Source organism: Scomber scombrus, chromosome 15 (assembly GCF_963691925.1).
Source record: "Scomber scombrus chromosome 15, fScoSco1.1, whole genome shotgun sequence".
Taxonomy (NCBI): Eukaryota; Metazoa; Chordata; class Actinopteri; order Scombriformes; family Scombridae; genus Scomber; species Scomber scombrus.
Genome location: NC_084984.1, coordinates 24926412 through 25070590, shown reverse-complemented (window position 1 = coordinate 25070590; position 144179 = coordinate 24926412). Strand labels below are relative to the sequence as shown.

At 37.8% G+C, this 144179-nt stretch overlaps 2 protein-coding genes and 1 long non-coding RNA gene across 3 annotated transcripts; 2 read left to right on the top strand and 1 right to left on the bottom strand.

Annotated features, from left to right (window-relative positions):
* The first annotated feature begins 24039 nt into the window (after positions 1-24039).
* Positions 24040-40285, top strand: LOC133994835 (uncharacterized). The gene is made up of 3 exons (XR_009927132.1): positions 24040-24155; positions 27016-27146; positions 40258-40285. It is a non-coding gene; the product is annotated as an uncharacterized LOC133994835 (long non-coding RNA).
* A 290-nt stretch (positions 40286-40575) lies between these two features.
* On the top strand, positions 40576-62694 carry LOC133995648 (cingulin-like protein 1). The gene is made up of 20 exons (XM_062435125.1): positions 40576-40605; positions 40782-40909; positions 41111-41195; positions 50134-50637; positions 52183-52473; positions 54004-54102; positions 54590-54760; positions 54858-54959; positions 55191-55249; positions 56006-56153; positions 56238-56342; positions 56710-56862; positions 57079-57246; positions 57470-57643; positions 58868-58957; positions 59063-59146; positions 60710-60828; positions 61255-61363; positions 61827-61990; positions 62356-62694. Exons 1-20 carry the CDS (start codon positions 40576-40578, stop codon positions 62474-62476), a joined length of 2904 nt encoding a protein of 967 aa, XP_062291109.1. The 3' UTR covers positions 62477-62694.
* A 12645-nt stretch (positions 62695-75339) lies between these two features.
* On the bottom strand, positions 75340-134325 carry rab27b (RAB27B, member RAS oncogene family). Its single transcript, XM_062434814.1, has 6 exons — positions 134072-134325; positions 85535-85706; positions 80683-80771; positions 78473-78576; positions 78192-78315; positions 75340-76135 (listed from the first exon to the last, which is right to left on the bottom strand). Exons 2-6 carry the CDS (start codon positions 85685-85687, stop codon positions 75949-75951), a joined length of 657 nt encoding a protein of 218 aa, XP_062290798.1. The 5' UTR covers positions 85688-85706; positions 134072-134325; the 3' UTR covers positions 75340-75948.
* Positions 134326-144179: the final 9854 nt, after the last annotated feature.

The following is a 144179-nucleotide window of genomic DNA, read 5'->3' as shown; positions in this document are numbered from 1 at the left end:
GTATGAAAACCATTAGTTTCACATGTAACAGCCATCAGTCACAAAAGTGATTAATTTAACATCACCTTTGATCTTTTTTGGTGTAGGTTTGACTATGGAGGAGTGGATGGAGTAATGAGTCTGAGTTGGCCCAAACCATTATGTCACTGACCTGGCGCTTAGTCAGTCATGAAGCCTTTTAAAAGAAGCAGACTTAACCTCTTGCAACAGTGTAATCGCTGGAGTTGTGAAAACCCTTTGGTAGAAGACTTTACAAAACGGTGCACCATGCAGCAATTACTGAGGACAACTTCAACACTATTAAAGCAGCCTGGAAACCCAACACCCCAGACTGACTGGTAAAGAAAGTTTTGTTTGATGTCCAGTTATAAAGTTCATAGGCTTAAATGAGTGATATGATATTAACTAGAATTGACCAGGAGGATGCCACCATGCTAACATACTACAGCTGCTACCTGAATGTTATGTGCACTGGTCTTTGATACTAAAAAAGAGAAAGGAGAAGTCAGAGATTTGTTAGCCTCAGAGTTTTACAGTACGATATTTTACCAATGTGTCAGAATTGACAATAAAACAGATTTGTTTGTAATGCAGTACAGACGAAGAGAACATGATCAACAATGTCTAACAATATGGATATATAGGTATTTTCCCCCATGTGAGATTACACAAACTTAACTGAAGCAGAATAAGGTTTTAGATCTGCAGAATGGTGCATGTTTTTCTACGTTTGGAAACAGATGGAGCTGGAGGTGGAGAAGATGACTTGCTCCACTTTATTTGGTCACAAACTGTTTCTTGCTCGAAGGACATTGACATGGTGGCATAGACATCAAATCTAAAACCTTCTCTTTTTTTTCTCCAATATCCAAACCGAAATACTTAAAGTAACCAATATATTTAAAATAAACAACAACTAATAAACAAGGAGTGCTACTCAGCAACTAAAAACTGTTGCGTAAGGTCTTCTGTGGCTCTGAATGAGCTTCAGGGTCAAAAAAATAACCCTGATGATGTCATCTAGGATTAAGGCTTGAGGCTCCTACATTTTGAACAGAAAGCTAATATTAACACATGGGATGTGGCGTTTGACAGATGTGGGTATTAACCAAGCAGGGAGTGCCAAACAAGGGAGTATTATTATGGAAAAGTAGGGTGCAGTGTTTTTGGAGCTTTGACCCAAACAACAGTAGGGACAAAAAGTCAGGATAGCCATTTTTTAAAAACCTGTCTCTTTTGAGTCCGCCGACCTAATGAAAGTACAATGCTACATTCATTCTTATTGCCTTGTATTTTTACGTGTTGGTTCTTGTTCTTTCCTGTGACCTGCTCATCCCAGATTTTTGACCTATCCTGCCTCCTGTACCTCCCATCCATTTAAACTGCCTACTTCATTAGTTTGCATCCTCTCAGAGAACAGACACTGTGTTCAGACTTAATTAAAATGAATTTCAAGAAAGATCCGTTTTGGGAAATGTCCATATAAAGATATAAAGACCCAAACAGTGACATTTTCACATAAATATGACTTTATGATTCTGTCTCAATTGTTACCTGCTTGTTGCAGGCTCATGAGCAGGCATGTGCATTGGTTTGCACATGATAAAACGCCACATGCTACACTTTTATCAGTTCTGAGACAAAGATCTGTGTTAAACCCTTTCTCAAGTGAGTCTGAACTGACTTAAAGCTGATTATGAGACTCAGAAAGCAGTTTTTTACTGGCAGCTTTGTCAAAAGATAACAATCGCCCCATCCCATACTGCTACTGGAAGAGGTTTAGAGTTTCATGTTTTCAATTGAATTTAACAAAAAAGTTGTTATCATTACTTCAACAAAAAATAATTAAAATTGGGATGAAATAAGGATGAAATCAATATAAAAAAAACAGCAGAGCATTATTTTTACATATATAATGATGATTGACTATTTTCCAGCTGTTGCGCCTTTCTGTTCTTTTTTCCCTGTACTATAGATTTGTATCTATTTAACATGTTTCAGTATGTTTTATCATTATGGTCTTAGATATGGTTGTGGCTCCCTGTCCCTGCCTTACCCTGTCTTTTATGTATGTGGAATGTTTTTTATGGCTGCAGTGTGGGCGGATTCAAATGTCTCACAATGCAGGACAATAAAGTCAATAATGGAATCTCTTGTTCTTTCACACAAAAGACAACAGATATTATAGGATATTAGTCAGTGCTGTTTACATAGATGTGTACATTTGTGTGTGTGTGTGTGAGAGAGAGATAGAGAGAGATAGAGAGAGTCCATAGTATAACCAGCTGAATGGGTGTGTTCCCAGCCCCAGCTCAGAGGAATGTGAGGCGTGGTTGTCAGTGTTTCCCAACACAAAGAATCTCTGCGTTCAGTCTGACGCCTATAGCAACCAGCGGATGTTTATAACCAACACTCATCTACAGAAGACCTCAACCGTCAGCCTTCTGTTTACCTGCAGACTGTAGTACATCAAAGAATATATCACACACGTTTGTAGCACGTTTTTCAAAATCCTTTAAATTCATATGTTAATATTCTGAGTGGCCTTCAGTTACAGTAGTACCCTGAGCTCACAGCAATGACGAGCTGATCACCAGTCTAATATAATGAGTAAAAGATGGAAATGAAACATCATTTATTCAGTTTAAAGATAAAGTGTTCTATTCACAACATTATGTATCATAAAGTATCAGGTCTTTATCAAGGAAGTCATAAAGTGTTTAATTGTAGTGTATTATGATGTGCTGATTTACATGGGGTTTTATTATAGAAAGCACAATAGAAATAGAAAAATTCTATACTTTTTTGGAGGGGGTTAAATGATGAGTCTCTTAATTATTCCACCAAAACTTAACATTAGTTTCTATTACTATAACAGACACAATTATATTTGTTATACATATTTATTTATTTATTTAATTTATTTACTAAGTTACTTTGACCCAAGACACTATAGAAATCTGGATATATACACAAAAAAAACCCAACTCTGATTTGGAACAGTCAGTGTAATCTCAAGTATTCAATGAGAAATGAAAAAAAATCCACATTACTATGGGGAGAAAAACTGCCAAATTACGTTTTGACCTCAATTTCTTGCTGAGAATGAACATTTCTCAGATTAAAAATGATAGATAGATAGATAGATAGATAGATAGATAGATAAATAGATAGATAGATAGATAGATAGATAGATAGATAGATAGATAGATAGATAGATAGATAGATAGATAGATAGATAGATAGATAGATAGATAGATAGATAGATAGATTCAGCTTGCTCAGCTCCTGTAGTTGAATGAATACTATGAGTGGCATTAGTGAAAACATTGATAACAAAACGCCTCAAGGGAGGCAGACATTCCTGAAATTGTTATGATAGTTGCATTTTGGTGAGAAACTGATGCATGACATCTCCAAACATGGTGCGTAAAAGACAGACAGAGAGAGAGAGTGAGAGAGAGAGAGAGAGAGAGAGAGAGAGAGAGAGAGAGAGAGAGAGAGAGAGAGAGACTTTCTCAGTGGATTACCGCCAAAGAATGTAACTACTGTGTTTGAATCTGGGTGTTTTCTCTCTCACGTCACTTTTCCCTCCTCTCTTCCCTCCTCAGCCCTGACAGGCCAACCAAACTATTTTGCGTGCGTCAGCGGCGTCGTGAGCGCGGCCTTTACGCACAGCTCCACGGTGTGCTGCAGGTGAAGCCCAGGACACACCCACAAGGCAAACTCCTGTCAGCCACACACAGGAGCCTGTCAGTCGCCAGCAGAGCAGCGCAGAGGGAACATTAACAGGTAAGAGGCTGATGATTTACCTGCACACCTGTTGGATTTTGACCTGATTTGCTGCGCCCTTGGCGTTTCTCAGTTGTTGTCATTGTTTACGGGGCTCGTTGTGTTGCTGCTTTCACTTAGTTCAGTAAGATCACGACAAGTTTACTGAAGCTCAACTCGGTCAGAAAAGTAGATTTAGTCTTTTTGAAATGTAATGGAAGGACAGCAGCTGAGCAGACACCTGCCAGGGAAGTATGTTAAACTACTTTAGATCCAAACTATCACAGGTGGATATGAACACAGCGCGATAAGGTCAGTGTTTAATCACACTTTATTACTCTATATATTTTGTTTTTATAGTTTAAAAAAACCCCATGATTTGTACCAAAGCCTTAAATATCAACAAGGTTTGTTTAACCCTTGTGTATAATTTTATACTAACATACCAACCATAAATAGTGCTAAACAATCACTGGAGATTCAAAGCATTATAAAAGTTAATAAGTTATGCACTTATGCACTCTAACTTCCCATAGAAACATTATAAGTCAGTATAAGCAGTTGTAAACATTGTAAGCCATTTCACAATGCAGTTAAATTCAATAAAGTCAGACCCAATAAACAGGTTCCAACATTTCTTGGTGATGTCTATGGTTTAGATGGTTGAGGAGGGGAAAGTTCCTACAGCACAGAAAGTCACTAAGAAATATTATATGAATATCATTTGAGTGTAGAATAAAATCATGAACATTTAAAGAGATACAAGTTATTGACTGACTTTGATAAGTGTATTAATGTCAGGTTAACCATGCAATTGAAAACCAAAGAAATGTGATTAATCAATATTTGATCATTGGATGAAGGATGAGAAACTTGATAAGCTTGATAACATATAATATATAATGAATCCTGTAGGATATAAAGTCAGCGTCATCTCACTAGTATGTACTATATCGAACCAAAGATAGCCTATGGAAGAAAATGCTACAATATACAGTGAGTCTTCAGACAATGATGTATCACATGTTGACACAACAGTTTGGGGAAGGCCCTTTCCTGTTTTAACATGTCAAAGCCCGCTCCGTAAAGAAATTATTTTCCCAATTTTTAATGTGTATGAACTTGACTGGCTGCACAGAGCGGCAATGTGAGCCAGGATTTATCACCCAATATCATTGTTGGACCTCACTAACGCTCTTGTGGCTGAATGGGTGCAAATCCCTGCAGCCAGGTTCCAACACCTGGTGGAAAGCCTGAAAGCAGAAAAGAGGATGTAGATTAAAACCCATGTTTTTTGGGAATTACATCCTCAGCTAATATATGGATGGAATGGGCCGGTGTCAACATACTTTTGGCCCTGGTGTGTAGTTCCCAAACTTATTTTCTGTCATTATAGGAATGTTATATTGATGCTACAGAAGAAATACCATCAAAACAATAAGAACCTTTAAAATAATCTTGTCAATGTTACCCTGCTGTTCCATTGATGCAGCTGTTTCCACACACTGTTACTTTAGCTGTAATCTGACTGGGAAAAAGAAAATATGCATAGGACCAAACTTGCGGCAATTTAACAATGAAACACATGTCATAGTGTTGTTGTATGTGTCATCCTATGCTCTGTCAAAGGGCGAGTCTGACCGTACTCTGCACTGTACTCCGATAAGAGAGCCGTAGAGACATTATCTTTATGTCAAATAGGTGGAAGGTAATATCACTCACACCAGCTCCACATAGAGCTACAGTGTCAGTTATAAGTTAGTTAATGATGACTATAATAACAATATGAATACCTTACCATGTTTATATACCCTGAACCCTATACTTTACCTCAGCAGGAAAGTTTTCAGCAATCAAATGATGATAAACCCATTCCTTCACACGACCTGAACAGCACCAAATGACAAGCGAAGTTAGCAATTAGCTAATGGAGAAAGTTCAATATTTAAGGACCATATGTTTTCTCAGGAGGTTTGAAATTTAAACCATAGCTTAAAAGACTGAATATTGGACTTGTATTCATCAGGTGGTTACAAACATGTTTCCAGTGAGACGCTCATGTTGCTCCTTTGTTAGCTTGATGTGGAAATATGGCAGCTATTGGCTAACACGTTATCCATAACAACTTAATGAGGTGATAAGTTGTTGCCAAACTCTGATAAACCCACTTCTTTACATGACCTGCCCAGCACCAAATGACAAACAAAGTTAGCAATTAGCCGATAAAGCTATGCTAATGTTGCACTTTGTTAGCTTGATGTGGAAGTATGGCAGCTGTTTGCTAACACGTTAGCCAAAACAACTTGAGGTGATAATATGTTTGTGTCTGTCAACTTTTTGTGGAATTGTCCTACTCCCAAGTCGCAAGAAAATAAAACATCAGATATTAAAACAGCTTTAATTAGTTTTTAGTCGGCAGGTCAGCAAGCTTTATGCTAGCTAATTTTGAGGGCTATGGATACTTTACAGAGTGACCGTAGGGAGATAAATTATAAAACTAATTTGTTTCTGACTTAAACACACAACACTTAAAGTTTTTTCTTTAATGCTCTTCATAGTGGATACAAATGGGAATAGCTAAGCCCATATTGTAGTGTTAGTATGTCTGAGTTAAATTCTGTCGCAGGTTTGTATCAAGTCTACAAACAGACTGTTGTCATCCATGCTGTTTTCTCACTGACTTCTAAAGCTTACACAGTTAGTCATGCGTGTGAAAGTGTTTTCTCAGGTTGACGAATGCTGTAATCCTGATGAAATATCAGTTGTTTGCATCACTGTCAACCCTCACTGTGGCTCTTTACTCTCTTCTCTGTCTATCCCCATTCTTTCTATCTTTTTCTGCTCTAGTTATCTCCCTCTTTCTCACTTTGACCCCCCTCTGTTTTTTGTCTGACATGTCTCTCAAACCTCACTTTCCTTTTCCCAATTCTCTTGCATAATTCACTTTCTTTTCCCTCTCCTCATATTTCTTTCCTGTAAGTATTTTGTAGAGCATTTTATACATCTTATTAATTTTGTTAGTGCCATCTGGATGTTTTTGTTGCAGCTATTGTGTGTGCAGCAATTGCTTTTATGATTGACTTTCATTTTCATTCACGGTTGTATAATTTATATGTTATTCATTTGTTTCCCTTTTTTATTATTCATTTTGTTTTCATTTTTTATTATTTACACACTTACTGAGGAAGGCATTAGTTGAAATATCAGCTTTTTATTATACACAGCAAACCAGTTTACTAGTTGGACATTTCTCTTTATTTCTCCTCTCTTTTACTTTCCTCATCCCTATCTTCCATTTTTTTTGTCCCCGTGTCACAACCAAACATTCTTTCCTGTATTTCCTCATGTGTCACTTTCCCTTTCTGTTTATCCACATTTCATTCTCTCCCTAACCCAAACCCATTCTTCACACCACTTTCTCTTCCTTTAGTTATTTCATTGCCTCCATCTCCCTCTTTCAATACAGATAACTGCAGGGCCAGTTTCTAAGTGTGTTGACTGACAACAACAAAAACAATCATGGTATCATAGAGGATCCTGCACAACAGCTTATATCTCTTCGTCTTCATCTCTCTCTTACACGGACACACACCCATTCCCTCTCTCTCTTTCTTTGTCTTAGTCTCTTTAATGTGTTTTAATAGGACAACATTCTTTCCCTTGACTCCAGTGCAGACAGTTAACCAACCAGACCGACGGGAACACACAACTGAAACTCACTCTCTCTCTCTCTCTCTCTCTCTCTCTCTCTCTCTCTCTCTCTCTCTCTCTCTCTCTCTCGTCGCCACACTGTCTGTCACAGACATTGGCCAAGGAGTCCAGAAATAGAGACATGTTCATTGGGCATTAAGGTTCTTTTAATACACCTGCTGGCATATACCTGAGTACCAATATCAAATCAATGTTTTCTGATACCTTACTTTAAGAAATGTTAAATTTAAGAATCTTTATTTTGAATGTTAAAGATGTTTATGTTTAGTATGATTTTTGATATTCTGCTCCACTACAATGGGCACTTACTACAAGATGTTAAAGTAAGGTGTGTGCAAGTTTAACCATTAGATATATGACTTTCACCTGTCAGTCAGCTGTGGATATGGCCTTAAGCATTATCATATCATTATCCAGGTTTCTAATATGTGTGCAGGTGTGTCGAGATTCCTCAACATCTCAGCCACTAGTTTCTGTACTGTTAGATACCTGATAAGGTGTTTACATGCATAGTGACTATATTGACTATTGCTGACCTCTACTCTACCACAGCTGCGTTTACATGCCACAGTATCTCAGTTTCTGCTGGAGTACTCCAGCTGGCATAACCAGGTTTCTTTAAACTGGGATAATGTTATCCTGTATTCTGAATGCAGAATTTGTCACTTAGAGCAACACCTTTCAAAATTTGCATAGTCATGTGATCAATTATTAAGGCCCAAATGCGGTGCATCTGCTGTTTTTTCTGAAGCAGAGAGAGAGAGAGAGAGAGAGAGAGAGAGAGAGAGAGAGAGAGAGAGAGAGGAGAGAGAGAGAGAGAGAGAGAGAGAGAGAGAGAGAGAGAGAGAGAGAGAGAGAGAGAGAGAGAGAGAGAGAGAGAGAGAGAGAGAGAGAGAGAGAGAGAGAGAGAGAGAGAGAGAGAGAGAGAGAGAGAGAGAGAGAGAGAGAGAGAGAGAGAGAGAGGCAGTGGTTGAGCGAGGAGAGGGAGCGGTAGCAAGAACAAAGCAGGGGAATGAAAGAACTGAAATGTTATTTTCTGATTGTTTCATTGTGGCAACGTTTTAAAGTGCAAATAAATAACCGTCAAACACTCAATAGATGATTTACTGTGAAAACAGATGCTCTGTATTTCATTCATTCATTATGTCTAATGCAGCATTTATACAAACAACAACAGGACAAACCTGTGTTGCTTCTGTGGTGTTGGCATTTCAAATCTGATGCCTGCAGTATGTCATCAGAGCAACAATGGACAATAGACTCATCAAATGAAGTACATCAGTTATCACTTTCAGTGCATTTGGGCCTTTATTATAGACATATTGATCAGACCAGCTTGAAGCATCACTATTGTTGCTCAGGTTACAGGCACTTTCTATGGCTATGATAAAACTGACAAACACTGGTTTACACACTCTTTTACACATGTGTATGGAGGTCCAATTTGAGTTTTGGACCTTGAGAGTGAGGGCATTTTATCTGAAGGTGCTTGCTTGAAGGAGGTTTTAGGATTAAGGGTAGAATTAGGTTTAGATTATGGGTAGGTCCATGAGCTAGGGAATGTATTATGCCAATGATGGTCCTTACAAGTTCAGTAGGCCTACAATTGTGTGTGTGTGTGTGTGAGAGAGGGAGAGAGAGAGAGAGAGACTTTATTAAGCAATGACATAATGTCATTGTTTTGTGAAAACTTGCTTCCAGTCCTGCAGATACCTGTCTGTGTTTTGTGTAATCCCATTCCCCGAAACCCAATTAGCTTAGAAATTAGCTATGGCATAAAAGAGAATGATGATCCCAGGCTTGGCTTCAACAGAAACACATACACACAATTATTGTGAAAAGTTTGGTGAAATGTTGTGACTTGCCCTATTATTTCATCGGTAAGATGATATGTACACAACCAAAAATTCCAAATCTGTGATCAGCGTTTTTAATATGTATTCAGTGTCTCCTAGTTGTTTCTTGATCATTTGTGTGAACATTTTTCAGTTATATTCAATATCAATTAGTTGTCTGATATTGATAAGAAACATTTTTCAGAGAGGAGCAGTTATTCAGGCCATCAAATTTGAGCACAGGTCAGTGAAATGTTCTCACAGTGACAAGCAGACAGCATGACGATACACACTTGTATATCGTCATGCTGTAGTGAACTTCCATTGATATGTGATGAGTATATATTTAGTACAGGGTGTTGTCTGTCTGTCAGCTGTCATGATATATTAAAAGGAAGAATGTCAGTCTGTGTTAGTCTTTGTTGTCTCTTGAGCTTTCCTTCTGTGTCTTTCATGTTTACAAGCATGGTAAACACATGTCCCTCAACCCGACCGAATCATACTGTAAATACCTGCGCCATAAAAACCACAATGGAGCTCAGCAATGAAACTCAGCCTGACAAAGAACATTTTTGTGCAAAATTATAATACCATATTCAAAAATCCTTGTCATGTGTAATCTGAAAAACGTTGCCCAGTAAACCCAGTAGGGTTTCAGTTGTTGTTGGAGGTGTGGCTCCTTGGGTAGGTGGGGGTTTTCCTCCACCCATATTTCTGGGATTTTAGGCAGGACTCAGCAGCACCCCAAGTCTTACTGAACAAACCGCCTATTGTCGTCTGGTATGAGGAACACCCTGAGGTGGCATTTGGTGCCAATCAATCATTAACGCAATGGAATTCATGTTTAACAGAAGATCATTGACATTAAAAAAAGCTTCTCTGTGCTGTTCATGGGCCACTGCGCTCTGTGTTTGAGATCTGTCATGAGTGTATTTCATCATTCTTAACAGTCAATTGTCAAAGTCGGTTTGAGATTTTCTTCATGAGCTGATCTTTTGCTTTCCTGAAAATTAACTGACTGGCAGTAATAACGTTTGAAATTGGGGACGCTGGTGCTAAACTGTTAACGAAAGAACTGTATGAACTGTATTAACAGTAGTTATTAACATAGTGCATGGACTAATTGAAAAAATAAAAAAATGATTGAAAATGCTGACCATAAGCAGCAACTCTGAGCTTTTTAAACCGGCTCCAATGAGTCATGTCACAAACCTGCTACGTCCATCTTTATATCAAGTCTATGGTTGGAGGACAACTTTGGCTTGGATTAGCATGCATTTATCTAGGCTGAATCCACAATACAAAAGATTAACAAGTGCATTAGAAAATATTTGGTTCTTTGATTAAAAAAGGGAAAGGGAACAAGTCTGTTTCGAGGCGGAAGTGAACTACGGTGCATTTCAGTAAGAAACATCCAGAAAATAGTGAGTACTAAGGTGTTAGCATGAAGCACTTGAGTCAAGTATATGGTGTTAGTTTCCTTCACTTGAGTAAGGTTAAGTCATTACAGTGTGCTGTCATTTCACAGAGGGGATGTAAATAGTTAGCAGAGTGTGTATCACTCAACAACCTGAATGATATGGTGTTTGCTTTAGGCTCCAGTCACTAATCACAGTTGACTGAAGTGTTACTGTGCAGCCTACTATGACAATGTTAAAGGTAAAGTCGGTCACATAATGTGTGGATTAGTTTCTCCTCTCACGGTAAAGGTAAATGTTCCTTCCGAAAATTGTGATCTGTTGCAGCAAACATTGCACAGGATGTTATTATTGGCCTTTTGTTCTGACTTTATGAGACATGGTGTGACAAACTGCAACTCGACATTAATTCATGGGAAAGGAGGAAGGCAGATAAAGATGGCAGGTATGTTAGGATTGAGGGTGTGAGAGAAATGGTTATACACACAGAAATGTATGGAATGGTAATATGGCATACCTCTGAATATTTCCATTTAGTTTGTGTGTGTGTGTGCGCGTGTGTGCATGTTAACATGGACTCACCCCATGAATGAGTTTGTTGTGCCCATATCAGTGTGATGTTATGTAATTCAAACATCAGGGTTTCTAATGCAGGCAAGGATGTTGTTATCTAATCTGATAAACTATACTACCGGGCGAAACTCACCTGTCTTTTATTTTCTTGCATGATTTTGCTTTGCTGCTATGTCATGTCTATTGACATTTCCTAGAAAAATCCTCCTGTTTATCACTCATGGACATGTTCAACCTGTAACCAGGCTTACATGTAGACATTACTTTGTTTCCAGGCCCTTAAACAATGTGCAATAGCAGCAGTTTTACAAGTCCACAGCATTTCACACTGCAAATTAAAATTCGAAGAAAAAAAAGCAAGCAAACACCCTCATCTGCTCCATTCTTGTGTTTGGAAAATACTCCAAAAAAAGGTCATTTTCTTATTTAAATTAAACATAATTCAAAACTTGCTTGCTTTTGTCAGTTATCAGGGTAAAATGACTGTGTACAACAGTCTTTCAGGAGTCATAAGTCAAATAAATCTTGAAACCCCTCTGCTGCACATAAAGTGCATTTACATTTTGTCATTTGCCAGAGGCTTTTATCCAAGGCGACTTAATGCATTTTACATTTGCCGTTTCTTTGGAAACAACAATAACTGTGCAGTTATGAAGACCAGTAATGGCCACCATAGCTGAACAGACAAAGGAGAGAGCACCACATGCAGTAGATCAAACCACAATAACAGAAATATCACTGAGGCAGCAGTGCAACAATACTTGGTAACGATAATAGAAAATTAAAACAGAAGCAGATTTATTACCTGTTGGATTATCACTTTAACACTCATTAGAGGGCCACTCAGTTCCTATTATCCAACTCCTGATGATGTTGATATACAACATAGTACATTTCCAAATCAGAAGCAGTAGGTACAGTAACACCTGGAATGCATTGAACCTTACAGATTTGCGATACATATAATCCCGGCAGATGATCTGAGGGGTAATTTTTCCTTTAAAGGATTGGTTTACACTTCCCAGAATACCCATGATTGAGCTCAGTGCTCTGTTTCTGTTTGTATCCTAAACATAGGTTTTGATGGTGATATCGGAAACAGAATGAAGCCTAAGAAAGCCAAAAAATTCAAAAAACTCTTGAATTTCTTTAATTCTTATACTTCTTGTCTATCACAGTACAACAAATTGCTAATTATTAACAACAGCCTGTTCATGTAGCTTTGCTTAAGTTAGCAATAATATATTACTGGGTGAAAATATGCACAAAAAAATTGACAGCTGTAACTTTTTCTCCATCAAGTCTATTATTTTCTATGTCAGGCCACCAGAGTTCATTAAGGTGCTTCTACCACTTACTTACTAACCCTTACTGTACTGTTGTATGCTAAATATGACGTTAAAGCCAGTAGGCAATTAGCTTAGCTTAGCATTAAGATTGGAAGCAAAAGGAAACAATTAGCCTGGCGCATTGAAATTATCCTCCTACTAGCACCTCTAAATTTGACAAATAAACACATTATATCTTGTTTGTTTAATTGTGGATCCAAACTGTATGCTAGGCTAAGCTAATTGAAAATATCTGTCTACTATTACCTCTAAATTTGACAAATAAACACATTATATCTTGTTTGTTTAATTGTGGATCCAAACTGTATGCTAGGCTAAGCTAATTGAAAATATCTGTCTACTATTACCTCTAAATTTGACAAATAAACACATTATATCTTGTTTGTGTAATAGTAAATCTAAACTGTATGCTAGGCTAAACTAATTCCCTACTGGCTTCAGCTTCATACTCAGTATACAGACATGCATTTTTTTTCATAACTGAGCAAGAAAGTACATTTGCATACTTCCCAAAATGTCAAAATATTTGTTTAAGGTCAAGGGATACAAATTATGATTGTGGTATTTATTGTAAATTATGATCTGGGCAACAATCAGTTGACCCACGTCCGTTCCAGTCTGGTTCAGTTAGTGTTGACAGTCGGTAGATAAAATCTTGTGTGTAACTATTTGAATCATTTCCTTCTGACCCGGTCACTGCCCATTGTTGTTATTACAAATATTTTACTGTTTGAGTTTTATGACGGGGTTGGAACCAATACGGAAAGAAAAACTGGCAAAAAAGAGCAATTAAAAATGAAGTAATGGTACAGTGGGCCATACTTTAATATTCCATTTCTTTTAATGGATATTTGGCTGCAGGAACGTACTAATTTACACACCTACATCTTTGTTTTATCGTTTTCCGTTTTGTCATCACAGAATCCACAACACTTAAATTCTCCTCTCCAAAACACTTACTGACTTAAGCAAACTGCCGACTGACATATAACTGAACTCATCTAAACGCATCACAATATGTTCCTGCATCTGAAAACCTCATTTTGTTTGCCTTTTCATTCCACTTCATCAGCCTTTTCTAAAGCTTACGTTTTCCACCTTAGCATAATGTTCGGGCCAAACAATTTAGGGTCATGAGTGTGTTTTGGAGCCCATTTTCTACATCTTGTAATTTCTCCCGCTAATGGACGCCTGAGAGTCCTAATTATTCATCTCCGTCATTTAGAAAATGCCACCGAGCTTCTCCTGAAATGCATCTTAGTGCATTTTTGCATTTTATAGCTCCTTGTTTTTTTCCCTCCAAGTTTTAATGAGTGTTGTTTTGCATTATGCAGTACCTCCAGGCTTCAATTTGGCATCTGGGAAAGTTGGCTTGACTCCAACACTGTGGTCACCCAGTGCTTATTACTCATTAAGCCTCGTCAGAGGGCCGAGTGGGTGCAGGCTGGGTGGGTGCTGGGTGGGAGATGCAGTGCTTGGAAAGGGGATGTTGTTGTTTTTGCCGATGTTCTAGTTTTCAAACTGATCTAAAATATGGGAAGGTGAAAGAGTTTAAAAAAGCAATTCTTCATCATCTGCACATCTTTCTACCTTCCTGTCTGCTCCTGTTTGCACTTAAGCTTTCTCTTTCTGTGTTATTGTTCCAAAATTAATCACAGTTCTTGCTCACACATGAAATTAAAGTTGATCAAGTGTAATGCTGGGATTTTGTTTTCGGAGCTTTGATTTTATTTCAGAGCCAATTTTTATCTAATGATTTAATTTGAAGTGTTATTTGGAGGGTTATGAACTAAAAGTGGGGTTAAATGTTAAGTTTGTTTTAATTTAGACTGTTCAAGAGCAATAAAACATTTGGTGGAAGAATAGTGGTGATAATAGGGATCTGATAATTGACAAAATTGATTTTCATTTTAGCAACCCACTAGCTTGTGATGATATTTGTGACCATTGATTGGGAACTTTTTCAGTTAAGTATACTAGAATTTCTGCATGTAGCAAATATAGTGCTACGTGATTAAGTCACGTTAAGTCAAAAACCACACACACTCATTAACTATTGGTAGGAATGAGGATGTGATGTTGGCCTTTGTCATTTAAGCCAAACACATTACACACTCTGCCCCCTGGTCACAATTACTTGATTTTGATGTGAATGGCATATACAAGCCAGAAACTGGTAATTAGATAAATAAATACAGTATATATAGATTATATATATAGATAAATAAATCTAATGACAAAGCATTACATGTAGCTGCACTGTGGGTATTTCATACATGGTAAATGAACATTGCCAATGGCTGTAAAACACACCTGTGTGTGTGTGTGTGTCTGTGTGTGTGTGTGTGTGTGTGTGTGTGTTTGTCTGTGTGTGTTTGTCTGTCTGTGTGTGTGTGTGTGTGTGTGTGTGTGTGTGTGTGTGTGTGTGTGTGTGTGTGTGTGTGTGTGTGTGTGTGTGTGTGTGTGTGTGTGTGTGTGTGTGTGTGTGTGTGTGTGTGTGTGTGTGTGTGTGTGTGTGTGTGTGTGTGTTTTTTGCCAAACCTAAAATAACCAGCGGTAACACCTTTTATGCAGTGAAACATGCCATTAATCAGCATAGTGTACACAATGTGTGATGGATAAAGTGATACTGCCAGAATAAGTCTAATTACTTTTTTAATAACTGACTGCTCTTTGAAATTTTGCCACATTTTACCTTCCATACACAGTAATTGAGACGGCATGAACGTGTAAATCCTGAATGACAGTTTGGCCGTAAGCTTCTTTTAGTTACATCTTGTCTGGATGCACAAATGATCCCTTCTGTCTGTAATGGAAAAGGCAGTTTAGGAAGTAATGCGTTAAAATAGTCAGATATAACTATTATAATAGTCAGGAGTCAGATTATAACAGTCAGGCTTCACAGATAAACATGACCAAATACATTTAAAACCTTTTCTGAGTGCTTTTCAAGAAACACAGTGGCTGCACAAAATGGTTTAGTTCTGTTTTACATAGATAATGATAGTGGGAGAGAATGAGAGAGATGTGATCATGTATTCCTTTTAATACGGAAGAACTGGTTTGACTGCGCTTCAATTAACTGGGCAGGATAAAAGAGTGAAAGAGCAAATACAAGAGAGATGATATGAATTACAGCAGAGGTGATCATTAATTATAAACTGGTTCTACTCTTTTTTTTAGTGTGTTTATAGAGAGAAAGGTGCATGCCACTACACAGCACAGTGTCCTGTTATATAATGTATGGCGAGGGACACTAAATGTTGGGTTCATTTGAATACTTTATTTCAAATTCTAGTGGAAATCCCAAAGTTTAAGTAAGTGTACTTTTGATTTTCCCTGGTTTAGGCTAGGCTCTTTAGTTCCAATGAAGGGAAATCTTAATACCATATAATTATAACCATGGTATTTAAATGATTCCAACTTGGTGGCAACAGTTTGGGGAAGACCCTTTCCTGTTTTAACATGTCAAGACCCCCCCCCCATCAGCAAAGCCGGGTCCATAAAGAAATGATGTTCCCAGTTTGATGTGGAAGAACTTGACTAGCTTGTACAAAGCCCTGACCCCAACCCCACCCAACATCTTTAACATTAACAGCTTTTTATACCAGCATGGTAGTAACACCCATGGTAACATTTTCCCACAGGACATATGTTAGCAGAAATGGTACAAACATTATTTGAGTTGTATATATTTTGTTGGATAAAAATCAGGTCAAAAGTATTGGTTATAATAGTTGACATTCAGCCTGTAAAGAATTCTATTACTAAATACCGGAACAGGCTGTGCATTCAAATCTCTTAAGTCATTTTGGAAGTCATTAAACAAAGATTAATGACTTCATTAACAAATAAGGAGGGTGAGCAGTGAAAATATTTCAATGCATGTTTCTCAGATAAAAAGAAAGGGAAAGTAAATGTATAAGTGCTCATTCAATGCATATAACTGCCAAAAAAATAGTACTATCAGTAAAATAGTGACAACAAAGTATCATCCAATCACGTTGTTAAATCTAAATTACTTGGCGTCTTGATAAAACCATGAACGCCCAACACTTTTCTTTACAATGATGTTGAATTACTCAAAAGAAGTATTTAAAAGTTGTTTCCATCGTAATTCATGGTCAGTAAATGAGCGTGCAGGGCGTCTCCTGCCATCCACTCCCAGTTTAAAGGGCCTGGTGGTTCAAAGTGCACCAGTACACAACGTGACATACCATAGCTGTGAGTCATTGGTAAGGCATGCTGGGTAGAGGAGTTTCTTGATGTACCCATGGATCAGCACGCACAGATCTCGTTAGCTGAGTAATGTTGAGTGTCATTATTATGACAGTGCAGGTTCAGAGATTTATGACCGCTGAGCTTCATCTACGTAGAAGTTACAGATGATAAGAATGTAAAACATTAAGTCGTAGAATCTTAATCAGAGATGTACATGTAGTAACAGAATTGAACACCTTTTGGATTACTCTTCAACCTCTGGGAATGCTCGTATCAATTTTTAAAAAAAGATCTGAAACACCTTCCATCAAGCTTGTGAGTGAACAATAAACAAACAGATAGTATGGATGTACAACACAAAGATAACTGGATCATTCCTAACTTCCTGCGGGTGGAGAAAGCCATCTCTCCTCACTGTATAATGTTATTTGTTCAAACAGGGAGAGTCTGCCAATGTCTCATCTGAAAAGAATGAGAGGCTCCTCTGAACTGCTGCCAAGGTGTTCAGGGAGGGAAAGTTATTTGTCATATCAGTATTATTTTCTAATCAAGTACCAGTTACTTTAAAGATCTTTCTTTACTTTATCAGTTTGGTAGAACATTTTAAGATAAATAAAGCACTGCAGAGTAATTGTGTTTGTACTGAAATACAGTCGTAGTTACTTTTTTCTCTGCAATCATGTGGAACCAACTTTAACTCTAACTGAATACTGAATGGTGCAACTGTAGTACTTTTACTCACTGGAGTATTTCAAACATGTCTGTGGGTACTAACAGCACTTCCTCTTGAATACTGAAGAACCCTGTACAGAATGTTCAGTCTATCTCCATATCTTCCCATTAAATTAACTGTGAATAATTACGTTCCCCAGAGAAGGGAATCCTTATCATTTTGGTGACCCTGACCTTTCTTCTTGCACCATCCTCAGGGCAAACTTTTCACTTTTAGCCCAGTTTCTGATGAGGCAAGAATGGCTTTATCACAAGTATGTACACTTGTAATATTTTTGAGTGTAATGACTGTTGGAGGGTTTAAAACTTCCTGCCTTGTTACATAAAATCGTGTGTGTGTGTGTGTGTGTGTGTGTGTGTGTGTGTGTGTGTGTGTGTGTGTGTGTGTGTGTGTGTGTGTGTGTGTGTGTGTGTGTGTGTGTGTGTGTGTGTGTGTGTGTGTGTGTGTGTGTGTGTGTGTGTGTGTGTGTGTGTGTGTGTGTGTGTGTGTGTGTGTGTGTGTGTGTGTGTGTATAAAGAACAAAGTCAACAAAAAGGTAGAAAGAGTTGCAATCGTGCAGGGAGGCCCCACCCTCCTCATACCTGCCCTGTTTAACAAGGTGTGTCTGAACTGGCGTCCAGCCACAGTTATCTGGCCCCACCCTGAGACACGCTCTGGGATGAGGATCAGGACTCTTTTAACTTGGGTTGGGAACTGTAACCTTGTGATACAGACCAACCTCAAACCTTTTAACAACTAAAAGTATGAACAAGGGTCCTGGTTAGTTTTGTTTTAACATTACAATTATGTGAGTGCACTAAAGAACTTTATATGACATATTCACATCCTATTCTCATCACCTAGGTGGGCTGCATCTCCTTACACTTGACATTGATTGGTTTGTAGACTGGTGTGTGTCTGATGTAGGCATCTTGTCAATTTAGTAGGTAGTATGTAGAAAAATCAATGAACAGATTCATTTCATTGCCACTACATTATTATTATTATTATTATTATTATTATACCATATACACTGCAGTTTATTTTGGTTCATATATGTACGTGACATTGCTCTTTCCAGTTGACCTTTTATTACGTCATCAGACCATATTTCAATTAAAAACTTCCTGTAATTGATCCGCAAGTCCGAATCATTCAAAAAATGTTTTCATACTCAAAAGGAACCAAAGCATGGTTCAGTTCGATCCAGACTGAGATCACCTCTTTTCATTGGACCAAAGTTTAGCTGTTTGGTCCAGACTGTGTTTTAGGAATGTTTCACACCTGTAATTTTGGTTCAGATCAAGCTGAAAAGTCCAAACTGGAGTTAGGTGTGAGGGGGCCCTTAGTTAGGATTTATTGAGTCTTTTGACTGGATTTGAAGACTGTGAGTTATAATACTGTCGAATTCTGTCCTTTTACCTATTAAGGTATATTTTTGTACAGTCATACTTTTGTTGGATAGATTTCAGACTTTTTTTGTTGTTGTTTTTCATAATTTTCCTGAACGTCAGGACTGCACCACCTCAGTTTAGTCACAAAGTTAGTTGCAGTGCAATGCTTTAGATTGTTGACTAAAAGTACAGAGCCCAGGGAGTGTCCCTGAGGAAAAAAAAGTGTACTCTGTTAAATATTTGTGCTCTCGATTTAATAATTAGCATACATTAACAAACAGCTTTGATGGAGCTCTGAACTTATCTTTAGGATAGCTGCTTTATCATCTGATTGGACAAGATAAACCTGGAATATCTGTGTTACAGTTTATCTGTCTGATGTTGAGAAAAGTAAAGAATGTCTGTAGATTACGACTGATCCTGTTGCAATGATGGGATTATTAATAATTACAAATAATAAATGAAGACACTCCTACTGTGCTTTGTGTGTAAATGTGCACAGCCTCAGTCTTAAGTTGGAGGTGTTCATATCATTCCAACACCAGTACTGACTTTTCTCCAAAACCCAGGATGGTTCAGTCATGTGTGAACATAATTGGTGAAGCAGACTGTGAAACTGTAGAGCAAAAGTGAAAGGCTCAACTCAGCTTTTTTTTGGTTTGGTTGGTTCAGTTTAACTTTTTAGAAGAAAACACGAATGAAGAAATTCTCTCTCTCTCTCTCTCTCTGTCTCTCTCTCTCTCTCTCTCTCTCTCTCTCTCTCTCTCTCTCTCTCTCTCTCTCTCTCTCTCTCTCTCTCTCTCTCTCTCTCTCTCTCTCTCTCTCTCTCTCTCTCTCTCTCTCTCTCTCTCTCTCTCTCTCACACACGCTCTCTCACACGCACATACAATGAGAGGTTGAGTAACCTGATCAATCAGGCACACAAACCCTGACAATCTCTGGCCGGATATTAACTAACAAACTCACATTCTCTCTCACCCAGTCCCCCTCTCTGTCTCACTCTGCTTTCCCATTCTGGTCAGTGCAGAGGTTGTAGTTAGGGTCATCTCCATGTACACAGTAGTGCAACCCACCCACTAACACACACACAAACAGAAACCCCCTGTGGTCTGAGCTTGGTCAGGAAATTAGTTTTGAGTCCGTCTGTCATGATGAATACTCCTCTCTCTCCATGTCCTGCTGTGAGTATTTTAGAACCATTTTACAGATGAGAAACTAATGAATATCAGGTCAGTGAGATAACGTTTGTCCTTTTTAAAGCCTTACTGGTGGAACAATGAGCTAATTTACAAGTATTAGTATTTAGACAGTCAGCTAAATGTGAGTTTTACTTTAAAACTACAGCCTACAGTTACAATCAGTTACAATTAGTTTATATCTTTTTTATTTTTTTGCCTGTTTTGTATTGAAGAGTTTATCTGACTTTATCATTTGTAACAACTTGGTTACTAATAGGACATTAAAGCTGGTTAAACTTGAATGGGTGACTTAAACTAAACTTGTTGCCTTAGTTCAAGTTTTGTTATTTGAATTGCAATTGAAGTAGTTGACTAGAGGATGGAGGGTTGACATACATTGATGGTAGTAGGACAGTGTCTTCTGTGGAGCTACGTCAGATATTTTAAAGGCCTTAGTATTGGGACATTTGGCCGAATTGATTATTTGAAAGCCTGAGAATTAGCTGCAGTTGTTACTTTTAAGATAGCTTGAAGATAAGCTAGCTAAAAAACTGAAGCTTTAAAATTACCTTACCTTAACTAACATTAGCTAACTTGTATTTTTAAAGGACTTAGTATTGGGATATTTGGCTAAATTTGGTCGTTTGATAGCCTGAGAATTAGCTGCAGTTGTTACTTTAAAGATAGCCTGAAGATAAGCTAGCTAAAAATCTGACCCTAGCTAACTTTTAAAGGTCTTTAGTATTGGGACATTTTGGAAACTTTTGGTGGTGTTAATGCCTCAGTATGGACACTTTGCTATATTTGGCCTTTCTAAAACCTGAATAGTTTTTAGAATTGGGTAGAGTTGGTCTTTTTTAGGCGTAGGTATTGGAAGACGTAGCTACTGGTAGCCTTTTTGATAGCAAAGTAATGAGACATTTAGCCTGCTTCGGTCATTTAAGACTCAGGACTGGGAGATATGGTTAAGTCTTTTTAGGACATTACTATCGAAATGGCACAGATGGGTACCTAAATGTTTTATTTTTCATTTCATTTAACATCCATGTTAATCACAAATTCTGGTTATATATTCTTAATTTATTTTTGCCAATTATGTTTCCCAGCAAAGCATAATTACAAAAAACAAATTAGTATCATACAATCATAATATCTAAGAGACAGGGTTGTAACAGTCAAGCAGGGACAGTAAGGTTGTATCCCGCATTCATCAGACACTATTTTCAATTTATAATGAGATTTTTTGGAAAAGAAAGTGTCCACTGAATGTCATATGCTACTTCAATAATGTAAAATGTAAACTTCTTTTTGATTGACTTCCATCACCCTTTGAACAACTACAAAACCCCCTTCTGCTTCCTCAGGCTCCTGTTGGTATATGTAATCTTTCTCAAAGGGATTAAAACACAATGGACTTGTTTTGATTGCATTTAATCAGGCAACACAAGACTCACTGTGTCATGAGCACCCTGCCCACTCATGTTATGACTGAATCCAGTCATATGACGATTAATTGCCTTCTGTCCATCTGTAGTTGAGATATATGTATGAGGTTTGATTTCCTTCTTTAAGATTAAATCATACATATGAGCCACTCAGGCATATTTGTCTTGTTGTTGTCAACACCCCCAATTTATAATCCTCATCATGTTCAACAAAAATGAACATTTCTGATGCTATAAAGTACAGACCTTTGATATTTAACTGACTTTTAACCAATTTAGGAGTGTTGAAAAAGTTCTCTTCTGCTTTAACAGGAGGTAAAATTCCGATTTTGTTATTTTAGTTTTCCTCTTGTGCTTTTTTTGTGTATTAAAGGACCGGTATGCAGGTTTTAGTGGCACCAGCATTGAGGCTTCAGATTGTAAATTAATACTATTCTGGTGGTATGAGAGTTTGTGTTTCCCATTTGCTGCCACTCATTCTGCCTCACATTTGAACCACGGCTTCCACACAGAGAGGTAATCCATCACAGTAAACGCTAGCAGAGCAGAGGGTAACGTTTTTACACGATCCCTCTGTCCTCCTGACATGTTTCCTGTCACTCACCTGACACGCTTAAAGGTAGATAAGAAGTCTCCTCCAGGATACAATCTCTCTATAGAACATGTCACCTGACAAACTGCCAGCCACATGCATGCATATTTATTTTAATGTGTCTGCTGGTCAGGACAGCAGTTCATTTACAGGAAGGTGTAACTGTAGGTTGATTTTGTGGTATCTCACCACATTGGCCACCATATTTTGTTGAATGTTTTCCTTCATCATTCACTGGTAGCCTAAATAACAAAAGGGCCACGAAAGATAGATATTATATGTAGTAATGTCTTTATTCATACATTACATTGTAGACTACTTCACATGTTTAGACTTGTTGAATTGTTTTCTTTTGTTGTTGCTAAGTTATTAATCGGTTGATTATTTTCATACTGTTTTCATAGCCAAGTAATCCCTTCTATGGGTTAACTAGGTACTCCACTGATTTAATGTCAGTAGAAAAATGAGGCAATAACCTTGATGATATCATTACGATTATGTTGAATTTGTTTTGTCATGTTCCTTTATAACCTGGGATATAACCTGGGGGAATGTAGAGACATGATTATGAGGCAGGGCAGTCTGATGAAAGACGCTATTGAATTGCATTATGGGAAATGTACTTTAGGATCGGTTGTTTTTGGAGCCTGACTCATACACAGTGACTAAAAAGAACGGATGTCTCAGCCTCCTCTGCTTCGATTTAGGCCATTCTTTTGTAATCCGGAAAGTACAATTCTAAATCTCTTGAGCAGCTCCTTTTTATATAATTGTAAATTGAATACCTTTGGGTTTTAGACTGTGATGGGTACACTCAATGATGGATTAGCTGAAAAAAATAATCTCTGGACTGATCAAGAATGAAAAGTAGCAGTCCTAATTACCATTTTTTAAATTCTTGTTCGTTTTGGTCCATAAGTAATAAGGTAAAAACACAGATGCATTAACAGGAAATAATACAACATACAAAACATAATAAACAAATATTAGAATATTCATACCATTCTAATGCATCTGGACCATGCACGTAATGTATGTTTAACATCTTTAACTGTACATCTTGGTGATCAGTAGCGTGCTGTGTCGAGTCAATTTGAGCCCAACATTGTACACTGTGTTTTTATGTTAGTGCTCTAACCTTTCCAAACTGTCATTAGTCCAATCTGATTTCTATGTCAGTCTGATTCTGGCTGATCCACAGTCAAACTTGAGTCCACTGATGCGTTTTTCTATCTCAGATGGGAAACAGTTGTGTGTTGGTATTTAGGACACGCTGTCTTTGCTTTGGCCGGCTGAAGTCTTTGAAGTCTCACAGGTAACAGCTTTGAATATGGAGGGCAGGACACACCACATTCAGTTCTTTTTCTCTCTCCCTATCATTCTTGTCTCTCTCCATTCCTCGCTGACGAAAAACAGTCAGCTCACGAATCAAAGACGGATGTTTTGCTAATTTGGTTCATGATGGCATCCAGACAGTCAAGAAAAGCAGAATGTACATTTTAAAATTACAGGATGTCTTTCAGATGATGGTTTCAAATATTTCCTGTACATTGCAAAAACACTTAAAGACCAATGGGTCCTAGCTTCCTTTTCGACTCTTCAATGTGCAGGTGTGATCACAGCCTACTTGACCACCCAGTCAATCCACAACTAAAGTGCACATTTGGTAGATTTCTTTACAAGATATTTCCATTTCACCAGCAGCCGATTAGATCAGACTCCCAGTGGTATTTGGTTGCTGCCAAAGTTTCTGGTTGTGAAATATCATACGAGGGTTACTGTGGTGAAAGTTGATAAAACAAAATAATGAAGTAATCTGTCTGTCTGTCTTTTTTTCCAAAGTCTCCAGTGTTCCAGATAAACAAAGAAGATTTCCCCGCTTCGCTGGGCAAACTACGGCAGCTGATAGAAGACAAAGTTCAGATCCTACGATCCACCATCACTGAGGACCAACAGGTAAATAACTGCACTGTGTTAATACTGATGTCAAGGTACTCATGCAGTAGTCAGCAGCCACATAAAAGAGGAAAATTGAAGTTACATAATGCCATTGTATTTAAATTGTACTTTTTTTATCATTAAGTACATACCTGTTAATTATACAGTAATTGTATACAGCACAGAGACATATAATGATTGGATGATTAGTGGAAATAAATTATATGAACTAATACTGTATTATGTAGGACTAATGTCCTATAGGCCAAGTTTCCAGTTGGAAACATTTTAACAAAATACTTTATGATGAGTTAAATATCTACAAATTAAACTAAAGCTGCATAGAAGGTGTTTGACAGCAGCTTCACTGGAATCTGAAACATGATGCCTCAAGTAGAAAACTGTTAGATGATTATCAGCAGTTAAGCAAAGACATCAAGTCTCATTTTGTCTTTGTTAAGGCTGTTTTTTTTTCTTTTCTTTTTTTACCCTGATGGGTTTTTTTTAAATGTGAATCTTTGCTAGAGGGTACAGGTCTAATTGCTCAACACTGCCTTTACTGCATTCCTCCTTACAGTCTATACAAGGGGGTTGTTTTCATCTGCACTGTGTTTATGTGCATTGCTTGATTCTTGATTCCCTCCGTTTCTTTGTGGGAATCCGTGCCCCTTTCTGTCTTTCTCGTTTCTCTCTCACTCTTTTGTTTTTCTCTTTGTTGGGCTCTCCTGAGGCCGTGTTCAGACAGGCTGCTCAAATCCAATTTACTGTATTGAATAAGTGTCAGGCATTCTTTCTGAAGCCTTTAATGAAAAAACTAAGGTAGCAACCTTTTTAAAAAGTGATCGCTTTTATTTCACTTTTTTTGTCTTTTGTCTTTTTGTCTTCTAAAATGTTTGAAATGAGCGTGATGTCTGAAAATGTGAGTAGAACCCAGCCTTGCCAGGAATTCACAATCCTCAGCTTACAAAGATTTATGCAAATTACAGCAATGTTTGAAAAATCTTTCATTTTTTCACATACTTGCAATTTCTGCAAATCCCCCCCCCCCCCCACACAAAAAAAAACTGTTCGTTTATTTTAATATGCTACTCATTTTGGACCATAATATTCACAAAAAAAAGTACAGTTTTATTTAGCCACTCGTAAATCTCAATGTCGACAATGAGGACAAAAGATCACATTTGAAAAACAAAGTGGCAGGTTGTCCCCTCACACTGAGTCACATGGACACAGACAGACGTTAGGGGGACGATGAGGGTGATCATCATGTTCTGCCAACATGACTCAGTCAGTCTGTTGTCTTTCAGCCCACAGCCGCTCACTGAAGGACTCCGACAACTCGACGAGTTCAGGCACACACCGCGTTACATGTCCTTTCCATCAACTTCATCTTTTTTCTCGTCGTGCCCTCACGCGTCTCCTCTGGTTATCCTTCTCTGTCTTCTGTCTGCTGTTTTTTTTTCTTTTTTCTACCTGTCAGCCTTCCCGCTCCCTCTCTCCCCCCTCAGCTGGTGATTCATCGCTCTCTTTTACTCAACATGTTGCTATGTCTGACAAACTGAGACTGAGACTAGTGAGAATTGAAATGTTATATGGGGACATTCTTATTCAAATGTTCACCAGACTAAATAATCTATGATGATTTATGGAACATTTGACTGCTTTGTCTTTCAAGTGTGAGCTCACAGTTTTTCCTTTGAGAATCAGTGTGTAAGGGTTGACTCTTTCGCACAATAAAATGTCTTCATTTGGATGTGTCATCCGGGGAAAGAACTATGAACTAATGATAAATCCAGCCTAACAATATCAATCAAAGTTGTGCAATCAAATTTATCATATTTGCTCCCCGACTATTTGCTCCAAAAACATCTTCTGTATCTTGACTTCTTCTGTCTGTGCATCATGTCCGGTGGGAGCTACTGGTGCCATATGATGGACATGTTTCCCCCTTTAGATTTGTACAGGTGCAGATAAAAACCAGTAACCCAGCGTTTGTTGTTATCCAAAAACATCTCTAATTTAAGAATAATCTCAGTAAACCCGAGCAATCTAGCCAACATGCTAATCTACCACATAAGCTAACATGACATATATTCCACAATGATTCAAGCAACATTTAAAGTTCTTCTCATATCCTTTTGTAACACACATTCATGGCAGCTACAGAATTGTACACGCTAATGTCCCTTTATGCAACCATTTTAATGTATTGCTTCACTCTTACACTTGCTGTGTCTCAAACCACATACTTCTGTTAGTACACTATGTACTTACTTGTGCAGTGTGCAAATTTCGACAGGTTAGTGTTTGTTTCAAATCAAATATGGCTGTTGCGCACTTACCGGAAATGGCGATTAGCTAGTTAGCAAGTTAGCATTCGCAGTACCAAATCATTACAGACTGCTAAATTAACCCAATAAACCTACTGATGGCTTATATGACAACAGCATAGTGGTGCTTTGTGCAAAAACACATGTATAAAGCCTTTTTTTCAATGTGGTGATGTTCACTATAGTTACAAAATTCTCAGCTGCCAAGAGGGCGAGAAGTGTCCATAGTTCCACACTCAACTTTTTGACCGTCTTTAGTGCACCATCTGGTTACTTACAGAGCACTGCATTTTCCCATACTTCTCAGTGTGAACGCTCTCAAAATATTAAGTGTAAGTACAGTACAAGATTTGAGACACAGCAACTGACACTCGTGTTAACATGCTAATATGCTAACTTACTATATGTAAGCATGAACCAGCAGACTGACATCATGTAAACACCAAATCAGCTCAATGGATCAGTGATGACATGCTCGGTTTCCAGTTAAGTGTAGTTTTGTTGACTTCCAACTTGAAAGCCTAATTTTTAAGACTTCTCTGTCGTAGGGTTCAGCGAGTGAGTCGGACACTGGAAAAGGAGAACTGTGGAGGTTTGCTGTCCTAAGTGAAGAGTTGACCTCTCACCTCCAGCAGCTGCAGAGACAGACAGAGCAGGAGCTCAGCAGCATAGACACACAGTGAGTCATTCAAATATTATGTGCTCGGAACAATGAGGCTACTGTATCTATGAGAGTGCACATACATTGTTGATACCATTACTCTGTCAGACAAAATGATTAACATCCATATTTCTATTCATAAAGATTATCACTCAAATGTCAAAGTGTTTTTTTCTGTTAGCAGGACATACAGTTAGGGTATTGACTGTAATACTAATGGATACAAATACATACAATAGGAGAAATGCTATAATACTAAAAACTACGATTCTTTCATGTTTTACTGAAAAAGGTGTCAAATTGCCTCCCTTGGTAAACGTTTTCATTGAGAAATATTCACCATCCTAAAAATATAAATTTAGCACTTTGGGAAAATCCTTGATTGTTCATCTTTCGGGAACTGGACTCTCCTCTTTTATAGAAATCCGGATGTGCTGCGTCTTGTGTGAACATGTGAGTGGGAGGCAGCTCTGTGCGGGTTTGTGGGGTTTTGTCACAGAGCTGGAACACGACTGTGGGAGTTTTACTGTATCTCATAACAGCAGCAGGTTCTGCTCTGCTGGAGAAAACAACAGGATCCTGCCCGCCTGTGAGTGTGTTTGCATATGTGTGTGTGTGTAAATGTGTGTGGCTGAGAAAGAGTGAGAGACGGGAAAAGAGGGAAAACGAAAGTGAATGGTTCTTTCAGGCATTTGCGGTTTTTGTTTGTTCCAGTAAATCTATCTTTATAAGGACCAATTTTCAACTTGGTAATTGAGGACATTTTGTCTTGTCCTCACGTCTTGTGTGTAAAAGATATGAACATATAAAACAAATATTTATTGCAGTACATTTATGTATTTATGAAGATATTTTGTTACATACACTGTTCCCAACGGTCAAAAATGAATGTCCATGCTCATTTTCTTTTATTTTTAACACTCCTGTTCCCATCAACAGTGGAACTTTTGTCCTTTGTCCTTGTCTGGTTTACCTTTTTAATAAAGCATAAGGTATAAAATATCACCAAATTCTCTGTTAGACCTTTTTAAACAACTTTATTCCGACTTACTACCGCAGGTTTTACACATATTTTTGGAAATTATGTTCAATAGGCCTCATTTAAATGAATGTATACCTCACCTGGTATAATGACCCAAGAGGACAAGAGGAAGGCTAATCTTGATCATATTTTAAATTTGCTTGTCTGGATGCATAAAGTAGTTCTTTCTGTTGTTACTGAGAACAGATCTGAAACCAGCAAACATTTTTCCTGCAATCTATAACCCTCTCTTCCTCTGTGTGGAAAATATTAACATCAATCTTCGTGAGTAAAATAATGACAGGCTGTGACTACACATCAGCTCATGCACCTACAGGCTTTTTAGGCATGTGAAAATGTTAACTAGTTTCTTCCGAAGGTTTCTTGAATTGCATCATTACATTTCATCGGCCTCGTGATGACAGATGCACCATGCGTCATGTTTAACTTACTTAATACATATAACACACTACTACTGTGGTACAATCACTGTTTATAGGGGTTTGTACTGACACAGACTTGACAAACAGGACTGACTATGATTAAAAAAATGATCAGAGCTGATGTTGCACTCACTTTGTTGTGTGTCTCTACACAGCAGGTAAGGGGAAAAGGCTTTACTCAGCGTAATTATACACTCCTACATCTCTTCACCAACGCGCCATAAGGTATACAGTAACATTAAGTTTGCGGTTTAAGGTGTAAGTTTCACATTAAGTGCTTGTCAGATCGTCAAACTTCATTTGAAAACCATTACAGTCACACCTTTTTAATGTCAGTAAATAAGGGCGTCGCATCTGACAGTTTTTGTAACTTTCCCAAAACTGGCGATCTGACAACCACGCCCACTTGACAAAATGATTGTCCAGGTTTGTTGAGCAGAGAAAGTAAGCGGGGTATGAACTGTTACCTTTTGTGATTCTTATCCTGTGCAACACCATAAATGCCCTCGAGGCGAAAATGTCCTCAAGTGTGTTTTCATTAGCATTATTTGAGCAATAATTGCATCTCGCCCTCAAAGGAGCATTGAGAAAAGCTATAAAACACATCTGCCTTTAGATGTGGTTGAACAGCACTTTGTACAAATGAGTTCATTTGAGGTCTTAAAGGCGCACCTCTGCCCTCACTGCAAACTTTGCAACTTTATTTGTCACTTCTAATGGATATGGGATATGCTTAGTGGGGTCATTACTGGTGCTGATTAGGCCTATCTCTATAATTACGTTATCAACTTATCGCACAATAATGTCGTGTAATCGACATCATGTCTGTATATGGACTTATTGTATGCATGGACATGACCTTGATCATTTTTTTTACCTCAATATTGCCACTCTTCACATTAGCAGCTAAGAGGCTATTCATGTCACATTGGCTAAGTGAGTAGTGTCCTCCATTCCTCACTGTGCACGTCCTGATTGGAGACTGTAGAAGTGAGCGACGCCACTTATATGGAATTAAAGGTAAATAACTCTGTCCCGGCCCATAATGGCAGTCTGTGAATGGAAATGAAGTGCCCACTTTCCAATCCCACCCTCCACCCCCCTTTCATTATTATACTATTATATTATCATTATATCAGTGGTATCGATAGGACTTCAAATGACAATAATATCGTTTATCGCGATTATTTCTGAGACAATATATCGTCCAACAAAAGTAGTTATTGTGACAGGCTGTATACCTATCAACCACCATCATCAAAATGCTACGTCCATCTATCTTTCTCCAAACATCAAGCTTGTAGGTAAAACAGTAAAAGTGAAGTTGAAAGTTAGAAAATGCTCGAAACCCGGTTTCAGTTTTAAGCTGTGAAAGAAAGTGAAGGTTCCTGGTGATTATCAGATTGCGTCGCCTCTTGTGCTGTGTTGACAGTAAATGTTCAGATGGTGGTAGGTGGCTGCAGCCTCACCCTGTTCTCTCCTGCTCTCTCTGTACTCCTGCCACGATGAGTAGTTTGGCAGAACAACGCTTTAACTGGTCTTACTTCTGTCAGACAAGACAAGCTAAAACACATTTCAGGATTCAAGGTGTGCCAGCAGACACACACCCACCCACAAACACACACACACACACACACACACACACACACACACACACACACACACACACACACACACACACACACACACATGCTATTCTGATGTTTTTCCAGGAAATCTCCAAATTTCATCAAATTGCGCGCTCATCGCCAATACCGACAGCCTCTAGTCACAGCATGGATCAAAGGCTTAATCAGACAAGATTCGTATTTTTTTTATTAAACTGTTACACGTCTCCTGTTGCTCGGCCCCACATGATATCCACTCCTCTCATCCACTTGGCTTACGGGAAGGAAAACGTCACTCTGCTTTCATTTTACTGGGGTTTTCCTCAGCTTTAAGGGAAGCTTATATGGCAATGACAGCGCCAACAACACTGGTTCGGGTTGTGCAGGAAAGAGGATTGAACTAAGACTCTGCAACATTTAGGAAGGGAGATAAGGCCTTTCTTAAAAGCAGTAGGAATCAAGCAGCTTTTGCTCCATTCACCTCTGGAACAGTTTTTTCTAAACTTTCTGTTCAATTCAGTTTCCTTGTAAAGGTGATAATGATGCCGTTTCAACCCTTCCAACAAACAGAACTGTGCTTCTGTTTGTCTGAAGTGAGAACATAATCCCAACCAAGCAGTAACCTCCACAGATCAGTCTTGAAGCTGATGTGGTCTTATTGGGCTTTCACACCAAAATGTCCTCAAACTAAGCAAGGCAAAGCAGGATGAAGAGCATAAGGTACAGAGCGCTCGGATACCAAAGAACTCATTACACTGTAAATGTTCACAATACTAAGTTTCTGCTCTAGTCCCTGTAAGATTGGACAATATATAGTGTAGTTACGTAACTTCTGTAATTCTAAGATGCAGAATATGAACAAAATAGGCACCATTGTAACATCCACCTCCTGACAATGCAGTAGTAGTGGTGGTCAGTATATTTGGAGATTTAAAGTTCAATTTCATTCATTTTGGCGGCATAACTTAACTTTGGGCATCCCATAGTCTTCATTGAAAACTCTGACCTTGTTGCCTGGTTAATCACTGTTAACATGTGTAGCTGAAAGGCCTTCCAGACTGCCTTCAATGCAACAACTTTCATTGACGTCTATTTAATATTACAAAACTGCTTGACCTCCACTCCTTCGCTTTGACTTTGGTTCAACGTTGCTGTTTGCAGCTGTCTGGACAACATAACTGTCCCCTATTTAGACTTTCTGAGCTGCAATGCTGTCATCAGGCGAGCTGATCGCAGCTCAAGATACAAAACAGCTTCTTGTTTTTAATACTCAAGTGAATTTCTATAGAAGTTGAATGCTTGGACTTGTTTCCTGCCTGAATAGGGGAAAAAATGTCTTGCTGTAAACACAAAAAAACATTTTGTACTAATATTGAAAATGATTCCATTTATTTTTATAGACTATTTTGTTTATAGGACGTGATCCTTAAAAGGAGATGAAAGCTGTTGAGTAGAACAAAATAAAGCCAGGATTCTCATACTCAGGACCAAAAACAGAAAAGATGCAAATTTGTCACGTTCAGATCAAATTACCAAAACTGGAATCAGGCGTGTTTCCTTTTTCATTCTTAATTTGTTTCTTTAAGCTCTGCGTTATTTCTAATTGAGCTGCAGGAATCTAAACTAGTAATACACACACAAATCACTAAACATTTCAACTTTGACGTTTCTTTCTCAGGAATCCACTTTATAAATACACATTGTGTTTTTATTACTGGAAGCATCCAGAGCTGCATGGTGGGCACAGGTCAGTATAAAGACCGCAATTTCAAAATTTTGTCTATGAACTAAAGTGTCCACCCTCCTCTTAACCTTTGGCCTGAGGAGTGGGAAACACCCAAGATAAGGATTTTCTTGCTTAAAGAACAGGAATTTTAAAAGGCCACTTCACCCAAATTACACACTAAGGAGTGTGTAATTTGGGTGACCTGTGTGTGACCTGTAGGTAGGCTACATATTTAAGCCTACTACCACTTAAAAACAAATATTACTAGGGTTGTTAATACGAATTGTATTCATTATTGGTTAATCTACTCATTACTTTTTGCATCAATCATTTTATCATTTTGTCTATAAAATTTCAGTTTTGTTGTGGAAAATATGCATCAAAATTCCTGAGATCCCAAGTTCAAGACATCTTCAAATTACTTGTTTTGTCTGAACTACCTTCCAAAATCTTAAGATGTCCAATTTAAGACATAAGCAGAAAACAAGGCAGAAATCCCAGAGACTGATTATGTCAAAACCTTTACAAATCAAACAAAAACTGGAAACTCCACAACTCCTGAGTAGGGCCCGACCGATAAGGGATTATTGGGGCCGATACAGGTATTGGGGAATAAAAAAATTATGATATAGATATATCGGCCGATAATTTTAATCATAAATACACAGAATAAACACACTTTTTCCCCCCTAAATGTTGTGACAAAGATATGTAACGAAAACTGTGATACTTTACAGTTTAAGAATAAACTCAGTGCTCTGAAATATGCATATATTAATCTTGAATTAGGAAAAACAATTAAATATACATAAAATGCTGCCTATATAGCTTTAAAAAAAATCAGCATATATGGGGCGGTTTTAACACTGATACCGATATGTCTGTGATAGGTCAATATTGTCTGATAATATTGGTTGACTGATATATCAGTCAGGCTCTTGAGTGCAGTGACCCTTTTAATAAGTAGCAACCAGATAATAGTAATTTGAGCATGAAAGTTAATATTTGACTTTAGAAACAGTAGTTAGTGAGAAAACATCATAAGGAACAGGTGGTCGTATATTGGCGGAGTATATATGTAACTGAGCCATCTCCATGACAACTCTATCCACTGATGTGGACTTTGAGATGCAGCTGATAGCTCAGTAAATATTCACAACTGTAAAGACATTTCAACACTTTTTCCTTATGAGTTGCATAAAAACATGGATAATTCAAATCAAAACGATCAAGAAAAGCAAACCAGTATTATTATCTGCAGAAGAGCGTGATGGACTGAAAGCTCTCAGCAGTTCAGCACACGGTGGAGGAATAAATGAAGTTTGATTTTGATGGATTTCATGTGCTGTTTTTCACTGGTATTTTCCCATAGATAGACAGAAACAGTCTTTTTAGCCCGGGTTACGCAAGGAGACTTCAGCTTGTTGCCAAGAATAACAGGCAGACTGGCAGTTTAGAAAAATTCTCCTGAACTCTATCAACCTCCCTCCTAATCTTCATGCTCTTCTTCCTCCTCCTCCTCCTCCTCCTCCTCTTCTCTGAACGATCATCCTTTCGCTCTCCTTTATATCTTCAACATCTTACGACATCGAGCATGAAATCGATCAACAAGGTGGAAAAGCTCTAAATCCGGAATGATTTATCCCACTGAATTTGAGTGTTTGAGTCCGGAAGAAGCTTAATTTCCTTTTAAAGAACAGTAGAACCTCAAAGGTCAAAGGTCACAGTGATGTGACAAGAGATGGTGATCATTTATAGTCTGAGATTATTTGTCAGAGAAGCATGAGGCTGCTTTCTTTTATCGGTTTCTTTCTGTTTTGTTTGTTTATTCTTTTTTTCTTTTTTTCTCCACTATTATTGTTTCTCTTTAACTTTCTGTTTACAAGATTGTTTCATTTAAGCGTATTTTTCTTTCTTTATTCTTTTATTCTTTCTTCTTTGAGTCTCTCTTTTTATTGAGGATTTCTGTTTCTGTCTTTCCTTCTGATTTATAGACACGGCACTCCCTCCTTCACAGCATCTGCCTTTCTTCTGCCATCCTCCTCCTCCTTCTCCTCCTCCTCCTCACCCTGTCAAAACAGTTTTTCTTCTTTCTTGCATTCCTCTCATCCTGTTTTCCTCCTTTCCCTATTTTTTCTTGTTTCAAGTTGTTGATCTTCTTTAACCTCCTTTGCTCTCAGCTGTTTATTATTTTCCTTAAAAAAAAAACTTTCAACTTTCATACACATTTTATTCTCTTTACTCCTCTTTTTCTTTTTTAACTCACTCTCCTCTACCTTTGTCTTTCATTTCCAAACCTCTCTTTTTTTCTAAGAGCACAAGAACCATTTGAGTTTTGTCCATTTTGAAGTTATAAAAAGCTGTAGAGGGCTGCATTGTTTTATAGAAACATCAATACATTTTCATTAATAGTTGATTAGTTTTTTTTAGCAAATGAAAGAATCATTTAGTCTGTAAAACACAGTGAACAGATAATCAATCATATTTAAATCAGAAATCCTCACATCGGAAAAGCTGCAGCTCAACATTTATCAGTGTTTTTGCTTAAAGAATGACTTTAATATAACCTTTATTTATACTTTCAAGCATTAGTTTCACTTTTGATTGTAAATTTGATGTACACACAAACATTTTTAACACAATCAGTGTGAAGTAGAAGAGGTGTCAGGCATGAATATTTATATTCATTTACATACAGGTGGACCACCTCTGTCCATGACTGAAACACTTTCTGGAGAGGATTTTATTCATCAAAATGAATCCTGGCTGCACTGTGAATACACACACTATACACTAGCGTGTATACATCCTGTGTAACCTCGACACTGTGAAAAATTCTATATGTGACAGGCTGCAAGTGGTGAGATACGTTAATGTAAAAAAAATAAAGACTAAAATAACACCCACACATTTTCCACCTGCAATTATGGAGTGAAATGTGTTTGTCACATACATTCATGTAATTATGGAGCCCTATTCACGCTTTTCTGTACGTAAGCACCTAATCAGAACATACTGACAGCTGGCATAGAGTGTGTGTGTGTGTGTGGTTGTGTGTGGTGAGCGAGAGAGAGGGAGAGAGAGAGAGAGAGAGAGGGAGATAGAGAAGGATTTGACACATTGTTACCATGCGGCATATGCCTGTTTGTATGCATGTTCATCTAAGTGTGTGTGTGTGTGTGTGTGTGTGTGTGTGTGTGATTCTAAAATTGTCAAAACCACACACACACAATTACAGCCTTTTCAGTGCGGTGAATGATGTTCATTGTCATTCGTCTCACATTCAGACACACGCACACACACACACGTGATTGGTTAAGATGAGTCGTGATTGACAGGTGACAAAGTTGCTCATTTGCATGACACTTCAAAGTCTTGAAATCTACTCGAGATTTCTCTCAAGATGTTTATTTCTTACTAACGTTATACTGAAGGATGCTATCAGAAGCAGCTTTGCAAGACTTCTGAGTTAAAGTTAACTTACCGAGAGATTTCTCACAATCCAGCAGGAGTAGCCCTACAGTAGGATACAGTTGCCATGGTAATGCATTCCTGTTTAAGTAAATCACATATTGATTGGTGGTGGTGGTGGTGGCGTTTTTGTAGTAAGATTATTCAGAAATTCAAGTTTGCATTAAGTTGTTTACCTAAAAAAGGAGAATATACCTGAGCTGATGAATAAATGAATTTGGAAAAAAATAGAAAGATCCTGAAAAATTTAATTAGTAATGATTGTCGACAGAAATGACTGACAGGAACAAAGTCTCCTCAAGTTGTTATTATTATTCATAATTTTTTTTAAATATTCAGACACACATTTTTATTTAGTTCATCAATGAAAAAAGATTCACTCGAGAGATTTTACATTAAGTGATATATTCATTTTTAGTGCAGTAATTTTTCAATCTGTATATGTATGGAAAATGGATATAACTGCCCCAAAATGCACTAAAGTAGAAATATAAGGATTTTTCTTCAGGGGCAGATGTTACATTTGTGCAAATCTTACTTTTATTAAAATTACTATGAAAAATATTTCCCAAGATGCTTCAGGCAACTGGACACAGGACTTTTTTTGATGTTTATTGCACAACTAAGTTTTCATGACCACAATAAAACTTTGTTTTCATTAAGAGGCAGGGGGGGCTTCATAGTGCTGTCAGGATCAAATATTATTATATTTGTGACTGAATACTTACACATGTGGAAAAGAACAATATGTTGAACATGAATATCCATGCTTTCAGAACATTTTAAACATGTTTTACAAACAAAGCCGTTAGTAATCTGACCGGCTGATAATTCAATTTCAATAGCAGATTTCAGCAAAATCCTCTCATGGTCAATTCTTATGAATCTATAAATGTCTAATGTCCAAATTAATGATTATAGATAAGCTGTCATTATTAAAAACAGTTTAAAGTTGCTCTTAAACATGTATATGTATGCTTATGTTTAGTTCAAATTTATATAAAAACACATTAGTTTGATTATAATATCCATGTTAATATTGTGATAAAAAGGTTCCTCATTTATAGTAAAATATCCTGAGTTGTTTTTAATAAAAAGTGAAGAAGAAGAAGTCCAGAAATTAGAAGGGGGAAAAAAATCTAATTATGGGTCAATGACGTATAAGGATTTATTTAAAAATAATAAATATGGGAATATCTATTGCAGTAATTCAAACATTAAGAAAGGTTGAGTACACATAAATACATATTAAAATAGTAAATTAGGTGTTTTATGTGTTTTTCCATCTCGATGAATTAGAACTGACCTTAAAAAAGTCATGTGGTGCGACCGTGATCTATCTTAAAATAAATGAATTTAAGTGTTTCGAAACAAATTATTTGCATGTCCTTTAAGTTTTTGTAAATAATAATCTCATATTTATGTTCTATTATGTCACAGTTGCCTTAAATGTATGTAAGACTTATTTTTCCTGTAAATTGTTTAAAAATTATTGAAAAAATTTAAAAATACAATTCAGTTAAGCATACTGTATCAGTGATTAATATTAAAAGTGATATTTTACTCTGAATTTAATACAGTTATTGGTTTTATTGGTCACACCACATGATGTTTTGTCACTTTAAATAACAGAAAAATTACTAATAACTTGTGGTTTTTGAAAAGTTAAAGTGATTTCATATAAAGGAAAGGTACTACATATATATGGTATTTTTTAAAATCAATTTAAACCTCTTTCTAACTGAAACAAATGCAGTTAGACTGAACATGTCATAGGCACGTCATTGACCCTTATACATGTCTTCCTCACTGACTGACTGGCTCCATGCTCTGATACTCACGGAGAAACTGGAGTTTGTTCCCTGTAATGGATGATGTGTTAACCCTCGTCCAAATATTAATATTATATTGAAAAGTATTTTAGTTTGAATTAGAAAAAAAGTGAAATTAATTTGCACATACTTTGTTATCATCAGAAATTAGCTTTATCAGTGTAAACATTTTATTTAGTTAAAGCGGGACCGAGGATCGAAGGTTATTGTCCTGTTTTAGATTAACTTCAGATTTCTGTCCGTCTCCTCCTTACAGTCCTCACACACACACACACACACACACACACACACACAAACACACGCAGCAGAGAGAGTCAGTACGCCTCCTTGAAAACCTCATTAACAGAATGTTAATATATTTCCCAGAGGGCCTTTGTGTTTCTGTGCTGTTGTTTGCGTCGTTTCTACTAATTTGCCTTTCTCTACATGTTGGTGTCACGTCTTCCGTTTGTTCATCAAAGGCTTCTCTCAGATGAGCCTCCTCTTCTTCCTCACAAACAAAACACTTCTCTGAGCTCTTATCACCTGCTGTTCTCTCACTTTGGTACAGAGGTTTAGCGCCTCCCAGTGCACAGCTGGTCAACTACACCGTGACATCTGAATGAAACTTCACTGAACAAGGACCTTCAGTTTGTGACTGTAGAGTTCATGTGACTGTTGCCTGCCACACTAGCTACTTGTGATATAAGTACCATTATTATTGATGCTGCACTTGCTATTACTACTACACAGGTGTCAGTAATGGTATTTCAACTCTTAGTACTAGTAGTCCTGTACTAGGACTACTACACTGCTGCTAGTCATAGAATCAGAACTGAACAAGTAATACGACAGCTAAAATTACTTCTTCTACTACAGCTAATACAACTGCTAGCCTAAATACTACTCCTTTACTGATAAGTCTACTAGCCTGTTCTGCCTACTAATGTTATTAGTAATAATGCTAGTACTGTTGCTGCTAGTACTACTGTGTCTACTACCAGTAGTACAAGTACTAGCACTAGTACTACAAATACTGTCACCTCTCTGCTACTAGGAAAACTACTAGCTTATACAACTAATAATACAGTTATTGCTAACGCTGCAACTGCTATAGTGGTACTGTTGGTAGTGTACTATAACTTCTACAATATTCAGTAGGCCTACCACTGCTAGTGCTACCACTGCTAGTGCTACCACTGCTACCACTTCAACTCATTCAACTAGCAGTGTCACCAGTAGCCTACAAACACTATCACTACTACTAGCTAAGCTAATACACTTCTGCTGCTGCTTGTGCTGCTACTGTACTATACTTACTACCTTAGGCTATTGTTACTACAACTGCAACTGTTTTTAGTGGTACTACACTGCTACATGTATTAATAATCATACTAGCCAGTGCTAGCAAGGCAACAAGAATATTTGCTAGTACTGGTAATGCTATTGCTAATAGGCCCACAGTAGCAGCAAAGCAATGTAGAACCACCAGCACTACCACTAGCTCTGTTTGTGTGATGATATTTTAATATTGCCTTTAATAATGTATTTTTCATAATGAAAAGCACTATGATTTTGTATCTGTAAAATGTGCTGTACAAATAATACTTAGATTAGGGTAATGTGGGACACTTTTTGCAATTCTGACTTGTTTACCTTATTTACATATGAATCCAATACATTCACTTTATATCATTATGAAATCCCTCAGATGTTTCCTTGTTAAATTAGAAGACAATGTTTGGATTTTGTACTCAAAAGGAACATGGCACTTACATTTATATTCCTTATGCCAAATTGTTTCAGAATTTGTAGATTTTGTAATCTGGGACACTAGTTAGTTTTATACAAAGCAACCTTATACCTGCCACAACTTTCTGAAATGTGCATACCCATAGTTTTTAGGTTCAAAAACTAGTAGCCTGTGTGATTTTCACATGTGTAATTTTAAACAATATGACTTACACAGTTACATATACTAGTTAGCGTTAAAATAATTGAATAGAAAAATAGATAAATGCACTGGATCTTAGTTGTCCAACATTAGTCAGTGTCCCATATTACCCTAATCCACCCTACTTACTTAATATCACTACTACTTTTGCTGATACAAGTGTTAGCACTACTACACTGCTCTAAGTGCTTAAGTATTGTTGCTGCTAGAGTAAAGAGCATCTACTGCAACATGGAGTTGTGACTCATGCTGTGTTCACAGTCTCAGCACTCACATGACTTGCTGTAGCTGGGTTGGATTGTGTATATTTGACTTTAAGCAACAAGGATTAATTACCACTACATCAGCCGTTCATGTCTGTGTGTATCTATGAAAACATCACCGTGTTTGTTCAAGGACAGGAACAGTCTCGTGTCAAAGATGGTGACAGGAGCCAAGAGGAAATGTAAGTCAAGAATGCTTAATGTGGGAAAGATGCTGGCCTAAGTTTCCAAACCTGCAGAGACCGAGTGTGAGGGAGAGTGAAGGCAGTGAGGTAGCAGGAAATGAGACCAGATGGTTGATGGTTCAAATCCCAAGGCCACACATATCCATGAGTAATCTTTCATCCATGAATGACTGAAAAATGAAAACAACAATAGAGTATGAAAGCTTTTTGGATCATTTCAAAATGATAACCATTTTCTCAAGTACATTTCTCAGCTTAGACAAACGGACAACAAAGAAGTCTGTCTATACCTGTTTTACTGAGCTCAGGAGCTGCTCCGGTTGGTTGTTCAAGAAAAAGACATGAAACAGCACCACCTGAATCCACTGTGTGCATACATAATACTAATTTACACATTTGCATTATTTTCCACCAATTGTTTCTCTTGACACTGTCTTTGTTTTTAAGCATGTGCTTGATGTTGGCTTGATTATATAGTACATGCAACAATATTTACATGTGTAACACACATGCATTAAAGTATGACAGGAAGTAACCAAATATATTGTATGTATTAACATTATGAATTTCTCATTTCTAATTATCACAATAAATGATCTGAATTACATTCATGCATTTTGTAAATGGAATGCTTCTGTGTGTTGTCAGACTCTTTCGGATTAAAAGCCGCCTGCAGCCGCTGACCGCTGAGCTGTTTAATCTGCAGCAGAAGAAGAGACATACAGAACAAGAGCTGAAGAGGAGCTCCAGTCTTCAGACATCCACTGTAAGAGACTGCAGCACGAAATACTAACTGGTCACAGTGGGTTAAAAAAACAAACAAATGTCAGGTTAAAAAGTAATCAGATACTGACAGCATCTCATACTCTATTATTCATTAATTAAGACCACAGGACGTTGGTTGAATGCTGAGTAAAAAAAATACTAAGTAAACTTTGAGGTTTGATTATATTGTCACACACACTGATGCTAAGGCCAGAAATACTCAATGCTCAAGTACGCAAAAGCTGTTCAAACAAGAGGAAAGTGGAGGAATGAGAATGAGTGTTTAAGTAAATATGACAACCTCAGGGAAGTGTTTCTTTAATACTCAAAATCATGAAATAAATGTCCCATGAAGAAGAAAAGCCAATTACTCACAATAAACTCCATTATTTTTCCTCTTTCACCAGTTTCAGTTGTGTGCTTTTCGGGAGCTTCAGGCTTCTATCACCGATCGTTTGGTGGAATCAGAGAGGCTGGTGTTCCAGGAGGAGGCACTGAGCACACTCCGTAACCTGCTAACCCAAGACCTGCAGAGGTACCAGGAAGAGACACAGAGACTGATTTGTTTCACACAGAAAATAGTCAAACAATCCCACAGGTAGCTAACACAACATTCCGACAGGTTTAACTTTGGTTTATTCCATTTACTTCACTCATAAAACATGGCATAGTTGTTTTATTCCCATCTAAAGCTTCATCATGTATTGAGAGATTTCACTTTTTATTTGTCTTTCAGGGCAGACAAAGAGGAAATCTTCACTAACAGAGCGAGCGACCGCAGCATGCAGGGAAAGAACGAGACAGAACAAGAAAACAACATGGTACAGTTCAACTAAACATCTAAATCACCTCTCAGCATCCACAACTCCCTTCTGTTTTGTGTCTAACGTCACTCTTGAGAGTTTTCTTCCACCATCTCCTCCTTGGCACTGTAAAAAGTATGAAAAACAGGGCCTAACAGTATTTATTGTTTGTTTGTAGAAGCGATTTTGGGCCTTACAGCGGTCTGTAACCCAAACCAACAACACATGGTTTGGTTTTTGTGTCGAAACCACACAAAGGGATAAACTCAAACACTGTTGACGCTAAAATACCGCCGCTGTAACTAAAACGCTATGTTTACCTTTCATTTTTATAGAATTAGGGTTCGGCTAAAACTCGAAACACAAGAGCTCTTTTAATCCTTTTAAAAATTCGGTTCAGTTTAGAGTACGACGGTAGCTTTTTTCGCAAGAGGAGACATACTCGAATTTCAGCAGCTCCCACAAGAATTCCCTTCTCTTGACAAAATGACAGTCCGAGTTTGACAAATCAATTTGAGCAAAAATGAATTCAACCCGCATTCAGTGGGAACTTCACAAACTACAAACCAAACGGATAATTACCAAGGAGCTATGTTCCAGTTGAAAAATCAAACATGTTTCATGACCAATCAGAGGCTGAGGGAGAAGTTTGAAATCTCAGTCTCATGCTGTGGTTTACACTGAGGTTTACACTAGATCAGTGAGTTCATTTACAGTAGGCTGCTGTACAATGACTCCCTCCTTCACTGAGATATTCATCTGAGGTCATCCTTCATCAGATTGGACAGAAACATGACTCACTTTGCTTTCGTTGGAAATGAATCTAACAAAATTAGTATCTGCAATCATTTTAAGAAGCAGACAGGTTGATTCATGCTTTATTTTAAAACAGAAGTGTTCGAACATGACAAATACTGTAAATGCATCATCTAAACCGGTCATTCCCAACCTGTCTGGGTTATAACCTTTTAATACAAAGCAATCTCTGCTCAAATTGTCTCATGGTAATTATCTTTAAAATGCCTAAGAGGTAAAATCCATCCAACATTTGACAAGTTAGTAGGTGAACTTTAAAGGCAGGTTTGGGCAGAAATAAGAGCTTTCAACATTGACTGAATGTGACAAAGCAATATATTTCTGTTGAAGTGAAGTTCAGTATGCAGTAGACGTAAAATAACCAATAATGTTAAAATAAAACTTGAAAAGAAACCTCTCAGTGCAGTTGTGTCGAGGTGGAATATTGTCCCGTGTGTGTGTGTGTGTGTGTGTGTTTGTTTGTGTGTGTGTGTGCATTTGTGTTTGTGTGTGTCTGGCATCAGTCCAGCTGTTGTCAGTCTTTCTCAGACAGTCGGAGTAGAGACAGAGGAAACATCTGCCTGCTCATCTGGCTATGCCTGTCACACACACACACACACACACACACACACACACACACACACACACACACACACACACACACACACACACATGCACACATACACATTTAGCATCTTTCCCTTAAAAAAACACCCATAATAGACTGACACAGTTGTGACAGGAAACGATGAGGGAAGAAACCTGGTTTGGAGTCTTATTATAACGGGAAACCTGTCAAAGTGTCATCACAGTTTAACTCCAGACGCTTAAACATAAAAACAGCAGACAGGTCGGCTGCCAACACACTGCACAAAAATACAACATGAAATACAACAACATAGATGAGCCTCACGGTTTTCAGTTTGTACAGATTTTTTCTGAAAAATACACATTATGTAGTAGATTTAAAAGTGAAAGTGAACCATATTTATCTTGGAGCTTCTTCACCTTTGACAGCTGCTGTGGTTGAATTCATAGGAGTAGCGATGTGCACAGTGGATAAAAAAATATCAAAACATCTGTAGAAACGTATCAAATCACATTAACTCCTCTTCTGTCCATCTGTATGTATAGAACATCTTCTCCAAAATCTGACTAAACACAAGTCTTTTCAAAAATCTGATATTTTAAGGAGTGGGATCATTTTTACAGGCTAGTTGGAATTGTGCTGAGTATACAAAGATTATATAAGTAAAGCAAAGTAAACAAAGTTCATCTAGTCTTTAGCAGAATGCTTGCACACTCTAAAAGCTTTAATAAGATTAATTGTGTTAACACAGAAGGAGCCAGAAATCCTTCACACAGTCATTTGTATTTACTGTATTTAATAACACTGCTTCAGTAATGAGATCTACACCAGGTACGATGATGCCTGGTTATGGAAGGTTATTTTGTCATCATACCTAAAGGACAAAATAATTGTGTGTCTGTGCTTTCAAAATATTAATCACATGCACATTTTTGACGAGTTAATGTTAGGCTACTTGAACAATAATGACGAGAGACAGGACATAAGCAGACACTTTTTACATGTGTCTCTAAAGGGAAACACACACACACACACACACACACACACACACAACATATGATACATGTTTCAACCACTGTAGTAAAGATCTGGTCAGGTTGAGGCAGGATTAGTGAAAGATGATGGTTTGCGTTAACATAATGACTTGCTTAACATCAGGGGACTTTTGTCATTGTGGTTACTATAGTAACCACTTGGTTATGTTGAGGGAAGGATTGTGTTCATGGTTTAAGCAAACTAATGTTGACTGTCTATATTAATCTGGCGTTTGTTGCCCGATACATCATACAACTTCCTCCTTTGCTCCCAGCTGAGAGGAGTCATAACTCTTCCAGATGATCGAGGTCTTTGTCCCTTGAACGTAAACACATGTTGTATTTTTTACATGACTGATGCTGTCATTCTTCTTGGGAGGACTCAGCTACTATACCTTCACTGTTTCTGTATATATAAAGTATGCTGTGTGTCAGTTGGTGTAATGCTCCACTGTTGCAAGACACTTTTTACAGTCAAATAAGAACTTCACACAACCTCCTGCATTGCTTCTGAGCCGAAATGTACCTTGTTTTACAAGTTCTTCTCCTCAAGGGTACAGTATAGAAGCACTCCTCCCTTTATTTTACCATACTGTCAGCTTTTTGGGATTTGGCCTGTTTCTAGCACTTATTATGTGGATTTAAATGGAAATAGGTCAGCTAAGGGAAAAAGTGGAATTTACAGCTGACGGAATTTAGCTTGTGGTGCTTTTTAACCCTGATTAACCCCAAATCATTTGTTCATAAAGCAAGAGGCAAATTCCTCTTCCCGTTTTGCTCAGGAGAGCTCAGTGGAAGGGGAGCGTGAGGGGATTCCAACCCTCGACATCTTCAGCCTGCGATCTCACACTTCCTCCCGCTAATCTAGACCAGCCACTTTGCCCTAAAAGAGGCTCAGTGACCTTTTTATCAGATTATTTGGGGCTAATCTGACATAAAATGAGCCAGGATTTGTATAATCACGATAATTTTGATTAGACAGAAGTCTAATTGATTTAGATTTAATTAAGAGGTTTTGTAGATTCAGTGATCCATCCTGGATTTATGATTTGATGTTGGATCATATATTTAGTGAACACAGCCACAGAGGAAATCTCTAAAATGTGGCACAATCTGGTGAACATGATGTCAGTCTGTCCTGTGATTTATCTCATATATGTGACACCATCAAAATATGTATGTAAACATTTATTAATGTATTAATTAAGCTGAAACATCCATAATGATTTAAAAAGCCAGAGAAAGGTTAAGTCCTGAGCCACAGATTACAGAATTGCATTGTGAGTGAGAATTTAATGAGCAAATAAATTAAACCAGAGCTTCAAAATGAAATAAAATAAAATGAATATAATTCTTTACAAAGAAGCAAAAAAAAAAACTTTCTTCAACAAAAAAGAAAAGTTTTTAAAAATGTTTTGTGGCATTTTGAATTCTGTTCCACTCCAATTCCAAACTCCAAATACTGTATCTGTCGGCTGGAGCTGTATCACACATAAAGCTAAGCTGTAGACAGCCAGGGACCCAGGAAGTTTATACGGACATAATTTGACATAATCTCTTTGTTATGACTTGAGGTTTGGACTCTGTCTCTAAATTACAGTGTCGGTCTTGTGAAAGTTTGAGTGGAGAAGCTGATGGGGCTCAAGTAACTATCAATGTTCATTAAAACTGAGTCCAGAGACTGTAAAACAATCTGAGTATTTATCAAAAAAACATACAACTCTTTAAAACCATAAAAAACAAATGAATACTTAGTTTGATAGAATATAATCCTTTTTTATCCTTCAAACATTGGACACAGGTGTAGTTAGTCATCAGTCGAGAACATCTGGATTGTAAAACAAAGACAAAACCTCTGCAGCGATTCATGCTCATGGGGAAATGTTTTTGGAAAAATATGTTTTGTAAAGAGCAGCCAGGGATGGGAGGACAGATGATTTTTAGTTTGATAATATTCTGATTTAGTTGGACTGTAGAGTTTTAAAAGTGATTCATAAGTTTTAGTGTCAGACGCAGGACAGAGTTCTTAAGTGCATTTGCATTTCTCACTAGTTTAATATACAAGTTAATATCATATTATTTATCACATATATATTTACCAGAGCATAAGTAATACATATGTTGTTTGTTGTTTTTACACGTCCGTGATCTGTTATCTCAGGGTGATTCTTAACATTTTCTCTTGTGATTTAATTGACCATTTTTGACAAAAAACCTGATATATAATCACATAGTTTCATCAGGTTACAAGATCCATCTATTTCTGCTTAAACACAGTATTTCACAGCGTTTCACACTGCAGACCAAATAGAAGCATTTAACACTTTGTCTCTGTGCTTTGAGAGTAACTGCTACCTCTACAACAACATATGCAGGAACCCTCATTAAGCTGTTTTTTTTTAATTATCCATATTTAATATATCACTAATAGATTTTTCATATTTGATAGGCTTACTCAAATGAAATAAATCCAGGGATTGAATATTATCTGAGCTCTTTTTTTTAATTTTTTTATTCCCACATGAAATAAAGAGACATCCAGGATTTGTTTGACAGATTTCAGCCTGATTTGTAACAAATATTCCTGTTGAAGGGATGATTGTCGGCTAGGCAAAGTGTAAAAGCGGGCAGGCCTAAAGGCGAGGACAGAGCGCCGGTTGGTTGATGAATCTGTTATTTACAGCATTGTGGAGGGGGAGGGGTGGGGGGGGGCAACGACAACGACAACAACACAGGAACATATTGCCAAGCAGATTGCTTCGGGCCAAACGTACCTCGACGTTTTGCTCTCTGCGAGAGACGTACGTGTCTAACACAAGACTGCTGCCACTAATTGGTTATTTATTTTATTTTTCATAATGCTGTTGTTCACTCTCTCCCGCTCTTCTACGGTGACAGCTTTGCATTGGTGTGGCGTTTAGGTGCATCTGCTTGTTTACATCTGTGTGTCACTCCAGCAACCTGGACAACGCGGTTAATATTTCAGTGTTTGATGCGACGGCGATACATGTGTCTCACACTAATAACTCTGTGAGTGTGTGTTCAGATTGTGATGAGAGGTGTCTGAGCTGGAGGGAAGTGAGGAAAAGTGAAATGCCAAGTGAGGAGAAGTTGTGAGTGTGAAGTAGCGGCGAGGGTAAAAGTCATGTTTGTGAGAATGGTTTGAAATGTAGTTTGAATTGAAGACAGTGAGAAGTAGTCACACACACACACACACACACACACACACACACACACACACACACACACAAACTCAGACTACGTGTTATTAACATTTAATCATCTGCTCCCTGATGCATTCTGTAAAGTATCCTATGAAAAAAGTTTCGAAGAGAATCTAGAAAACAGTTACAAGTGAACCAGGGAAAACTAGAAAAATAAATTAGCAACCCGAAGACACCAGGGCAAAAAATAACCTGACGAAGAAACAACCACAAAAACCAACCAAAAAACAAACAACCTAGAAAGATACAAGAGAGGAGCTAAAAAAACAGCCAGAAGACATTGGAAACAATCACAAAAGCATGACAACAACCTGAAGAAGTTGAAAAAAAGCTTGAAGAAACTAGAAAACAATCTGAAGAAGCTACATAACTCTGCTAAAGTGCCTTAAGTAGAACTATAAATAGAAAAAGCTAAAACACAGGCTGAGGAAAATAGAAAACTACCCAAAGAAGCAAGAAACAACCCAGAGAAACTAAAGAACAGGAAAAAAAAACAGAAGACTTTGGCAGCAACCACAAAAGAAATAAAAGAAGCTTAAAAAATATTACCAGAGGAAGCTAGAAAATACACAGAAGGAGCGAAAAAAGCAGCCATGCTTAGTAGCTTTCTTCTGTCATTAGAAAGTACTGTATATAAAAATGTTGTTTCTGATGAGCATTTCAAAGCTGAAAATAATCCCTTTTCAAACGTGTATTTTTGGTGAGACTGTGAAATGTTTATTTTGCTAAAATTAAGACAAAGAAGATCATCATCCTCAAAGCTTTTCAGGTGGCCACAAACGACAAAATAATGAAATGTTTGAAGTTTTGTTGATCAAATTTATTGTTTCCGACTGGAAAAAAGTCATTATATTTCCTATTGTTTGGTGTGCAGATGGCCGTGAGCTAAATCTTTGTGTGATCTCTGAGTAAACCAGCCTGTCTATCAAAGAAATCTACGTAATCAAATACAAATACATCACCAAATATTTCCACTTTCTATACCAAATTAGATTTTTCTCACTATAATATCTAGAAGATGAAGTCAGAATGGTGCACAGTTAAAGGGGCGCCACTAGTTTTGCATATCAGCCCGTAAAAGCAGTTGTATAATGTCTTCTGTGACTGGAAGAGGCTTTACGAAAGTGACCCTGATGATGTCATAGTGATGTCATCAAGGTTGTGTCAGCTTGGAGACTGCAGAATTTAACAGAGAGGTTTTGTTATAAGCTGGAGGTGTGGGGTTTGGAAGAGTCTAACAAAAATATGCTATTGAATTGCACTATGGGAAATGTAGTATGTAGGGTTTGGAGCTTTAGTTAGCTTTAGTTCATTTTAAGTCACTCAACCTGATGAAAAGATATAAAAATGTAAGGATTAATTCCAAAAGACTTTTTTTCCCTCTCATTTAGTATTGCTGAAAATAATAATAATAAAAAATACTTGTCTTACATAAAAACATATTTATATCAGTCATAATTGGTTTTGAAATGATAATATTTCATACTCAGATTATGACTGCTGTTTGATAATAAATCAGAGCAGCTTTTCATCAGGTAAAAATAGAAAAACACATTCAAACAGCCCCGCTGCTGACCGCGTCTACTGAACTTTTATCCCTGAGAAAAACCCTGCAGCGCTTCTGTACCAAACATCAGCGAGGCATTCACTGTATTTCCCGGGATGCTTTGCTGTCTTCTATCTGGGTCAGATGGTGTACAGCTCTCCACCATATGTCTGTACTGTAGTGAGGCCACGGGGAATGGAGGACCAATGTGTGTACGTGTATGTGTGTGTGTGTGTTGAGGACTTTGGGGAATGTGGACGTGGTTTTCCTGAATGAAGCTCTTTCTGTGTGACTGTTTTTGGTTAATGTTTGTTTCCTCGTCTCCCAACTTGAACTCAATTTAAGTTCAGGTTCAAGTTGATGCCTATTTCTTATCTTGGTTTCTAAAAGAACTAGCCTCAAAAAATAAATTGTTTATTCATCAGAAAATAAGAACCAATATCTAAACTATATTTGAATATAAACTGATGTGAAAGAAATGTGATCTTCAGTGTATAAAAATAATTGTTGCTGTCTTACATAGGAAAAACAGTTTTCACATAGTCTGAACATTTCTGTCTCTATGGGTAAAATCTAATATCTTTACCCAAATTCTCAGATTCTAAAATCTCAATAACAATAATAAAAATTGATTAGAAATTATAATTATTTCAGAAAAATCTCATGTGACTTTATCTGCTTATTAAGTGATCTCCTCTCTTCCTTATCAAGTGAAACTCAAATGTACTGACAGAAACGCCACAACACGACACATTTCATCACCGACCACTGTGTCCCCGTCTCCTCCTTCTTTGGGAGACCAGAAGAGTTCGCTCAGCTTACAGGGCAAAAAATAATAACATTAAAAAATCATCAGCTCACAGCTAATCCCACCACAGCCTGTAAACATTTTAATACCGCTGTGATTAGCAGTGATCCTAAACCCCAGACGCTCCCCCACCTCCTCCCCCCCCCCCTCAGTTCTCCCAGGGCCCGGCTCCCCTCTCACCCCGGCCTCGGCTCGCCATCCCCGGGGGAGGCGGCCAGGCGAGTCCCTGGATTAAGGACAGTCGGTGCTTTGGACTCTTGAGCCCTGAAAGTTAAACCCCCTGGACGTACGCCACTTCATTTCTCTAAGTGGCATCGGCCTTCTTGTTGTGATTGTTAATTAAAGTTGGATTTATTCGAGTGGCCTTTTGGCAAAAAAAATGTATGAAAAATGTTAACATTTTTTTGTTTCTTCTTTTCTCTTCTTTTTGGTTTGTGAGTTCCGGTGGACTTTTGGATTTTTGGAGTCGGTCTCTCTACATTTTGATCTAATTATTTCTGTGTGAGAAAGTGGGGTGTTGTGTTGGGGAGGGAAGGGAAGGGGGGGGTGGGGTTGATTTTTCAGATGAGCGAGCAGATGTTGCAGTTTCTCAAGAGGGATTTATGTCAGGATATAACGCATACGCACACACAAACACACTGGGCTTCACGTCATTATGTATGCATTTTAAACAGTCAACATCCATAGAGACAGGGAGAAGAACACAAAGGTCCCAGAGCTAGAGACTTGGTTTTAAAGTGCTGCTTTCAGGGTCAGAAAATCATTTCTAACAAGTTTAACTTTAAATAAAAAGAATGATGTGTTTGGATCTAACAGCTCATTGGAGGTTTATGTATTGTTTGTGTAAACTAACTGTCATCAAATTATTCAGCATTGTCATAAAAGCAGCTTTGCTAATTGATTTGCAACATTGGTCTAACACACTGCTTAACAGTTTTTTTGGGAATCCGCCTCTTTCAGCAGGCATCTGAGTCCTCTTCCTACCATTCGCCACTTAATTCTCACCAAACCACCAACAAAGAGGAAGCAGAGCAGGGCAGGAGAGCCAGTGAGAAGAAACCACCCTCAGGCCTCTCCCGAAGTTCATATCTGCACCGAGCCAACAGCATCAAAAACTTGATTACCAGATTTTCGGGTCCGGATCACAACTCTTCTTTTGGCTTGTTACAAAGCACTTCTTCCGGAACAGGACAAGTCCCAAAGTTTGCTTCCAATTTGGTTCATCAGTCTTCAATGTCCAAATCTAGTCCGTCCATACCGGCACTCAGCAGACAAGACGAGAGTCTGGTTCCTAGCATTACAGTGACTCCTGCGTTCAGGGCAACCAACAACACTAGTCAGATAACAGCGAGAATCGACTGTCCAGCAGGAGGCAGCACTGAGAAGAATGATTCAGAAGCAAGAAGCAAAACACAAACCACAGACTCTTGTAGAGACTCTGTGGCCGACTCTGGCATGGGATCGGTAAGCAAAACAAAAACCGATTGACCGACCGTCCTTGCATGAGACCAAAAGCTCTCTGCATGAAGATGGCACAACTGCATGGCACTGCAGGTTTTTAAATGCATCTCTTTGCATGATTCAAGTGCCGTACCCAATCGATACAATGACTCGAAAGCATTAAACCACGACGAGATTCTAAAGCATGTTCTCAACAATCGTACTAATCAAAACGCCTTCAGACTCCCAGATCTAATTCTCACTCCTTCTCTTTGATTCTTTCCCTGAAAAGGATCTTCACATGTTGCCAAATTTGTCTTTGGTCCAAAATAATAATGACAAATCTTCACGCTATGATTGTGTTGATTCATACTGCTTGAAATGGGATTGGGACAGATAAAATTGTTTGCATTATTTCATTTTGTTTGCTTGAGTTTCTATTTGGAATCCAGCAGCTTATTGTGGCTTTGTTGTATGTTATCTGAAGTATGAGCAAAGTAACTTTCAAATGAAAACATCACATGCAAAGTAAAATGTAAATTTATGGAGGTACAGTTGATTCTTAAAAGTACCACAAAAGAAAGGTTGTTGTTTTGAAACTGACAAGTAAGTCTCAAATTGTGGCTCTGACGTCCAGAGTCAAGTCCAACAAGTACCAACAAACCTTTTTTGTCTTTTTGTCTGTCTGCACTACCAAACACACCTTTTCTTCCTGCTCATGCAATGTGATTGCCTGTTGTTGGATTGATTCAACTGCTGTCAGGAAAATAAAGAGTTAGACAGTGATAGTGATCATTACAAGTCAGAAGGCTACAGTCCAAGTGAAGTCATGAATCATCTGTGTTAAAGTTGTGACTTCTTGTATTTTACCATATGATTCATGATTCTGGTCTGAGTCATCATAAGTCACATGATTGGAGTCCAAAACTTTTATTCCCAAATGTGTTTTGATACTTTCCCTTTATAAGAGGTAGCAAAGAGTAGTAGAATAGTTCAGCAACTCTGCAGCTCTACAGAGTGTTTCAACGTCTTTTAGCTCATAGTTTTGGTTATGTAGCACTGTTTGTTTTACTGTTTGGTTCAGTCTCTGCTCTGTCATCAACTGAAACTGAGCTAAAAGGAGAGTGAATATTAAACAAACAAGAGTCCAATGAGATGATCACTTTTCTCTGCGTCTGCTGGATATGGAAATAACACAATACCCAAAATAACTGTACAAGCTGATAGTATTTCATTGATTTGTGTCTGTCAGCTTGTGGTGGAGCCATTCTTCCTGAGTGGCCATAAAAAGTGCTTTCTCAAGGTGGCCTTATTTAGCACCTTGATAAAGGCACTATAGCTTAAAATATGTATGCTAAGTAGAGTTGTGCAACCTGATTTTCATTAATTTTCTGTATTTCTTTTCCTGACAAAGGTCAATTCCTGTGTCAACTTCTTGCATCTCAAATAACTTTTCTCTTACTTTCCCCTATAATACACTTGTACCACATTCATCTTTTTGCTGTAAATAACTGAGAATGTCCAGGCTAATTCATCTCCATTTCCCAAACTTCATCCCCTCTCCTCCAGGAGTCTGAACTCGATTTAAACAAGCAGCTGGACAGCCCGTCAGAGGATGAGCCCATCACACCCCGATCCACAACAACCATGCAGAACCCAAAATATCAGCTGTTCCTCAACAACGAGCTGAAGACCAACGGGTTGAGTAGCAGGGATGCAGATGGTCCAGGAGGCGGAGGGTCAGTGGGAGAGAACGGCCCCAGGCTGGCCCGATGGGAGACCTCCCGGCCAAGGGACAACCACTACCGAGGGTCTCTAGAGTCCCTGGCCTCACGGGACTGGGACACTATGTCTGATCGGGTGGGTGAGGTAGATCATGGACTTTGTGTGAAAGTGTGTGTGTGTGTGATTCAGATCAGCCAGATTAGAGATAGTTTTTAATGATAATCACATGCTGTTTTACTGCTGGGCAACAACGACTCCAGAAACACTAAACCAGTTATTAAACAGTGCCATCTCCTGGAAAAAAAGTCTGTTATGAATCTGCAATGAAAAAATCTCCATCTATCCAATAAGTCTTATCATCTTCTGCCCGTGTAATTAAATTGAAGTTCCATTTTCCTTCATTCCAGAGTAGTGATCTGTTGTTCCAAATTGCTGATACTCCCTTCAAGAATTACACTTTTGGGACTTAAAAGTAAAAGTGGAGATCTTTTCCAGGGTACAAACATCCCTCACATCCTGATTATCTGACTGTTATCACAAGGTTTATCTCCATTTTCTCATCCTTTTCTAGCCTTTTATCTTATTCTTTCCACGACAACAGTTAGTGATGCGATGTTGATCTAAGAACCCCTTTATCCCTCATCTATTTGTGCTAATTCCCTTAATATGGCACCTTGCAACATGACTTTTTTAGCAATAAATGACAAAAATAGAAATGTATCCTTTATTCCTTATTTATACTGCAAGTAACTCGACTGACACACAATTCATCAATAATTTAACATAACATATTCATTGTTCCTTTTAAAGTGATCAATGTTTAATTTATCAACAAAAATGTGTCTTTTCCAGTTACTGAACAGCACCATCTCCTGGAGAGAACACAGATTTAAGGTTTCTTACTAGCCGTCGTGATGACCTATATTTTTGGATTCCTTTAACTGTTTTTAGATCCTAATCAGTCAAGTTAAATTATGATTGAGAAACTCAGAATGATGCACTGTCAAATGTCTTTTGTCTTGCATCTAACTATCTGTAATCTACTATTTTAAAGGCACCTTTCATGCATGCTTGCAATATGACATGATTCAGTAAATGACACAAATGCAATCATTTATTATCAACCATAAGTCACCACATGTAATTATTTGTAATTTAAAGCTAATAATGTAATCGTCCTGTTAAAGAAATAACATGTCTTATAAATATGTCTTTTAGTATAATTACATATCTACCATTAGTATAATACCATTTTTCCAGCTTTTGTAATAATCATGTTAAAGAAAGAGCATCTCTAACAAGGTTGTGGTGTATTCAGAGGTTTTGGATTAAATTATTGAATCTGAATTGTATCTGAATATCAATTTAGAAAAGTTAAAAAGTAAAAAAATATTTCAGTGTTAAAATATATTTCGTTAACAGGGTTCTGGTCAGCACTGTTGGGCAGCAGTTTACAACTCTGCCTTTGTTGCGGTCTCACTTCTCGTTATTTCTTTTTATACATCAGAATGAAAACCAAATAAATTCAGCACACCAACCATCTTGGCTACACTTGCACTTTTGAATTTGCCCTCAGTGTGCACCTTTCTTCCTGTTTTCCTTCTCTCTGTCTCCTTTCTTTATTGGTCGGATGTCTGACATCCGTGTTGTGTTGTTTGTTTACAGATGGGTTTTGTTGACAGCCCTCCTAGAGTGTTCAACAGTCCCTACTCCTCAGCCCTCTCCGTGGATTACAACCCCACGTACCGAATGCCTGACTTCAAGGTTTGTGATGTTTCGGGAAAAGAAAAATGTCTTTTTTCCTTTTGTTGCTAAGGTTTTTCCATGTATTGTTTGCATCGTCCATTCTCATATCTCCATTCAGCGTTGGCTTGATGTGCGGGTGTATTTGAGAAGTTGACATTTTAAGTCAAGGATGAGAAAAAGTTGTGAAATCCTACAGCTGTAGTTTGTTCCATGGTTTGTTGACTTAGCATCATGGGTGGCCTGAATTTCAAAGCTAACCAATCAGAACAGAGAGGGCTTATTGGGAGGCGGTCCTTAAGAAGACAGGAGCTAAAACAACCTGTTTCAGACAGAGGCTGAACTGAGGGGCTGCAGAAGAGCCTGTTAGAAGAGTCTTTTTTAACTGTAACATAAACATGATGAACTGATACTAAAAATGTAGTAAGGAACAGGACTGATGTTTTAATTAGAATGTAGAGTCATGATTATTGAGCCTTCCCTGTGCCCCCCACCTCCTCCTCTCCAGCCACAGGGCGGTCTGTCTCCTGCCACCTCAGAGATGAACCTGTACACCTTCAACAGTCGCAGCACCAGTCCTGTGCCCCCTGCCACCCTAATCTCCTCCCGCCCCAGATTCTCCACCTACGACACCCTAAGGAGGAGGGCTGAGATCAACACTGTCAACACTGTCAACACTGTACGTTTACTGCCACCAACACAGTTAATACACACACTCTTATAACCTCTTCCACACATTCTAATGTTATTTTTCATGTTTGTATATTTATATATAGGTGATACCTGCCACCACCCACTACAGCATGCGCTCTTCCACTCTGCCCAATAAGAAAGACTACATAGAGGAGTTGACCAAACAGCTGCATGCCTGCCAGAAGGTAGGGCTCATCATGTCATACGGATGCCTGACTGAACATAGTGAAGGTTTGAGAGAAGTGATGCTGGGATTGGTGCTGATAGATAAAGATTTAAAGACTTAATATTATCAAGACTATTTCAGCAGACTGAGCATAAGTCTTGAGTCGGTATACTGGCTCCAGACTTTGAACCTTGGTTACCCTAGAAGAGAATAACAATATATTTGATGGTGTACTGCATGTCCTCTCCAGCGTAACCAGTTCCTGGAAGCAGAGAGTGTGGAGATGGAGAAGGAGAGGAACCAGATCAGGTCAGACATGATACTTTTTTATGGTTTGCTCTTTCTTTCTTTCTTTCTTTCTTTCATTCTTTCTTTTTTCTCTTTCTTTTTTCATTCATTCAATCTTTTGCTTTCTTTCTTTCTCTTTCTCTTTCATTTTTCTTTCTCTTTTTTTTTCTTTCTTTTTTTCTTTTTACTTTTTCATCCTTTCTGTCTGTCTTTCTTTCTTTTTCCTTTTTTTCTTTCTTTTTTTTTCTTTTTCTTTTTTCATTCATTATTTATTTCGCTTTCTTTCTTTCTCTCTTTCATTTTTCTTTCTATCTGTCTCTTTTTCTTTCTTTCGTTCTCTTTTTCTTTCTTTTTTCTTTGTCTTTTTTTCTTTCTTTCTTTTTTCCTTCATTTTTTCTTTCTTTCCCTGTTGTCTTTGCTGTTCAATCCAATTTTTCTCTTTCTCATATATATTATATTATTATATATTATGTTCTTACTGTGGTTACAGAGTAAAGTGGAGTTTCCCTTTAAGTCTCATTACAGAGTAACTATTGTTTGAACTACCCTCTCTGACTGAAAGTTTGAAGCCTTTTTTTACACGTAACCACTCCCACAAGTGATGTCACAGTATACTGATCATACAGTCCAGTGCTACTTTTCTGGAGTGCACCAAAAATGGGATTTTCAGCTGGCATTACATTATTCTCCTCTTGTTCTTTGTCTTCACTCCTCTCTGTCGTCTCTGTTTAATCTTTAAGTTTGACACGTAACAGTCCGATAAATGTCTCTCTAAAGGTATGAGATGCGCGGCCTGCTGGTGAACAACGAGGACCTGCTGAGGACCAACGCTCAGCTGAACATCGAGATGAAGAAGATGACAGAGCAGATGGTAGAGATGGAGAAAGGGAACCAAGCCATGGGAGAGAAACTCAGAGAGATGGAGGTATGAAGAGATAGATGGATGGATAGATGGATGATACTGTAGTTGCGAGTGTGTTCGGATGATGACTCGTCTTGTTGCGTGCAGATTGAGGTGAAGGAGGCCCGGGACGTGATGGTGGAGGCCAACACTCAGGAGTACGCCTTCAACTTCCTCCAGCAGTCCCTCAAAAACAAGATCCAGGATGCTGAGGTACACAGTTACACAAATGCAACAATGATGAACAACTAGAAAGAATAAAAGCTGAAGACCTGTGTGTGAAAAGACGTGGTAAATACCGTCTCCACCTACGAAATACACACCTTTTTAAATCTGTGTGATAACGTGGCACAATTGTGAAACCCTGGACTGAAGGTCAGAATTCACAGCTGCAGCATCAAATGATTACAAAAATACCTCACTTCCTGTTCAGAGGTACAATTTTATACCAGCACACAGACATGAATATTCTGAAGGATGTAAAGTTAACCTAAATGCTTTTTTACAACCTGTTGGAGTCAAATACAGCAGTGGTTAAAAATGAAAATACATCTTGTAATATGTTATTGTGTGTGTTCAGGACAACCTGGAGAAGCAGACGCAGCACGCTAAGACTCTGGCTGAGAAGTTGTGGATTGCAGAGAGACAGCTGGAGGAGCTTGAGGTCGACAAAGACACCAGAAGCAAGAGGACGTCCGATCTCAACATCACCATCGACAGACTGGAGATCGAGGTACAGACACAGCTTCATCTGACCAAATAAAAACCAGAAAGTGTCAAAGTATAGTTCCAGTAATCAGTGAACAAAAACACCTTTTCCCCAGCAGTACATTAGATACCATCATGCTCCTGTAAAGGAAGCTTTCCCCCAAGCGACACATATTTAGAGCTGTGCTGGTAATCACAGGTGAATGTGTACAATTACTAATGTGTTTCTGTGTGTTTCCAGCTGAGCGAGGCTCTGCAGGTGTCCACACAGTCTGCAGCACAGATGAGCCTGCAGCAGAAGCTGCGTGAGGATGCCCAGCTGAGGGTGGAGGAGCTGGAGGAGTCTCTGCTGGAGAAGGACCAGGAGCTGAACAGACTACAGGATCTCGTGGACAGACTGCAGGGAGAGGTATTTCCACTTGATTATTTCCACTTGAGATGACATGACACTCAGAATTCCAATCAGCTTTAAGCACGTCACGCTAAAGTAGCCTGTTAACATGCATGTCACACGTTCTAGCATCTTGGATATTTGGTGTCACTTTGATGTAACGTCATTGGATAATAGTTGAGAACATCTTTAGTATGAACGCAACTTCAGGATCTGTGTGTTTTCCCATCTTTTCGTGCAGGTGTCTGGTAAGCTGATTGATAAGGAGCGGACACTGGAGGAGGAGATCCAGCTGAGAGAGAGGATACAGCTGCAGTGTAAACAGGCGGAGAGGACAGTGGACGACCTCCACATGGAGCTGCACAGCGCTAACCAGGCTAAAGAAGACCTGTCCAAACAACTCAAACAGGCTCAGGTATTGATCAGTAACCTCAAACATGGCTGCGTTCTAATTTCAGTTATTAGTTAATGAATTAACATAACTCGTTTCAAAGTGCTTTATGGGCCAAAATATATGGTAAAATATTAAAAACAGAGGAATGAAGCTTTTTTGGTGGTAAAGGTTTAACATTTTTACCACAAACTCCCACATTCAATCAATCAATCAATCTTTATTTATATAGCGCCAAATCACAACAAAAGTCATCTGTCTATAGTCCACTGTCTGATGAAGGAAAAAATGTCCTAAAAAATAGAAACAGTTCAGACAAATGATTAAAATTTGGTTTAGAGGCTTTCAAGTAAAAAATTGAATACTGAATCACATAAAATGCATTTCTAGAAAATTTTCAAATAAAATAAATGTATGTCTAAATGCTGCTCTGAATGCTTTTGTGCTAGATTTCTGAGGGAAATGTTACTCAACAGGAGAAAGTATTTATTGGGGACTATTTCCCACAGCGGATTAATACACATTTGGAGCTCTAGTGACTATTTGGTGGCATGATGTGTGTTCGTGGTAATGAAGGAACATGTCACCCAGTGCAACAGTGTGGCTGACTGATGTGTTTTCAATCACGTTGGAGCTCTTCAGCAGAGAGGAATAAGATATGTCAGGCTTTGGATAAACACATAATACTTTTTTGTTCATTTTGTGGGATTTGTTGACTGTATATAAATTTCAGCTATAAGCAGCATCAACATAAAAATGATTAACCTGTGCAGGATTGCAGACTGCTAACCAAAAAAGGATATCTGTAATTAAAGAATAATTTGATTCACTTTTTTTGGATGAATTAAAAAAAAAAAAAATAGCAACTAGTTTTTCAACTTTCTATTTCCAGCCTCAGAGTAGAGAGGATTCACATTGTGTTTTACATACATGACCTAATGATTCAAACAGGGAGATGTCCACTTGAATTAATCAGTCATGCAAACCATCAGAGTTTGGGGTTAATGGGGTATTAATTATGCAAATCCTGTTTAGCAATCAGCGTGCTAATTCCATAATCCCAAATATTCATCATGTAGCTATTTCTAAAGATACTTAATCTGTCCCATTTCTAAATAGGCTGAGCACGTTCTGCTGATGAGACGACAAACAGTTGTCACCGTGAGAGAGTGACCTCAGATCAGAAGCTGTGTCAAATAAAAGTTGTTTGAATGGTGACTTATTATTTTGTAACTGTGTCTCTCTCAGGAGAAGTTGATCGACCTGGAGACTGATCTGGAGGAGCTGCAGGACAGCGAGCAGAGATGGGCCGCCAAGCACAAGAGAGCTATCGAACAGGTAAACACACCAGGAACACGCCATGAGCTCACTGAAAATATTCCTAATTCAGTTTGACTGATGTGATTATGTTGGTTATTTACACATTTTCATGTTTATTGTCAGACGGAGCAACTGCAGCTGAAACTGATTCAGCAGAAAGATCTGAACGAGCAGCTGGAATGTGACAAGGGTTCACTGGAGAGACAGGTACTGTGTGTGTGTGTGTGTGTGTGTGTGTGTGTGTGTGTGTGTGTGTGTGTGTGTGTGTGTGTGTGTGTGTGTGTGTGTGTGTGTGTGTGTGTGTGTGTGTGTGTGTGTGTGTGTGTGTGTGTGTGTGTGTGTGTGTGTGTGTGTGTGTGTGTGTGTGTGTGTGTACTAGGTATTCCTAATGTTGTGGGGACTTAAATCTGTTCACACAGTTATGTTATGGGGACTCGCCTGTCTTATGGGGACAAAAAGCAAGTCCCCTTAAGGTAAATGATTTATTTTAGGGTGAAGACTTGATTTAAAGTTAATATAAGTTTAGGGTTATGTTAAGTTTAGGATAAGGGTTAAGATTAGGCATGTAGTGGTTATGGTTACGGTTAGGATAGGTGTCCAGTAAATGAATGTAAGTCAATGTAATGTCCCCTGAAGTGATGGAAACATGGTGTGTGTGTGTGACCTCTTCTTTTCATCTACATTAATCCCAATTAGATTTTTTGATTTCAATGACATCCCTTTCCCCCCCCTCTCAACACCTCTCTCCATCTCTCTTATCAAATTCCTCAGACTTATACTGAATATTTAAAAGTTAAAAAATAAGATAAGCATCTCAATAATTATCAATCAATCAAACTTTATTTATATAGCACCTTTCATACAGGCTAGTGTGGTTCAAAATACTTTACAATGAGTTGATTGACAAGCTGATAATAAGACAGAACAAGTGACAACATAAAGAAAAGGATTTAAAAAAAGAACAAAATGAAAAGACAAATTGAGATTAATGCACGCAAGACAAAATAAGAATAAAAATGCTCAGAAGATTGGAATAAAATAAGTAAAGAAATATAATAATTAAATAAGTACAATAAGTGAGTAAAAACAAGGTTTGAATAGATTAAAAAGAAAAAGTAAAAAAGCTGGCCTCAAACTAGGTTAAAAAAAGAGATTAAGAAACAAAAGAAACCAACAAATAAAATAAGATAAGAGGATAAAACTATAGAGAGATAAGGATAAAATAATGTAAAAGAGTAGAACAAATTAAATGATACAATAAATACATTTAAAAATACAATGAAATAGAACAAAAAGATAATTAACAACCACAGAACAAAAGAAAAGAGGATACGGTGCTTTTAATAGTGTTGTGGAATTTTCTGTAAAACAAATGAAGTAACAACTAGATAACTGTCTATCTGGTTTATTCACCAAGGTAGTCACATCTATCAATAACACGGAAGCTTTCTGACAGAATGTGCACTGCATGCTAGGTGGAGACGGTTTATATACACCTCACAGTACACAATGATGTTAACACCTGTAGTTCATACATCACTATGTGTGCGTGACAGGTTGACCTCACTTGAAACCTAGCTAAGTTAAGAGTAAACAAAAACGCTCATGGGGGTGCATGAAGGGCTGGGTAAACATCATAAACCATTTGCCTGTGTCCCCAACACAACTTTATAACCCTAAACCGGTAGTGTAAAGAATGCGTGTATTTTTCCTAAAACAAATAGCTTGTCTCTAATAAAAATATCTGTGTGTGTGTGTGTGTGTGTGCAGCTCCGTGAGCAGCGTATGGAGGTGGAGGAGCTTCAGAGCTCCAAAGTTCAAGAGGATGCCATCTCCAAGGCAGAGGGCAAAGTCAAAGAACTGGAGAACACTCTGAGGACTGAGGAGAGGTCAGTCACGTGACTTTTTTATTTTTATTTTTTATTTTTAACAAACCTCTGTTCTACCTGCCAGTCAAGTATAAGTTACATTTTAATTGTCCATTTTCATAGGCTGATCAGTAGATGATAGATTCAATAAGCAGACTATTGAAACATGCTTGAGTTGTGTAGTCCACCACATCTGCCAACCTATCCATCAACCAATCACACACCACATACAATTTAACTTTGACCATAATTAACAAACTTGATGTTAAGCATGATGGATTACAGAACTCAATAATGTTCCAAAAGCCTGCTGACTGATTAGAATTCATGAAGAACAGCTGCTTGGAAAGGTAGAACAACTCCAGCAGCATGATTGGCAGAATAGTTCAGATTTGACTACATTCCTGTAAAGTGAGCTGTTGGTTAATATGTGTGTGTTGTGTGCAGGAACAAAGCAGTTCTGACAAACACCATCAGTAAACTGGAGAGGAAGATCAAGGAGATGAGCGATCAGATGGAGGAGGAGCACAGGATAGCTACTGAACAGAAAGACCTGGTAATACAAACACACACATACACACTCTCACCACATGGGGGCAGTACAGCATCACAAAACAGCCAAATGGTGTGTCTTCAGTCAGAATAGCCTCACTGAAATCAAAGATGTCTTTTTCCAAAGCGTGCTGGATTTGAGATGAGGCTCTAAGGAGTTCATGTATCAATAATTTAATAATTGTACATATTTATAGACTATTCTAATCAACTCTTCTGGACACAGATAACTTAATGCTATTTCTAGAGAGACATATTTGTATGATGCAGTGAAATGTTGCACACAGAGATATTTATTTACTGTATGTATAATGACATAATGACTCATGCACACAACAGGGAATATAGAGTGTTAATTAGTCAGCTTCAGCACATCAAATTAAATGAAGAGAGCTGTTTTTATGCCTCTGTTGTTACGCTCAATGTGTCTGTCCAAACTAACCGGAGCTCTGTGATTGGTCCTCCAGATGACCCAGAGGATGCGCTCCCTGAAGCGTCAGCTGAACGAGGCGGAGGAGGAGGTGAGCAGGAAGGAGGCGCAGTACCGCCACACCCAGAGAGAGCTGGCCGAGGAGAGAGAGAACAGCGGGCGTCTGCAGAGGCAGCTGCTCGACCAACACCTGCAGTCAAAGTACATATACATATTTGGGTTTATTTGTGTATTCTTTTTTAACAGGGGCAATGCACAGTAATTAACATCAGTGTAAAGGTGCCAGTGTAGCATAGAAGGTAATTATCAACTGTTGTCCACTGGCTAAATGTCTGGTTCCACACATGTACAGGTGTTGAACAGGTGGTGTACAGCTCCATCTTTATAGTTCAATACACAACATACCAGACAGGCAGAACCGTGTCAATTCTCAGATGGTCTTTAATATACTGAGTACTGTTTCTATACGGCAAAATAAGGTCATAGATGTATCATATTTATACTCATCTCCCTCTCTCATATTCACATACCTTCAGATAACATCTGTCTGTGTCTCTCTTCACCAGGCGTAAGGAGACTCTGTCAATCCGTCAGACTCTGGATAACCTGAGGTTTGACCTCAGCGTCGACGACGAAGATGAAGATCAGCCGCCGAGGGAGCAAACAAGCCCCTCGTCCACAGCGTAAACCGTCACACTCCACCGTCCCTCACTATAAAACAAGTGTGTGTGCCAGCGTGTACAGTTTTTAAAAAGCATAAAACAGGCTACATCTTTACACTGACAGTGCAGAGAGGATGTGCTCACATGTAACTTTTTTTTTTAACACATCACCACTATTTTATATCATGTTAATACACAAGAAAGGTCTGCAAGTTGCATAAGAGAGACATTTTTCTTTCAGTAAAAGTTTACTTGCACACTGGCGTTATTCGTGATTTCAGAGCTTCAAAGATTGATCTTTAAAAACCCTGAGTCAGAGATATTCTGCTCTCTGACTCATGCTGAACTATATTCACTCATCGGCATTAAACACAGAATTAATGGCAGATGCTCATTTCAGCTACAGTGTTGTTAGCTTTTTGGCCTCTTTCTGAGAAGAAAAAAAGAAGCAACATGTGATGTCCACCAGGATCTTTTCATTCAACACTACTGGCTCACTTTATTTATGGATCCAGTCATTTCCTAATAATTCTCCAGAAGGTTTCCTGGAAAGAACTCTGGTACTGATGATAGAAGAAACAAAGACAGCATTTTTAATTTACTCGTAATAACTGCTCCTTTTATATTTATTCTCCATGCATGTTAAATTGTATCCTTGCCCGTAGAAAAACATGATATTTTATGCATGTTCATGTGACCTACTGATCTTTCATGCTCATGCTAGCAATTCATTGGAACTAATTCACTGATTCACTGAAATTGAGCTGTGTGTCTACAGTATTTTTCATATAATTTGTACCAAATTGTATTCTTCTTTCCTGGAAACGTTGTGGGAAATTAAGACCTTATTTATGTATCGCCCTCTTCTGGTAGGATCAAGAAGTACAACAGTAGCCAGTTTCCATTTACATATAAATGGAGAGAAGCTCTTGGTGGACTCAGCTTCACTGTCAATGTGAAAGACTTGTCAAGCAATAAAGTTAGACATTATTCTATCACTGAATATGCACTAGAATCATGATCTACTTGTTTACCAAAGAGCATGAAATGAATGTACAGGAGCCTGGTGCAAAGAGATGCTGACACACATAAAGGGAAAACCTACTGGGGACAATAAGGTGATGATAAGTATTTGATTAAGGTACTGTGTAGTTAGTCATCTGTCTTTGTAGAGACAGCTAGAGTTTGTTAGAATTTAGTTGGAGCTTTAAAGAGCCAGAAGTAGATTTTGTAGGGTGAGTTTTATAGGTCATCCAATTGCACAAAAGCTTTACGGCCTTGGGTCTGAACAGTCACCAGCAGACTTCAGTTTGGAGCGTGACACATTTAAATCAAGGTATCACTGGTTGATTGTAAATTCCATTGTCATCGCAGATTTAGCAGCATTTTTATTATTATTTTTTTAATGGCGCTTTGCTGACAGGTCTTTGATAAGGAGGGAATAGCTGTTTGGTATAACATGTATATGTGAGCTGGCCACATCCATCTGCAGTATTTGAACATTTTCCATACCAGTACACATATGACACTCAACAAGGTGAAACTGTGGAGAAGGGATCTCACCATTGGATGTGATTGTTGCTTTTTTAAAATTCCCAACTAAGCAACATTTAGGATATTATTTATATTGAATACTTCTTTGTGTTTGTCTTTTTTGTTTTTTCATTTGAAGATTTTTGAATTTTCTGTATTTGCAATTGCGTGCAGGGCAAAAATAATTTCAGAGAATGGAATATATGATTTTAGAGCTGTTTTTTAGGGTTTTTTGCTGCTGTATTGACTCACTACGCCTCTGATGGTTTTGTTCATTTGATAACATTTTGGGATTTGATTTTTTAGTAACAAAGAAAACAACCCCCCTCCCGAAAAAAAAAAATTAAAAAAAGGAAATCTCATTTTACACTTTGTTTGAAATGCATCTTGTGTGTCTTTGACTGTGGTTGCCTTAAACAACTCAGGATGGAAAGCAATATGTTTACTAAAAATACAGTTTGCAAATGTTTAAAGTGCAACAAATGAGACATTTTCTGTCTCATGAGTAATCTGTAAATACTGTCTGGATACAAGATGTATGTCAGTAAATTAGTAAAGTGTGGAAGAAGAAGGTTCTCTGTACCATCTGCTCAATGTTTTCTAGTTTAGAGGAAATATTTGACACACAGGGTCGGGTAATGAAATTCAAATCAGCAGAAGCCTAATTGCTGGTTTCATTAAGGCTCTTTGATGGTTTAATCTTAAGAAAACTGACTTCCTCCTTCTGACTGTGTTGAAAGTAAACTGAAACAATATTCTGCATGTTCTCTGCTTGGGGGACATTTGTTGTAAACACATGAAGCTAATATTTAGATGCAGTTTGGATTCTCTGTCATGTTTACATTTGATGGTGTATTTTGCTTTTTGAAAACAGTTTTCTCTCTGAAAGTTTCAGATCATTCTTAGCTGTTGGGTATAAAATAGCTACACTATCATTTGTGTATTTTGGTTTATCTTTTGTCATAACAAAAGAAAGTGACACTGTCTGCAAATACTTATGTAAAAAGAATGAAAATACACAACTTATTTTTTATACTCACACTTCACATTCTGCTGGTTCTAATGTTCTGTTCGGGTATTTATTTTTGTTTGTCTCTCATTTGGCGAGAAGTTTCTTAAATAAATCCTTCTTCCACTGTGAACTCTTGAGTATTGTTTGTGTGTTTCTTGTCTTTTCCGAATGTAGATGTAAAACCATCACATGGTTACTTTAAGAGCTAATATTTTTCTACCATAAGTAAAATGCATATACATGTAACCCCAGCCCCAGGTAGCTAATGAGTATTATTTGACAATTGTTGGGGTGTTGTAGTACACTGGAACGGGGCCTGAGTTCGTCTGGTTTTGGCGCAGTATGCTTGTAAAGAACTAAATATGAATATGAAATAATTTGGCGGTGCCTCCAATAATATGTAAGAAGTAACACAAATTTAGGTACTTCCCTTTAAAGTAAACAACTAACCTGTATTTTAAATGACCACAAAGTATAAACCTTATAATTAAAACAGATGTAGTTTCAACAATAACAATTATTTATTACACAATTAACTAATTCACTGTTGATCTTTAGATGTGTATTGGTACAAATGTTCAAAAACAATATGCTGATCTCACAGTTGTGACCCTCAATCAATCAGTTATAACCCACAAGAAGGTGAAAATGACCATAAGCTAAAGTGTCCACAGCCCACACTCACACACACATTCACACCGGGTTTATAGAATAAATGCAAATTAAGTTAACACGTTGCAGGCCCGGTGTGTCAGATTAACTGGTGGCTGAATTAACTGGTGATAGGTGACTGTGTCGATGCCTGGTCAAAATACTGTTAACATCACTAGCATTAAATCAGTTAAAAATGTTCCTGTTGTCAATCTCATATTCCGTCATGAATCTAATATGAAGTCGACCTAAGAATTGCTTCTACTGTCCCTCAGCCTATAAATGAAACGTACACTGAGGTATGTATGTGTTCAGCACGAACGTGGTGTGGAGTTAGCTGTTAGCCGTGTTAAATTGTGATAGCGTAACGCCCAGATTAACTTGTGACACAACATCTGTAATGTTATTTACCATCAAACGTGTTATATGAAAGGCTATAGACATTTATCTCTCATCACAGTGATATTTTCAAGCAATTCAGCACACCTGTTAATCAAAAGACGTGACTGTTAATTTGATGTTTACAAACAGCCACAGAAATTGAATAAATTGTACGTGCAGGTCTGGAAAGCTAAAATCACTACAGGGGTACAACAGCCCATATACATTTGGTTAACAGGACACAACTCTGAGTGTTTGTTGTAAGTTTATCTGTGGATGTAACTGTGACCAATTTTGTGCAGCCACGCTGTGCGATTTCGTACTGATAATGCCTGCTGATACAGTATGTTGAAAGGCCTAACAATTACTATTAATCTTCAACATGGATTCTGGTGCGCTAACTCATCTGTCATAATGCTGAAACCATGTTTTGTCTGGTGTTAACTGCTCGGTGTCTATAGTGCCAGTCCAACAGATCCAGTAATACAAAAGTGGGAGTAGATTCATCGATTTAACATCAATAAATCTCTCATAAAATGTTCTTGTTTTCGGTCTCATATTTTGTATTAAGTATCATTATTAAACTGATGTCAAGTCAAAACTGTTGATACTTTCTAACAGTGTATAACAAACAGTCTCGAGTATGTGCACACCCAACACGAAAGCAGCGTGGAGTCAGCTGTGGCAAAGCGTGATTTACCCAGATTAACTTGTTCCATGTGTATACCATTGATTATATTTTATATTAAAGCTGCACACATTTATATCTCCAATTACAACAATATTCTTAACACTATTCAGCACATCATGCAGCGGAGTATCACCAGTTAATTCAGACTCCATTTATGTGTTTTCTACACCACAGCTGGCGTGTTGCCCATTTTTAAAGATTTGCTTTTGGATGCAGTAAATAATGAAATGTGAAAAAGCCAGCCAGTAGCCTATTTAAAAAAATATTGGACCGCTTTATATCAAATGGTTGCAAAAAACAATATCACGATGCACTCATGTTTTAGATCTGGATTTGTTACGGTTCACACACTAATGTGACTATCTCCTCTCCGTCTTTGATTTCTGCGTGGCGTAACAGTGTTGACACCGGTTCACACGTAGATAGTTATAGTGGTCGGTGGTTCGATTCCCACACGTGTTGTTTTTAAACGACCAGAGAGCGAATGAAATGTTCGTAGTGAGAGGTCTAGTATTTACATGTATTTTAGTTGACACATACATCAATGTTCCAGAATACTGTGTCTGTAACATTAGTAAAGTCTCAAAAGACACCGACTAATCACCAGTTAATTCAGCCACCAGTTAATCTGACACACCGGTCGATGCTCGTGAGCGGTGAGGCTAAAAACGAAAGGCCGCTTCACTGGGTTTAACCATCATAACTAAAAGGCACGTGCACAAGTACTTACAGATCCAACAGTCAGAGTGGAGGATGGGGGAAAAGGGCAGAGGGCACGAGGTTTCAGCGGCCAGGGTGAAGCAAGCGGCAACACGATGCAGAAACCACACGCTCAAGTACAGCAGCTACAGTCTCTCTCACGGTCCAGGGCTTTCCCGGTCCTCACTCTCTCCCTTATGGCAAATGTCCAGTCCTGAATCAGATAACTCCCTTTAATATCAAAACTACAGGCTAACTCATGGCGAAACCCCACAGTATACAAACTACACAAATTAGCAATTGCTAGTCGCAATGCAAAAGTAGCAGTGTAAGGCTATGAGCATGTTGAGCTAACGGCTAGCAGCGATTAGCATTTTAGCTCGTATTTACACATTTCACATAAAAGTGAGTACATAAAACACATGTATTTACCTCTGACAGCTTCTCAGAGTACACACACTTCCACCACGCGACGACTCTTCGTCAGTCTTGGGAGCTTAGAGTGTTTTACTTTATTTTTTAATATACAGCTTACAGCTTAGCTCTTATGCTTGACGCCGATAAAATGGCTCTGCCGTAACTATCTTTGATGCGCCGTAGTTGACGCAAAACACCTCCTACCTGATCAAGGTGAGGACAGGATTGGCTAAGGACTGAGGGTACAAAGATGAGAGAAGAAGAAGATGCTCCACTGCCCCAAAAATAAACACTTTCCTGCTCACTGTGCCAACAACCAACTATGAATTGCTTTTAAACTAACAACACACTTGTATCTCTGACTTTTTAACTGTACATAGAATGACGTTTTACATGTTATAATCCAACATTTTTTAAAAACATATTTATGCCTTATGAACTGTTATTTATTATCAACTTAAAACATTTTAATCTCTGTAAATAAATGAAATAAGAGCCACAGGGCTACATACATTTTTCTACCCATTTGTCAGAGAACTGTCTAAAGTCGTTTGAGCAACTGCACAAAATCACTTAACTGTAATCACAGACTAGGCAGTGACAGAAAGGTTGACTCGCAGAAGTAATTTGATAATATTTAGAGCAAGAATGTGCAATACAGTACTATTTGTTAAACATGTATTAGCCACTTTACTACAGATAACTAAGCATTACAGCTCACTTTCCAAACATGCTACTTTGTTTCAGAATTGTGTAGCTAAATAATTACAAGGATTTTACATCCAAGTGTTGCTACATAGTTGCTGTGAGGTATTCATCAAGGTATGTAAAGTAGCATCATTTCAGGGTTAATCAGTTCTTTATATAGGCTACTGTACAGAAAGTTGAACATCATCTGCATAGTAATGATACAAATTAAAAAATGTAAAAGCCCCAGGATTGAGCATTGAGGAACTCCACAATTCAAAGAACAATTGGACACCTTGTCAGAAGAAAGAACTTGCCAAATTTAGTTGCTGCAAGAGGAATTGTCGGGAGAACATCTTGAACATGATCATGATGAATATCTTGTAAAGGAGCCAGGTAATTCCAAGGATTTCACCCCTACATCCAAGTAAGGCTAAGGCCTTACTAAGTAGGCTAATCAGTTGTTTTGATTTTATGAGTCAACCACACATTGATCTCATCAAGGTCTGTAAAGTAGTATAATTTAGAGCTAATCAGTTCTTTATAAAGGGTACTGTACAGAAGGTTGAATATCATCTGCATAGTAATGATACAAGGTGAAAAAATAGGCCCAAGGATTGAACCTTGAGGAGAAATTTGAGTTGCTGGTAATATATCAGGAAAAGCATTTGGGAAAAGCCCTAGTGTCATGCAGCTTGATTCTTTAAGGAAGCCAATTTATTGTGATTTAATTTGTCAATCACAATAAAACTTGAATAAATGCCTAATTGTTATAATCAATGACCTTGCTCTGACTAACCAGCTGTGTCCCTACATACACACGCAGTGAAGTGATGAAGCATGATGTTCTGGTTGCAGACAAAAACAACAAACTCGACATATTCCAAACTTATTATAGTACTAAGTCATCTTTAATTAGCTGTCAGATCTTACAATGCGTGGATGAAGTTACTGCAAAGTCAGTTAATCATCATCAAATGCTTCAGCTGAATAAAATGCAAACAAGTGACTTTACAAAGATACTCATCAAAACATACCTAAACATGTTCAGTTGCTGTTTATAACACTTTGATAACCAAAAAGCCATCTTTTTTCATTTTATAATGATTTTATATGTATTAATATTTTTACTAAAACGGGACATACTGTTCAGCCTCTATGTCGAAAACAACAGAAATATGTATTAAATTCACACTTCATGAAATGTGACAGAAGAAGCTGAATCAATGTTGGGGAACTCTCACCAAAGCTGCTGTCTGATAAACATGTCATACATTTTGATAATGATCTGATAGTCATTGTCATGGCGGGGCGTTCCTGTGACTTTATTGGTCCTTTTTTAATGGTAAAAACAAGGTGTCCCATTTTAAGGGCTCCTCTTGTATGTTAGCAAGCTAATGTGTTTATATGTGTTTCATTCAACTATTTCATAAAACTTTAAATTCTAAAATGCTAGCAAATGTGTGTATGTTAATGTAAAATATTAACATGCAAACAAATGTTAGCCTCCTGACACTTTAGCTAAAGCTACTGAAGAAACACTGCAGCTCATGAATGAAATTAAAGGACCAGAGTATGATTTAGTGCCCTCTAGTTGTGAGGTTGGAGATTGCAAAAAACATACAATGAATATCCCCTCTCTCTTCCGTGTCAAAGTTATTGCAATTGATCCTCTGGGGACAGTGAATGTCTCTAACATAGCCCATGACAATCCACACAAGAGTCATTGAGATATTTCAATGAAAACATTAGAATTTATCCTCTAGGAACCACAAATAATCATTTATATCCCATTGCAATTCATCCAATAGTTGTCAAGATATTTGCTCAGAACCACAGTTGTGAGCCTGATGGTAGCTCTAGAAGAAAAGTCCATTGACCAAAGTCAGTGAAATTCATCCTTTGGGGACTATGAGTGTCTGTACACAATTTTATGGCAATTCAATAGTAAAATAGCCTTAGATATTTAAGTCTCGATCAAACTGCTGAGATAAACAGACCAACCAACACTGCCATCCCTCGATCCTGTAGCTAAAAATGAATATTTCAGGGCTTGAATGATGAAAACTAACATAAAAATATAGTATTTTGTTTTTGTGTAGAGTTGCAGAATGCCTTTGTTAACACCCGATCGACACAGAAACGCCACGCCGCTGCTGCTATCAGACTCTTCTAGATCAACCAATCAAAGAAAAGCTTTCTTTTTTCTCTTTTCTGATGAAAACAGCGCACATCATCCATGTCAAAGGGGGAGGAAAAAAAACTCGAAGGATAAAACAAACACAGAGATTTATTTGCAGCTCTGACATCAGAAACACCGAACGCATCACAGGTCATTTCATTCTCATGGTGTCAAACATGCTGACAGTGCAACAAACCCAACAAACACACACAGGCATCGATACACACAGTGAAAACTGAAACGTTCACAAACCGCAGGCATCAGAGAGAATTCACACAGAGGATTTCCAAAAATAAAAGCTCTTAGAGGTACTTGGATCGGTTAGTTGTCTCGATATATCGGGCACAAAAGAACAACATCATGACTTCCATTCTCTTTTGCATCTGCTTTGTAATCTATAATCAACAATGCATTAAAATATTCAGTAGCTCACAAACTTTACAGAGGATCAGACAGAAGAGTTAATAACAGGCACAACATGACTCTTCAAACAGTGTAAACTTTTAAAGTGAATTCATAAACTACATTTAAGACTGAGAAGGTTTACGGAGGAGATGCGTCAAGAGAAACATGAAACATATGTCAGATACAAGTGTGGCACAACTGAATACTGAATTGAAACAAAAAGGCATCAAAGAACACATTTGAATGAAATTTGACGAAAATATGATGCGCAACGTAAAAAGGAAAGCTCAGATAAAAGCTGACAAATTGGAAGATTGTCACATTAAAAAGGCATTAGTTCAAGGTTTTTAGGCAAATGGTTGTTTATTTGGAAATACTAAGAAAAGCAGTGCCAATCATAACTACCTTTGTTCTGTTAATGCTTGTTATGTTATGTTAATGAATTGTATCAATGTAGATCATTTTGTCTCTTTTCTCTATTTGAGCTGATATGTCACCTTTTTTTTCATTGTAAAATGAACAAAAATTACATTAGCTGGGTCTTTTTGATCAGTAAGGCCTTGCATGACATTTTCAGGTAACCAATATGTCTTTTTTTATGTGTCTAATAATTTAACCTTTGCACCCAACTTTTACCAAAAATATGGATACTTTTCAAAATAACATGCAACAAGTGAGAAACCTGATTAGTGGTTTTAATGAAACACTTGTTAAGCTTTTTAAGAATTTTAAAAGACAGTTGTAAGACATTTTAAAGCTGCATTAATCAATGATTTTATAGAAAAACTGGATGATACAACTATGTGTAATGTGAAAGTTGGCGCTCATAGTGGACCAACAAAGAATTAGCACGACCTCTGCAGCACTATACTGAGCATTTTGGCCTCTTTTAGCTCATAGTTTTGGTCTTAATGCAGCTGTATTGAGCAAACAGGCTCTGATAAAACCACTGCACTGACCTGCCAGCAACAAACGGTGGACAGACAAGGGTAGGGAGAAATATATTATTCTCAGTAGATGGTGGAGACCAAACCTGAGCTGTAAGGAGAATGAATATTACCTTTACATTCATCAGGTGGACACAAACACAACTTTAATTGGATGATAATGTTGTTCTGTGTCTGTTCAACATAACTTTACAAGCTGATAATATGTTAATGCTGTTCCACTGCCTATAAGTGGACAAAAATTCAGTTAATGCAGCTTTAAATCAAACTATCATCCAGGTGAATCTTTGGAGACATTTTTACTGAAATTTCTTGCTCCACTGTAACAGAACTTTATGTATATGAAACAAAACATAAAACCTACAATGTGTATCAAAAGGATTTCATGAGCTATTCCATGCAGCTCAGTAAGTAGGAGATGATGTTATAATGTGAGCCAGGCTCCTAGGTCTTTTTACATCAATCTGTTAAGGTTTTTATATGTTATAATTGAAAGGTTGTGAGTGTTTAATATAATAATAATAATAATATGGCACTGTGATCAGATGTTGGCAGACGACATGACTTTCAAACAACAAAACAGACACACACACGCACACATACAAAACATTTTTTTAAATGTGAAGGCAGTTTTTCTCTGAGTGAACAGCAGAATGAGGTTTGGGTTTGTAGAAAACCATTTCCTTTTTTGTGGTGTTTCCTTGTTTTTTTTGTTGTTTTTTTGGCACACTGGCAGATTAAAGGTGACAGCGAGGTGAAGCCAAAGTGTTACAACACATAAACTGAGGGTCTTTTAATGGAATGCACGATACAAAAATAGCCTATTACTGAAAAAAAAAACCCAAACACATTTAATCAAACATTTAAATTTGATCATTTTTAAAAGACCACAGCAGTATTTTTTGCTGTTAAATAGCAACATTTACTGCTCACCCATGTTGCTGCCACTGGTTTCACTTTCAGTACACTTTGAAAATCAACCTTCAGTGATCTTAATAAGCTAAACATGATGAAGCTGTGACTTAAATGCTTAAAATGCCAACAGGTGGCAAGCAGAAATATTTTTTATCTTCATTCATGTGCAAATCAACATCTGAACATTTTTCATGATGTAAGGCAGATCAATGTGTGATTTGATTTAAGGGAAATTGTTGAGTTACATTGGTATTTAGAGAAACTGAAATTTTCAACTCAATTATATGGCCAATTAATATGAATGTTTTTCATTGTGCTCAAGTATAGCGTCCAGGTGCAAAATATACAGCCTTTTAAGAGAAATGTAATTTGGTTTAGTTTGAATTTCGCTGGTTTTCTGCAAAACAACTCTTAAATGATCAAATGGAAAAACAATGATAGTGTTAAGCAACAACAATAAAAAGGTGTGTTAAAAACTTCTATACTTCTTCAAATTGTTTAAAATAGTGTGTTTTCTTCATGTTAGAGACACATTTTGTCAATAAATTTGAAATTTCTGGGTTAATTTGACAACTGAGCTCAAAGAACACTGAAGCAGTGAAAAATGAATCACAAGTATAAAAGCAGCTGGATGGTTTTCTCTTGACTTACATGAAAATAAAAAAAGGGTGTGTGAAATATAAAGAATATAACAAAAAAATGACAACAGTAATAATCTATGTTTTAATAATTCTTTTAATATAAATAATTGGTCACTCTATATTCTAACATATATGGGGCCTTAAAGCGATATTTCACTTTGTGTGATTTTTTTTTGTGAAGAAAAGATGAGGTCAAAATCTAATCAGTTGCTCTGAGGATCTGATGTCACCAGACTGAGGTGATCCCTGCCCCCCATCTGATTTTCAGCCAATCTTATTACAAAATGCCACGTTAGCCATTGTCTCGTCTTTTTTTAGGCTGTATTAAGTCGCAGTGATAATGGTCCCCAGAGCAGCCTGTATTTTTAGCTGACTTGTCTCAAACTTAGATTCAACCCTCTGTGAAACCACAGTGAAATAATGCTTTAAAAGCCAAGGCAGTAGATCAGTTTGGAACAATACGTTTATCCTGGTCTATAACAAATGTTCATGATGTACAATGTTGGCAGCGTTTTTTCCTCCGTTGCACATGTGCCATGCTGTACCCATATTAGCCCTACAATTTAAACAGTATAATGTCTGCAAATCTGCAATCAGCCAAGTCTAGCGGAGTTGGCTTTGTTCACGCAAAATAGCAAATTATAACCAGCCAGGCTGTTAAAAAGCGCTAGCTGAAACATTAGGTTTTCAAACTGAATAATCTGAAGTAAAGACACTAATGAAAATGTAAAAGTATCCTTAATAGGAAAATGGTCAACTTTGATATGTTAATGCTACAGCATGAATTTATGAGCATACAGTCCTTTTCCTAAAATAAGCACAATTAGCTAAACATACCACATGCTAATGTATTGGTATCAAAAGTCAGATAGATGGACAACTGTAGAAAAAAACCTCCTTCAAATAAGCGTTAGCTAAATAGTTACAACTAGCTGTTGCGGATTAAGAGGCAAAGAAGACGGGTACAAAAATGCTATTTTTTCTGTATTACCATTGCCTGATAGATTTGTTTCCATATGAACATTACTGTATACACTGTAGACTGGCTTTACTGTAAAACACTCATCAGTTGCTTTTGCTAATATTAGCGTGCCGCTAGTAGACACGACTAAAAAAGGGTGGATATTCCACGTTAGCTAGTTGGCTGCTAGCTACATTATGCAAACATCGTCATCGATAAATTAGAGCCATGGATACTAATTTCAGTTGCTTTTGTTAATATTAGCGTGCCACAAGTAGACACAGCTAGCTAAAATAGGATATCCTACGCTAGCTAGTCAGCTGCTAGCTACATTATGCAGACAAATCATGGATGGTTATTATGGCCATGGATACTAATTTCTGATGGGTCAGTTTTAATTTTCAGATAACGGCACGGCTCAAAAGTAGCATCATCAGGTTTATATATAACTCATAGATGGAAGGCTGCTACAGGTTCTCCTCTCTTGTTGAACAGCAACAATTCTGCCAAGACTATTAAAAATGAGTACTGACACAAATTATTTATGTAACAAGCTTGTCTCCTCAGCCACACAATTTGGTGCATTTTTTAAGCAAATGTGTTACATCCAAGAACTAGACCAAACTGGTTCAAACGCTGACAAACTGCCACACATGGCAAATAAAGGTACAGCACAGGAAACAGTGTGAAACAGGGAAAAATACAAGTAAAAACACACATGTGCTCATCCTGGTCCAGGAGGAAAAGTTTCAGGAGGGGACAATGACGCAATTTACACAGCCTGTCATCCAGTGACAGCCTAAACAGGAAGTGTTTAGAAAGTCAAATCTTTCCCTTGTTACAAAGTGATGAGTAGATCGGACTTTAAACAATCCAAATTCAAGTTCCTTTGCCTGTTTAGATCCATTTAAAATCATTAAAACAGCTTTATAGCAGAGAAATTGGGAGTGTGCACAGCTTAATTCCCAGGCTGCAGGTTTTAAATGAGGCACATTATGTGTCTGACAGTGATGGAACTGTCCCCTCCTGTTTTAATTTCCTTCTAAACAGAGCTCAAGCATGGATGGAGCCCAAGGGCAAACAGGCTGGGAATGTATTAGCCTGAATATCCACTAGAGGGAGATAGGGTTGTTTCATTGCCAGAGTGTCTGACAGTTTGGGTGGAAAAGGTAGAAAAAAGGGTGGAAAAGAAAGAAAAAAGGAGGAGAACATGGATAATGGTTAGTTTTAGAAAGAAGGGAGCAAAGAGGAGAAGACAAAGAAACATGCAAAGATGTCAGAGAAGAAGAAAGTATAAAAAGGAAGGAATGTGGCGAGTAGAAAGGACAAACGACAGAGGAGCGCTGACTGGTCGTTTCCTGAATCGGCTCTTCATCTAGCATGCACATTTCTTCTCGTTAGGCGGCGCAGCGTCAAGTTTTGTGGCCCCGTTGCCATTGGCCGGCTCAGCGGGCGGTTTGTCGACGCACTGCTCCATCCTCTTCATGACCAGGTCCAACAGCGTTATCACCGCTTTGTCGACCTCTGCTCCCGTCGCTGCACTCGTCTCAAAGTACGGGATCCTGTGAGGAACAAGAGCAGAAATATTTGTTTATAAGGAGCAGTTCTAAGATTTTGTGCTGAGTTTGCAGATTGCAACCAACTGAATACACCTCTGCCTCTTCTTCCAAGCATGTAGGAGAACTTAAAGTGCCGTGAAAGACCGTGAAAGACCCTCTCTAGAACCAGAGTTTGGTTTGTCCATTCTGGGCTTTTGTATTATGGTGGTGCAACATGGTGGCCTCTATAAGAAGACCCCCTCCCTCTGTAGGGCTTATTCAAAGCACCAAAAATCTTATTTTTCTGTTACATCTGTTCCACTTGATAGCACTAAATTATACACACTGGTCCTTTAAAAGGTCCAAAACATTGGAATCCTATCAGGTGTTTTTTCTTTTTTCTTTTTCTTATTTCATTTCTATCAACATTCATTTGCAAGTACCTAAAACACAGAACTGAGTGCACTGTTCAGGCAATTTTTAGTCAATTTAATGCAGTTTTTCAACTGTTATAACAGCGTAATCAACACTGGTTTGAGTCAAAATAGTGAAAATACTAAATATAATAGCATATTAATTATTTAACTAATTATTCATCAATAATATAATAAGAGTATATGTATATGAAAACAAGGAAGTTCATCATGTAAGCCATTGTGCAATTTCTCCTTTTAAGTTATATTTCAATAAAGCTCTTCACTTATAAATGATGTATTAACAATGAAAGACTTGCACAGTGTCTAATTTGTACAGAGCTGTAAGTGGATGATTGTCATTCCACTCTATTATGTGCTACATAAAGGACAGATGTGTGTATATTCTCGCAATATTCTGACTGATTACTATTCTGTGCTTTCATTGAGTGGGTATAACTAACTAATGACATTACAATAGCACTCAGTAGCCCCTTCTCCACATTTATTTTGATGGTCAGGTGACCAGATCAGAAGTGCTCTTATTCCCATGAACAATTCTCTTTTATTTTAAATACTTTCATGAGTTCATCCAGTATAATAACATATTCATTTAATTTTAGTAATGTATGAAATACAACATTTCAGTTTACAGCTTCTTATATGTGAAGCTATCAGATGTTATTGCTCCTTTGTCCATTGATTCATTGTTATACAAAACCCTTTCTAACTTATAGTGTCAGACATTTTATTGACTAATTGACAGACAGACGGATTTCAGACTCGTTTAAACTCCACCTACTGTACAGCCTTCAACATTTTTAAGTTTAAAACAGCACTTAGTACTTCCTGGAACATAAGTTTGTTGCTAGGCAACATCAGACGGAGGTCTTGGCAGGCAGGAATGACACCAGGAAATGATTTTTAGTCGTCTAACTTCCTGTTAGACGAGGTAAAAGTTAGAAATCGGAGAAAGAAATTGTTGAGATGTCATTGCTGCACATGTGTCAGTGATGTTTTGTTTTGCCTCACTGCTCGTCTTACAATCTGCCTGCTCTTCATAAAATACCCCGGTTTTTTGTCTGCTGTGTGTGTGTGTGTGTGTGTAATGTCACAATTGTCAAAGCAAATCATGACTAGAGGTCCACTGTAGGACTGTGTAGAGTGTAGTGCCTAAACTTTACTTCTCTAAGACTAGGAATGAAGAAATATATGAACATATGTACTTGTACTGTATGAGTATATGTTTGACAAATTTAAAAATTAATTACGATTGGGCACAAAGCACAAAACATCAAAAGGGATAGTAACAGGCAGGAGAACAGCCAGAATAAAACCAGAATGAATCAGAAATAACAAAAAGATGAAGTACATATTTTAAGTGATTGAATAAATACTTTAATTTACCTGCCCATGCTTAAAAGATTTACAATACATACAGATACTACAGACACACCTGTAGACACTTGTTACCTAACCTGAGAGACGTTAATTCAATATATGGTGATAATAATTAAGACATGTATGGAGATACCCCAAAACTGGAGTAATGGAGTCATCAGTAAAAGTGCAAAGACAGATCCTGTCACCTGGCTTTATCTTGTAAACATAAACTGTTGTATGTAAAGTGTAGAAATATAAATTCTGTCCATGATTAATAAACATACCCGTATTTATCTGCCAGCTCCTTGGCCTGTTTCTCCTGAACCTCACGCTGGTCGGCCAGGTCCGCCTTGTTTCCTACCAACACGATGTCTGGATTCTCACAGTAAGCGTTGGCCTGTAGCTGGCCTGGAAATCAACACAAATAAACAGCAAAAAACACACAAAAAAAAATCACATGTTAAAAACTGCACCCATTAATGTGTAACAGCAGTAGACAGGATCCTGAGCGGAAGCAATGCAGGTTTCAAAACACGTTAAAAAAAACAAGACTTTAACAACATACTCATCCAGTTTCTGACATTGAGGAAGCTCTGCTGGCTGGTGAGATCAAACATCAGCAGGAACCCCATGGCATCCCTGAAGAACGCTGTTGTCAGGCTGCGGAACCTGGAACAGACACACACACACACACACACACACACACACAGAAACCAGTTATATTCTGACATACTGTACATTTTAAATGCTTTTTGCACTTAACCAAATAACGCTACAGTGGTTCCAGATTACAGGAGAGGCTTGAACAATAAGTATGAGGACACATGTTCACCAAAATCAAATCAACAGGTGTAACTGAGCAGCAGCTGGCATCTCAGCAATGACCACTTCAAATGATATCTGCAGCAAACAGTTTGATGAACTGATCATACAGATGTAATAATGACTTCAATTACACAGTTCAATGATCAACAAGATCAGTTCATAAGATATAAATAAATCTGCTCTGTTACATATTGAAAAAAGATCATTATAAAAATTATGAAACTAAGACTGACTCATCCTTCAGTGAGTCATCTTTTATAAACAGATCGAGGCCAATTCCAATTAAAGACCACACAGACATATTGATGATTGATATATGACACACACACATGCTCTGACTGCTGTTCCCTGTCCAACTGATCAGTGTGATAATTCATGCTCGATTTTAGCTGTGAACTTTATCATTTTACAAACTTTGTCAAAACTGGACTTGCCAATTTGGCACTAATACACCATATTAGTGTAATTAAGAAAATATTGAGGATGAACTGACAGACCTAAAAACTTTTTTTTTTTTTTTTTTAGGTCTCAAAGGCATCATTCGATCTTTTTTTGATAGTGGCAATACTAGTTAGTGACTTTCTGGAGCACTTTTGTCACCATGAGGTTGTCAGGTAAGCGGAGGCTGCAGAAGTCACTGTATCTCACCAAAAATAGTCCAGCACATGATCCTCCATAAAACCACAACATAATGTTTTAAAATGTCAGTTTTTGTACAGATTAAACAAGATATATACGTAACATCTTAAATCAGGGAGCTTTAGAGGTGCTGGTAGGCAATGTTGGGGTCATTACTCACAAATGTAATGTATTATACATGTATTACTTTACTCAATTACTCCCTGTGGAAGATAACCCATTACTTTCGAGGTACTCCTTAGCATGCTGAAATGATGTGTAGAAATAATATATCAATAAATAAAATTAGTTTTGGCTAACCCTAACTCTAACCTACCATCATGTACAAATAATAATTGCCTTAAAATAATATATCAAAATAAGAGACTGGCCTTGCTAACACCATTATGCATATGAACGGCATTTCACGGGCCAAACACACTCAAATAAACTCACTTGACCCACGTTAAATTACTGCATTGCAAATAAATGTACTGTGATTACAGTAATGCGTTACATTGTAAGGCGTTACACACAACACTGCTGGTAGGTGTATTTTGTTCACTTTGGACAGAGCCAGGCTAGCTGTTTCCCTTAGTTACCGGTCTTATTAAGCTAAGCTACCTAGCTGCTGGTTCAAGTTACATATTAAAAGGCCAGATATGAGTGTGGTATCTTTCTAAGCTTTTCTAAAAATGCAAAAATGTCCCTTTAATATTGTCTTTAAATCAAAACACACAAGCTAAATTATTGACACGCTAACTTGTAAAATAAAAACTGGGGTCTGGACATTTCCTGTAGCAGCAGCTACCGGACATTAGAGACAGCAACTGGACACACTTCAGCTTTGACCATAAAGGTTGGGTGATATGCAGTAGGTATACAGTTATTTAATCTACATGCAAATTCACACTGTTCTAGTAATCTACAGGTGGCTGAAATGCAAGAAAAACACAACACTGCACCGACAATTGCAAAAGAAGAACAAGACATCAAGCTAGTAAACACACATGTAAACAAAGCAGGGTTTAAAATACTTTACAGCTTTGCAAATGCAAATGGGGAAGGAACTGCACTCAGCACATGTATTAGACCTCAATGAACGTGCAATGCATTTTGGAGAAGTAGTACTCAATGCAAACATAACTTTTGTTTGTTTACTAAGAAACTCGACAGAGCAGCTTCAACTGTGACCTGCATTGGCTGCTACTTGAAAACCACATGCTTCATTCTCTGAAGTACTGTATAGACTGTTCCCCTAAAGTCATTTAAACATACCAGTCCAATACCATCAGTGACACATGGATAGAAAGTGAGATAGAAGCAGCCCACCTCTCCTGTCCAGCTGTGTCCCAGAGCTGAAGGTGGACCTTGAAGGTTTTCCCTGCGGTCGTCCCATTGGGGTTGGCCGCTGTGTACATCTGAGGAGAAAGAAACAACACTAGACTTTTACTTTCTAGACTTTCCATGTCAACATATACCTTGTATCTGGTTGGTGGTGTTTCTAATATTTAGTCTATCCTAAATTATATACAGTAAGTAGGATGGACAAAATATTAGAAACACCTCTTAGCATAACAGAATACATTTCAGCAGCAGCAAAAATTACAACTTCCAAAACGACCATAAAGTAACATGATAGGTGGATTTTCTGCACCACTGTTGCATTAGGCTGCATTCGTCCTACAGCAGCTAGATGGACATATTGAACTCGTAATTTAGTGTAATAGGGTAGATCTATTGTGTAGGACTAGATTATCTCTTAGTTGCACACTTAAGGCATGCTGCCAGGACTCTGTGGGATGGTCAAGAGAGTGATGGCATCCAGTGGGTTGTCAAGTGGGTGCCCTCCTTCTTCGGTGTTTCGCTGAACATCCCGCGACACCTCCAGAGGGTTCAGCAATCCCGGTCTCACCCCCTAGATGCCATCTACTCATTTGGGGTCCCAGGTGGACTCCTTTCTGTTAATCCACAGCCACTGGCTCCCCATCTCAGCTGTCCTTGAGGTCTCTGACTGCCTGCTGATGGACCTTTCCTTGCACTCCAGAGGAAAAAATGTGATTCACAGCTTTTCACATTAACATTAATTGTGCTTTTCACCTGAAAACCAACATTAAGAAGAGTGATCAAGCAGCAATCTGACGTTTAATCTAGTTAAAACTGAATATACTGAGTGAACGTGGTCACTGCAGTCCATTCAAGGCAGGTCTGTTCACTGAATCTGTTTGCACAGATTGTGAATCTGAGGGTACGGATTTACAAGTCAAGTTTTTTTTTTCCTACCATATGACCCCAGGGGGAGCTCCATAAATATCTGTTATATTACTGAAGATATACATCAACGGGAATTTGATAGTCTTGCCCTAAGCGACAACATTCCAGCCAAACATAGATTACATGCGTTGAACCTTTGCTCAACTTTTATAGCACACACACGTCATCTAGAAAAAACACTCCAACAAGTACAGGCACTAATCCCTGGTAGATTACTTTGTAAAGTGAACGATTTCCTATAACGGATCTATAGCTCAAACTGAACCTCCAGGATTATATTCCATCTTATTTGAGCCCTTCTGTCTCATTTATCATCACTTCTCTGTTGTAGAGCATATCTGACTGACAGTTATCTGGACGGTGGTCCTCCTGATTCTGTCATAATGAACCCTCTGCAGCAGCTGCTAGTGTTTGTGTCTCTGCAAGAAGCCTCAGGCGTCATTCACACCTCTGACTCTCACAGATGAGACACTCTGTCACTTTCTCTGACGCTCTTTTAAGGGTGTGTTCGCACGATCGCTATCAGAGCAGTGGGTTTGAAATGAAGATTGAAGCGTTTGGTTCGGTTTTCCAGGTGATGACTGGCCTTCAAGTTAGGTGGCAAATTATGACACTTGCATCTGACAGTGTAAGGCCTCTGTGGTGAGAGCAGTGCTGCAGTTTGTTATGGGGGCTGAGTGCTGCTGCAATACAATGCTGGGTTATGGTGAAAGTATCATAAATGTATGTACTCATATATTCCATTGTTTTTTATTACACAAAATAACCTTTCATCTGTATCAGCATTTAATGTCTACACACAAACATCTGTACAGAACCTTGCCTACAGAAAAAGCTTGCATCTAATCAAAGAATAAGTTAGCATGACTAAATAGTCTCAATGACTATTTGCTCTCTGCCTGTATTCCAAATGTTACCCAGCTCATCATCAAGACTGTCACGATATCATCTCCTTGAACAATTAATCCTCTTTTTACGAATTAATCTTGTCAAACACCATTTGTTTTAGACCGTTTAACTTCTTCTAAGCGAGATATTCAATCTACTTTCATGCTTGAGCTGACAAGAAATAAGACTGAAAAGGCTGTCACACTTCATGGGTTTTTTGCAAGGCAAGGCAAAACCAAAACTTTTATTTTGATAAATTGCAATTTACACAGCAGAAAATACAATGAAATCAAATCAGGCCTGAGAGACAAAGGTCCTCACATGTGTCTTGGGGTGATCTGATCTCAAGTGGACAGCTCTAAGGATGAGTTTCAATGCTTCCAAGACACATTGGGGATGCACTGAGATTCAAATTCAAATTCTTTATTTATCCCCGAGGGGAAATTCAATTAGTCTGTTAGCTCTTCTGTAAATTATTGAAGAATTAGACAGCCTGATGGCTGTAGGAGCGAAGAATCTTTTACATCTCTGCGTCCTGCAATGGAGAGAGAGGAGCTGTCCACTGCTGTTTTTTTGGTCCATAAAGTTGTTGTGTAGCGGATGATCCGGGTATTTCAAGATGGCCTCGAACATCTTGACAGTGCATCTCTCCACCACCTCCTCCAGTGTGTCCAACCTGGCTCCAATCACAGAGCCAGCTCTTTTGACTAGTTTGTCCAACCGCCTTGCATCTTTGTGTCTGATGCTGCCTCCCCAGCAGACTGCAGCATAAAACAACACACTTGCCACCACAGAGTGATAAAACATCTGCAGCATCTTACTACAGATGTCAAAAGATCTGATAGAAAAAACCCTCTGATTAAGCAAAAGTACATACTCATTGGCATCACTGGCGTTCTATTAAAGTGCAAAACAACAAGAAGAAACCACAAAAACAAGATTCTCACGAAATACTTGGTCTGATTTCCATTTGGGCCGAAGAGGTTTTGACTGTACCCACACACCAAGGTCTTTGTAGACTTCTATTAATTTCTGGCGCACTAGGCACAGGAAGTGCATTGCTGCCCCATGCCAGTTAAAACAAAAATACATTTGAACTTTGCAAATGGAAATTATGTAAAAGCTTATTTGCCTATAGAATGGGGAAGTAACAATCGAGATGCATGTGGAGATGCTTTCTAATGCCAGGTGTGATGTGACGTATTTAGAGCTGTCCACTTGTGATCGGATCATCCAAGACACATGTTAATGACAGGTGTCAACAGGGTCAATGACTGCCAAAACCAAGCCACCTTTAGTCTTGAGCCAGGATCTAGGAAAAGTTCCAAAAGGAGGAGCGATCAAAACTGTCCATTAAATGACCTGGCTGAATACAAGTTTGTTTAGTATTCGTGCTAGAGAACGAAGACTAAACAAACTTGTATTCAGCTTCAGGTCCCATAAAGACCCTGAGAGGAGCCACTGACAGCAGTGAACTACAGCTGTCATCACACATCTGTCTGTTTCTCTTTGACTCTCGATATAACAGCTTGAAAATAGGGTGTGATCTTAACACACACACATCAACACACGCAAGCACATCACAACATCACACACGCACAGAGGAAGTGAGGAACGATAATCAACCCTATGAGTCATCTGGAGCACAGGGATTAAAGCAGCACTATCAGTATTTTAAACTTGGAAGGCAAAGCGTCACCAAGGTGACCACTGACACCCCCACCCACTCTGATTCAAATAACTGGATCTTACACATGGCCGTCTGGGCTTGTTATATCCTCACAAGCATAATAATGCAAGGGGGGTGGGGGGCCGAGATTGGAGACTGGGTTCTACACTTCTATAAAAACACAGACTGTCATTACAGACTGTTGTGGACAGAGTTATTTACCTTTAATTCTTCTACAGTCTCCACTCAGGACGTACACAGTGAGGAATGGAGGACACTACTTGCTTAGCCAATGTGACATGAATAGCCTCTTTCAGTAGCTGCTAATGTGAAGTGTGGCAATATTGAGGTTAAAAAAATGATCAAGGTCATATGATAAGTACATATGTAGACATGATTATGTCGACAGTTATCTTATTGTACGATAAGTCGATAGCATAATTATAATGCCAGGCCCAAACATCTGTACCAAATTCCATGACCATCCATCCAATTGTTGAGACATTTCACTAAAAAACCTCATGATGGCACTAAAGGAAAGGTCAGGGGTTCACTACGTCATTAGGATCCATCCCGAGGCCAATGAATACCTCATTAAAATTTCATGGCAATCCATTCAATAGTTTTTGAGATATTTCTCTCTGGACCAAAGTGGTGGACTGTCCAACGTAGCAACATTGTCATCCTCAGAGCTAATGGCGCCACAGTTGCTAAAAAGTGTTAGGGTTAGGGTCCATTCTTTGCTTTTTTCCCGCCTGTGAAATATTGGATAGCTCTGAAACCCCTCTTAACACTCTTGGGCTAAGCTGCTCTCAAATGTTTGCACTAGAGCAACAATCTGTAATGAGTTGTAAGTAGACATTGCTCTGTTTTTTTTGGATCAATTACCAAAAAGTTTGGAAACCACTGTTCCAACATCTAACTAGTTAAAAAAAAAGCCATTTCCCACAGATAATTCATCCTGGGTTACTGGTGTTTCTGACCCAGGTTTGATCTCTCTGCAAAAGTTGAAATAACCTGACTGTGACTCAGCTCAGCAGTAGCTGTGGGAGTAAAGCAGCAGAAAATCCAGACCTGACCCAACCCACTGTTTGTTCCTTGAGAAGTAAAGCCCTAAGGAAATGCCTGGGCAAATGCCACGGTAACTATGGTAACCAAACTCCCATCATCTATGTATAATGTATGCGTGTGGACATCAGAAAAATTTACATCCACTCAAGAAAAAAGTTTGAAGATGAATTAGCTGCAATTCAAATCTAGAAAGACCAAAAACGTAGAATATGTCCAAAAACGTGTGCACATTTCCCTGCTTTTGTTCCTAAAAGTAGTTAATGTATAAGACGGGAAACTTACCACTCTCTTTTCCCTGAAGTCGATGCCGACTGTGGTGATGAACTTGGGGTTGAACTTGTTGTCTGTGTATCGGTACAGGAAGGTGGTTTTCCCCACGCCTGAGTCCCCCAGGGCAAGGAGCTTTATAAGGTAGTCATAATCCCCATCAGTCATAGTGATGACCGCAATAAACCTGTCGAAAACAGACAGAGACGCATGTTAACACAGACGAACATGCAGAGACACTCAGCTTGAGCTCTCGCAGACGAGTGTGTGAAAAAGCAGCAAATCACACGATTAATGAGATAAAAGATTAAAGAAAGGAGGAAACCGAGCAAACACTGATATGATCAGTTTCACATGCCAAACATTTTCAGATGAATAGTAAAAGTACCAAGGGACAGAAGAAGACGTCTGTATGTTCTTGTACTACCCACTGTTGAATTATGGGAGTGACGATCAGAGGGTCGTCCTGACCAGAATATGAATGTCTGGGAAAATGCTAACTTTGTGTATGTGAGTGTATGTGTGTGTGTGTGTGTGTGTGTGTGTGTTTGAGCATTAAGTGCGGGTGGGAAGGAGTCTATGTGAAAAAGTGCTGAATATATATAAACTCTTACATCAGTTTCACTTGATTCATGTACATTATTCACAGCAAAAATCTAGGAATCTGTTCATTTTGAGCAGTAAAACAAGTGAAAATCACATAACAAAAAACTGCAAGATATCAAAGCACAGTACAATTTTGATATACTTGTATTTAATTTAACTTAAAGTACGCTGTTTTATACTTCTACCCAACTCCACACACACACACACATGCTGATTCTGCAGATTTTTTACAAATATTTTACATCCAAAACCAAAATTAATACAAACCAAACTATCAGATTTAGATATTTTATGGATAAAAGTGAACATTTTGCCCTGATGGTGGCACTACAGGAAAGGTCAGGGGTGACCAAAGTCACTAGAATATGTCTACTGGGGATCATGAGTACCCAAAGTAGGACGAGGAATGCAGTTCTCATGTGAAAGAATGTGTTCCTGTATCTTAGTCAGTTGTAGTCTGGGACCATTTTTTCTCTGTTTGCCTCAAGGCCAAATGTGGTATATTTAGACCGGTGATCATAAGACCCTAATTCACTCAGCTGAGAGGAAGCATGTATAACACTGTGCTTTATTATAAGGAGGACAGTGACCAACCCGGAGCTCTGATCCCCTCACAATAACCTCAATGTATCTCAGACAGTACAGTGAGAATCAGAGTGGCGTCATTCACCAACCACACTGAAACTGAGACATTTAATTAGCAATCTTCATCGGTTATGTTTTTACACATGTCCAGTAATCTACAATGGAAATAGCAATGCAGTCCACACAAAAAGTATTTTACACAACGTACATTTGGCAGACGCTCAAAGCGACTTCCGTTTTTCCTCTAAATGACACACATAGACATGAGGAGCAAACTGATGTCCTACCCCTTCTACTGCCTGAGCATCAAACACAAAGTACTTTTTGAATTCTAACATAGCATGCTAAAGATTTAATGTGCAAAAATCCTAAATACTTGCATATTACACAAACATTGAATGTCAGCATTTTGCATCTGCAAAGTACATGTTGCATATGTGGCATTACCGAGTTTTACATTCAATGATTAGTTATGTTTTGGTAAACATTTGTACTATATAGGCATGTTACCATTTACATAAGCTGCTTACATCAGATGCTGTATGGGCTCAAGCACCCATATAGCATGCTCACTAGAGACTTCCCGCCAGCTGAGACAGCTTTCGTCACGGTTTAGCCCTCCAGCTAACTTGAGGGGGGATAAAACAATTCAATCATGCAGTTCTTCTAGATTTTCTGAATGTTTTTGATCCAAATAGATCAAATAGGACAGGTCTTTTTGTGGGGGTTGTGTGACCCTCAAAAAATGTATCTCCTGCTTTACAGGAATGCTTTTTGGGTCCTTGTAAGATCTAGAAGTTGTAATTCCACAGTTTAGACACTATGTCAAATAGACTTCAAAGCCTAGCGCTCTTCCTGGGGGCTTGGGGTCAAGCTGCACCTGACAAGGTGAATATGTCCTAAAATAGCCCACATACAGAAGTCAAACCAATTGATATATGCAACAATATGACTTTTCTTCTGGCACCACCCTCAGAAAAAATGTCTTGTGACCCACTTGTGGTTAGACTTAGAAAATAGCCAAATTGTCCCTTCATTTTTATAAAAGTAAAAACTTAATTTTCTGATGTGTACTGATTAAAAACGACTGCAGACACTTAGTCTTTTACTCAGCAGCTCTGTGGCCACATAGTAAAGTACATTTATCTTTATGTGTTTCTGTTATGTTCCCAACTGCACATTAACACAAAGATCTTTTCAAACGCATTATCGCATAATAATAACCGACTTGACAGCAATAACAAATCCGCCTGATGGATTAATGAGCTGAAACCAACGGCTTCCTGTCTAAGAAAAACACAAATCTAAAATTGTTTTACCTCAGAAATGGTCTGCCGTAATGTTCTGTATGTGAAAAACCCACTGGTCCGGTCCTTTAAACAGTCCTTCTAACTCAGTTAGATGTCTTTTATTTGTGGGAGCACCACATGACAGCAAACAGATAGACCTTATTTTTTTCTTTCTTCTCTCTCTCTGACACATTTAGCATCTGTCCGTCCTGGTATTGATGAAACCCTCAAGAGGTGAGAGGTTGGGGTTGAGACAAGGGGGCGTTGTGGAGCTTATTGATCTGTCGTCATTGGTGGAAAACCAGGAATGTTTGTAGTGTGATCAGTGTGTCAGCCATGATTCCCCGAGGGTAAAACAGTCCACAGCAGCTCGGTCAGCTGACTGCAGGGAACAGCATCACTTACAGTCACCCTGACAACAAACAACTAAACAGAGTAGAATAGCATAAATGGGGATTTATTTAAAAATGTATGTTAATTCTTCAGTGTGTTTTTTTATGTCCTTATGCTGCACTGACAAACGTGAGGAAAACAGTAATAAAAAGATTGATTCCCACATTCATAAAATATTCTAAGAAATTAATAATATATTTTAATAGAGAATTTCATCAACACGTTTAGAATTTGACAGAAAAATATAGTGACTTAATAGTAGCAGTAGTAGTAGTAGTAGTAGTAGTTTTATAGTTATCCTATTGAGGTATACTGATTACAAAAATATTGCTTCACAGCTTTGTTACATTCAGGTTGTGTAGGATTTTTTACCCCCAAGTGCCTGCTAAACCTTCTATCTCAATAACAAGCAAGAACAAAACCATAAAACACAACTAGCCATTAAAAATGTATGAGCGGTCACACACTTTAGGAAAGAGGGCGCAGAAAGAAAGCGTAGAGTCTATAACAATCCAGTCCTGCTGCACAGAGAAGACATGAGTGAGTTTGAATGAGGAGATCTGATCAGTGTCAGTATCACAATGTCTATCAGGAAGTGGTGTTTTTGCTCTTCTTCCTCTGTTATCTCTCATATCTGTGACATAAGAACAGACATCACTGCTTTCAGTCTGATTCAGATACACTGTAGCTTCATAAATAATCTTACATTTGTATAGATTTGAGATATCCATTAAATGCTTGGGTTGTTGTGACATTTGGTCCTGAATGATCCGCTGTTATATCAGGCATCATTACACACTGAGACTGTGCATTCACTCTACAAAACAGACATTTTTTAATTGAATATTGTCAATTTTATTTAATATTAAAAGCTCCTAAAATATGACATCTTTATTCTAAAGTAAAACTTTAAATGCACCACTTGCAACTTCCGAGAAACATATCCATAGACTTCTTTCACAATCGTCACAGATATATAAAATTTTACATCTATACACATCTACAGTATCAGTTATCTGACCGATCTCACAGCTTCAAAATGCTGACTGAGAACATGAAAAATACGGACTTCCTGTTCTGTCTTGAAAGTTTTCACACAATTTTCCAGCAATCGGATTATCTGATTTTACAACCATGCTAGCAGCTGTGGTTGGTTGTACGTAAGCGAAGCATTGCTTGAACTAAATGCTAACATCAACATGCTGATATGACGCACTACGACAATGTTACTGTAATACTGACGATCTTAGTTTAGCGTGTTAGCATGTTAACATTTGCTTTAGGTGGTGGAACAACTGACCAACCGACATGAAACTTGAATTAAAGGATAGAGAGGAAAGACACTAACAACAATAAAAAATGTGAAAAGGGAACAGATGCATCAGCAGAAAGAAGTAGAGGCGGGCAGACTGAGACCATTAACACTGATAAACCATAATTTATGATTTAGAACCACCAGAGCTGACAAAAAAGTAACAACACATCAGAAGTTATGCAGGAAATGTGATTAGTCAGCTTAAACTGCAGATGCTTCTACATGTTTCAGAGCAACAACATAGCGATAATATGGCTGATCTTGACACCCGAGACCACTGTTCACATCCTATCTTCTACCAACTTTGGATTCTTTGAGCCATGTAGAAACAGAATGGAGGTTTCTGGCACAACTTCAACTACTTCCAAGGTAAATAGAGAAGGGAAAAAAAGTCTAAAGAAAGTCAAAGCTCTAGCAACACTTGTAGTATAGGAGAACTTAACTATTAGACCAACATGTTTAGGCTTGTGGCTTGCATATCGGCCTTCCTCTGGTGACCCTGATGAAGGCCGCAAGCTGAAATGCGTCGGTCTGATAATAAAGTTCTCCTATACTACAAGTGTTGCTGGAGCTTTGACTTTCTTCAGATTCTTTGAACCATGACAGTCACCTTTCTCTTACTTTACAAAGTAGTTTCAGTTGATGAACCAAACCTTAACCATAGATGTGACTGTGATTAGAAAACAATCATATGAGTAATTTTTGTGACAGTCATTGGTAAAAGTAATGGGTTTCTTTGGAAGGCATGTATAGTATTTTGACATTTAGCCTGGAGAACTTTTTGGTTTTGCAATGCAGGTGGTGTTTGTTGAGTGAAGCCCAAATGAAGCCATTGATGATGTATATTGTCTGATCTTGTAGAACCATTCTGTCGCTCTCCTTCCCAGTACTTCAGGTATATAGCCTAATGGATGTACATAATGCAAAACATAACTTAATAATGTACAACACATCCATCCTGCGTCGTGGTGTTTCTTTTACAATCAGCGAGTTAAACCCTACACTGAACTACAGTATTAATCACTACACCTCTACAGAGAAGCATAAATCCATCTAACAGACCCTGAGTGTAATTTCAACCATTCAGTCTTGTGCTGCTTTAAACACACACAGATTTATTACACATTGTGTATTCATCAAGCAAGCAAGCAAGAGAAAGTGCAGATAAGAGTGTAGTACAGCCTGTTTGCAGCAAAAATGTACAAATATGATTCCATTATGAAAAATGTAAAATGAGAATTTATGCTTACTGATATTAGCAAGCCTTCTTCGCTGCATAACTGCTTAGATGTCCCCTCATTTTTAAAAATAGAATTCTAACCAGAAATCTGTCATCTCTTTTAGAACAATTTTTTAAGTCAAGCCAGGCCTTCCTTGGTCTGGCGTTGGAGCATAACTGAACTTCTAATACCTTATTGTCCTAAGAGGCCTCGTGGGTCTTCCAACTTGGATCTTTCAACTATTTTGTCTTAATACTTTGCTGTACCACTTATCACTTTGACAAAACCTGTGTAATACTGTAATACTATAGCAAACACTGGTTGAGCAACTACCTTTTAAGAGATACAAAAGTAGACCAATTGATGTATCTGTTTATAGTGCTGCCAAATACACACCTTGGTTTAGAGAAGCAGAGCACAGTTAAGTTAGTCATCTTGCTGATGATTTGAAAGCATGGAAACTGTTTGGAAAAGGAAAGGCATTTTCAAAAACGACTTGGCAGATGATAGGATGAACCATCTGTCAATCACTGCCTTACCTTGTGAGGCAGCTGGATTTGTGAAATCTCAAGATCGCGCGAGAATCATCATAGGACGCTGATTGGTCTAGGTGCATAACTTGAAGCCTGATAAGATGCATTCTTGTGTGATCTTATGATATCATGGTCTCGCAAATCCAGTTGCCTCAGCAGGTGACCTCTCTACAACCAGTGTTTGGTTTGTCAGTTCTGGGCTACTGTAGAAACATGGCAGTGCAACATGGTTTGCTCCATGGAAGAGGACCTGCTCACTATGTAGATATAAAGTGCTCATTCTAGGGTAACAAAAACACAATCATTCTTATTTTCAGGAATTTTTACACTAATTAAAACATGTTATGAAGATTATATTCCATTTCGGCCAAGTCTATTCTGCTAGATGCCGCTAAATTCTACACACTGCACCTTTAACACAGCTGAAATGAAATAAAACCAACTGTAACACTGGATAACATGCTGCATTGTTTCCTGTGAATACCTTATGCATACAATAGGCAGATAATTCAAAGAAAGCACTGAAATTTTGGACACCATCACTGACAATGAAAGCTAACATACCGAAAGGTGACTACTGTAAATACACTATATAATAGCATCAAAAACATGAAAATTGTCACTTTTAAATCCATTTTTACATTTTTCTTAAGCTGTTTAAGATGTTTTAATGCTGCCTATGTCCTATCTTTTAACTCTGGAGATTGCAATTTGCTTGAGAACTGCAGTATAAATAAATCATATTTATTATGAGGTTTTGGTATTTCCAGGTATTATACAGCAGAGGAGTCTCTGAATCCTAAATAACATCCTATGGAGAAAATATAAGAAAGAGTGGGAGAGGCACAGAGGAAGAAACATGATGATTCACTGCATATTTGTGAAATTGTTTTTTAATCCAATATTAGATATTCAACGTATAAGAAAAAGAGACAGAATCAACTGCTTGTGCTTCATGTTATCCTCTATATCTCATTATCTACGCATTACTGCCGATGAATAAAGATCTTTATACAAAATGAGTCTGTGATCCTTTAATTAAATCAAAAAGTAATTAATATCAGCACCGCATGTCTAATCCAAATCCAAGTTAGATTTCCAAATTAAATGTATTCTCAGATTTTGGAGTTGCACACCAACATGATAGGTTTCTCATTTCATATGACCGGAGGCAAACAGATTTTTGAAGAATTTGAGGTGAATCCACCAAAAACCCATCAGTTAAAGGTTTCAAGGCAATCAGGAAAAAATTATGTTTTTCTTAATTCTAATAACACTAATTTGTACAGAGAAACATCCCAGCAAAAGCTGTGGATAGGTGTTTTTTATTAAAGATTTCTGAAAGCAGCTTGGGATTGATGGCTGCTTGGCCTTTTCCGTGTTAATTATTGATCAACACTGACAGGATTAATCTGTTTCGTCTTGCTGTGGTTACTTGGCATAAATGCTCGCTGTGGTTTAAAATAGTTTCCCAAAGCCTTTTAACACTCATATCATGAAAGCAAAGCACCATAGAATGCGTTAAACTTTGTAAAACAAGCATCTTTAAGTCTGTCTTTAGAAATGTCGACAAACAGAAGTCAGTTGGACTCTAAATGATGGATGGAGAGGGGGCTCTAACACAAGTATGCACAAGTACAAGCTGGTACCAAAGCAATATCGATACCTTACTTTGAGAAGTATAAAGATTTTTTTCATTTTGAAGTCATAATCCTATGAATTCAATCCTGGTTGATGTGGTGATACCTGTGATTATTTCAAGACTACGGTCCCAGAGTTCTGTTGGCTGCTTTACAAAACAAGGCACGCCAGTTAACACTTTTAATATGAAGTAGCAACAGCAGGAAATGTTTAGTTTGCATTAGCACTTATTACATCATTTTTCTTGTGAATCACTTGTGCTCCTGAAGGCAATCTGAATTATGCACAGCAGTGGCAGAGGCTGCTAACAATAGAGATGACAATATAGAGAGGCACTTAGAGAATTTAAATGAACTGAAAGTATATGCTTACAACCACAAGTCATGAGTATTTCAAATATTTCTCTCAAACTGGTGTTTAAACACTTTGGTTTCTCAGTAATCTATTCACAAAAGGTCAGTAGACATTTGTGTCTGACTGGAGTGACCTCTGGATCATTTTAAACAGATCAGACAACTAATTTGTTCTCCATGTGTTCTAAGGATACCGTCGAGGGTCTTTGTTGTCGTTACCAATCTATTCTCCGGTGTCAACAATCAATTACCGCTAACATGGATGAAGACTGACCCCTGATTATCCAATTTATCCAGACATCCTCTAGGTTTACCATCACTTGAGACGATAAGGCTAGAAGATCAATGAAGAGAAACTAAACAGCAGCCAGGTGGCCTGAAGGGTACCACTCCTCTTTGCAAAGACTGCAGCATTTGAGAGCAGGTGGATTTCTTCGTACTACTTTAAACCAATTATAAGATTTTTTGTTGCTGGTGTGTTTTAAGTTCTTTTTGCTTTTCAGAGACAGTGATCAATAGTAACTTGCTGATCAGATTATCAGGGCCAATGCTGGTTGTCCACATTGTCCAGCCTGACTTATTTGGTTTCGGAAATCGACTTAAGAATTTAGAAGAACATTCTGCAGATCTGAGCAGTGCTTTGATGCTAAATTGCATTGGGTCCATTGAGGGAGCACATAACCCTCAAGTAATTAAAATGAGTGTTAGCTTGTTTTCCTGCTATTATTGTTTCTGTCAAAACAAAGTTGCTCAAATTCAAAAGAAATGTGATGAGATAGGACATAAGGAGATTGGGAGCTAACTAGCTAACCTTACAACTCAATTTTAAGCCTTTTTGCTAACATTTTCTTATTCAACATTGCTATTAAATGCAATATAGTGTTAGTAAGTGCTATTCAATTATAGTTCCAGATAGTTACTGATGGTTTGAGAAGCCAAAGCAGGTAATTACTGGGAAATACTGGGTTTGGTGTGAATATTGTATTGTGAAACTGTGCTCAGATAGCAAAATTGTTACGGCTCCGAATACACATACCTGAGAGCACCGCACCTTTAACAAGAAAGGCCCACATTTAATTTAGGACATTTGGGCCACATTTGCTATTTGACATGTGGGCCATTTCAGGCTCACATCCACTTTGTCCATGCCAGAAGAAGGCTAGCAGTGCTGCATCATTTCTTGGAGCAGCCCACTTCCGTATGCTATCTGGGTGCCCCTCAAAAACAATTTGACTGCCTGACGCCCTTAGTTAACACAACAAGAACATGTTCAAGACATTTTATTTGTTGGCTTGATCTCTTATGCCTATGACAAACAGAGTTAAATCCACACATAATATGATATAATGTTGTGTTTAATGATTTAAGTGTTTCTGTCCGGTGTGTTAAACTGGTTTGAAAGTGACCACAGAGTCCAGCACCTTCTGGACCACATGTCAAAATATGACAGACTCAACTCAGGTGAACTTTGTGTATTCATTTATCCATCTGTTAGTCCCACCAGGCTTCCTCAATCCTTCCCTAATCCCACAGCGGGAGGAGAAGGCTAACACCTGTACAGACAGTCAACACAGCTGGATCTGAAAGGTCACCATGGATGTAGGGATCCTGGGAGGTAGAGGAGGAGGTCAAAGAGCAGGGGTCAGGCCTGTGCTGTAGGGATAGAGTAAGGCACTAACATAGGAAGCATTGGGAATTAAAACCTGGAGGATATTATAATGGTAGAACTCAGGGTTGCTATTTTAGTGTGGTGTCATTATGGAATCATTTAATCATCATCCCTTCACTCATCCAAACATTGCTTTCATTACTGATTTACCTAACATTATTATATTTTATCTTAAGTTGACAATAAAAGTTGTTTTACAAGCTTTATTCATTAATTTTTTTTCTCTGATTCAGAGTAAGTTCCTAACATCTGGGGGCTCGTCTGAACTTTTTAGTAAGATTGGAGCCTCGTTGAGTGTGTCAAATGAGGGTTTTTCTTTGGTAAACCTAAACCTTTGTAAACTGGAGTGAATTAGGCTTTTTAAAGGATTTGTTGGCCTGACCATTGGGTGTGTTGTGGCTTTGGCTTTTGTTACCAACGTGGAGGGATTTCTTGCCTGGATTCAGGTTTTGGGGTAAGCATTGTCCCCACTTGTCCCCTGTCTTTGTATTATTTCCCTAACTTTGCTTTGCCTGTTTTAGCTGAAGTGCTTTAAAGTGCCGGTTCATGACCGACTGAAAAAACGGAATCAAATTAAAAGTGGAATACACTAAAATCACATTTCAACCCTAGACGCACTTTGTGACATCAACAATAAGGTAACGTTAAATGTTTATTATCTTTCTATTATTCTGCATAATAAAAAAATCAAGGTAAACGGACAGACTGCTTGAAACTGATAAAAATACATAAACTGAAATGTATTACATCGTTAAATAAGCAAATGAATGACCCACTTATATATCTTCTTTCTCTAAACACTTACACACCACAAATAAGACCCAGTGACTGGACAGATTGTGTTTACCGTATTGCAGTGAAAAATCTGTGACATTTCCATCTAAATCAATATGTTCTGCTCTGCTCTGTCTGTGGTTGCTTTCACACAGCAGTGATCTGACTCAGTATATCCAGTTCATGAAAGCATTTCCATTTGATCACAGTCTGGTGCTTCTTTGCTGCCACACAGGAAGTGATGGTTTTCAATGTTTCATCGTTTCATGGTAATTCTGTGCATTTCATGAGCAGTGCTACCCACCGTGGCCACACAAAGAAAATAAGACAAAGTCACCTCAGACTCAAACTACTCAACGGGAAATGACCCCCCCCAAATAAGTCAATCTTAAACAAGAGTGTTATTCAAGGCCTCTCCCCTCCTGATAGAAATGAACCAATCCTTTCAAGTTCAAGACCTTTATTCTATTACATCCAGCCACATGAAACCTTATCAAATATAATCAGAACAGAACGATGTTATTGTGGAATTCAAACCAATGTGGAGAGACACAACTGGGCATTGTGCTGTAACCTGCAGGACACATGACTCCAATAGGCCTGATGTTTTAATTGCACCTGGCTGCATTTTAACAGCTGAACACAACAAACCAGTCGGAGTCATCAAGGTTTAAACTGCATTTTTATCAGGTGTAACTAGTGACAGTAATGATAGCATTGCCGGATCTACCAAACGGAGAAGCAGGGCAAGCCGGTCAAGGCAGATGGCCACCCAACTCGAGCACGGTTCTGCTTGAGGTTTCTTCCCATTAAATGGGAGTTTTTCTTGCTGCTGTCACCCAGTGCTTGCTTTAAATAAAAGAGTAGGGTCTAGACCTGCTCTATATAAAAAGTGCCTTGAGATGACTTTTGTTCTGATTGGGCGCTATATAAATAAAGATTGATTGATTGATTGAAAGGATCGCTCAATGATGATTATCCAATTGGAATAAAAGTTTTAAAAAAATGTATTCTCCCGATTCACTGTTTTATTTGTCAATTTGACAACTGGGCAAATGATGATTGGTTAGCAGGCCACAATTCACTGTGGTTAGGTTGTATCAACAAGTGTGGGGGGAAAATGATCAGCTAGCGGACAATGGACAGGGCTGTCGGCATCCAATAGCTAAGCGTGACTGCCAAAAGAAAGAGAAAACAAAAAGAAAAGATACTGAAAGAATAAATGTCCCGCAAATAAGTTCCTTTTTCTACAAGGCTAAAAAAGAAGAAGGTTAGAACATGAATTAATTATGGGGGTGGAGGCTCGAGGGGAGTCCTAATCCATCCTTGAATGATAGAAGAGGTGTAACTAGTGGTATTAATGATAGCACAGATGAAACTAACAGTGGCTGTCAAAAAAGTAATGATAATGAGCCAGTATGCACAATATCAGGGGCCTGGAACTAGCATAGGAAAATACATTGCAGTCATAATCAACATTATTTGTAACATTTATGTCTTATAAGTCAAAATATCATCTCTCATCTCTCTCAGCTCCTTTCTGATGTCATGATGTACCAAACTCCACTCTGATATTCCTTCATTTGACTCTTCTCTTCTGTATTCTACCCAGCTATTCTCTCCTTTTTCCTTGAATCCACTCTCTGCTTTATTGCTTTGTGAGTTGGACGTCATGTGATCGGTCAGCTGACTGGGTTTATGGTGGTGGTGGTGTTTTGTGTTGTTTCGCCCCCAGGACAGTAAACCACACAGCATCATTATCAGCCGCAGTGCCCACCCTGCTCTCTGCTTTCTTCTGGGTCTTAAAGCTAAAATTATGCTGCCCTTACTGCTTAATTGTAAAAGCAATTCAATGTTTTAATCAGCATTACACAGTTTAGTAGTTTTATAATCTATTTGTGGGCTTAAGCCAATATGTCCTTTTCCCTTTTTAATTCTATGACCTCATATTTAGCTGGCAATAACAGATAGTTGTCATGTGTTTAACTCCTTTACAGATGGAAACAAGAAGAGAAAGACGATATTTTACAGAAGACGACAACTCAAGTCTGTATACCACCATGTAGAAGCATTCATTGTTACACGCAAAATCAAATTACTACTACAATTTCATCATTTATCATCATCTTCTGATTTGCTGCCCTCTCAATCTAATTACTGGTTTCCTTTTTGTGACCTGTGATCCAATTTTCAAAAACTTCTCATGATGTCTGCTGAAGAGCTGTCGCGTCCATTGTGAGTTTTGTGTTTTAATTTTCAGGAGGTGCCTCGGTGGGTTTTCATATGGAAACAATAAGATAATTCAAAGCTTATTCTGTTGTTTTTATGACAAATTTGTCAAGCAAATGAATAGAAGATCTAGCACATATCCCTGTGGGCTCTGGGCCTGAGGTAGAAAACTGATTTAATTTCTCCAATATGAGCAATACTGTTTCCTTACGGCAATGGTTCCAATTTAAAATCTCTAAGGCATCTAAAGAATATCAGTTCTGGTAAGAAAAAAATTAAGCTTACATATATTTGTCTCTGTCTTTAAACACATTTGGAAAAATGTCTCAAAACGTCAAAATCTCAGCTCTTAAATTTCCTCTTGACAAGCTCTCTGTGCTTCTTTCTTGTTCCAGCTCATTATTGAAAAGTGTATGATGAAATGTAGAAACCCAAGTTCTGCAAGTCTGAACAAAGATTCAGTGCACAGCATGAGTTTTGTAATAATGGGCTAACCGGTGAGTATGGTGGAGTTTACAAGGATACCAATAATAATCTGTATTTCTGTCATATCACTGGTCATTTTTCAAACATTTGACATTTCACTTCGGAGTTAATCTCTTTAAGTCCAATCGCTGCCTGTTGTCTGAGGGGTTATTGGAAATCATTTAACCTTTGACCCACCTTACAGTAATTAGTTTATCCACCCGTTAATTTGGCCCAACAACAACACCAACAACTAGTGTGTTTGTGCTTGTCTTATACGGGTTTCAATTACATGGAAAACATGAAAACTTCCACCTCCACCTGTTTCTTCTGTTACCTAAACATCTTGCTTTGGGACATTTTAATGTAGTTCCTTCAGATTCTACTTTCACTCTTTCAACAAACTTTGACCTTTTGAGAGCAAAAAACTCACATTTTCAATTGTTTCCTGTATTATTTGGTGCAACCTGAGTGCAGGGTTGTAAATAACCTGGTGGAACCATGTTGGCTGTAAAGCTGCCCAGAGACAGTCACATTAATAAATCTTCACCACGTGGCTTTAAATCAATAAAAAAAACTAAATTAAAAGACAAAGGCATCAATCAGAGAATGCGCCCTGGTTTGGGCATTTATCGACTTATTGTTACAGCAAAGTACCACAGTAGGACTGCAGGTTTAGAGGTTGACTTAGTACCAGTTTGCTAAATTACATAAAAATCAGTGAGAGCTGAGCTGTGCTGCAAATCTGACACCTGAAGCCACTGGACTCATCTCTCTACATTTAACCACAACCAGCTCACCACTAGTGTGGCCACAGGAAATGTGGGCGTACCACCAAACCACCATCCATAACAGTGAAAACCCTATACGGCAAACTGAATCACAAACCCAGTCTATTTGATTTATTTATTTCTTTAAAGAAGAATACTGCAGATTTAACTCCCAATTATATAAGATTTAAGGAAAGACAAAAAAATGTGTTCATTCATTTCGTTTTTGTGTTTTTTTTAAATGGATTGAATCCTTCTGCGTGATGCTTTTATCGTGCTTCTGTTTACATAAACTGTTGAATATATATTTCCATAGTTTTTCATGGTGATGTAACTCTCTCAGTGCTGAATGGATGATTTTTTTTTTTTTAGCACAGTGGAAATCACAAGTTGAATAAAAGGGGAAATAACACACACACACACACCTTTGTCCTCCACTGTGAATAGACAGAAGGGTGTTTTACACCTCTAATATATCACATGGCTGACTCGTTAAACGCAGACACAGAGAGGAAAGTGGCTGGTATGAACAAATTCTCCCAAATCATATGTAGCTACTATTATAATCATAGGTATTATTGCAGCTGTAAATCATTTTGCACATCGTAAAGCCGACATTTATATTATTGCTGCGCTCCATCAATTTCATCCTTCACTGACAGATATGTGTGTAACTGTTTTTAAAGATGATAAAAGCCAAGTTTAACAATATACTGTAAAATAAACACTTTTTTTTTTACAGTAATATGGAAATTCATCTTTGCTGCTTTTTAGCTTTGGTCTTGAGGAGCTGTGGTATTTAAGCTTTAGATAAAATTGGTTTGTAGAAAGCTTTGTTAGTGAGAAAGGTGTGTTCAGTGTAAGGTATGACATAAAACAACATAGTGCAGGTGGGCAGGTCATTTTACAGCCTGCTAAAAGGTAGGTAAACATGGCATTTTTAAAACCTTACAATACAGAACATTGATGTTAGTGGCCCATTTTAAAGTTGACATTTCAGGATAAAGAGCAGTGCAACAGTCGATTTTCTGGCTCCTGTTTTTGACCACTTGGGTGTCTTTAGAACAAGTTCTGAAACAATGTACTTATAGTTGTTTTTTTAATGTTACTCTTGTGTCTTATTACAATCCAAACTAATCCACACGCAGCATTGAGGTTCTTATGTACTTTATAACATCAGCAGTAGAGCCAGAAAGGATAACTGTAAAATCTAGAAAATACGAAGCTTCAGTTCTGATGATGTTTTTCTTTTTAGAGCCTCAAAGTGCGGCCGAGAGCAAGGTAACAATACTTGTGCTTCATAACCACAGGAAAACACACACAAGAAACAAACATATCATTTCTCTTTTTCAGCATTATGTATGATTTCCAAAGTTAATATTTACCTTAGAAGCTATGAATCATAAAAGAGGAAATACATTAGCACAGGGAGGAAACATGTATTCCCAAGCAGGAATTTCACCTGATTCCACACTCGATCATCCCCATGAATCCTGCAGCTAAAAGCGCTTTTCTAACATATTGTTTTACAAATTGTAAATAAGTCCACTTGTACATTTTTCTCTCCTCCTCTGCAGTCAAACCAGTTTTTGAGATAATATTGTTTAAACAAAGCTCTTGGCTTTTTACTATCCAGTTTACCAGTTAAATTGAAAAGGTGTTCAGTGGAATGGAAGAATGTACTCTAGATGATACTTAAAGACACTCACCATAAAAAAAACTCAACTCAGCTGTGACTATATTCTGGTTTCATATGTTCTTGATTTAGCATCTCTACATTCATCAGATGTGTTGTTGAACAGCATATTAGGTAATTACTGTTGTGTCTGGTTAAATGAGCGTTTAGTTGTTAAAGCTGAGTGAAAGAACTGGATTACATAAATACATTTTTCAAGGATAAAGCTGATGTTACTCTATGTTTTTCTTATATAATCAACAAATTCCAATGAAAACACCAAAGCACTTTCTGTCTGTGGCACTGAACCCAAAGCCCATTGGTTCTTACTCAAGACATTAAATATTTAAATGGACCTCACATATATATAGTTTTGTTTTTTTTGTATTTGTTTTAAGGCTTAGTAATTTCCTAAAACAGCTGGGCACTCTAATTTTTAGCCATCTTTACTCAACCAAGGGTGCATTTTACATTTCTCGTGGACAGTTTTTCATGGTGGATTAATACATATTTACTACTAGTGATATCTAAATATGAGTATGTACTTTAAAGGTGTAAGCAGTCATCAATCATTAATAATTTGGGTGGTTGAAATAGTCATGAGCACACCCACAAAACCTCAGCGGGTCAGACGCGGTTTCTATACAACAAATAAACAATTTTTTAAAGTGAAAACAAATAATAATAATTTTGCATTCAACTTTTTCTTTAAATTCTTTGACTACAGCTTCAGGTGATAGTAAAAAAGCATTTTCCAGAAATTCAACACTCACATCAAACTGATCACAACACTAAGTTGGTAAAAGTCACGTTTTAGTAGAAAACCTGCTTTCTATCACATCGTCACTATCATGAGACTGAGCATGAGAGAAAATTCATGACCAACTTCCATCCCCACTGGTTCACTGCTCAGCGCCCAGATCAAGAGCTGCCTGAGCCATGGAAACAGAACACCAACAGTTATCAACTTGAAGAAAAGGGTGTGATCACATTCCACAGCCACAGATTCTCTGATTGCATTTCCCTGTTAAAAAATTATCTTGTTTTTGCTTCCACTACTCTACAAACCCTCCCTGTCTGTCTCGAATTACCTTTGCGGTTTGTCACGTGCTTACAAAAGCCAGCGAACAGCTCCAAAATGTACTCAACAAACATCTCCCTGAGTGTCCGAGTCTCTTACCTCTCAGTGGCTCCTCAGCTGATTCAACAGTGTCAGATCCAGAGGGAGATACGAGCCGTCCGGAGCAGCTGACCAGCAGTACTGCATCTATATCCACCAACCGACTGACTGACTGACTGAGTGACTGAGAGGGAGGCTGGATCAGTGGATGACTGGGTGACTGACTACCATTCAGCTAGAGGCAGCAGAGCAGAAAGAGCCACTCCCCTCACCGACTGACCTGACCAGCTGACTTTCTGGCTCGCTGACTGGCTGGAGGGATGGATGACTGGTTTTAATGGCTCTGCCTTGCTGCTGTTGACTCGCTGACTGAATTCCTGATTAAATAACCGACTGACCAACCAACTGATCGATGGACTGACTAAACAAAGGAATAAATGACTAAATAACTAACTCGAAAACTGGTAACTGTAAACTGTAATTGACCAACTAACTAACTGACAGTTCAACCAACCAAGTAACTAAATGAATGACTATCTGGATAACTGATTGATTAACTGACTAACTGACTAACTGACCAAACAATTAGAAACACTAAAAAAACGACCAAACTGACTGACCAATCAACTCCCTGACAGTTCAACCAACCAACTGACTAAATGAATGACTATCTGGATAACTGACAGACTAAAATATTAACTGACCAACCAACTAAAAATACTAAAAACTACCAAACTGACTAATCAACTGTCTTACTGACCAACTAACTGATTGACTGAGTGTCTATCTAAATGATTAAATGTCTGGCTGTCTAACTGAACAACTAACCAACTGACCAGTCTAACCAGTCAACTAAAAAGACCTGGTCTGATCTGATCTGGCAAAATAACCAACATAAAGACTCTTACTAACCAAATAACTGATTAACTGACAGATTATCTGACTAACCAACTACCTGGCTAGTCCACTGCCTACTTCTATAGTCTGACTGAGTGAAAATGAAGAGCTTGCTGACTGACTGGCTTTTTACCTACTGAGGTTCAGAAGCAGTTTGCAGGTTTTTTTTCTTCCCTCTTCCCTCTCTGCTACTTTCTGCTTCTCTCTCCGTGTCTATCTCTGTTTCCCTGTGTAATGAGAGGGTGGGGCCGAGCTACAGTAAGCTAGCTCTGGACACACACACACACCAACACACACACACACACACACACACACACACATACACACACTTATCAGTTAGTAAGTGGAGAGGAGATCAGCCTCAGGTCATGCTGGTTGAGGAAATGCGGGTGCGGGTGTGTGTGTGTGTGTGTGTGTGTGTGTGCATATGTGTGTGTGAGTGCGTGTGTGTGTGTGTGTGTGTGTGTGTGTGTGTGTGTGTGTGTGTGTGTGTGTGTGTGTGTGTGTGTGTGTGTGTGTGTGGTTAGCAGTAGTAAAACAGGAAGTAGGTAAGAAATGATGCAGTACAGCCCCAGGTACATTCTTAAAAGGAGGAAATACATTTTGTGTATTTTATCAGTCATCCAAAGCCCAAACTAAAATCTCACAGCAACTTCATAATGGATTTTGAATAAAGTAAAACAAAACACTACTAATTGATATGCGCTCAGTGGAGCAGTGGATGGAGCTGCTGGTACTATTGTATTTCAGATTAAGTTTAATTCAGATTCAATGTTTCATCACAGAAAAACAGGAGGAAAGTGCTCTTTGCATTTTGATTGTTAAATTCACAGTTTTAGATAGTCTTTATTAAGACAAAGTTATTGTACAGCTACTTTATGGTTTTAAAATGTACCTTTTTAAATTTAAGAAATTTAGAATTTAATCCTTACATACTGTTCAGGGTCATATTTGACCTATTTTTACATGTGAGAGCTGTAAAAAAAAAAAAAAAAAAAAAAAAAAAAAAAAACCTACAGTATACACATTTCTTCTAGGTGAACCTTTCCTAATGTGACCCACAATATACAAAAATGGAAATAAATTGCATCTTTTTTAAATTTTTTGTGCAGCTGATACACATTTGTACATACTGTGTTCATTACAAAATTCAAATATCAGCATTTAAAACATGTTATATTCTTCATATTCTATAAAATGTTCTCCTGGACCATAATATAGTTATATATATATATATATATAGGTTTTCCCTCCATACAACAAAGCACATTACCTGCTAATGTGATGTTGTGTGTTAGTGTGAGACACCTGGCAACTGATTTATTCTAGATAATTACAGTAAAATTTGCTCTTACTTTCCCAGTTTTTATCATCATGTCCTTGAACCACCTCTCACTAATTATACTATACTGTAGAGAAGACAACAAGAGACAAGAGAAAAGAAGAAAAGCAGCCACAGAGAATATTACTACTTCCGGAACAGTTCTGCCCTGCAATGATCACTTTTATTTGTTTTAAACAGAAATAAATATTTGAGTCCTGAGCTGCTGTCAGTCTGCTCTGAGCGACATCGCAGCAGCAGCGTGTCTTCAGCTGGCCGGCAGCCATCACAGCTTCATTACAAACTTCAATCATCCAAACTGACAATAACACAAAGAGACACCAGAGAGGCAGAGGGAAGGGGGTGAAAAACGCTTAAAAGAACTCTGCTTCTCACTCTTTCTTCTCCTCCATTCACACTGTGAGGTTAAACTAAGTATTCTTGCTACCTTTAAATTTATGGTTGGTGTTTGAGTCACTTTCACACCTGTAGATTGCTTCATTGCAGAACCTTGCTGCCTTTTAGTTCCGGCCTGTTTTGAGTCCACGCTGACTTATTACAAACAAACAGATGATATACCTGTCAGATGGCTAGGTGCACTCATTCATTGTATGGTTTTTGTCATCATTGTTCATTCATAATGGACAGATCACACGAGAAAGCAACACACTCACAGGGCTAATTGGGTAGCTACTGGTTAGCCACTAGCATGCTGTCCTCGTCCATATAACTAGCTGTCTACATCCTTCTTGCACATCAATCAATCACTCAGTAAAGAGCTATAGAAAAGGGAGGGAAACCTCTTCGAGCTAGCAAGCTTACTAACTGTCGGTCACAAACGGGGTACCGAGTTCACATGGTTGCTTATTTGTAACATCAGCTCTTGTGTCATAACTGTCTGGGGACAAACTGCTAATAAGCTACGACAGCTTGAACCATTTGATATCTCTGTCCCCTCAAAGGTTAATATGTCAAGAAGATAATGTGCCAAACCAAATTTGCAGGTCAAAGTTCACTAAAGTTGAACATTTGTGCGGATTCACTTCGCCCCTTAAACAAATTAACTGATTCTGGAGATTCCATTAAAATTAATTGGTTTTGCTGCAAATTCAGCTGCTTTCAAGGGTGGTGTGACCAAGTTTAACAGAAATCTAATTCTAGTGACCGATAGCAAGCCACGCAATGCTTTAGTCAGTCGTCCACTGAACATATAGACAGTAGTTTAACCCCCAGATCCCCATTCCCCTCCACATGTTGAAGTGGGCAAAACAACCAAACCAGCACCTTGCTGACATCTGTGTGTGTGAATAGGTGAATGAGAGTCAAAATGCTTTGAATTAGTACTATATAAGTCCATTTACCTTATTTGTTTGTTTGATTTCTCTGGTGTCACAAAAAAGCTAATAAAGAAATGGATACAGGAACTGCCAAATTCTACGAGCAAACCTCTTTTTAACCCATTACTGACCTGCTCATACACATTCATGTTACCATAGTTACTAAATGATCATGCGTAATTATAGGAGATAGTTTCCTTGGCAGTTACCATAATCAGAAACCTTTGAAATCATACTAATGTCACATATCTGCTAACAAACTGAAGGAAAATATAACAATATGATTTAAATAAATATAATTGATAATAAACTGTGCCTGTTTTGTTCCATACATTCAGTATATTTCATTTGTGAAAACTGTCCTTCTCCACTCCACAGAGTCTGGCTTCATGCATTATTTTTATATGTGATGATTGGAGAGATGTAGCTGAGAGAGCTTAATAAATAAATAAAGAGAAAATCTCTCCTTTCCTATCTCAGCTGGTCTGGAGTCTCCATGTGTCCAGACGGTGAAGCATCATGCAGCTCGTATTGATGACCTTTAGGCGATGTTAAAGGCCACCTAACCACAACACGGACAGTTACCATGACAAAACAAGATCTATCGCTGGCTCTGCAAGGAAGCGCTGACAGCGGGAGACAATATTCTGTGGCATCAGATCTTACAATCATTTCAACAGATCTCCATTGGTTCTTTTCTATTCTTTACATTGAGGCTTGATCTGGACGACAGGAACATATAATTTCTCCTGGAATTATCTGGAGGCGGAGATCTTCTATCTATATTCCATTGGTAATATATAATAATCTAATGTCCTTCAAAATATCCATCCAAAGCTACATTCTGTCGGTTTAATTACTGTCCATTTCTGATTCCTTACATAACTGCAGTAATGTTAATATCAGTGGCAATGCATATCTGTATACCAGTTTCACAAGACTTTATAATCCAAACAATTAACAAAATAGTACAAAATAATCTACAGATTGACCTTGGTAACAGCATTTAACAAGCAAAGCATTCTCAATATAAGGTCCACTTACCGGGTGTTTCCATAGCTTTCAAGCATATCTCATGGCCTTTCTCTACAGATGGAGTTTGCTTAGTTGCGGAGTCATGTAGATTAGTTTGTTATCACATAAAACAAGGAACAGAGCAAAGACAAGGGCTACAATCCATATAAACGGGCACCTGCTATTACGAAATACTTACTTGGGTCAGGTGATAACAAACTAAAAGTGAGCATTTGCTAAGGAAGACTTTCAGATCTGGCAGAAGGCTTTGCAAATACCAAGTAAGTAGACCTTGCGGTTGAGAAGATGTAGTTCAGATTAAATTGGTAGTTAAAATACTCATTACATTAGCTACAGCTCTTTTTAAATATGAAACCAAATGTTGCTTTTGACTGGCAGGTACGATAACATTGCTATTAACAAACCGTGTCCTCTCCTCAGACTGTGGTCATCTCAATGTTCTCATTCTCCTCGACCTCACTGTCACCTTCAACAATGTCAACCATACTATCCTTCTCCTGCGCTTTAAATCCTCCCTCAACATCACAGTGCTGCTCCATCCTGGCTAAAGTTAGATCCCACAGACAGACAACAGTTTATCACCTCAACCTCCACTCCTCCTCTTTCCCAAGGCGTCCCTCAGGGTTCAGTGCTCGGTCCTCTCCTGTTCATTCATTCTACGTTCATTGTTGTTCTCTCTGCAACATCTTCATCTCAAAAACTGCATTTTTCCACTTGAAAAACATAGCTTGTCTCTGCTCATTCTTCTTCTAATCCGTACTGTCAACTCAACCATAAATTCTAGCACATCCAGAACTCTGCTGCTCGGCTGCTCACTCACTCAATCCCGCTCCTCTGACTGCATCAACCCTGTCCTAAAAAACCTCCAGTGCAACCTCCTGTTGATCAGGCAGAGCCTTCTCCATAGCCAACACCTCCCTCTGAAACTCCCTCCCCAAACACATTTGTGACTGAACCAATTGATCTCAGCTTAGAACCACTTTACTAATACTAACTGCTAATGTGTGATTAACGTCCTGTGCTACCTCTTGCCTTTAGAGTGTTTTTTCAACTGTTTGGGTAAAGTGTCTTTGAATATCTTGACAAGCACACTACAAATTAAATATATGTATCATTACTATTATTCTTATATTATTAATTGGTAGAAAAAAAACATTGTCCCATTTCATCTTGGCTATTGTAACTGAAAGCAGTCCAGTCTGTCTATTGGGGGCCAATATGGCAGCATCAGCTGGACAGTGATATTACTCCATGTCATGGACAGTTAAGTCTTTCATTTTGTTCCACATGATTTGTTTAATAGGATCATGCACTGAGGGCACAGAAAGACGTGAAATGCTGCCAGACCAAACAATTGAATTATAGAGACAACACAAACACTCACACCATTGAGTTGGTATATTGCACATTTTCTTTCTTTTTTATCTTCCCTGCAATTACATATGCATCAACAGTGGCGCCAAAATCGGAGACACTGGGAAACATTTACAATCCCTCAACCCCTATTAGCTGAACATGAAAAGGGCAGCTGGGTCCAAAACAATCTACTAAGATTTTGACATTCAGCATAGACATGCCCTGAGTCAAGAACCGCAATTCCCACAATTCCCAGTGAACCAGGAAGACGCACTTAAATATTAATAGAGTTTATGTATTGGATTGTACAGAGCAGAGATACACTGACATTGAGATGTACATGAGTACTAATGCTCACAACAAAGACACACACACACACACACACACACAGCTTAAACATCAGTTTAACAGGATTCACTGGTTGTATTACAGTAATTGCTGCTATCAATTTTGACATTAGAATGTGAACGGTGGGAATGCTGTGTGTCCCTGAGATGAAGCATGCAACTATATGCCATGACAGCCGATAGTAAAAAATAAACAGCCTGACACAGGAGAGACACAAATCACTGATGTCCAATAAGGTTCATCAACCTGTAGGAGAAACATTTCCTCGGCTACATATCTGTCTGATCGAATTTACCTCAAAATTCTCTGGCAGAGTCTGGAGAGTGAGTTGAAGAGTCTAAGTGAAACAGGAATATCAATGATACTGCAGCTATTGTGCATATTTGCCTAATATGTTGAAATAACCTTGAGAAAATATCTTTCAAAACAGTCTCATAACTACATAACCACAATGTATAACACAACTTAGAAATGCAACAGAATTACTAAATGTTGACCGTGATGGCTCAACTATCTGCAGTAAGTTTTAAGACTCTGCAGGATGATTTTCATGGAAATAAAGTTAAAAACCTATAAACCTGAAAAATGTACTTCAAGGTCTAAAACATGCAAAGGTAACAGAATTGTCCTTTAAGGATCAAAATAGAGTGCCAAAGTTTAAGGATGTCTTTTCGATTCAACTACATTCTTCTCCAGTGCGTCCAGAAAAGTCTAGTCAGTCATGCAGTTTCTATTACAGCCCTGTTAAAAACACTCCAGGAATGTCCTCTCCTATTTAAAACAGTTAACCCAGTAACAGACACTCGTCTATCAGCGGAACACAACACCCAAGTCTTTTTCATGAGAGGAGCAAACTTGACAGCTTGTAAGTGAAAGGTCAGCAGTTCAAATCCCAGCACGAAGACTAAAGCAGCTCCTTCGCAACAACAGAATTTTTTTCAGCAATCGTATTAAAAACTTTAACAATGGAAATCCACAATGGAAATCCACATTGCATGAGCACTGTTAGCACGTGTTAATGACACAGCTTTATGCATGGCAAAAGACTCGAGTATCGCTATTGATATTTTGTACTTTCATGGGCCCATTCATTATCACATACATTCGTGGTCCCTAGAAGATGAATCCAGATGACTTTGGTGGTCCCTTAACTTCTCTTCTAGTGCCACCACAGGGGTTACATTGTTGGATCTTTGTGAAATTTCCTGACTATTGGATGGATTGCCAGTGAATTTGATACAAATATCTATGGTGTCCAAATAATGAATTTTAGAAATTCTTCACTTATTCTGTATAATATCTCAACATCTACATCTTATGGATTGCCACAAAAGTTCATGGTACCCAGAGGCTGAAGTCTATGGCAGTCTTCTTCCCTGACTTTTCACGGCTTTTTTTGGTTCAGAATGACATCTTCACATTTACTGAGTGCTTTGGCATTACATTTTGTACACATATTCATGTCCCCTTCAGGATGAAACCCTTTGGTAATCCAATGACGTTTTTGCACACACATATTGCACACTACTACTTTGGTTTAAGGCCCAACTTCACAGGGTATACATTGTTGTTCTGATGTTAAGATTTAGCTTAAAGTACTGCTGTGCCGCAGTACAGCTTGTCCAAGCCAGGAGCAGGGCTTCAGTTTGGTCAGTTGTCGAGATGGTAATATTAAATGGTAAACGGACAGTACTTATATAGCACTTTTCTATGCTTTTTGACCACTTAAAGTGCTTTTACACTACATTTCACTGTCACCCATTCACACACACATTCCTACACTGATACACTACCACCTAGGGTGTCAAACTGCTCATCAGGAGGATCTAACATTCAAACACATTCATGCACTGATGGTGCAGCCATCGGTAGCAATTTGGGCCTAAGTATCTGGCCCAAGGACACAGCTGGGAATCGAACCACCGATCTTCCAATTAGTGGACAACCGCTCTACCTCCTGAGCACCTGCCATCCCAGATTGGGACTCCGAATAGGCGCAGACATGCCACTTCTTAACCTTTGGATTCAACACTAACACAAGCAAAAGTGTTCAGGAGGAAGTAAAATGTTCAGCACACTACACAATGTGTGTGTATATGTGTGCATGAGTATTACACATCACACATATTAGGAAAGTCTAAACTTTCAGTCAATAAAGTTTATCTGTATCATCTTTATTTCAAGAGGAAAAAATACACATCACAGCTGTCAGAAAACCTTAAGAAAGTTTTAAAACTTTGGTTTGGGTTTGGACGAGATGTTGTTTTTATCTCAGAAGTTGAATGTAGCTAAATTAAATAAATCTTATACAAAAGTTACAATAGTTTTACGATTACATCACCACATTCTGCACGAGCCCAGAGTTGCGTGTCATAACACAACAGCTTCTCACAAACTGAGGAGAACAGGTATTAAATGTAAAATGTGACTCAGGCAGTGCTCACATCATTGTGTCCTGACAGCACAATGGAGATCATTGTAGCCTGACTGCTGATCATCATGTCATAAGATCACGCTCTTCACAGGCCGCAGTTGAGTCAGCCAGTCAGCAGAAATGGCTGTCGCTGATGTAATGATCACATCCTGTTTTCTTGTGAGATTATTTAACACTGCAGCTACATTCAACAGCAAATCGATTAATTGAGACAAATGAAAGCAATCGTATTTATTGATCGAGACAGTCTGTGGAGATAATGTCACACATTTACAGGACTTTCAATTAACTCAGATTCTTGACGTTTACTGTGTTTAAAGGGTTGCATTCCAAATAAAAGACAATAACTGTTAAGAGGAACTAAGAACTACTTAAACAAAGGAACAAGAAATATTTGACTGTATACTGATATCCCTCACATTATTGGTCATTTCATCATGTCATATTTTGCTCACGGACAGTCAGACAATTCAATTATGTCTCTAAATATCCAACGAGAAGTGAATAATTCTAGTCAGACACCAAAATAATCTGTGAACATTGAGATGATATTGTAACTTGCTGCCCTTCCAAACTCCTGAACCTTATTAACAACTATCAAACCTCAGAGTTGGGGAATAGAGATGCATTGATCTAAGAGCCACATCAGCAGACAGTCGGTCTACAACTTTGGTTTGGACTGAAACATTTCAACAAATAATGGACAGGTTGCCATGAAATTTTGTACAGCCATAACTGATCCTCATCCTTAATCCTGCTGATTTTGTTGATGCCTTGACTTTTCCTCTAGCACCAGCATGAGGTTGACATTTCTGATTTTTAGTGCAAATGGAATGAAATTTAGGACAGTTATTACATACTGCAAAAAACGGTGTATAAGTCGCACCGGTGAATAAGTCGCAGTTTGTTTTGGGGGGTGTGCAGGAAAATACTTTTTTATTAAAGACTGGTTTATTTGAATGCACTATTTATTCATTTATAAAAACATATGTTTATACTCCAAAACTTTTCAATTTACATTTATTTGAAACACAATCAAAACTCACATATTATACCTGACACAGTGTGTCGGGTTAATGGTTAATGGTCTGGTAATGATTTGCTTAACTGAACTGGACCGGTATATTAAGTCAGACCGGGTTCGGATTAGGCTGAGTTTCAATTAAACCTTTTAAAAGAACACAGTAACTTTACATATTTGATACAGTGTGTAGCTGTATGCTTACTAGAGTCCATAAAACAGTTTGTCAGAGTTGTCACTGTGTGCAAATATTGCCCAAGTCGCTATAAGTCTCACTGAGCGCACTGTCCCAGGACTCTGTGTCAGTCCCAGAGTCAGACAAAGCATCATCCTCTGTTCCATCCAGTGGAAAAACAACAACGTTAGTGAATCTTTTATTCTTCAGATCTGTGTTGATACTGTGTGTCTCTGCCACAGTGCAATAAAAGCTGCTCATCTGTGCGCTTTTGCACATTGCGCTTCAAAATCAGGTCAGGTCAGTTTGGTCTGTAAATACTGAAACATCACAGCAACTAGTGTCCCGAAATACTTCTGATCAACACACTGAATCAGCACCCGACAGTGAACCCCCTAATTTTTCCTTTAGCACCACCATCAGTTCAAACCTTGAATTTACATTCATAATTTGGTATTATGACCAACTTCCTACTAAAAAATAACATTAGATTCATCTATGTCTCGCAGTACCTAGCCTGTAGGTGTAAAATTGGGCTTTAAAAAACTTATTTTTTGAACATTTTATTAAACAAACATTTAAAGTCCATGTAAAGTGAGAATAAATATGTGTTCTGAGTTTGACATACCACAGAAAAGTGTGTTGTTAACCACCCTGCCAAATTTGAATGATTAAAAAAATCGCCAAATATATGAAATTAGCCTTCAAAGTTGTGTAAAAATCAGCCTCTTTCTCTGCTCCCAAACGCTGTGGGAGTGCCCGACGAGTTCGCTGAAACCCCGCCCCCTACCAAGTGTCACCTGTCAATCAAAGTCACCACCTCTACCAGAAACATGGACGCTAGGTCTGAGCCGCCGAGCTTTCTGCCGCTAGCTCGGCGGCTAACTCTGCGGCTAACTGGATAACTGTAGACTGTAGTAGTAGTAGTGTTAGATATTAACAATAACTCGCCACTAGGCAGGTTAACCACTAAGGAGAGCGGACTCTCGGTCTTATATAGTAGGGGAGGGACCACGGTCACGCGGGTACGCCACTACATCACGGGGTAGCCCTTTTTTGCAGGCTCAGAAAATCAGGAAAAATGAGAGGGTGAAAAACAGTTTAAGGCTCTACCTCCACAATTTAGCACTGCATAGTTATCAGCCTTTTCATGTTTTCTGTAACCATTTTCCAACATGTATAATATGTTTAGAAGTAAATCAATGAATTGACTTTACACAGACTTTAATTGGTTAGTCAAGAAAATACTCATCAGATGAATGGATAATGAAAAGAATCATTTGTTGCAGCCTGACACAACACCCATCTGCTGTGTGCAGCATTTTTTAGTGATGTCTACACAAAGCAACATGACAACTAATTTGGTTTGATGCATTTAATAACCCCTCTACAGACTGATAGAAAAGTCAAGGGAAATTGAATTCCTTCATAATTTCTTTTAACTCCTGCTTCCCTTCATACCAACGAGCTCTCCAAACGATAAAAAACAGGATTTATCGTTGCCTTCCAAAACTATCCACATAAGCGTTTTCTGATCCGATGCCCCTATTGGCAAGACAACATTTTTCGCCAGTGCCTTCCAAAACTATTAAAAAATAACTCTTAAAAAAATGATTCAAGTGACTGTTTTGTGACTGCTTTGGTTAAGGTTTGATGAGGTTTCGGTTAAAATAAAACAACATGAACTGTCAGTAGAAAACGGGAAGCTGACAGCAGCCAATCCAGCATCCAACCCCCTCACATCTTCCTTACGCTGACTCTATTACACCAGCTTCCCATCCGCCTTTAATACCGACAATCATTTTTCTTGGGAGGACAATCTCATCTAATCAACTCTTCAGTCCAAAAAAGACAACATGTGACCTCTTAACTTAGGAGAGAGATATGGACGGGAAAAGAATGAAGGTTAGGAAGCAGAAGAGACAGAGGAAACAGGCTGATGACAACACTGCAGTTTAAAAATGTATGAGCCTCCAGACTCCAGCAGATTGCTTCTATATATGTGTGTGTGTGTGTGTGTGTGTGTGTGTGTGTGTGTGTGTGTGTGTGTGTGTGGAGCGCCATGGTGTTAGCATTTCCCAGTCAGAATGAAGAACAGACAGACAGGGTAGTTTAGGATGAGGTAAACACAAATGATGTTGTGATGTTTTCATTATTATTTGGCTGAGTCGTCTTGCATCATGTGCTGCCATTGCACTGTGTGTGTGTGTGTGTGTGTGTGTGTGTGTGTGTGTGTGTATGTGTGTGTGTATGTTTGTGTGTGTGTGTCATTAAGTTATTTACCCGAGGATCTGATTGTGTTTCTCACATCTCACACACTTCCTGCTGATAATATGTACGAGAGAGAGAGAAAGAGAGAGAGTGCCTCTGTTTGACTTATAATAAAGTTACGTCAGCTGAAGCTCAGTCTATGAGTCACGAGTCCCCGAATGATGAGGAGCAGGAGAAAACAACTACACTGCTGAGGGTGGGAAAGAAAATGAGTTAGAGGAGGAGAGAGGAGGAAAGAAAGGAGAAGAAAGGAAGCAACAGGAGGGCAAGAGGGGGAGGGATAAAGAAGAAATGAGGCAGGAAGAGATGGAAAAGGAAGAGGAAAAAAACTGGAGGATTGTAGAATAAAAGAAGCAAGTGAACTAAAAGAGAGGAAGATACTAAGAGGAAGTAGAGATGTAGGAAAGGAACAGAGAGGAAAAATAATGAGAAGAGAATAATTAAGGAGAAAAAGGAGTGTCAAAAGAATGAGAAGAAAAAGGAGGAAAATTTAAATGACAGGGTATGAAGAAAAATGAAACAAAGAGAGGGTGAAATGAAAGAGATTTATGTTAGAAAGAAATAAAAAACATTAATTTAATATAAGATGGAAAATAAAAACTGTAATAATTTGAAAATTGTAAAAACAGTACTAAGTAAAACTAGCTAAAAATTGAATAAATACAATATATAAAATCAAGTAAAATACAACATTTTAAAAGAAGTGCAGTAAGGCTTCAGTGTGAAGACGACTAATAGAAAAGTGAGTTAAAGGCTAAAGTGAAGAGGTACGTTTTTAGCTCTCTCTTAAAAAATATTTAACAAGCTGGCTTCCCTTATATATATAAAGGTAGTTTGCTCCATAGTTTTTAAGTGTAATTGACAAAGGCTAAAAAAATCACATATCTACCACATATAAAAAAATCACCTGTCAAACGTGAAGAGTAACATTTAAAAAAAAATAATGATGCCAATCTACTACTGTATCTGCCCATTAAATGGAGCTGGTATCAGTTAGGCTATGTTGGGCAACCAGCAGATTCTATATCATGGTTTCATCCCTTATCTCAGTTGTTTAAATATAGCGGTTGACATTTCAGCTTTGTCACCTCTTCATGATGTTTTAAAAGATATATATTATCCCAAGAGTGGAAGAAGCAGACAGAGCAGTGGTTTGGTTCTGTGCACCACTTCTATTCATTTCTCCATCAACTGACAATTATCCAAAAAACCTTCCTCAGCACCAAAAATAAATGTTACATCACATGATTTTTTTCAAATCTGCCATCCTTCAGTGTCTCTCAACCATACAGGGACAACTTCATGTTAGAAGAGGCAATTTCTCCACCCACAGGAGCAGGAAATAGACCAGAATGCAATGACATGACAGAATAAGTTCTGGTTATGATGTGACTTTGCTTCAACTTGGAAAAACAATCACTCTTACGCTGTTATCATCATTGCAGGTACAACTCAGAGCTGTAGCTTCTTTTCATGTTTATATTCCTTAGTGGAAGGTATCAAAAAAGTGTTAATTTGGTACTGAAATGTAGGGGTTGTATTGGTGGTAATTATCACAAAAGTTCAAATATTAAAAGCCCAAGAAATGTAGACCAATTATCAGACTAAATAAGATACTATGTGGTGGATTTACCAAGTTTGAAAGAGTGCTCCACCAATTTAGTATCGCAGTCCTATGTAATACTCATGATGGACAGTTATTTTATAAAATAAAAGGTATATCCCAAGTCTATTTTGTATTTCCTCGATCCTCGCGAACCAGAAGTTGTTCTCGGTTTTTAAGACGGTCCCAAGTCACTCATTTCTGCTTTAAGGAGTGAGGAGGGGTCTCTGAGGAGCTATGAGCGAGGAAACACAAGAGCATCCTTCACGGAAGTCTTTTACCAGACAACACGCCCCTCCTTATTTATTGACTGGCTGCTCCAGCTGATCAAACCGATCTGTTACATTACAACATCTCCGCAGACAGATTACAGATTAAGGTCAAGTTTATCACTCCCAAGTTTTATATATTATTTATTCTCTGATTTCTATTAACAACTTCTTCATTTATAAGAAAGATTTTTCTTTTCATGATCAAATTTACGTAAGCAAGAGTGTGTGATTTTAAACACGTTTATGTTTTACATATTTTGTCGTCATTTCCATTCAGTCACATGTGATGCTGAAAATTCCTGAGCTACATCTTTTCAATTTCCCCTGACGCATTCAGCCTAATAAGGTTGAATTTCCAGTGTTCAAAACACACCCTGATCATACTCTGGGTTATTAAATAATGCATCCACAATCAGACCCTAACCCTAACCCTAACCCTAACCCTGTCAATAAATACAGGTGTAAATAATGAATACAAAGAACAAACGCATTCTGCTTGTAGAAATGGTTCATATGCTTGTGAGCAGGGACACAGTTTACAGTAAGAATGCAGGTTTTTATTCATGTGCAGGTGTTTGTCAAACAGGTGATGTAATATATAATATAACAGACTGCAAAGAAAGAGAGAAAACACTGCTGCTCTGTCAGTGATACGCCTACATTACCCAAAATGCCATGAAAACGTGATTCAGGTGCAATTAACGTGCTGGATTAGTGACACCTAATGTAGCTTCGAACCAGAGACCACAATGCACCAGAATAATCTGAGAGGTTAAATTAAGACATTTGGTTATGAAAAGCTTAAATGAGGCTAGCAACATAAGTAACATTAATAATTTAAGGGCACTAATTACACATTTCCATGATGTATTTATTTAATTTGTAAGTTTGAGGTGGTTAAAACGTCTCCACCCAACAGATAATATTTCTAAGCTCGTGCAAAGACTTTCTGATTTCTTTTCTATTTTTGGAAGATCTACACCCTTTTCTGCACATGCTCAAAGAAACACATGAAAAATCAAAGACTTCTCAACGTGATTCCAGCCTCGACACTCAAAATGTATTAAAATATTATACTTCCACGGTCTGGAGAGCGAAAACCACAGGAACTAAAATGTGGATGCAATGACTCCCGGTGGATTCAGCACTATACGACCTCAGTCATAAATAATGGATTTCTCCTCCGAACCATCCGCAGATGAAAATGAGCCCGACTGCATTTGTTAGGCAGCCGCCTGTGGATTTCAACTCATCTGAGGGTAAATATCTCTTTGACTTTAATGAGGGAGCGATGAAGTAAAGTAAAAGGATTGTAGGGGAAAAGACATCAAAAGAAAAGAAAGGAGTCAAAATCGCAATTTTAAGTGTAACTTACATCAGTGGTTCCCACCTTTTTGCCTTTTTCACCCCTGAAATTTAAGCAGTTGCTACTTGAAACTCCTCATCACAGGTTGCATATGTACTGTAGTATAGATGCATATATGTATAGTGAAGGGTGAACAGTTGAAATGACAGACATGAGGAGGACATACTTATTGGAATATCCCAGTTAGACCCCAAATATGTGTTTTGCTTATCGTTACGTCACTCTTTTACATTCATCTACTGAAAGTACATAGTTTCTCTGTGCTTTTAAAGGTGTGTATTTTTATTTGCAACATCGCAACTAGTTTCCAGCCAATCACAGCCCAGTGTGCAGCTTACATAAGTGTGTGGAAATCTGAAGCCTAGAATGGACTTTACAGTGAAGTAGGAGACATTATGCACCAACTTTTGGGATGAAATATATTTGCTAATTCATAAATGCTGAATTTTTAGAGAGGGGAGAATAAGTAGTAATTTTAAGGATTTTAATGAGGCAATCAAACTTGGGGATACAAATTGAAAAAACACATCAGACAAATTATCATTCAGAATAGAGTATTTTGATATGTCCTACAACATCTTTAAGCCTATCATGTAAAAGCTTTAAATTTGAAGACCAGGAGTAGAATAAAAAGGCTGCGAATTACAGTGGAGGTAGACGAAGGTGGAACAGGAGAAGAAGAAATACAATGTAAAGGAAACAGCAGGAGATGAAAAGTCAGATAAACAATAGTATATAGAAAATAAAGTAAGAAAATATATATCCGGAAACTGACAATCATACGCACACATGCTTACAACAGAGAACATTTAAGCATCTGTTTAAAACTGCATTAAATTTGATGGATTTTCAGCCGCAAGGGGGCAGTAGAGCCCCACCACGAACTGACAAACTGTCTAATTCACTTGTTTCAGCTTATATGTTAGCAAATTCTTGCCTAACTGCTAACTTTTGTTTTACTATTAGATCAGCCTGCTGTGGAGTAGACTACAAAAGGCAGTGGAGTTTAAAGTGCGAATGAAACTGCATTTCGATTTTGATTCTTCATATGATGCACGTGCTGTTGAAACAGAGCAGTGGGGTGATGGAGAGAGAAAAGGCATGTTGATTGGATGATAGGTTGTGAAGTCTGTGATGCTTTAATTGAAGACAGTTAAACACCCAATCCTGCACCATCCTTCATTATAGTTAACTGACTGCAGTCTGAAAATGACGATGATCTGATTTGGCAATACAACGATTAAAAATCCTTCAGAAACGCACAACACGTGAAAAGAAAGAGCCAACATCTCTTCCTCATTTTCTTCGTAGCAGCAGCAGATCGTGACCACTAACTCTTTGCACTTGGAAAACAACTCCACACCTCTCCTCCTCCTCCTCATTTTCTTTCCCTTCTCCACCTTCTCTCTCCTTCCTCTCTTTCTGCCTCCGTCACCAGGCAACTAGGTTTGCCTCCCTCCCTCTGCTTTATCTCTTTTTCTCTCATATCTTTGACACTCCCCCTTTTTCTCATGCATTACTCCTCCCTCCTTTCCTGCCTCTGCACTACATGAAAGATTTTTGTTTCTATTCAGAAAGACACTTGTTTTATGATCCATCAACAATTCAAATCTCACATGCTGGATTTGGAAAATGCCTGTAACAACCAGCATATAAAATAACATATACTGTGATAGAACATTTTATTAATATCGCCCTAGTCACCCTAGAAATATAAACTAATACTGAAGTTTAAATTGGATGTGACTGCATGTCCAAAATAATGAAATAATGAGTGTTTGTTCTTTTAGACTCTTTGACTTCTGCGTTTTATGTGTTTTAATCTCAAATGACTTTGCTTGTTACTTTCCTTGCCATTACTTCCCCCCCCCCTCTATTGCTTTGAATATCATTCATCTCTGGCTCTCCTCCCCTGCTGCATCTCTTTCTTTCTTCTCCTTCCTCACTAAACTCTCTATGGGTTCACTCGTTTTCAAACCGGCACAATTTTCCCTTGAAGCTGTCGCTACAATAAGCAGTGTGGAGCAGGGACGGGAAGATTCAGCATAAACGTTCACAATGCAATCGCCTTGATTTAAAAAGTGTGCACTGGATACATATTGGGATAAATCATTGGCTGTATATAAATAAATGGATGTCAGAGCAGCTCCCCAAAAGTGGAGCCAAAACATCTCGATCACCCCCTGGTGGCTGGCTGCAGTATAGGTCATAAATCCCGCCCCCTCCATGTTAGCGGACGGGACGTGTCGAACTAAAACTTCAAAGTTCATGTCAAATAAATCTTTCCCAAAGATGGTTTCTGCCAATTTAGGGAGTTCTTATCAAACTGAAGTAAGTTCAAAGTGCTCATTTTTTTCAGATTTTTCTGATGTTTTTAATTCGTTATTTGATGATATAAAAAAGGGATGTGACATTATAATTCCTACAGCTGTAACAGCCGCTGTCAAACCTCCATCATGCAGCAGGACGGGTGAGGGCGTGTGCCACAGGCTGTCATCCTGCCACCTGACTACTGCACAAACGCTGGCTCCAAATTATGTGACACAAACAAGATGGCCGCTCTCAGAAAGGAGATATTTTGGCTTCACTTTCGCCCGTCATTCATATGTATATACAGTCAATGGGATGAACTTGCAATGCATTGTTTCTAACATCTTTGCATCAGTAAAATGATTTATTAATATATAATTATTAGTAGAGACCCCATGCCTTAATTTAGAAATGTGACCAATAATTTGATATTTAGATTCAATCAATCAATCAATCAATCAATCAATAAATCAATCAATCTTTATTCAGGACACAGTGAAGGTCCATAGTAAAAAACAGACATATAATAGATAAATAAATATGATACATACAAAGGTCCATAGATTGATTCCTCCTCTCTAAACTTTGTCCAGCGTGTTCCAGCTGAAACAGAATTATTGTGCCACATGTTAAAGTGGATTATTAAACTATTTTGACAATAACTTAAATATTCATAGCTCCTGTCCTAGTCACATTGGATAGGATTTGACTAAATGTGATCAATCACTTAGACAAGTGTTTAAAATGGGAAAACCCTATTAAGCCTATAGCCTGGAAAAGAATTGAAATGGAAACTAACACACAAGACTTTTAAGACATGTCAACCAATGATGACACCATAGACTTAGAAAAACTATCTAACATTAAATGTAGAAATATCTACATTATTACAAACTAAATAAATGGCAGGCATAATTTTTTCAGGTTTGAGAGCTTGGTGTCCTTTTAACCCTCTTAAAGAAGAAGGAGCAAGCAGAGAGTCAAATTAAACCACCCACATCCAGGGAAGCTACATGAGGTACACCAGTGATGTTAAATTATTGACAAAAACAAATGACAGCGTGGTAAATTGAAGCTATAAATATTTGAAAGGCTGAATTTTTATTATTTTTAGTATGTTTGACCTTAAATGTTCTTAATACAAATTCAATGTATTTTTGTTCTGCATTGTGTTTTGTGTTGTTGTTTTACAGTTCACAGGTGTATGTGTGTTTGTTGGTCGTGGTGGTGGTGGTGTGTTCTGTTACGTTCTTGTTTCATGCTCTGTTGTATTGTTGTTCTTACATCTAATGTATAATTTACAAGTGCAATTATTTTGTAATGCAGTTTATACCAAAAACTCAAGAAGAAGAATTTATAAAAATGTCATTTCTGCTGTTGTTTAATTAAGTTTTACAGACATCTTTGACAATAGGACTCGTCAGTGCTTGAGATCATTATCAAGACAATAATAAAGACATTTTCATCAATATTTATTTTGCACCATATCACAGATATGGTGCAAAATCACAACTAAAACAACTGTTCAAATCAATGAACTGTATTCTATGTCTATTTAAAGTTCATCATTATCTGATTTTTAATTATCCCTTTTGGTGTCCGTACCCACCCCAAAAATCTATCTACTTTGTATGCATCCCACCATGTATACTGCAATCTTCAAAAACACACCCACCACATAACTTTTATGAATATCACATGATGTCCTGCTGAAACGTTTTGGACCATCAGCTTGCTGGAATGCAAACTTGCAGTAAACACAGATACAGGAGCAACACAGTGTCCTCTAACGGAACAATGCCCCTTGCAACTTCATTACTCATTTTAGTGACACACACACAAACAAACTCATACACAAACATAGTCTCATACACACATCCTGGATCACACACCCCAAAGAGGAGGAGATGTGATCCAACACGAGAGACAAAAACACCCCCCCCTCCAAAAACACACACACACACACACACATTCACACACAAACTGAGCACTTTCCACTGCGGCAAAATACACCCAGTGTCACTGGTTGCATTCATTATTAATAAGCTGCAATTAGTTTTTGTTGCTTCCTTTTAGAGCATAGACACAGTCGGATTACCACACTAATAAACACTTCCTTTAAAACATTCACATATACATAATCAGCATGTATCAGACTCAGTTTCAGTGCACACTACATATCATTTTGGACACCACAGTGATCTATAAGAGGAGTAATAAGATGCCAGTCAAAATGTCAAAGTAGTGTCTAAAACGTATAGAGAACAGCTGTATGAGACTGAAAGAAAAGCAAAAATCTAAAGCAAATCCTCAAATTAAATGTTTGAAACTTTTATTTGACACTAAATGATTAATCAATCTACTAGTTTATAATCAAAATAATATTTTTGCTCTCACAGTGGTCACACAATGCTCATAAGGAGGGTTTATGGTTCTTACTTGGTAGAGAATTGGACCTCACACTTGCTCTAGGGAATTTATCTTTAAACCCTGACAATGTTACTACATCGTTTTATAGAAGTGAACCCTGTTAGTGTTAACTCCTAGATAACTGAAATTCAACCCACCCTGTTGGTGTATGGATGTAAGGAAACTTACTTCCGGCTCTGGCCACGTTAGTGCTTTACTCCTGGGAACTGAACCTCCAAAACTTCTACTGTGGGTCCCTCTGAGAGACTAAACTTGGAGTGTTGGCAGTTTTACCTGTTGAGGAACTTTACTTTAAACTATGACAATTTTAGCTCCTTGCTCTTAAGAAACCTCCTGTTGGTGCCTTACTTTAGAGAGGTGTACTTTCAGTGTAAGTGCTTTGCTCTGAAGAGCCACTTTAGAGAACTGAACGTCCAGCACCTGGCAGTGTTTGTGCCTTGTTTTAGAGAAGTATACTTCAAGCCTTGTTTTGGGGAATTTATCTTCCAACCCTGTGCTGAATCTCTTATGTGTAAATTAAGATGTACATCAGAGAAATAAAAACATATTGCCTTGACAATATTGATTAGTCTATTAATCGATTTTTTTTTAAATAGTTGATTAATCGTTCAGGCCAAACATATAATTGTGCTTGGTTGTAATATATGAAAACTGATTACTTTTGCATTTTAGTTCATTCATATTTTTGGATTTTGGACAGTTGGTCAAACAAAGAAAAGATATTTACTGATATAACTTTGTGCTCTGGGGAATTGTGATTTCTCAGTTTTCATATGGTTTCAAAATACAGGCTGTAGATAAATCCATAAGAAAAGTGAGCACTCATTTATTCCAAAAAAGTAAGTTTGGTAAGTTTGAGTTGTTGACTTGAGTTGTTGGAGAAAGAAAAGTTGGCTTCAGTTGGAAAAGTCAATTCTTGGATGAAGTGATATTGTACATTCTGTGCTAATTTTCTTTCATCAGGCTCATTTGGATGTGAGGTAAAGGAACATAAATCAAACTCTACAGCAATGTCCCTCTGAAGTGCTGAAATGGAAACCTTTTCCTCCCACAGTGTGGCAAGGAAAAGGAGGAAAAGGAGAAAAAAAACAAAAAAAACAAGGATGGTACCAAATCACAAAATGTCAAGGAAGTGGTTTAATAGAGGATCCTTCCTGTCATGCCAAACTCCTGCCTGTCAAATTAAAGAGGGCGGTGATGAGATTTTTTTTTTTTTTTAAATTGAGCAGAAAAATCAAAATGTCAAGGTTTCCCCCGGAGGACATTACTAATGCTATACAGAGGCTCTGCCCGCATGCAGGTGCTCTCAGCTCTGCCTCAAAGCCTGTTTGATGCAGAGACACTGAAAAACAACAACAACAAGGAAAAACAGGCTAATCACAGGAAGGAAAAAGCCCTTGTGTGAAAGGTGGAGGGGCACAGGTAGAAATGAAAACAGTGAACATACCATAAATGAAGAAAAAGGAGAGAATCCTGTATCCTGTGACAGCAGAAAATAAAATGTCTTCCACATGAAAGATAAAACAAAGCACGGAGATCAAGAACAAGAAAAAGATGAGAGAGGAGAGACTGTGTTTTAGTCCCATGGTAAATTCATGGCAGTGACATATAGACTTCATTACTCTCCAGTTTATTGATTCATGGTTAGTTTATCTGGAACTGTTCTCCTCTCTGTGGCTCCTTTGTTGATCTGATGTTTTCTTCTTCTATGAAGTTATCAGTTACAAAGATTATTATGCAACATGCTTTTTCTGCTCTTTGTCTGACATTTACTAGATAATGCTTAAGTCTTTTTTCCCCTTATGTTAGACCATGAACCATTACATTTGGGTTGATATTACCATCATATTAGCTTATCACAGATACTGTATGTCCGCCATTCACCAACAAGACCAAAGTTTGTATAATCCAAACACTATGAAGACTTTGAATGCAGCAGGTTTCTCCTTCAGTAAGAAGTGAGAGCAGATTTTTGTCAGTACTCTTCCTCCTCACTATGGACGGGATCATATCTCATTATCATGAGATAAACACATTCAGTGAGACTTCACTGGATGCTGTTCAGACTGCTTGAAGATTTGGACTTCCTCGCCATCCTCACCACTCACTACAACAACATACAAGCTGGTAGGAGATCAAAACTGGCGTGAAAAGAATTAAGGCGTTCCACAATGGACACATGAGAAGGCCATGTGTGGTATCTCGTGGATATCTTCTGGCTTAACAAGATCACAAATAGGGACGAACAATACATCCGAAGCCCCCTTTATCATTGTTGTGTTGTCACGAATGTATTTAGTATTTTATTGTATAATGTCATTTTGGCTGATAATTATGTCTGATAATGGGAGCCTTCAGACTGGAGACGCCACCCTGAATTATATAAATATCAAGTCTTCTGTTGGTACTGAAAGTGACTGAAAGCAGCAGAGCAGAGGACATGGTTTTAGTGTAATTTATGCTACTGTGGACAGTCTTGCCTCACTACATTTTCCTCTTCTTTGCACTCCTCCACACACACACAGGCACGCACACATGCACACACGAATAGGATGCAAAATTCACTTTTTTGACCACAAGCCAAATGGTTAGTGAACGTTCAAATTTTTCCAACCACTCATTAGATAGTCATTTTTTGGCTGATAAATGAAGCTAATCTACCAGCCACTTGCATATTTTACCATCATTTGGCAGGTGGGTGGTGCTAATTTTGTGCCCTGGGCATGCGCACACACACACACACACAGGTTTGCACAGCTATCCTTGTTAGGACATGGCATTGACTTCCATTCATTGTAGACAGCCTAACACAAACCCGAACCCTAACCGTAACCAGGAACTAAGTTGGTTCATTAGGACTGGGGTTTGGTCCCCATAATGACAACTGGTCCCAACAAGATCCATGTTTATAAAAGGTCCCAAAGAGGCAATAAAAATGTACACACACACACACACCAGCAGCAGGCAGAAGACAGCAGCTTCAGAGCAGAGAGGCCATAACAGATTAAATGTAACTGACTTTGATACGAGTGTGCAACAAAGTGAGATAGACAGTAAGAGCTATTTGTCTAACACCTGTTGAACAAGCAGAACATTAACTTCCAGTCGCTTCTCATTGATAACCACACAGAGCTTTTATTTTGCTGAAGGAGCTAAAAATGAACACTAATTGTATGTAACGATTGAGTCTAATTAGCAATTTATTTACAGATCAAACACCCACTCCTCTCTACCAGCAGTATGTAGTGAGACTTTTTACATCAGCAGCAGAAGAAGACAGCAGGGGGAGGATGATGAATGAATGATGACAGCCACAGAGCTGTTGAGCACTTTATTGTGAATGCTTTTTTTTAATCAACAGAGGAGTATAAAGACATCAGGTAACCATTAATCAGTTCATCAATATGTTCAGCTAATTTAGGGCTATTGGTCACTCTTTATCTCTGTCTATGGGCTTTAAATCATTTAACCAATAAGAAGTATTGAAAAGCAACTAAACCTTGTTTCTCCATTGGATATGTTGGATTCTTTTCATTTCCTGAAGAGTAACAGTTTTGGACATTTATGTTCTTCCTGTTGCATGATTCTAAGTCGGACACCAAAGCAAAAAGACTAGATAAAAAGGTTCTATCCATCTTACAGATCCCTCTGAGAACTGTGTGCCTCTGCTGTATATAAATCAACACGGTCTATAGCCTCCGCCATTAAAACACAGCGAGGAGTTCCCTATCATGAGAAGTTGTAATCTTGGTATTTATGAGTGGGGATAAAAGTGGCAGGCTTTAGAGGAGAGAATGTACTGTTGAGTTGATTTACTGTCCGGAAGAACCCTGGTTCTTATTGATCCGTCTTTCTTTTCAAATGGCATCTCCTACAGTCATCCCCAGATTTCCTGCTCTCATCTGTTCATTTCTCGTTCACAGCGTCTGTCTCGCTCTGTAGAGACTTTACTGTGTGTAGTAAGAATACACTGGAATACAGCTTGACAAGATACTGACTGACAACTGAAATCTGGGGATTTCTAAATGCCAAGTAGTTGCTTGAACAGCGGTGAGAACGGCAGCTAACAGCATTTAGAGACTGACCTGTGAGTCTACAGCTAGACAGATAAATCAAGCAGAGCCAGTATAAGCTCATTGCTGATATATTGGTATCTGTATATGTTTCAGTCAATAATAATAGCTTTATTTACCTACCAGGCACTTGCATATTTTACCAGCTTTTGGCTGGTGGCCGATACTAATTTTGTGCCTTGTCACACATGCACACACAAGTTTGCACAGCTATCCTAGGACAATGCATTGACTTCCATTCATTGTGGACAGCCAAATCCAAACCCTCACCTTAACCCTTACCTAGGACCTCAGAAATGACGTTTTACCTCATTAGGACTGAGTTTGGGTTCCCATGAAGACTACTGGTCCCAACAAGGTCCCTGTGTAGAAATATATCAAAGATATGTTTGAGCGAATTAAGAAATACTGTCTGGACTACACAGTTTGTCCATGAGAGGGTGCTCATATGCATATTTTATTCTTATTAACTATTAACTATAAAATATCCGTATCAAGCTCAAAAGTCCAATATCTAGATGTCATGTTTTTCAAATAAATCAAGTTCCAAAGAATGAGAACTGACTTGTAATTTGTTCAAATGACTTTGTACAATTAATTTATTATTAAGCATGACTTAATTACTACATTGTAGAATTGACAAGCTATCACTCAAGACAACAGTTATTATTCACATAACCACAAGAGGTCACTTAGTTATTTAAGCTCACTGCATATATGTCTAATTTACCTACCATACACTTACACCTTATACTTATACCTACCTAATATACCTGGTGGCATTTTGAAACTGCATAACATTTGCTCAACAGTTGGATCCTATGTGTTTGACTCCTGACTATGTGTTAAGATTTGAATCAGTAATACTGTGTTTGTCTTTGTCATCTCGAGTCTTGAAAATCCTCCCTCTGTCTCACCCTTTCTGCTGTTTATCCGTCTGTAAATTATACAGACTGACTGGGTGAACTGAGCAAGACACTGAGCGAGACAGATCAAATCATTAGCCCGAATGTGTCACTGCAACTCCATCCCCGAACCGAAAGACAACCACAAACACTACAGAGAGCTTAAAGCAATACACATTATTGTGCCAGTTGTAAATATGACTGCAATTATTAACAATTCATTTTAATTATCAGCTGATCTACACGTTTTGTTTACAATTAACCTATTAATCATGTGGTGGTGACAGGTTCACAGCGTCAAAATTCATTATTTTGTTGACAGTAAAATGCAGTTTTACACTAACCGTATTAATGGTACACACAGTCCGATGTATTGATAATTGTCAGACATGATAATATAAGTAAGAGTGTGTTGAACAAGATATAATGATGCTAATCTAATGTTTCTAAAAAAGTAGCATGTGATTACTTACAATCTTGTTTTTTCATGAGAAGCCATCACTACAGTCATTAATATGCTCATCCAACTGTTCTATTACTGTATGGAGCTGCAACTAAAGATTATTTCAATTGTTGATTATCAAAGTCAATGATTTGTTCTCACTGTTAATAAATCAGTTGATCAAAAATATATTTATCAACAACAGAGAAGATTTGTCAGTAGCATCTGTTGCGTTCCACGTTCTGGAAACGCGCCCTGCTACCTCAAACACAAGCTAACGTTAGCTTACTGGGAGCAGTGAGTGCTGGACATTAACGGCTGGCATTAGCTGCCTTAGCTAAATTGTGCTAACAGGGCAGGTACCATAAGTAACATTAAACGTACTGAAATATTGAAATAAAGTACACTCAGTGCAAGTCTCAGAGCTGGGGGCAAAGCAGGTTAGCTAACTGTCAAAGCCTCTTATAAGTCTTCATATCTTATTAACAGATAAAAAAATGGCCACCAGCACAAATATTAGAGGGCCTGAATAAAGAGATTGAGACCATAATGACTGGTAGAAAAAAAAATGACTGGCTTAGTATTTTTTTAGAGAGAATGCTTTTGGAACGGGGTCAACTGGAGGAAGAGATTCTATAGAGCAATAACTAGCTGCTGTCGGAAGCACTTTTAGCTCCTTCTGCATTGGCTTCAACCTCAAGCTGTTGTAGTTTCCGCTTGTGGCAAACTACAGGTTTGAAGTAAAAGCAGCTCATTCAGACAGAAGAGCACTGCAGTGATGGTATTAACTTTGGAACAACTTTAGGGGATTATTTAACTTTAAAAAATGACTCCAATGATGAATCAATTATCAAAATTGCCAGATATAATAATCTATATCTGTGTACTAAGCACTCAGGATCCAGCTCAGCTTACTTTAAAGACATTTCATAAACATCCTGAACTATACATCTTTCCAGAGCATGCAATGAATCATAAATGACTTGGTCTAAATCTGTGTAGCCCTTCACTTAGCATAGCTTATGCTTTACATGACATGTCTGGTGTTTCTTGTGCTAGAGCAGAATGATTGTTTGAAATTCTAACTACAGGATCTGTATTACGGGATGTAAAAAGCAGGGGACAGTCAGGGAAACACGACCAACAAAGTCTGGTGTGATAAATACTCGCTCCAACTACTTTATATCGACCTGCATTAATTCATTCCAGCTCCAATTCACAAATTAGCTCATTAGCTCAGTGGGGGAAAAGTTCTTTGGCTCCAACCGGCTGTACAGCTTCAACTCAACCGACCTGATTATTTCTGCTAAGAAGCCTTTCTCTCACTAAAAATTCATCCTGCCAGCATACAATCCTCACAGGAAAAGCACACACACCGAGCTTGATTTGTAGAGGAGTGTAGATCCTCGCTATCAGGTGGAAATCTTATCTATTCATTAATCATCTTAGGAAGGCTGAGTCCTGCTGTTTCTGGTCAATACTCTGTTGGTGAGCAGCAGGAGGAGGAGAGAGAGTGAGACAGAGACAGAGACAGAGAAAGACAGGGTGCGAGAAGGAAAGGGCACGCTGGTGATAGGGAGGATGTCCCAGAGTCCAAAAAGGTCACAGAGGAGCATCACAGCAGAACACCTAACCTGAATTCTCTGAGCTGTAATTCTCTTTAAATAAACCTCAACTACCGAAAGACATAGTATGACTGGATTTTCAAGTATTGCCATGGAAACTGCTTTACAAACCTCATGGAAACTAAATGATAACGGCATGAAAGGTCTACAGGCATGAACATGTAGAAACAGTGTGACCGTGGTTACTGCTCAAGTCCTCTGTGGGAAGATAGAGAAATCTGTATCACCAATCTGGAGTTCACAAAATAAATGGGAAGGGTAACACGTTCAGAAATATGATCAATGATCTTGACACATATATTACATGTGTTACAGTGTGGATCCAAGCCCCTTTGATTACCATCAAGCCTCATATAACCAAGATAAATCCATATAACAAACAGACCCATACAATGTAAGGGAGCATATCATAGATAAGAAAGATAATGTGCATCAGGAGCACACTTCCAACTAAAATAAAAACAACTCAAGATATTTATGTTTTTAATAAAAGCGTTAAAGGCTGGCTGAAGCAAAATCAGAGCTGTATGCATTGTTAATATGGAAGCACTTGTTTGTAATTGCTGTTAAATTGGATGTAATTTGTATATTTAGCAATAGCTGTAATCTCAACAAAATAATTCCTGTATGCGTTTCTATTGTAAAAGACTAGCTGTTTAAATGAAACAATCTGAGGATGAAAAATCCCTCATTGGTTGAACTGCTCACAGCTTCACAGGCATGAAATACAATGGATTCATCTATCCATTAAAGTGACAACTTCTTCAATGTACATTACTTAACATTAAAGGATAGGTCTGTCTTTTATAATAACAGTCAGGTATCCATATGAACACTGACAGAGGTTTTGCTTGCTGTAATCATCCCTGAATACTGACCATTAAAGATCCAATTCTAATAAGCTTTCAATGGAAGTGATGGAGGGGAAAACAAAAATATATTAAAATGGTTATCTGAAGCTAATATGAGACTTCAACAATCCCACCTCTACCTTTTTATCTTTCCACAGACAGTGTCTCAGTGTTGCTGCGGTGCAAGAATCATGACAAAAAGAAGAAAGAAATATCTCTTAAAGATATCCGCTTGATTTGACTCATTCGGACGGCTGAAGCTTCACATTAGCTTCAGATGTACCTTTAAACACATTTTTGCACAGAAGGAGGACTGTGGATTTTGTCCTCCATCACTTACATTGTAAATGAATAATGAAGGGATCTTCTAATGGTCAGTATGAACAGGAGGAACCTGAGTATTGTTTAACACTTGAAAAATGTATGAACCTGTCCTTTAACGTACTTGACAGCTTTAATCAGACATGACGGGACATTTATGGAAACGCTCCCATGATAAGGATCAGAGAGAAAAAAGAAAGAGAGAGAGAGAGAGGTGAGTTAGAAATTTCACAATAGCAGGGAAGAAGACTATTTTCTTTTTCACTGATAAAATTTTAAAACTTGTTTTTGCTGTTGAACTCTTAATCAATAACCATCGCGAGCTTCTTTCTTTGGGTGAACCCAACGACACGTTCTGACATCAATTTCATCACTTACGGACTTAAGTCCACACTGTAGCTCCCTTAGATGCAGTTTAATGAGACATATGGGATGTCTCATTAAACTGCATCCGAGGAAGCTACAGCTTGTAGGCCTCCATCTCTCTTTTATACATTGTTTCATTGATCCAGCAGCTGTTTAATGTTTATTGGATGTGTGCATTTACACTTCTGGTTTATAAAGTCCAACCTGACTGACAGGTCATCAAGTTGCTTTTCTTCTCAAGGCCTTGTGTGGCTATTATCCACATTCTATATTATGGATTGTTGTGTGGTGTATCAGTGTACCATTTTTATATTTCCCCCTTTGCATGTATATACTATATAAAAAAGTAATATTGTACTTTTTTTAAACAGCTGCCATGGGTGAAATTAAAATAATGAAAATCTAGAGAGGTTGTGTTAGTCTTATTATTACTGCAGTTGCAAGAGGGTTTTTTTTTTTTAACCATTTTTGCTCTTGTTGCACCATAGTGTGGGGGAAATAGTGTTCATAAACTCATCTGATATGATTTAAAATTGGCTTTTTCCTACTTTATTAAACCAATTTTGAGAATACAATGATGATGTAGTTCAACCAAGACGTGCATTTCTCTCTCTCTCTGTTTCCCTGCATGTCTTACTATGTGCCGATGCAGCCTTTACATTAATCTGACAGCGTTCAGCCGTGTAGGAAGTGATGCGGAAATGTTACTAGAGCCGAGCTTGTAAGATTGACATTGTGACATTTACATAAAAGAAAGCAGGGCGTTTATTCATACATGAGGCCAACATGTTAAAGGCTTCGGAGTCACGAGTCCATGCTGTTTTGCTTTTAATGAGACAAAAAGCTCGAAGAGCAGCACAAATGAGGGGCTGAATAAAACAGTTCTCTATGTTAGAAGTTCGTATTTACGGTAAACCTGGCAGCACATGAATGCAACATCAGCCAGAGCAGTCAAGAATTGTAAAATTTGAGCAACAACGTGCAAATGTTGTCAATTAATTCATCTTTTTATGAAACTTTAACAAATTAAGAGCGATTTTAAGAAAGCAGAGGCCTTCGGTGTATAATAACACCAGCTGAGATAATTACCCCAACCAGCCAAACATAATCTGTAATTTCCATTATGAGCCCATCAGCGAGGAATCCACTTGGGTTGATACCAGAGACGTGCAACAATAAAGCTGCCGGGAGCTCAGGGGACACCGACTGCAATACCGAACCAATAAAGGGAGCTTCCACTAATTACCTCAGCTCCTTCTATCGTTGATTACAAACTGATTTATGAGTCAACAAATACCTTGAGTCTGCCTATAGGAAGGAGCTTCTCCTGAGTGCTTGTCTGAAATATCACGACACATTCAGGGGAACAGGAAGGCTCCTCGCTGACCATTTTGCCATTCATTTAAAACAAGCTAGTGCTGGTATTTGATTGTAACACAAGCTGAAAATGTTTGTACAGACAGACAGGTAGGAATTCTACCATATTAACTCATTTCTCACAACTCTGACTGCCACCAACTCTAGATAATTAAAAGTGACAGTGAGAGCACATATATCATCAATGCTGAGATGAACAGCAGTGTGAGAAAATATCTGCTTCTTTCATTAGAAGAAGACCACATCTCCCAAGGTGCATTTCAATAAGAAACATCCAATTGTGCTCCAATAACAGCGACCCGAAGTTAAAGATTACACAGTTTACAACACTTCACCTGTGGATTCTAGATCATGTAGGGATGAATTCAATAACCACAGCCTGAAGCACAACAAAGTGTTTTGAATTTGCACCTAACTGCATAGGCTCGTGGGTATCGTAGTATCTAGATCAGTGGTCTCCAACCCTGCTCCTAGAGAGCTACTGCCCTTCATGTTTTAGGTATCTCCCCACTCTAACTCGTTATCAAGCAGCTGAGGCTCATCAAAGGGCTTGATAACGAGTTGATTATTAGAATCAGGTGTGTTAGAGTGAGGAGATACCTAAAACATGCAGGGCAGTAGCTCTCCAGGAGCAGGGTTGGAGACCACTGATCTAGAGCTATCCGCAATGCCAAACTGATGAGGATGATGATTTCTAAGAGAGCATCGTAACATAAACCAGCAGGAGACTCTACACTGAGGAACATAGTTGAGGAAATATTGGCCGCAATTTTTCACAAAATTAGTTCCTCTTATAAGTTGAGAATTGAACATCTGTTGGTCATGCTTTCAGTTTGTTATATTCACATTAGAATTTCTAACATTTAATCCAGAGCATTAAAACAATCAAGAAACATGTGACCAAAATTATGTGGACACACAAATAAAGTATAAACCTTAAGATGACATGTGTGTGATTGGGGGGAACACACCATCCTGCAACCACAGGGGCATTCATCTGCTGCTATAACAGCATCCACTCTTCTGATGTCAAGCTTTTAGCAGGAATTTGTTCTCATTCAGCATTAAGAGCATTAGAGTGGTGCTGGTTGGACTAGTTGGACAAGAACTGGCTGGCACCTTTGTTCCAGTCCATCCAAAAGTTGTTGGATGGGGGTCAAGTCAAGTTTTTCCACATTAAACTGGGAAAATGATTTCACTGTCACATTGAAACATGAAAGGGTCTTCCCCAAAATGCTGCTACAAAGTTGGAGAAAAACTATTGTAGGTATAGAATTAAGATTTCCTTTCATTGCACATCCAAACTGTCGAAACCAAAAAGTACATGAATCATTTTTCATTTCTTATCAGTTATTATGGATCTCAAACCCCAACTACAAACACAATGTGCTTAAAGTCTAGAAAGCCATATGCATGAAGATCACCCCACACACACACACATAAACACACACAAACACACACACACACAGTCATTTGCCTATAGTACAGGATCATGCAGCGCTTTGCATGTGCAGCAGCTGATAAAGGACTGTGTCTATGGAGGCTGCAGACACTTCTCCCCTCAGCAGATCCTCCAGCAGCCCTGCGCCGGACTATGACTCATAGCCTGCTGCCTGGCTTCTATACTACACTGATGCTGGAAACGACTAACTAACACGGAAACGCACCAATAAACAACAACAACCAACAACAACAAACCCCCCCTCAGGATCAAGCACCACCCGAGCCCGCAAACATGCACCCGAAACATCTCTTCTTCTTTTTCTCTGAGGCACTTACCTTTCTGTGACGTTATGGAAACAAACTCAGATGTTGCTCTCAGGTGTCTGTTGCTGCTGTTGCTGTTGCTGCTGCTGCCTGGCCAGTTGGTCTCCTCCTCCTCCTCCGAGACGTCGCATCTCTCCCACAGTCCGGATCGAGAGGAAAATCCGCGCAGAGATCAGCAGCCCTGCCCTGAGGTCGGCGCGGCGGCCCGGCTGGAGTGTTTGCTGGGGTGCAGCTTGCGGAGGACTCGACTGTACCTCTGAGGTCTGAGAGAGAGTCGTGCAGGTCTGATGGATGTCGCTCGGCTTCCTCGAGGGGTGGAGGTTTGACGCTCCCGACGCCTTCACGGACTCCTTGGAAACTCGGATTTTTAATTTTCCATGTGCTTCCTTATTATTATTCATTTTTAGGCATTTTTTTATAACTATCATTAAGTCATTAAAAAAAAAACTACCATGCACAGTTTTAGATATATATACATCACAACTCGTTTGGAGGCAATCCAGGTCCAATATTCAAGTTACACAAATGCATCATGTGGAAATTTGAAGCCTGAGAATTGACTTCACAGTGAAGTCCAGCAGTTTATTATTTATTCATTTATTTCTTGGGGGGTTCCTCCAGAACTGGTTGGAATATCTTATTGGTTGGTCAGCTTTGCAAAAATTAAGGGTTTTCACTAACATTCTTTGCTAAATTTGGTCCCTCTACTAAACTAAATGACAACTTTTCTTATCTTATAGGGTTATTCCCTTTGTAGCTTAATCAACATGCTTTTCAACTATAGTTAAATAGTTTGACATGTTGAAGAATATGCTTCACTTATTCACTTTGTGTCTCATTTGTTTCATATTTGCCTTTTTGTGAAGAACTATGTAGTCTACCACTTATTTATGTATCTGTAGATTTGCTGGTATTTTATGTATTTATTTGAAATTATAGCATAGGCCTACTGTGTGTTGTACATTTTTGTATATTTGTAAACAAAGTCATTTTATATTTGTTTTTTTGTGGCTGAGATTATATTTTAGAAATTCAAACACTATATCATTAACATTAGATTAAAATGAACTTAATACTAACTAACTAACTAAAACTAGTATTTTTTTACTCTAAATTTCCAAGATTAGAGATGATAGATTATTACAGGTAGAGAAAATTAGACCTAACATTCAACTGTAATATTTAACTACCCATGCAATAATATAAATGTCTCTTAATACATAAAGTTTTATGTTTTAAAGAGAAGAGTATCTGAAACTCTGCTCTGTGTGGGTTAACTTACAATTTAAAAAAATAAAATAAAAACAACAAAGAAAACATATTCACATATCATCAATACATTTTATTTTGGAAACTTTATATTTTAATTTAGAGACAGTGAGTGTAGGAACATTTAAAGCTGATAATTACTGCAGTATGTGAAGGCAGCATTATGTGTATGACGGCTACACATTTCTCAAACCTGAAAAAACTGTGAGCGCTCGGGGTCCTAACGCCCTCAGTTTACTTCCTCATTCACTTTGGCCTAAATGTTCAACAGGTGGAAACACAATTACTGTAGGCTACTGATATTTTTCATGACCAAAAGTTTTTATAGAAAATCTAAACTTCTGTTTAAAAACAGAATATAAAACATTTAAAACTCAAAACACTGAGAAATCCAGTGTAAAGGAATCTATCCTTTATATTAGGAATTATACAAATGTTCACCAAACTGATGCTTAAATGCAACTCCGCTATGAAATGATGCAGGAAGTTTACATGAAGACAAATTAGGACAACAATGACATTTTCAAGTCAAATACAAATTTGTATAAAATTATCCAAAGACACCTTCAATGAAAATATAGGTTGCTAGGAAACAGCTTGCTCAATCCATGGTCCTTTGAACCCATTTAGACAGATTATATTTTATGAAGCACACTGTGGACACGGTGTGTTTTTACTGTATGAATTATTTCTTTTTCTTATTTGTATACACACAAACTACCAAAACACTGCCTCAGCAGTAACTGTACAATACTGTACAAATCCCAGGCTGCCATTAACTTTACCTGCCTTTGGTTTTACCTAAATAACATTGATTAGCAGTCATGCTTTAAAAAAATAAGAACATAAAGTTGTGTGTCTTATACAGTAAAATATATATGTTTAAAACATGATAGGGGAGGGTGCTTGCCCAATATTGTTAAAAAGTAAAGAAAGGGGAAAAAAGAGAGAGAGAGAGAGAGAGAGAGACCATGTAAATTACTGAGTTGTAAAGTTTATGATTATAAAATTGCAGGAGAAATAATAATAATTTTAAAAAGGCAAACACAAATCAAATCAAGTTTATTTTTTGGAGTAACACTTGATTTAGATTAGAAAAATAAAATTAACTGATTTTTTTGGAGAAATTCCCCGACAGACGTGTGCACAGAGTAGACATACTATAAGTAAAATACTGTAAGCAGTAATCAAATTAAAATGTATAGGAGGAGCATACACTATACAATGAGTAGCTGCAAAGTAGAGTCACCACAAAGTAAACACAGGATGACAGTTTTACAGCTTAACAATAAGTCCAAAGTAACACTGTCCTGCTGCTAAAAATACTCACTAGAGTGCCAAATGTGTATTAATCCACTACTGAAAATAGTCCCATATACAAATCCACTATTTCCCCCAGTTTGAGTGATGAAACTACAGAGCCCAGCTGTTTTGGGAAATTGTTAAATCTTAAATATTGACACCTTCAGGAACCCATGGAAATGGGGGTGGGCACCAAAAAGTAAGAACATAAAGCATTGAGAGCCAGCTATACACCAGTTGTGTTTTATGAAGACCACAGCAACTGAAATGTTTTCTTTCATGATTGTGTGATGATTTTATTTTTTAATCCTTACCTACTGACTGGGCTCCAGTTAATCTTTCAATCAAAATCTTATTGGCTGCATGTCAGTCGTCATGGATACCACGCGCCTCTGCAAATACTTAAGTGCCAAAGCAAATGTTCTATCTACTCTTGAATACACATACACACATCTTTTCAGCAGGCTAATAGTGACTATTTGACATGGTGTGTGTTGTATATGTAGGTTTGTGCTCTATGTATGTTTTTCTATGTATGTGTGTGTATGTGTGTCTGTGATCATGTATGTGCTCATCTCAAGCCGTGTTCAGGATCAAAGTTTTACCAACCTGTTGCTATGGAGACATGAAATTGGATTCAGCATGTCATGTTTCTTCGGTCTAATTAGTGAGTAAACATAAAGACTCTCCTATCGGGGCCTCACGTGAAATTAGATTCAGCTGGAAAAAATACACATGTAGACGACGAGAGTATAAAGGTGGAGAAACATCCTTTGGATTTGGTTGAACTTTGAAAAAGCGAGAGGGACAAGACAGCAGCCAATGGAAGGCTGGTGCATTTAAAGGGTACTTCTGAAACAATCATCTTCCTGCACCTGAAAACTATGATACTGTAAAATGATCTATCAGATGGATGGTGTAAAAAGAAAACAGCCATCTCAGCATTCATGTAATATTATACAGACAGTAAGCAGCTCTGTGACTTGATGTACTTAGGCACATGAAATGCCTTCAGCTAAATACTACCATCAGTATGATCACAAAGACAGTGCGAACATGCTGACATCTAGCAGTATAACGTTTACCATGTTCATTATCTGTGGTTACCATGGTAGCATGCTGGCATTTCACACAAAGTAGAGCTGGGACTGCAGTCATTTGGTCATAAACCAAAGTACTGGACAAATTAAACCTGATTTGACCTGATTATTGCATGAGAAAAAAGGTCAGGAGTTATTTCATTTCATCCTGAGGGGGACATGAAAAACAAATTTCAATCCATCCAATAACTGAGGCATAAATGTAGCACAAAGCAAAGGCTCAAGCAAGGCAGGCAATAAAAGATAAACAAATTAACTAAACAAACTGAAGAAATTAAACAGGTTGTAATGATAATGTGTACCATTAAAAATTAAGCCAAGGGCGACACCTGCTGGTGAAATACAGATATGATAGGAAGGCCCAACCAAACACAACAGTATTGGGTTAAGGATAGAGACAAATAATTGAGCATCGTCCATTGCTCTTTGGTTCAATGGATGATGCCTTTCATAAAACAAACCAGAATTTTATTTCTTTCGGATTGGTCCATAAGAATCCAGTGTAACAATCATTTGGAGTCCAATGATTGAATCATCATTTATATAAATGTAGGGAACTTGAACTGAGACATGTAACACAGCTTCTTCAGACAGTCCCAACTGTAGTAAATGCTGAAGAGATTGGATCAATATATCAATCTATAATGTTACTTTAAGTCTGTAGAGGGTTGGTTTTAATTGTATTCTCAACACAGAATGTTGTTATGTTTCATTTGGTGTAAACATAGGCTATAAACACTAGCTGCTTCAATGAAACCACTCTTTTTCCTGGAATGATTTCAAGTACAACAAACCCTGCCTCTGTCTCCTCCTTTCAACCCAGCCCCACTCAGTCCACGTTTCCTGCTTCCTCCCATTTTTACAGATCTACTAGTGGACAGATGGGAGTAACCATTGTGTTTTGAAGTGAATCCCATTTCACTGTAGATCAGCAGAGGCCTGAGGCCTGTACTACGAAGCTGGATTTTCTCTTATCGAGGTAACTTCAGGGTTAACCCTGGGTTTTCCGTCATACGACGCTGGTTCACTTCTTACTGAGGTAAATCACCATGGTAAACTTGGGTAAAGTTAGAAAGAGATTGGCAGTTTTGAACTTCAGCGATCAATAGCTCACAAACGAAACATTGTTAAAACATAAAAAATGCCTCTTTCCTATCGTGGTAAGGTAGACTATTGACTACAAACTAATTTTCGCCAAAACGAGTCGTCCTCCAGGCTGCAGGAAATATATTGCTCTCTATGCGCTGCGGGCGGAGAGGCGAGCGTTTAGGGACCGTCTACAAAGTGCAGTACCAAAGAAAAAAATATTCAATATCTCCACTTTTATTCACTGTAGTCTCACCAAACTCACTCCACACACCAACGGTCACCTGATAATCAAACTACAACAGTTATTTCATAAAAAATATTTTTTTGCATGTTTTTGGGGAATTTTATTGTGAAAAATCATCAATAGCGTTAATATTATACAGTGTAGGATGACCAAAATCATGCTATACAACAAGGGTCACCTGATAATCATACTACAACAGTTATTTCAGGAGAAAAAAAATTGCATATTTTTGGGGAATTTTATTGTGAAAAATCATCAATAGCGTTAATATTATACACTGTATACTCACCCAAATCATGCTACACAGCAAGGGTCACCTGATAATCATACTGCAACAGTTATTTCAGAAAAATGTGTTTTTGTTTATTTTTGGGTAATTTTATTGTGAAAAATCGTCAATAGCGTTAATATTATACACTGTATACTCACCAAAATCATGCTACACAACAAGGGTCACCTGATAATCATACTACAACAGTTATTTCAGGAGAAAAAAATGTGCATATTTTTGGGGAATTTTATTGTGAAAAATCGTCAATAGCGTTAATATTATACACTGTATACTCACCCAAATCATGCTAAAACAGCAAGGGTCACCTGATAATCATACTACAACAGTTATTTCAGAAAAATTGTTTTTTGTTTATTTTTGGGGAATTTTATTGTGAAAAATCGTCAATAGCGTTAATATTGTACACTGTATACTCACCAAAATAATGCTACACAACAAGGGTCCCCTGATAATCATACTACAACAGTCATTTCAGAAAAAAAACTTTTTGCATATTTTTGGGGAATTTTATTGTGAAAAATCGTCAATAGCGTTAATATTATACACTGTATACTCAGCAAAATCATGCTATACAACAAGGGTCACCTGATAATCATACTACAACAGTTATTTCAGAAAAATGTGTTTTTGTTTATTTTTGGGTAATTTTATTGTGAAAAATCATCAATAGCGTTAATATTATACACTGTATACCCCATCCTGAGGAGGGTGGAAAGGGCGCAGCTCAAGAGATTGGTTGGCATGGGACTCAGACCAGACCTTAGGATGGAATGCAGGATTAGGGCGCAGCAGCACTCCAGCATTCCCAGGCAAGAAGCGTCAGCACTCTTCATGCACAGAAAGGGCATGTAGCTCACCCACCCTTTTTGTCGACACAATAGCCAACAAGAATGTAGTCTTGAGCGAAAGCCATTTCAGCTCAACCGTTTCCAGAGGCTCGAACGGCCCATGACAAACACCCCCCCCCCCCCCACATATATGGGGAATATGTAGGATGGATATAGTCTTGACACGATACAGAACATATGTTAGAGTATATATTAATTATTTTTTTTTTTTTTTTTTTTTATATTCAAAGTCAAATGTTATCCACCAATAAGAAAATATAGTAGACCTAAGGAGAACACCAATGCCCATGTTGCAAATATTTAAATCGCTCAAATATATAACCAGTTCTGAAAAAAAAAAAAAGTTTATTGTTTCAGACAATACTGTCAATAATGTAAAAGGAGCTCACACTTGAGTCAGAGTCCTTTGAAAAGCTTAATGAATGGTTAGATTGCCATCACCTATCAAATAATGAAAAACTATGTACAGATGTTTCAGTTGTGCAAATGTAGCATGATTTTGGTGAGTATACAGTGTATAATATTAACGCTATTGATGATTTTTCACAATAAAATTCCCCAAAAATATTAAATTTTTTCTCCACCTGAAATAAGTCTTGTAAAAATATGCAAAACGATTTTTTTTTTCTGAAATGACTGTTGTAGTATGATTATCAGGTGACCCTTGTTGTGTATCATGATTTTGGTCATCCTACACTGTATAATATTAACGCTATTGACGATTTTTCACAATAAAATTCCCCAAAAATATGCAAAAACACATTTTTCTGAAATGACTGTTGTAGTATGATTATCAGGTGACCCTTGTTGTGTATCATGATTTTGGTCATCCTACACTGTATAATATTAACGCTATTGACGATTTTTCACAATAAAATTCCCCAAAAATATGCAAAAATATTTTTTTTCTGAAATGACTGTTGTAGTATGATTATCAGGTGATCCTTGTTGTGTATCATGATTTTGGTCATCCTACACTGTATAATATTAACGCTATTGACGATTTTTCACAATAAAATTCCCCAAAAATATGCAAAAACATTTTTTTTCTGAAATGACTGTTGTAGTATGATTATCAGGTGATCCTTGTTGTGTATCATGATTTTGGTCATCCTACACTGTATAATATTAACGCTATTGACGATTTTTCACAATAAAATTCCCCAAAAATATGCAAAAAGATTTTTTTTCTGAAATGACTGTTGTAGTATGATTATCAGGTGACCCTTGTTGTATAGCATGATTTTGCTGAGTATACAGTGTATAATATTAACGCTATTGACGATTTTTCACAATAAAATTCCCCAAAAATATGCAAAAACATTTTTTTTCTGAAATGACTGTTGTAGTATGATTATCAGGTGATCCCTTGTTGTGTATCATGATTTTGGTCATCCTACACTGTATAATATTAACGCTATTGACGATTTTTCACAATAAAATTCCCCAAAAATATGCAAAAACATTTTTTTTTCTGAAATGACTGTTGTAGTATGATTATCAGGTGACCCTTGTTGTGTATCATGATTTTGGTCATCCTACACTGTATAATATTAACGCTATTGACGATTTTTCACAATAAAATTCCCCAAAAATATGCAAAAACTTTTTTTTTCTGAAATGACTGTTGTAGTATGATTATAAGGTGACCCTTGTTGTGTATCATGATTTTGGTCATCTTACACTGTATAATATTAACGCTATAGACGATTTTTCACAATAAAATTCCCCAAAAATATGCAAAAAGTTTTTTTTTCTGAAATGACTGTTGTAGTATGATTATAAGGTGACCCTTGTTGTGTATCATGATTTTGGTCATCCTACACTGTATAATATTAACGCTATTGACGATTTTTCACAATAAAATTCCCGAAAAAAATGGAAGAAGATTTTTTTTCTGAAATGACTGTTGTAGTATGATTATCAGGTGACCCTTGTTGTATAGCATGATTTTGGTGAGTATACAGTGTATAATATTAACGCTATTGACGATTTTTCACAATAAAATTCCCCAAAAATATGCAAAAAGATTTTTTTTCTGAAATGACTGTTGTAGTATGATTATAAGGTGACCCTTGTTGTGTATCATGAGTTTGGTCATCCTACACTGTATAATATTAACGCTATTGACGATTTTTCACAATAAAATTCCCCAAAAATATGCAAAAAGTTTTTTTTCTGAAATGACTGTTGTAGTATGATTATAAGGTGACCCTTGTTGTGTATCATGAGTTTGGTCATCCTACACTGTATAATATTAACGCTATTGACGATTTTTCACAATAAAATTCCCCAAAAATATGCAAAAAGATTTTTTTTCTGAAATGACTGTTGTAGTATGATTATCAGGTGATCCTTGTTGTGTATCATGATTTTGGTCATCCTACACTGTATAATATTAACGCTATTGACGATTTTTCACAATAAAATTCCCCAAAAATATGGAAAAAGATTTTTTTTCTGAAATGACTGTTGTAGTATGATTATCAGGTGACCCTTGTTGTGTATCATGAGTTTGGTCATCCTACACTGTATAATATTAACGCTATTGACGATTTTACACAATAAAATTCCCCAAAAATATGCAAAAAGATTTTTTTTCTGAAATGACTGCTGTAGTATGATTATAAGGTGACCCTTGTTGTGTATCATGATTTTGGTCATCCTACACTGTATAATATTAACGCTATTGACGATTTTTCACAATAAAATTCCCCAAAAATATGCAAAAAGTTTTTTTCTGAAATGACTGTTGTAGTATGATTATCAGGTGAACCTTGTTGTGTATCATGATTTTGGTCATCCTACACTGTATAATATTAACGCTATTGACGATTTTTCACAATAAAATTCCCGAAAAATATGGAAAAAGATTTTTTTTCTGAAATGACTGTTGTAGTATGATTATAAGGTGACCCTTGTTGTGTATCATGATTTTGGTCATCTTACACTGTATAATATTAACGCTATTGACGATTTTACACAATAAAATTCCCCAAAAATATGCAAAAAGATTTTTTTTCTAAAATGACTGTTGTAGTATGATTATCAGGTGACCCTTGTTGTATAGCATGATTTTGCTGAGTATACAGTGTATAATATTAACGCTATTGACGATTTTTCACAATAAAATTCCCCAAAAATATGCAAAAAGTTTTTTTTCTGAAATGACTGTTGTAGTATGATTATCAGGTGACCCTTGTTGTGTATCATGATTTTGGTCATCCTACACTGTATAATATTAACGCTATTGACGATTTTTCACAATAAAATTCCCCAAAAATATGCAAAAACATTTTTTTTTCTGAAATGACTGTTGTAGTATGATTATCAGGTGACCCTTGTTGTGTATCATGATTTTGGTCATCCTACACTGTATAATATTAACGCTATTGATGATTTTTCACAATAAAATTCCCCAAAAATATGGAAAAAGATTTTTTTTCTGAAATGACTGTTGTAGTATGATTATAAGGTGACCCTTGTTGTGTATCATGATTTTGGTCATCTTACACTGTATAATATTAACGCTATTGACGATTTTTCACAATAAAATTCCCCAAAAAAATGGAAAAAGATTTTTTTTCTGAAATGACTGTTGTAGTATGATTATCAGGTGACCCTTGTTGTATAGCATGATTTTGCTGAGTATACAGTGTATAATATTAACGCTATTGACGATTTTTCACAATAAAATTCCCCAAAAATATGCAAAAAGTTTTTTTTTCTGAAATGACTGTTGTAGTATGATTATCAGGTGACCCTTGTTGTGTATCATGAGTTTGGTCATCCTACACTGTATAATATTAACGCTATTGACGATTTTTCACAATAAAATTCCCCAAAAATATGCAAAAAGATTTTTTTCTGAAATCACTGTTGTAGTATGATTATCAGGTGACCCTTGTTGTGTATCATGATTTTGGTCATCCTACACTGTATAATATTAACGCTATTGACGATTTTTCACAATAAA

What these genes read in the sequence shown, in the direction of transcription:
- rab27b (XM_062434814.1), bottom strand. Translation starts at nt 85,687, where the DNA reads ATGACTGATGGGGATTATGACTACCTTATAAAGCTCCTTGCCCTGGGG. An exon ending in ACTTCAGGGAAAAGAGAGTG is followed by an intron (nt 80,772 to 85,534) that starts GTAAGTTTCCCG and finishes CTTTCTCCTCAG; the next exon opens with ATGTACACAGCGGCCAACCC. An exon ending in CAATGTCAGAAACTGGATGA is followed by an intron (nt 78,316 to 78,472) that starts GTATGTTGTTAA and finishes GTTGATTTCCAG; the next exon opens with GCCAGCTACAGGCCAACGCT.
- LOC133995648 (XM_062435125.1), top strand. Translation starts at nt 40,576, where the DNA reads ATGCTAAGGCCAGAAATACTCAATGCTCAA. An exon ending in CAGAACAAGAAAACAACATG is followed by an intron (nt 41,196 to 50,133) that starts GTACAGTTCAAC and finishes CGCCTCTTTCAG; the next exon opens with CAGGCATCTGAGTCCTCTTC. An exon ending in ACCGAATGCCTGACTTCAAG is followed by an intron (nt 54,103 to 54,589) that starts GTTTGTGATGTT and finishes CCTCCTCTCCAG; the next exon opens with CCACAGGGCGGTCTGTCTCC.